We start from the raw sequence: 144,179 nt of genomic DNA, 5'->3' as shown, positions 1-144,179 counted from the left end.
TGACCCAAGCTTGTGTCAAGTTGACATAAAACTAGCCGGCACACAACTGTAACACTCTCCTTTTTGTTTAACATTTTTCCCAATCTGTGTTTGTGGAAAACACTAAATAATTTATTTGTAAAAGAAATATTTTTCTCTCTTCATTAAGGAAGGTAGGAGCCTACACTGTAGTTCCATGTATCACTCCAAAGTTTATGAGCAATTCTGATCCGTTCCACGGTAATAATAAGAACAAAAAAATATCCCACAATAATGATGACTGGATTAACTGCGGTTAATAAATACAATCACAGTCACACAACACACATCTTATTCGTGTTCATACAAATTTCAACTTGGTTCCAAAGCTTTCCTGACATGTTCTCCTTTGATGGTGACTCAGGCATCCACAATCTTGAATCCAGCAGCTAAGCCAGCTGCCGAGATTAAGAAGAGATTTAGGAGTACTCTGGCATTTAACTATTTTGGCCCAGAAATACATCTTTCTACTTATGTGTTGTTGGCCAGAGCTAGTTCCGTAACTCTAACCTAACTGCAGACAGGCTGGCAGTGGGGAAGGGCACGGGAAAGTGTGACTGCGTCTCATGTGTCTTCCCCAGAAGCAGCTGACTTTCACGTCTCAAGCACAGCCCAACTTCATGCTTGTGTTATCTCAAAGCTGCCATCAACCATTTAAGATGCGTTATGAATTTCACTTTCTAATGACGCCAAGGCTCATAAAAAATTGGCTAATTACGTGTAAATCTGATCCCCACAGAAGTCTCCCAAGGCATGTTGTATAAACCCTAGTTGTAACTAAGCCTCCCAACAGTAAAGACTTCTCTAAAAATTGGTGGCAGAATGGGATCTGCTTTGTGGGAATGGTGTCCCCATGCCCTCACCAGGGACCGTGGACCACGTCCAGTGCCCAGCACTGAGAGACCGGAAATAAAAAGAAATACAGAGAGGAGAAAGAGTGAGGTCTGCTTGTATATTGCACACCAGACGCCAGGCCCTGCCATCAGCACCTTGCCGTGGGGCCACAGTGGGTGTTCACATCAACGCTGAGACCCCCAACATCAAAAAGGTATGATTTCCAAAGACTAAAGACTAACAAAAAATAAATAAATAAAACACAAAGCAGATACTATGTCAGAATTAGGCTCTCTGTAAACCTAATAAAATCAATTTAAGGTTGGAAATCCACAAGTAGCTTTCAAGACCCTGAGGTATCGAAGAGTTCAGAATATTATATTTCTGAAAAGTGTGCAGAAAATTATAAGAGAACTTTAACAGCCACTAGTTAAGACCATGATCTCTTTCCTCTCCCGACCACCTAATTGGGATATTTTAAGCTCCAATTAAGGAGAAAGTGAGTAGAGTATATATTCAATTTGGCCTAAATGGTATATTTTTGTTTGGTTTGCTTTTTCTTTATATATAAGTTATTGCCAGCCAGCCTGGTCTTCCGGAGAGTGTGTAAAGTTCACTGCACTGACACACCTGGCACCACACCTGAGCACAGTCACAGGTATGCTGTGACACAAGACATCTCAGTGTACCAAAACTAGAAACATGTATGAAAGCTGGAAACAGTCAGATGGGAGTCTAGGAAATCCTCACAACATCAGATGTGTGAGACCGTGAGGAGATAGTACAGATTCCACAAGCAAGTGGTCCCATCAATGTGACATGTACAATTACAAACCACCATAGCCTTTTCTTTTCATGGCAATCACATACAATGAGATTTACTACAATTTCTATGTTTGCAAGAATAATTCCAAATGCATATATGTGAATAAAACTGTAGATTTCCCCTAAATTTAACAGCAATGTTTTATTTTGCATTACCAATATTGAGCTATGGAAATTAAAGAGGTTTTGCTGAACTATTATCACAAAGAAAACCAAATTTCAATCAACCATGTCAGTCAAAACACTTTTTGTAATCTCTTTATAGAAATTTACATTAAAATGAAAAGTTTATTGGTAGCTGTTCTCAAGTAGTCCATATCCAAAAACATCAGGGAATGTGAAGTTTACTGTACGGACTTTATATGAATGTGTGATATTTATCAGCGCTTTTAAAGGTGCCTGTGTGTGTAGTTTCTTTCTCCAGTATGCATTACTACCACACTAGTTTCTCTTTGTTTCTTAGAATAGACCCTCCTCCCTATTAGGAGGCTTAGGGACCCCAGACTTGGAACTCACCCTGACATCAGCCTCGTTGGCAGGGAAAATATCCTTCCTGGCCTTACAGAACTTAAATTAGTTTAACATCTGAAGGCCACCTTTAGAAACAATATGTAGGTGACTGTAATACAGTTAGTTCCCAGGCCGGCTATTTCAAAGCGTCGTTAGCTTTTGAAGATTTCAATTACTCATTGTGGATTAGACTTTAATCTGCAGACACCGATTTGAAATTCCACCGCCAAAGGCGACTCTAGATTGCTGCCTGCTATATCTCCCTGCAGATTGTGTTTATCAGTCATGGGTACTGTTCAACTTGAAAGGGCAACTGTGACTCAGTAGAGCCAGAGAAGAAAAGGTCCTTGGGTAAAAGTGGCCTTTATAAAGCCAAGGAAGGTGTTCTTCTATTTCACTCTACGTAAACCCAAACCATCCAAACTCTCTGGGGAGAAGAAAACTCGAGTTTCCCTCTGTGACAACTGAAGTTTACCCTTTTGCTGGTGGATATGGAATATCTTCAGTCACTGATAGATGGAAATTGGAGCGTGCCCAGGAAGCTTGCAGTGTTGATCATCGAAATTTTATTTGAAATGCTATCAAATATGCACAATAGATGGCTGGAGGTTTTTTTTTTTTTTTTTTTTTTTTTTTTTTTTTTTTTTACTTTTGAAGAATGTTGATTATGGTCCATGCTTTGAGGAAGTTATACCTGAAGACAGAAATATCTTGTCTAACATGGAGTGTGTTTAATGGCCTTGGAGAGGAAAATGACATCAAAAAAAGATACTCTTACCATTTAATCAAATTACCTCAAAATTTGACACAGAACTTAAGTTGGTAACCCTCAAATTCTAGATTATTCAAAAACAATCCCCTTGTCCTTTAGTTGTGGCCCCAAAATGAACACATTTGTTGAAGGAAAGGAGAAAAATCAAGTAGAGAATAGAGGTTAGGAGTGAGTAGGGAGTAGAATCCAGAGCATACATTCTCAGACAAAGTCTCTCCAGAAAGTGGCTTCCTAATTGTGCATTGCTTTGTTCCTCACCACAAAGGCCCCAAGATCCTGTTCCCAACAAACCCATATGATTCCAGAGACAGTCCAGTGGCCAGTTCGGGGGTCACTGAAGCAACTCTAATTATTTTCTGGTGTTTCTAAATGTATTCTGAATCATAGATAATTTTGAAGAATTCAGTTCACAAACGGCAGAACCACAAAGCAAGAGAGAATTCATTCATGGTAGAAAGTCCCCAATAAAAATAGCTTTGTTTACACTTTGTGTCTCCTCCAAATTCTACTCCAATGCTGGGGACCCAGAAAAAGGATATGTGGCGCTAGATGGGTAAAACCTCAGAATCGTGTTTTAATATTTTGAAGGGATTTTAGAGACTAGCTAGCTGGTCTTTAACTCTCTTCTGGTCCTGCATGGTTGAGAGATGTCTCTAAAACAATCGTATAGTTGCCGCAGGGCGGGAACCTAAAACCAAATCGCTCCATCTAACCACCGCAGAGTCCTCACCGGTCACATTGCTCCCCCAACTCCACTTGCACCCAAAGAAAGATAAAACAAATTTCACAGTGGGTAATTCCATTGTAAAACAATCCATGGTTATTTCAGGAGAATTCCCAAGAACTTATAATAGAGTTTTAAAAACATAACAGTAAGCAAGATAAAATTAATAGTCCCAGAAGACAAGCACTGGGAATGCTATCTGGCTTTTATGATTAGGGAGAGTGATAGCAAACCCCTAATAAAAAGGTAAGATATAAGAGAAAGTATACAGCCCCACATACTCACCAAACCTGTTGTGAGCTATATACAGGGGAAACGGAAATAAACGCCTTGGAGCCCAGCTGTCCCCCTCCCTGCTGTTTCCACCTAAACAAAGCTATTTTCCACCAGATCCAGCACGTGCCTGGTGACAGATGGAAATAGGGTGAGCTCATGAACCCAGGGGAGTGGAGCCCAGCATTCCAGGCAGAGCACCCTGAATGCATTCGGCCACTCCCGACCCCCAGCCCTGTGCATGGTGAGCATACGCAAGCCAGGAACTCATGAAAGACACCGGACTGCCCCTTGTCAACAGACAAAAAGCATCAGCTCTAAAACCAGTCTAACCGGAAAGAGTCTTTCTTCACCCAGATCACAGCGAGGAATCCCGTTTAACTCTGCAGCCTATAACCCTTCAGCAGGTTTTTCATCCGAAGGGGGCACAGCAGCGCTCTCTTCACATTCTTCTCCTGGTCATGGTTGTGCTTCTGACACCACAAGCTAACATTTTGCATTGCATCTTTAAGGATGACAACATGAGCAACATTTCAGGGAAGGCTCGGTTTGGTGGATGACCTCACATGGGGCAGTCACTGGGTTTCTCTGAGTGGTTTGGTTTGGTGCTACATCCTTCTCATGGATACTGAGAGTTTGAACAACCTCGGTGCATGCTCAGAGCTGTAACAGAAGTAATCTGTTTGTAACTAAAGGCTGGAAGGCTTTTCTTTTCTTAATAATGTATAGCCTACAAGTTATAAATTTAAGTACTTATTTGATGAGCATTGATTCACCTCCCCACATACCTTATATCATGCTAGGTTTAGATATGAAACATGACCTAGTTTCAAAGCCTATTTCTGTCCTGTCTTTATACTACAGTGGAACTGATACTTAACTCCTCTGAGTGTGTTTACTCTTAGAGCTAAATATGATAAAATATAGGGGAAAACGCAAATATTGGTTCTAGATGACAGCCTCTGCCCTTCAGAAAACCAGTTTGAAAATATAAACATGTGCATAAATACCTAAGTGATATTTCTGCAACAGAGAGTGTACTGTGTAACATGAGAAGACAGAGAGAGAGTGGCCAATTCTGTCTGGATGGGGACGGGAGCAGAGCACGGTGAAACACTAGAAAGGTGACGACGGGTGGGCATGAAAGGGCAGAGAAGCAAAGACTTCATCCACCCAGTTTCTAGAGACAGAGGCACTGTCCCTGCAGCAGCAAAGGAACTCATCCCCTCAAACTGAGGATACTTTTGCTCTGGGAAACCAGAATTGATTCAGGTGCTGGGATAGTCCAGTTCAAGACCCACACCTCACACACAACACACACACATACACACATACCTATATATACACACGTATATGTACATGCATACACATATAAACACATCACAGATACATACAGACATAAATACACATACATGTACATATACGTACACATGACTATACATACACACGCCATTATAGGCACATATATGCACACATATGTATGCACGCACCTACGTGCATATGCATAAGCATATATACATACATATACAAACACATCACACATATACTATGTATATATATGTAAATGCTATAAATAGACACATGTGTACATACACATATATACACATACAGACAGACACATATATACCTACAAGTACACTCACACACACATACACACACACACTGCCTGATGATCATGGCATTTCTTCCCATTCAAAACTATTCACTGAGTGTGCAATTCCCCCCAAGGCTGCAGTCAGGAAAAGGAGAGAGTAAAATTGGCAGATGAGTCATAGAGGAAGTAGGGGGCCGTCGACTAAATAAATATAGCTAAAAAATAAAATTATTAGAGTAACACAATATGCTTGGGGGAGTTAGGACATAGTATGTAACCCCCTGGTTTTCTGTTAGCAAAAATCTTAGAAATGCAGTCAGCAGGACAGGTGGGGTGTCACAGCCCTGGCATCCCAGCTGGACGATCTATTTCTTCTAACAGATAAGAAAAGCATTCCATAGCCGCAGAACAGTAAGAACTAGCGAGGGGCAGAAAGCACGATCGCTTCTCCACACCCTAACCTAGGCAGGCACTGCAAATCAATTATGCCGTGACTTCCCTGGCTCTTTCCTGTCCCTCTTCAACAGCAGCCCTACCGAGACAACCAGAAAAATACCAGAGAAAGTCAGAACTGCAGTCTCAGGGGCGTGAAGAGACAAGCGCCAACAGAAAGCCCTACTTACTTCTAGGTACTCACGGTGAGGGACTGAACTGCTGTATTGGGCACTGTGGGTTTCTCACTCAGTTCCCGTGCCCACTCCTTCGGGGAGGCAGCTTTAAGGAAGGAAAAAAAAAAAAAAGAAAGAAACAGAAATCTTTTGATCCACTTGAAATCGGGGTTTGGGATTTTGATTCAGAATGACTCATGAGGAGGGAAAGAGGGTTCCCGGCAAGGTCTGCATCAGAGGCCGAACTCTCAGTGCTACAGGGGGAAAAGGTGGAGCAGATCCTTGGAGGCTAGGGAGTGGGGCCAGCTCAAACAGCTCATCTTCCTGCAGTGAAGTGGGGGGGGGGGCAGCCCTAGAAGCTCAATCTGAGCTTGTTTCTTCAGCTGCCTCCCAACAATGACTCCACAAATATCTTAATAGCTAAGAAGCTTTCTGTTAAAACAGGCCAGACTATTGTTAATGATCAAACCCTGAATAAAAGCCCTACCTTAAGCCCCATTTACCGAAGGAGTGAGCATCTGTTAAGCTAGTTCTATGGACATGGGTATTTCGATAGAAGCTCACGCCCCTCTAGTTTCTGCCCTCTATGCAGAGATGAATTCTGAATTGATGCATCTACACCCAAGTCTGACTTTCCTACCCTCACGTTGCTCCCTGAACTCCCACACTCAAGATTTTCTAGATTCATTAAGAGCCCGTGTGTCAATAATTCAATTTTTCATCTTTGCTTCCACTAGCCTGATCATCTAGGATCACAACTGCAGCATGATCTGGTTTCTCCTCCTCCTCCTTTCCCGATCCAACAATTCTTTCTTTGCATAACCTCTTTTCCACGCCTTCCACGGTCCATCTGTTCTGCCCAGGTTTCTCGTCCCTCTACTGCTGTCCTGGAACACTCCCCTGCAGGATTCCCTGCTCTCAGGATCGTCTAACTCCTCACTTCGTTAGCCTTCCACTTTACTCGGCTGTCATGGTCATTTAACACTTCACACTCTTAACGTTTTGAAAGTTCCAACACCTGAAGGTAAGATTTAAACAACTTAGCTCCATGTCACGGCTTCCACAGTTTGCCGGCCAATCATATGCTCAGGATTGCCTTGTATTGTAATCTGACTGCATGGCACAGCACTTGCCCAAGGCCTGGGTTTTGTTCCTAGTACCACAGGGGGGATAAAACCAACACTGCAATAAGACCCATTTTATACCACATTTCCTTATGTGCTGGGTAATTTTTTGTCTACTTAACACAAGCTAAAGTCATCAGAAAGGAGAGAGACTTGAGTGAAGAAAAAAAAAGACTTCATGAGATGGGACTATAGGCAAGCCTGGAGGGCATTTCTTAACTAGGGATTGGTGGAAGGGGGCAGCCCCAGTGTGGGTGGTGCATTCTCTAGGCTGGTAGTCTTGGGTTCTATAAGAAAGCAGGCAGAGCAAACCATGATGAGCAAGTCAGTAAGCAGCCCCCTCTATGGCCTCTGCATCAGCTTCTGCCTCCAGGTTTCTACATTGTGTGATCTTCTACCATGACTTCCTTCAAGAATGGACTAAAATGAAGAAGTGTAAGCCAAATTAACACTTCCCTCCCCAGCTTGTTTTTTGCTATGCTGTTCTCTTTACAGCAATAGTAGCTCCCATGAAGACAAGTATTATAGCTGGTTTTTCTGTAATTTATATAATATTGAGTGGGGGGAAATGCTAAATTAGGAAAATAATATTTTGGGGTTTTTTATTATTTATTTTTGTTGTTGTTGTTTTTGGTTTTAACCAATATACTATCAGAAGTTGGCTTCTAGAGGAGTTACAATGCTGTGTTGGTCATGTGGCAAGCTAGTAAAAAAATGTTCAAGTTGACTAAAACCATCAAATTATCCTCATTATGATCAATGGTATCACGGATTGCAGAACTGACCACTTTGAATAAATATAATTGTAAATCCAAGCAAGCATTTGGTTAGTGTCATCTAAGTAAAACGGTGGGCCATCGGAAATACTCCGCATTAACATGTTAGTGGCATGTGTTAGACTCTGCATCAGAAACGTGTTATTCATTTTGACTGTTTCACCTGATGACCATGACTCCACAAGCAAAATGACGAATGCTCTTCTCCTGCACTCCCTTGCCCTCTGTTACATGCTCGCACCTGCAGAAAGGAAGATTCCCTTCCTGATATAAAGCATCTTGCCCTGCGTCATGGTTTGAATGAGAATAACCTCCCCACCCTGTAGGCTTGTATGTGTGAATTCCTCATTCCCTTTTGTAGAACTGTTTGGGAAGGATTAGGAGGTGTGGCCTTTTAGAGAAGGTGTGTCCCTGGGTGTGGGCTTCAAGGTTTCAAATGTTAACTTCCTCTCTTTCTCTCTCTCTCTCTCCCTACCTCCTCTTCTCTCCTCTCCTCTCCTTTTATTTCCTCTTGTCTCCTCTCCTATCTTTCCCTTTCCTCTCCTCTCCTCTCTTCTCCTCCCTCCCTCTCTCTCCATCTCTCTTTCTCTCTGCCTCCAGGTTCTTGTCTCAACATGTAAGCTCTCAGCCACTGCTCCAACATCACGTCTACCTGTCTGCTGCCATGTTCCCTGACATGATAGTGATAGAGTCTACTGCCCTCTGGAAAGGTGAGTCTTAAATTAAATGCTTTATTTTATGTCTCCTTGGTCATGGTGTTTTGTTAGAGCAATAGAAGAGTAACTAGGACAGCCCTCCCTCCTCTCTTCCCTCGCTGCCCTGCCACATGCTTCTCTCTGAGGGGCTGTAGCACCTTTGGGTGATAACTCTGAACTTGTGCTTGCTGACAAAGGTCTTAACACTCATACTGTTTACCCTGTTTGTGCTCTAGTCCCTAGCAAACAGTGGAGGTATATTTTAAGGATTTAGATGTTATCTTTTAGTTCCCTTACCAACTTGCACTTGTGAAATCCTGAGGAACTCCCACAATCTTACTGTGATCCAGCTCTTCCACAGACGATGGATTTGGGCGTTTCTCTCCACACCCAAAACATTCAGATCACAAAAGATTATAGCAGGTAAATACACCCCTCCTAATTTTAATAAAATATGCCTCTCACACAGCCTAAAAAAAAACCATATCTTTTTATATCCACTGCAACAATAATTTGGAGACTTTCTGTCCTCCTCAGATCCTTGTATAAAAGCTTAGCACTCATCCAAAATCAGAGAGTTAATTGGTATTATGCTTTTTTAAATTTAATTTCTTTTTTCCTTGCTGGGAATCAAACACAGACTCTTGGCATAGCTAAGCCGGCTCTCACTAAGCTGCCTGCTCTCCACAGATGTTAACTTGGAAAAGTAAATGACAACTTTCCTATGCTTCAAATCTGTCAGATTTTTCTTCCCTAGAAAATAATTGCCCTAACCATCTTCCAAGCCCATTCTTTCCCTAACGAATAAGCCATCCAACTGTAGAGTTGGGAAAAGACAATCCTTTCCATTGTTAAAATTCACTGACCAAAATAACTTAAAGGAGGAAAGGGTTTGTTTTATCTTAACACTTGCAGGTCACAGTCCATCACTCAGGGAAATCAGGGTGGGAAATCAGTTAGGAACCTGAAGGTAGGAAGGATTGCTTGTTACTCCTCACAACTTTAGCTCAGACTGCTGAAATGAGCTCAAAACCAGGGAAACACAGCAGAAACCATGAAGGAATGCTGGTTGCTGTCTCTTTCTCTCTCCCACAGGCTCACGCTCAGCTAAGCTTTCCTATATACCCAGGACCACCTAACTAGGAATGGCGCCACCCACAGTGGGCTGGGTCCTGCTGCATTATTAATAATCAACCCAATTCCTTACAGGCATGCCCACAGGCCAATGTGATCTAGGCAATTCTCAACCCAGTATTTCCACTCAGAAGTCTCTAGGCCAGTGGTTCTCAACCTTCCTAATGCTGTGACCCTTTAATATAGTTCCTCAGGTTGTGGAGATCCCCACCATAAAATTATTTTCATTTCTACTTCATAACTGTAGTTTTGCTACTGTTATGGAATGCAGGTTATCTGTTATGCGACCCCTATGAAAGGGTCGTTCCCACAGGTTGAGAAGTACTAATCTAGGCTAAGTTTGATGGTTAAGCTAACTGGGCCAAAGGGCTACATTAAATCCATATTAAAGGAATCACAGCTCCATTTCTTTGTTTGTTTATTTGTTTGCTTTTTTTTTTTTTTTAACTCAGGAGGTTTTCTCCCCATGTTTAAAGCCCTATGTGATGCACCAGGCCTGTACCCAGGTCGCGCTTTCTCTTGGCCCTACGTTTGTTTCCTGTTCTCTTCTACACACTACATTCTTCCACTCTCCTTTCTCACAAGCCAGAGACTGATGTCTCTTGAGGACATCCTCACTCTAGGGAGCGGGCGTGCTGCATCTTCTTCAAGAAAGCTTCGTCACCCTTCTCCATGTGGATTTATGGTGTTTACCCCTCTCCGAAAGAGATTTTTGTCTGGTCTTAGCACATTCCTCTCATGTATTCTCCTGGCTCCTGTTTCAATTTTCTTCCACCTTGCTGCAGCCTATATTTTCCACTTTTCAAATTTCCTTGGTTTCCCACAAGAGCTTTTAAGCACTTGCTTCTCCCTGCCCCCTGCTCCCCAAGTCCCTTCACACCAGCTCGAGGCAGACTGCATTTAGTGCCCACGTGTCTGATTCTTCCCTCCGACGAGAAGATAAACAGAACACATTTTCCAAGTTGCCCTCAGCTCCCTTTCTGTTCCTCCTAGGACTGGAATCTGAAATGCGATCCTCGCCCATCGTGCCTCCTCGCCACTGCCTTCCATGGCAAAGTGGCGAGCCGAGCGTTTTCTTGCCAAAGAAACAGGTGCCTGCGCTGGAAATCCCCCACGCTCTTCAATTGCGTACTTTTGAGAGGGCTCAGAGACGGCTAACGCTTAGGAGCAAGGGTATCTAGGGGACACTTCTTAGGTGGAAAACACGTTTGCTTCATCTTAAAAGTTTGGGTCTCATCCCCACCAGGCTTTCCCAGGTCCCGAGGCTGTGTGATTTTAGCACGGGGGTAGGGTGCAGCTGAACCCTTCCTTCAAAACCGTCTATAAATTTGAATTACTTGGGAGATTATCTGCTTGCTGCCCAAATTCTCCGAAACTCCGGGTGGCAAGTGAGAGGGTTCACAACGATGGCATTAAATGCTCAGCAGTATACGGAGAGCCGATTCTTCAATTGGCAGAAAAGGCAAGGAAGAATGCTGGTCTGCCGCTAGGCGTGTGCTCTGCATATGGCAATCTGAAGGCACTGGGAACGCAAGTGAAGGGGATCCCACTTGGGACACAGTCCCTACAAAGATTATAAACACATCTTTGCCCATGCCAGACTCTCCTTCGCAACCAGGCCACAGGAGACATCTCAGTGGAAAAGGTTTTGCCTTCGGCTCTAATAACCTGAATATGTGCAAAGCAATTAGCCTCAGGCTGTGGACTCTAGGGCATACTATTGGTCACCTTGCAACAGGTGTGCCCTTCTGTGCTCTAAAGCAAACTGGCACCACAGGGCCCTGAATTCCCTGCCCCACCCCTGTTCCCCAGAACAATCAACTTCATCTCCTGCCTGAAACCATAACATATTAAACAGCTTTTCTCCTGCTTACTTACCAAAATTTGGTGACTACTTATCAACACATTTTGTGCTCTTTTTTCAGCTATAGAAATAAGAATTTAACTCAATGATGACTACTCCTAGAATAAAGCAGAACTCGTATCTAATCCTACCTCTGCTGCTACCAGGCATTTGGTTAAGAATAGCCAGATTCCTAGACATCTTTCTGGCACCCACTTCAGGCTTCAAGCTGGTTTCCTTTGGGTTTTACCTAGGGCGGACCTCTAAGGATAGACTTTTTCAATCTGAGGTTACAATTCTCCAGATGGTTATAAAATTAAGTTTTATGCTGGAATGGTAAGAGGGCATTCCAAAAAACAAGACTAATGTTCTACAAACTCTCATTATGGCTCGTTTGTATACCTAAGAATTGGTTATTAACATGTTCTTTTATTGTGGATAAAAGTGCAATTTTTTTAATGAAGCCCTACAGATGAAGAGGGGCAAAGAATAGAATAGTTGTTCATGGGCAGAGGGATATTAATAGAGACTGACTGTTGATAGACATGATTTCTTTTTAGGTCGATGGGAATGTTCTAAAATTAGGTGGTGGGGGTGGTGGTGATAGTGGTATAAATCAGTAAAATATACTAAAATCCATTAATCATGAATGTAAAATGTGAGAATGTTATGGTATATAAATGAATATAACACACATTTTCAAGCATTCAAATCTGTTTGAAAATATGACAAAAGGCTACTCAAGAGAGCCATTGATTTGCTTCAGGGCATCTGAATATTCTCCAAAATTATATCATAAAATTTTAAGGAAAGTATGGATAGTTTTCAATCAGAATCTCAAAATGATCCAAGGCTTATCATGGCATGATTTCATTCCTCTCTCTGGTTGAATAATACCCCTCCTCCTTTGTTTGCTCTTCTGAACCTCTAGGTATATTCTATGCCATACCTATAGTGAATCATACAAGAACGAATATAGGAATACAGGGGTCTTTAATGATGCTGACTGAAGTTTATTCATTAGCATAGTCAGACCACACTGTAGCAAAGTAAGTCAGACCACACAGTAGCATAGTCAGACCACACAGTAACATAGTCAGACCATGCGATAGCATAGTTAGACAACACAGTAGCATAGTCAGAACACAGTCGGTCCACACAGTAAGATAGTTAGACCACTCAGTAACACAGTCAGACCACACAGTAACATAGTTAGACCATGTGGTAGCATAGTTAGACCACACTAGTGGTATCGTCAGATCACACAGTAACACAGTCAGTCCACACAATAACATAGTCAGACCATACCATGATCCTGTCTCTAGCTTTTTTTTTTTAATTAAATCACTGCTTGGCCCACTAGCTCTAGCTTCTTCTTGGCTAACTCTTACGTATTTATTTAACCAATTTCTATTAATCTGTGTATCACCATGTGGCTGTGGCTTACTAGCAAGATTCCAACCAGAGTCTGTCTCTGATGGGGCTACATGACTCTGCCCTTCCTCCTCCCAGCATTCAGTTTAGTTTTCCCTGTCTACCTCTATTCTTTTGCCCTATCAGGCCAAGCCAGTTTTCTTTATTAATTAACCAATCGTATTCACAGCATACAAAGGGGAATCCCACATCACCTCCCCTTTTCTGTTTAAATAAAAAGGAAGGTTTTAACTTTAACGTAGTAAAATTGCATATAACAGTTATCAAGCAAGAATTACAGTTATATCTATTTTATCTTTTATCATAACTAAAAAAGAACTCTTTGTGTTTCCCTCAGTGGTTGAACTACTTTACATTTAACTAACAGCAAATCAAAGGACCCATATAAATTTAAGAACCTTTTTATCAAATGGTTTCTCCCTATCACTAAAATTCTGTGATTCTAAAACCTGAAAGTTTAATTTATTTTCCAAAAATTAGAATAATAAATAAAATTTTCCTTCCAGAGCATTGCAAAACTCTATTTATTCAGTAGTGTGCATGGATTGGACCAAATATATCAAATTTTAAGAAGAAAATCAGTGTGAAATTTGAAGTCTCATCAATGGCATCTTCATTGCTGAGTGTATCTCATATTGCATATTGTATTTACCCACCTTTGTCAATATTCATGGGGTTTTAAGTCCTATTTACATAATGGAACTCTTAGTGCCTCTGATGTTTTTCTGATATTGGTGATCCTCAATTCCAAAAGAGGGCCTAGAGAGGTGGGTTCAGTGGGCACAGTGCTTGCTAGGCAAGCATGAGGACCCAACTTCAGATGCCTAGTAGCCATGAATCTGTAACCTGGGAACTGGAGGCAGAGATAGGCACATCCAAGAGGCTCACTGGTCATCCAGGATAGCCAATAACAAGCTCCAGGTCCAACAAGAGACCTTGTCTCAAAAACTAAAGTAGAGAGTTAGAGGGGGAGATACTCAGCATTGACCTCTGACTTCCACATCACATACTTAGACAAGTGTACTCCAAAACAAATACGTACACATACAAACATGCATGCATACATACAATACACAGAAACACACAGACGTGTACAAACAAAAAAACACAATTCCAAGGTGGGCTCAGCATAATGGCATATTCCCATAATGCTGGCACTCCAGAGGCAACTCCAGGAGGATTGTTGTGAATTCATGGCCTGCTAGGATTACATAATGAGTCTCAACAACAACAGCAATAATAATGAATGATAATAAAAATCTAAGGATAGTAGAGCTTACATACCCTTCATGATCATTTCATTGGTATGGAAACCCATTAGAAATAAAGATAACAGAGAATGAAGAATAGAAGTGTTTACAAGAGCTGGCAAAAGAGAGAAGGGGAGAGAACTGTAAATGGGCACAGGAGTGGGTAGGAGGCATGACTCAGATGTTTCAAAGTGCAACAAGGAAAGTGCAGCTGATAATAATTAATTGGACACTTCAAATCAGAGAGAATTTTGAGTTTTCCCACCACAGTGTTTGAGGTGATGGATCTTATACAGTATCAAAATACTATGTTTTATCTCAAAATCATGTACAATTAAAAGGGGATGGCAAGATGGTTCAGCAGGTTCAGGTGTCTGCCCCCAAGCCTGGTGATGTGAGTTCAGTCTTGAGGACTCTCAGGGTGAAGTGAGAAAATCGAGCACAGTGAATTTTCTCCTAATCTCCACATGTACACAACGGCATATACACACACATAAATGAATAAATAAATTGATAAATAAATAAATGAATACTTGTTGGAAAGTATGTATGATAGCAAAAAGAGATACAAAGGGACTCACACAATGATTCTGTCTGTCTTATAGAAGCATGGAGAATGGGTATTTTTAAACAGGGTGGCAATTCGGAGATAGGCAAAAAAATTTTTGAGTAAGAAGAATGTTTATACAAGAGACTGTATTGGGTTCTTCCGTGAGGGCAACAAACTATCAGTCAGCTACATTCAGGCATTCCTTCATGGCAAGGGACGTGTCTAGTTTATCTAGCAATGCTAAAAAAGAAGGCTGGAAGCATCCAGTAAGTATTTCATGATCGTTAAATTGCAGTGTAATTTTCCATTGCAAAATTGTTGGCAAAAAGCAAATGACTACCACCTAATCAGCCATTCACAGCAAATTCTTTCAAGCCATTCTATTAGTGAGAACCTTTTACATGAGATTTTTATGAATTTCCAGGTTATATTATTGATTAAAAAAGAAAAGTGTCGAACACTCTCATTTGAGTAATAAGGAAATGATATAGTGACATCTTGACTATGATCACCGGTGACAAGTTTCTCTTCTCAAGTCTCTTTGGGTGCTTTAAACACCTCTGTGTTTGAATGCCCATTGCTTTTTCCAAGGTTTGGGAGGTTTTCTGGTATAATTTTACTGAATAGATTCTCTGTGCATTCAGTCAGTTTTGTCTTAGCTCCTCTTTCTGTTTCATGAATTCTTGACTCTGATCTCCTCTACATAGCCCAGGGCTCTTGGAAGATTTGGTCATATTCTCTCTCTCTCTCTCTCTCTCTCTCTCTCTCTCATTGAAATGTTTGTTCTCTACCTCTGACATTCTTTCATTCTTTCTTCTGATTCATGTTGTGTGGAATTTTGAATTTTTTCCAGCTATTCTCATTTAATAATCAGGTTTAAGGCATTGAGCAGCTGTAAGAATGCGGGATGTCTTAACAGCTTGTTTTCTCATTGCTTTGGTGCTTAGTGAGTTCTGTGCATTGCATCTATGAGAATGGGTGTTTCCTCCAGTTTTTCTTTTTTCCTCACTTTTTTCATGTTGATTTTGAGTCTTCCAGGCAAGTTATCTTCACAGTGATTTTTCCCTCTGCCACTATTTAGAAGAAAACCCCAACTGTAGTAACAGAAACAATGATTTCACAGAAATCCTGGTGCTCACAGTGTAGTAAAATATACTTGTATACATCACTTATGTCTCTAATAATTTTCATAGACCCAGTTTCTAGGGTTACTTTGCTAATGATTGTCCTCCCACATATATCCATGGTGTTTGTGTGTTTGTCTGTCTGTCTGTCTGTGCCAGTGCCCCACAGTTTTTGCCAGAGAAAATTGCATCCATCGGTAGACTGTGCCAAGTTCAGCACACGTGTTATGACCCTGTACTGCTGCTCACCTAGACAATAGCAAGGGTGGTGCCCTTCCTATATTCTTCAGGCTAGTCACTCCAGGATGAATGTAAAGATGCCCAATCTTTGGGCCCCATGTGGACTTCTACCACATCCTCTGTGGCCAGCCTTGCCTAACCATCCCTCTCTGCCCGTGATGCTCCTGGGCTCAAGTTGGCATTCCATAGCCTTTTCAGTTACTCACGTTTCAACCTCTCAGGCTCACACTCCTACAGTGTCCATCCTAGGGATGGTACAGCACATCCCTGACAAGTGCCACTGATCCGGGCTTGGAGGGGTCTCCATCAGATAGCTAAGGACCAGTTAGCAACTGCTCTTAGCTGTGTCTTACGTTGGAGGATGTGGAACTCTAACCTCTTCCTGTTAGTTTTCTGTGCATACTTTTCCCTCCATACTTTCCTGCTCTCTTGCGACCCCCTTTATATGCTTCTGCATTTCTTCCCCTCTTCCTTAGTAATAGAACCTAATCTTCTGTATCATAACTCTTTCTCTTCACCAAGTCACAGAGAGGTAGATTCTAACTCACCTTCTTACCTGAGGACATTCTACCACACTTCTTAACACAGCTTGGTCCACAGAATTCTGTCTTCCAGCACATTGCTTTTGCAACAGATGAGGTCAAGCTTAAAAGCATCATGTTTTCCCATAAGCCTCCTGTTCCTGCATTGCTGATCTCTGTCCTTGCATTATTGATCTCCATCCCTGCATTTCTGATCTCCGTCCTTGCATTGCTAATCTCTGTCTCTGCATTGCTGGTCTCCATCCCTGCATTGCTGATCTCTGTCCTTGCATTGCTGATCTTCACCTCGAAGCTGCCACATTCCAGTTATGCAATCATCACACCTCTCATGGTCCTTCATTCTCTTTTTCCACTGAATTGTTTATTTCACAGATACTACATTATTTTCTCTTTATTCTATGAGCTTCCCGCCCTCATCCCCATTTCACACATTCAAAACATGAGTTTTACTACAAGATCCATTTCCTCCTTTGATTTCCTTCCTTTGATATCTTTTGCCATAAACAAAACCATTTCTGGATCTTTATATATCATTTTATGATTTACCATTTCCTTAACAGCAATACAACCATACTTCTCTGAAAGTGATATAATAGAGTATACACTCAAGAGTATTTTTTTTTTCTGAGACAGGGTTTCTCTGTGTATTCTTGACTGTGCTGGAATTCACTCTATAGACCAGGCTGGCCTTGAACTCAGAGATCAACCTTCTTCTGCCTCCTGAGTACTGGGGTTAAAGGTCTGTGCCCCCACCTCCCAGCTTCAAGAGTATTCTTAAAAACACAGGAGGGGAAGAAAACAAAACAAAAACAAAACAGTGGTGTAAAGCAAGCCTCTAAGCGAAGTTCGGCTATAAAAGCGGTCTTGTATCAGGAAGCCTATAGAAACTTTTTTTTTAACTTTTTCACTTATAAAATTAGGTGGGAGTGATTTGTTGGTTTTCTGTGATGATTGTTTAAGAGAATGAAAACCTGAGACTCAACAATGCCAAATAACTTCCCCCTTTCGGCTTTGTACTGCCATCGGCTCCCCACAAATCTTGTAATTCTCATCCTGTCTTTCACCAATTCATTTATAATTGCTTTTTAAGTCTTAACATCCATCACCTGCATTTATGGTAAATAAATTAATTCCATCATGTTAATTATATTGAGTTGATAGAAAAAAAACCAGTAAATGTACACCCTTTGGTTTACAACATTTTTGTTTGTTTTTCAAGACAGGGTTTTTGGCATACAATATTTTTGTATTAGCTTTTCGTTTTTGTTTTGGTTTTTTTTTTTTTTTGGTAGACTGAGAGAGTTCCCCTTGTAAACTGGACATGGTAGTGCGTACTATAATGGCAACAACCAGACATGAGAAATGTAAGTTCTAGCTAGCCATAGTTGGACCTTGTCTGGGGAGGGGTGGGGGAAGAGGCAGGGGAGAAAGAGAGAGAAGATATCTTTTCAATTTAGGAACTCGAGGCTCAAATCTCAGAGGCAATCCAGTTTTTTTGAACAAAGAAAGCTTTGTGCTTCCTTACACATTAGAGAGCAGCCTCGTATCCATTCACACCGGTTGTTATGGTGATTGCATATGGGTACCACAGACGCATTCTTGCCTAAGTTCTATTTTTGTACAACTGTTCTGAGACTCTGCAGACATTTGTCTCATTTAGCAGCTACAATATTTAAGCATCAAGATGCTTTTAAAATAGCAGATAAGCCAGCCATGATGACATATTTTAAGCCAGGAATCGTATTACAAAAGACTAAGATTTCACATATTTCAATAATGTCTTCATAGTAATGTATCCAAATCCAAAAATAAAAAAAATCCAACCTGACTCTAAACAAAATCAGATGGAGGAAAATGTGGATTCGTCTAATGATAAATGAAAAGAAAAAAATGTTTGCACTTTTATTGCTGCTCCATAAATTATGACAGAGAGGGTATGAGAAATTGGGCGTGTGTTGCATTCCTGCAAGCCGAGTATTCAAAAGGCTGGGGCAGAAGGACAGTGATTTCAAGGTGAACCCGGGCTGCATGACCAGATTCTGTCTCAAGAAAAGTCACAGATCTAAGGAGTGGGAGGAAAGATAAGAGAAGATAAGGGAGATATATATGATTAGAGTACTTTACATGCATGCATGAAATTGTCAAAATTCATGTACAGCATATGCTAATAAAAGTTTTTTGTGTGTTTCCTGAAACAGGTTCTCACTCTGTAGCCCAGGTTGGCCTGGAACTCTTCCGCAACTTGAATCAATTTTTCTGTTTCCTCCTCCCAAGTGCTGGGATTACAGGCATAAACAACCTAATCCAGGAAAAAAAAGAAGGAAGAAAAAAAGAAACATTCCTCATATTTAAAAAAAGAAAAAACACTGGATTTTGCTTCTTTTTATTTTCAAGTTTATGCAGCTTACAAACCAATTTAAATGACCCAATTGAGGCAGTTAATGTTTTATACCTTTATCCTGATTAAAATAAAGCCTTTTTTTTTTGCTTTGCTTTGATTACATTGGTTTCTTTACTGCCTAACAGAACACTCTGCACCTTTCATATTCTTGATTTTTCATATTCTTCAATTCATATTCCTAATTGAAACTAGTTTGTCTTTCATAATTTGGTCTGGATCTAGACATAATCCGTCTTTTATAATGTTGTGTGTGTGAGAGATGAGGGTGTATACATCTGTGCATGTGTGTGTGGGTAAGCGTATACATGTAAGCACGAACGTGTGGAGGTCGGAAATTGATGTTGAATATCCTCCTCTTTTCCACCTTAGTTCTTTTGAGACAATGCCTCTCTCACTGTACCTGGAACTTGATGGTTAGGCTAGACTGTGTGGCTAGGAACCCTCAGCTATCCTCCTGTGTCTTCACCCGCACATTGGGATTACAGGTATGCACCACTGCTCCCAGAGTGTTATGTAGATGCTGAATCTCCAGACTTAAGTCCTCACGTTTGCATGGCAACACTTTATTGGTGGAGCCATCTTCCTGGTCCCCATCACCCTTTTAGGAACACATTTGACTTTGAGAGGATTTGGTATACAGAGTTCTCTGCCCTTGAACAGATTTCTCTTGTCAAGGAACGCATGACAGATAAAGAGATCTGTAAACTCGTGAGATAGATGCCCAGGCCAGAGAAAGTTCAAGGTAGGAAGTGTTCGATAGTGCTGGAATGGCAACGAGGTGGGGGCTGAGTATAACGAGCTTTAGAAAGGCTAGAAAGTGACCCCAGTCTCCTGAAAGAGGCTGCACACGGCAAAAACTGTCACAGCTTTGTTTAAAGCTCCAGTATGTGGGCAATCCAACAAAGGGATTTAGGTTGGGGCTTGTTTTTTTAAGACAGGGCCTTTCTGTGTAGCCAAGGCTGGCTTCGAACTGAACGACCTCCTGCCTCCGCTTCCCAAGTGCTAGGGTTGCAGGTATACACCACCAGCATAACTTACTAAAGTAGTTGAAAACATTGATGTTTTGCCATTGGATCTATGTGTTATAGAGGTTCCTAAAGACAAAATAATACAATATCTCAGATTTATCACATGAATGTCTTATTATGAATCCTTCATGTGACATTAAAAAGGAATTATTCTCCTAAAGTGAAGACAAAATTGTTAGTTGGGTGACAGAGCTATGAATAATTCAAGTGAAGCAAGGCATTTCAGTGCTTAGCTTACCAATGACACATTCCCAAAGGTGGGAGAAATTTGTCTGTTGTCTGTAAGATTTCTTGGGTTCCATTGGAGAAAACCCACACGCCAGACAGAATGAGCATTTAGCACTTTACTCCTAAATAATGACAAGAATTCAGCGACAACTTATTAAATAATTTGCATTCAGTAGCTGAATATAGATGTACTATGATCTAAGAAAAACAATTTTCTTTGCAATTAAATGCAATATAGGTGCTGACAGCAAGATCATATAACACAATCAAACCCAGAAATTGAGTTAGTTAATACTAATCTTTCAATATTTTGAATTATCTCCTACACAAACAGGATCAGTATTGTGTAAAAACAATCTAAAAACTTGAGTTTTTTTCTCCCCAAACCGATGACTCTATCCTGACAATGTTTCTAACTCTGAGTGTCTCCTGTAAAGTATAACTGCCCGTTGGAAACCTATAGGTTATACCTAGGAACTCTAGAAAGAAAACCTGATCATCAGTGTGAGGTCAAGCATGCGTGTTAACACTGGCCTGTCAGCACGCTGGGGTTCCTGCTAATCTAGCTCTAGCTTCTTGTTACAGTTCTCAATATTGTGAAGATTTTGTTTTAGGGTATTCATCATTTTCCAGCTTATAACATTAAGCTAAATGTGGCTCCCAGTGCCCGCAGTTATTAGCCACATGCAACCTTTGCTCAGCTACGGTTTACCTGTCCCCAATGTCCAAATGAGTCAGCCAACCTCGAGCAACTCTGATCCTATTTTCTGATGACTCTCATTGGAATAATGAAGGCAGCTGTTGGCATTCAGTTGGAAGCACTTGCCTTATGCATATAAATCAGGTTTCCTTAACTTACATCTCTTCCTTTCATTATTTGTATTCATTTAGCAGCTGATGAAACTGCCTAGCATCTAAATAATTGGGCATTTTTTTCTCTGTAGAATTGTAAAATCAGCATAAATCAGCTGAGAATTAAGGACAGCGGTAATGAACGTCCTGAGGCAAACTCATTGAATCACCAACATTTCTTACACATTTGAAGGTCAAGTAGAAACCGGCGTGAATGGATGATATAATTTGGATGAAATGTGTAAGAATTTGAAACTGGTGTAAATGAGGCTAATGCTAACTACATGGTATAAATATGAGCCTTAGCCACAGACAAAGGATGAATGCTCAACCCGAAAACCAACCAAGAGAAATGAGAGGCTGACTGCTCCCTTGAGATGTTTCAGTGTCTGTGTGGCAGCTGGTAGAAAAAGGGCACAGTGAGATGCGTCATGACTATGGGACACAGAGGTAGGGGGAGCGTCTTGGTGGAGTCAGGGGTGGTGGGAGTATCGTGCGAATTGCAAAGACTCCGTAGTCAGAATGAGAAAAGCAGTAAAGCTAGGCATGAGGTGAAAGCCTGTAATTCCAGCGTTTGGGAGTCTGAGACAGGAGGATTGTGGGATTGAGGCCAGTTTGGGCTGCAGAGCAAAATTCTAACTCAGAAAAAAAAATATTGAAGAAGAGGAATGGGTTCTCTGAGAAGGCACATAATGAGCTATAGGAAATGCTGATGTCTGTATTTTGCGCTATAATAAAATAGAGGACTTTTTGTATTAGGCTAATTTCTACTATATCTTATGGACTGAGCAAAGTTGACATCTTGCAATGTCAAAGTTTTCGCCAAACGCTTAGGCACTGGTAAATTGAAAGAGTTTGCAAAACAAACACACAGAAAAAATATTAATTTAGCAATGATTTGCAGACTTATTCATCACTTAACATATTCCGTGTATAACTAAGGGCTATAATTACTGATTCTATATTTAAATTCTCATCAAGTATGAAATAATTATACTCAACCCAAATACCCACTTCAAAGAGATGATTCACAGTTGTAACTTTTTTCCCTTCTTTTTATTAATTCTTTGTGTCTTTCACAGCAGGCATTTCCATCCCATTCATCTCCCCATCCCTTCATATCCACCCTCTGCCCTTGCAACCTCCCCCTCCCAATAAAAGAAAAATAAAATAAAATCTAAAAGAAAAAAAAGAAATAAAAAAAGGAAAAGGGGAAAAAAAGTCAGTCTCATCATGGAAGCTGTGCTGTAACCCAGTGAGTCACACAGTAAATCCTCTTATCCACACATCTTTACTTACAAGTGTTCATTGCCAAGAGTCTGGTTCGAGGCCTCTGGTTTCTGCTACACTATTGATGCCAGGCCTTCACTAGGACTCCTCTTGACTCTCCTGCTGTTACCCTATGTTGTGAAAATCCTGCAGTTTTGGGTCTGCAGGATCAATGGTCCCTTCACGCACTACAGCAGATTATAGATGGGGTGGATGTCGGAGTGGGCCAACCCATAACCCTGGTTCTGGGCCTGGGGATTTGCAGGGTTGGTCAGCTTGCCAGTAATAGGGACGGCTCTCTCATGTTCACAACTTCTGGACTGGCTCCCCCATACCATCCTCCATGGAGTTGGCTCTATTTTGCTGCCCACACGAGGGACAGGACCTGCTTTCCCAAGAGAGTTACCACTTCTAACATTAATAAAATTTAACTTCAAATTTCCACTAAAATTGCCCCATATGTTCAACTTCCCAAACACTAATAACTACCACAGAACCCATGGTACTCCACTCCTGTGCTACATTCAGGTCTTGTTAAGCTGTCCAGGCCTTGAACTTGCTCTGAAAACCCAACGTTCTTGACTAAGCCCTAACTAATTAAACATCTTCAATATTTGTTTACAATATAACTTTAGGATATTGTAATTTGCAGGGAAACAGATCACAGAGATCTTTTAGTTTAAACCTCTTAATGGTATGAATGAGACAGAGATGCACACTGATTCTCTATATACCAGTCCAAACTAAAGTTAGAGGTAGGAACAGAATCCAGACATCGTAATGCTTGATTTCTTCCTTCCTGATGTGTCACATTGAACTGATAATAATCATAATTTTAAAAATAATTGAACATGGGCTGAAGAAATGGGTCAGTGGTTAAGAGCACTGGCCGTTCTTCCAGAAGGCCTGGGTTCGATCCTCAGCACCCATATAGCAGCTCACAACCATCTATAACTGCAGTTCAAGAGGATCCAATGCCCTCTTCTTACCTCAACAGGAAACAGAGTCTCCGGTGATGCCCAGACACACAGGCAGGTAAAACACCCACACATATAACATAAAATAAATAAATCTAAGAAAATAATTAAGCACTAAAATGTTGAAAGAAATGCTTGGGTGGTGAGATAGTATTCCATTCTTCTGTTCAGTTTTATTCTGTTCAATGTTAGCAGAACATAATCAGAGAACAGAGAAGAGAATCAGGAAACATACTAGTCTGATTGTAGTATGCTGGCCAATGCTGGGACTTTGTTGAATATACGTTACATTTGAAAAAAATGCTTGTTCTAGGAGCTGAGGAAATGGCTCAAACTATAAAGTATTTGCTGACCAAGCATGAGGACCTTAGTTTAGATTCCTAGCACCCATGTGAAAGGTACCATAACAATATACATCTGAATTCCTAGAATGGGGGAGTCAGGGACAGGAGGGTCCTGGGGGCTTGCAGGCCAGCTAGTTTAGCCAGATCAAGGAGCTCCAGGTTCAGTGAGAGACTGTGTCTCAAAATTAATGTGGACTATGATTGAGGACGACACCTAACATAACCTCTGGCATTCACATGCATGTGAACACATATGAACATACACACACATCTTATAGCACACACAAACAAAATGGAAAATGCTTCCTCAAGAATGAGCAGAAAATTTAGGATCAGTTTTGTGTTATTGTAGAGGTTCAAGGCAGGGCCACACTTTATTCTCCTAGAGAAAGGAAGTGACCATGTCAAAGATTGCACTATCGGGGGCCGTTCTGCTTCTCTTTTCACGGGGGTTCCTTTTTCCTGGCCTGAGAATCAGATCAGCGTCTTGCTCAGTCATCACCAGAGAAGCTTCCTTTTGCAGCAGATGGGACATGTACAGAAAGTCACAATGAAGCAGTGTGCAAAAAGCGAGAGACCTTGGAACACTCAGTTCAAAATGGGATGTCTCCATCAAATCCCTCTCTTCAGGGGTAAGAGAATGCTTCAGAAGAAGAAGTAGAAAGGTTTTAAAAGCCAGAGGGGATGGAGAACCACAAGGACACAAGGTCTTCTAGGCATGTCAGAGCTAATGGAGCATGCGCAAGGCCCGCCTGGGCCTAAACCAGATGGGCCCCAGTGTTGACATGGAAGTAGACACAACCACACATCCCTAACCCAGAACCTAGCTCCAGTTGATAACCACTTGCAAATGAAAACTTTCTTTTCTCTAACCGAGCCTCCCTGGGTATCCAAACTACTCCTAAGGACAGACCCCATGCCCAGCAGTGGATGGCCAACACACAATGAACTCGATGGTGTTATTGGGGGTTCATTATCTCATAATGCTTTGTCTGAACATTTTCCCCCAATAGATCATTCGCACATATATTATGGTTTCTGCTGTTGTGTTTTTACGGGTTTCTGTGGATATGAATGTGTCTCTACTCTGTGTGTTTTCTTGTGTTTTTTCCTTTTCTCTTTTTTCCTGTTTGTTTGTTTTGTCCTATTCCAGTCTGTTTTTATTTTATTGCATTTTTCATGCCTATTTGTTTTCTAATGAGAATTTGGGTGGGTAGGAAGTAAGGAGGGTCTGAGAGAATTTGGAAGAGGGGAGACAATAAGGCAAATATATTGATTGAGAAAATGTATTTTTGAAAAAAAATTAAATTAAATTAAAAGAAAGAATCATTTGCTCTCCGGGCCTAATTATTTGCATAATGAATGCTATGGTTTCCAGACCTTATTATGGTGGCTAATGGAATGAACCTGTTTTGTTGTTGATAGCCCTTTAAATTTTATTTTAAAAACCAAAATTATAAACAATCTTGTGTGATACTCCAAAAAAGTTTAGACTTTGAAATGAAGAACTTTTGTCTTACATATACCTATAAAATGGTTTAGAAATTATAGCATGAACTGTCTGCTTTGATATGATTAAATATATATTTACTTCACTACTTAAGTTTTGACAAAGATAAAAATATAAGCAATATTTAGTTTACCTAAGAATTACTTACATATGGATATAAATGCAATTTTTTCAAAGACTGTTCTGTAGAGAAATATAAAAATAATAAAGGTGCTATTTTTCATAGCACATGTATCATTCCAAATAGATGCAATATTTAGGGGCTCATAACTCTATATACCAGAAACACTTGGAGAAGCTAGACTACAAAAGTCAGATATTTATTCTCTTTATAGAACAATCCAAATTATTTTTTCATTTGTTTTTGGTTTTACAAGACAGGGTCTCACTGTATAGCCATGGCTGTCCTGGAACTCACTATGTAGATCAGGCTGTACTTGAACTCACAGAGATCCACCCACCTCTGCCTCCCAAGTGCTGGGACTAAAGGCATGCACTTCTACACTCAGTATTTAAATTATTTTTAATTATATTTTTTTCTCTCTATCAATGTTAGTGTCTTTTCATTCCTCTTTTAAAAAATTCTTTAGAGCACCAATTTCTTTTGCCATGGTTTGGATCTGGTTTCCATTTTCCCTCATAGATTGAGAAAGAGAAAATAGGTGACACATGTGTCTGTGTGTGTGTGTGTGTGTGTATGCGCGCGCACGCGTGTGTGTACATGTGTCTCTGTGTGTGCATGTGTGTGCGTGTGTCTCTGTGTGTGTGTGCGTGTGTGTGCGTGTGTCTCTGTGTGCGCGCGTGTGTGTGCGTGTGTCTCTGTGTGTGCATGTGTGTGTGAGTGTGTGGGCGCATGTGTCTCTGTGGGCGCGCGCGCGTGTGTGTGTGGGTCCCTGTGTGTGCGTGTGTGTGTGCGTGTGTCTCTGTGTGCGTGTGTGTGTGCGCGTGTGTATGGGTGTGATATGTGCATGTGTGTGTATGTCCAGCCGAAGCTACACAATGAGACTCCAACTCAAATAAAAATAATAATAGAGAAGTAAAAAATATATTTCTACTGAAATTAGCCATGCTATCAAAGGTTCAGGACAGCCACTTAAATTACACACTGAAGTGTTGACAAATGCCTCTCCTGGTTCTTTATTTTTGAGTGCACCAAATGAGAGTGAATTAACCTTATTACCCATCCCGTTTTCCCTTTTTGGATGAGACATGGTTGGTGGTGGGACATGGAGATAACAGGCCTTTATTCCTCTCACACAAAAATTCAGAGGTAATATCACCTATTGCCTCTCAGATCCGATTATCCAGAACTGAGCTATTGAGCCATCCTCAGCTGCTGGGGATGCTAAGGAACACACCCTTGATTTGAGGCAGCTGTGTGTATTAGTAATCAAATCAGTTGTGTCTTGGTTAATCTCGGCTAGATCCTCACCCCAGCTAAAATCATACATTGTTTTCAGCTACTCAATTATACAACATGCAAAGAAAACCTGAAGTTGGGGGTGGGGCACTAAAGGAGAAAATCATCAAGTCTTTCAGCACAAGATGACCTAGACTTTACAAGAAAGAATGTGAGAAGTGAAGAAACACGTAACACAAACAGGTTTTGCTCTAGGAAAGTTTCTTACCTATCAAATACACAGATCTGATCTTTATTCTTTGTTTCTTTTTGAGTGACTCTGTGGATTCTCACAATACTATGAAGTGTCACATTGAAGAGGGCCTTGTCACAAACTCAGCTTTGTTCAGGGATTCTAAAATGCAGCCAGCTCATTATTATGCCAAAACATTTCAAGGTGCTTCACAAAAAAAATGTACAATTACTTACCAACTGTAACGCAATCTGTAGCCCAAGATAAGGGTTACGAGCAGAAGGAAATGAGTGAGTCACTACAGCTATTGGCTTCTATTTTTGATAAGGTCGTAAGGGGATTGCCTGCCTCCAGTCTAACCGCTTCCTATGTGGACATACACAAAGAATGTAGGTGTGGCCCAGAATACACAAGACGCTATTTTCACATGTTTGCCTAACATCTTGCGTGCACTCTTAAACCGTTCCTCCACCGCATCTGTTCTTTTAAAATCATAGAACAATTTAAATAATAAAACATAGTTCTATTTTTGCTAAAATTCATTCCCAAGTTGGCATCATCTAAATATCTATCTATGTGCATCTTATGAAGCATCAGTTATATATCTTTAAATGAATATCCACCCCAACCCCCTCCCACACTTGTGCCTCTTTTTTGCAGTGCTAGAAATCGAAGTCAGGATTTCCTGGTGCATGATAGGCAAATACTCTACCTCTGAGCCATATCCTCAGACCCTCTTTCAATATTTACATGGCTTTTCCCCTGCCCAGGGGCCCAGAATATTCAGTCATATAACTTCTAGTCTCATTAGTTTTCTAGGCTTTGTGTAGTAGTTAAAGTGAAAAAAAATTCAGAAATGAAGTCTGGTGAGACCTAAAGCAGCTATTATGATCTTTATCTTGATAGACCCCAGTATTTCTTTAGACCTTCCAGTTTGGTCTTCTCAGCATTTGTACACTTTGACTTGATGCTTTATGCCTTCCGGGAACATACATAAAACCATAAATAGATACATAAAACCAAGGAATGTTTTGAAAAGATGGCAGAACGATAATCCATTTGGAATTTCCAATGGAAATATAATGTACTAAGTTTAATTTCAAACTATGGGTCTCTAGAAGCACCAAGCAAAACCTGATAATGAAGGTTAATAGGAAAATTAAGAGGATGTGTACTATTGAATGGAGTGTGTCTTCGCAAGTGTGTGTGTGTGTGTGTGTGTGTGTATGTTGTCTCAGTCTTTAGAGAAAGGATCTCTCTATGTAGCTGGGGCTGGCCTGAAACTTTCCATGTAGACCAGGCTAGACTTAAAATCATAGCAACCTCCTGCCTCTGCCTCCTGAGAGCTTAGATTACAGTATGTGCCACAGTGCCACCGTGTCAGCTCATACTGGTGACACCATCAGTTGTTCACTCTGCATTAACACTATTACATGGACGGCTAATTGAATCTTCACTGCCACCTACAAGACAGAATTTTTCGTCCCCTCAGTTTTAAAAGTAAGGTGACTGGATCCCAAGGAGATGAAGAATTGTTCCATGTCACACAGGAAGGTTGAAGCTGATATGATATACCAATGTATGCAGTTGTATTCAAGAACCTAAGCTCTCGCCGGGCGGTGGTGGCGCACGCCTTTAATCCCAGCACTCGGGAGGCAGAGGCAGGCGGATCTCTGTGAGTTCGAGACCAGCCTGGTCTACAGAGCTAGTTCCAGGACAGGCTCCAAAGCCACAGAGAAACCCTGTCTCGAAAAACCAAAAAAAAAAAAAAAAAGAACCTATGCACCATACCAACCCATCTTCATCTTAGTTCATGACCTAAGCCACGGTTACAGAAAGGTACTTCTACCCCCAGAACTGAAGATACAAGAGAACCATGTGTAAATTCTGCACCTCTAGCTGAGTGGCATTTGTATTGTTTCTTTTTTCTTTTTCTCATGCCTATCTTCTTCTCACATCTGTACGCAGACCCTCTCTTCTAAATGAAATCTTTTTGTTTACAAATGGACACCAGACTTGAACTACTAGACCCTGTCTGGGATAAATTAAAGAGGTCAAGGTTCTGGCTTTAGCCTGGCTAACTCTTTGAACACAGAATGTATAAATAAATGTAGAAGCTGATGGCAGCAGCCCTTTTCCATCACATGGTCCAAGTGCTAGAGAGTGTCGGTTTGCAGAGAAAAGAAAAGCAGACAGCAAACATTCCCAGAAAAGCGAGGGCTATCTTGGGCTACTGGAGTAAATAAATGCTGAGGTGGTTTAATGTGCGATCCTTCTCTGTGTGCTATGATTACCATTAATTAATAAAGAAACTTCTCTGGGCCTATAGAAGGGAAGAATAGAGCTAGGTGGGGAAAGCTAAACAAAATGCTGGGAGAACGAAGGTGGAGTCAGTGAAACCCCGTGTAGTCATCAGAAGGGAAAGATGCAAACTGCTGTCTGGAACCTTGGTAGGTCACAAGTTGCATGGTAAAATATAAAATAATGAAAATGGATCAATTCTAGATGTAAGAGCTAGTTGGCAATATACTTAAGCTATTGGGCAAGTGGTGAGTCAAATAATATGGTTTCTGAGTGATTATTCTGTGGTCTGGGCAGCTGGGAATGAACAAGTGGTCTCCTCACAACAATGGTTTTAATAGGTGAAGCCCCCACAGACTCATGTATTTGAACGCTTGAGCATATTGAGCAGAATGATTAGGAGCTGTGACCTTATTAGAGGAAGTGTGTCACTCTGAAGGTCTCACAAATTATGTGCAAGTCATACCCAGTGACACAATTCTCTTCCTTTTGCCTGCAGATCAAGATGTGGAACTTTCAGCTCATTCTCCAGCATCATGTCTGCCTTATCCACCATGATAAGGGACTAAACCTCTGAAAATGCAAGCCAGCCCCAATTAAATGTTTTCCTTTGGTCATGGCATCTCTCCACAGCAATGAGAACTCTAAGACAGATGCATAGCTGGCCATAGTGTTTTCACCTCCTCCTTCCATTTTGCTGTCTTTAAGATGTGACTCCGTAGCTCTTCCCTCAATGGTCCAGTCTAAGTAGCATGGTGGATCATAGCTGTCACCTTGGTACTTGGGAGGCCGAGGTAGAATCACAACAAGTTTTAGGTTACTTTGGGCTAGAGTGACACTTGTCTCAAGAAATTAAAGAGGAAATAAAAATGGAAAAAGAAAACAATGACAAAGCCTATTATTTTTTAATATGATCTTTATTTGGTTTTTGATTTGGCAGAAGGAAGGGAGTTGTACCATAGCTTAGATCACAAGGAGCATCATACATTGTGTTAGTCAGTTTTCCAATACTGCTAAGACCCCTTAGATGATCCACCAACAGAGAGAAAGGGGCCACTTTGGTGTTGTCGGTCCATTTGTAGTTGGCTGTTGTTCTTTTTTTTTTTTTTTTTTTGATTTTTGAGACAGGGTTTCTCCATAGCTTTTTGGTTCCTGTCCTGGAACTAGCTCTTGTAGATCAGGCTGGCCTCGAACTCACAGAGATCCGCCTGTCTCTGTCTCCCGAGTGCTGGGATTAAAGGCGTGTGCCACCACTGCCCGGCAGCTGTTGTTCTTTTTACACTTGACTTTTGGAGGGACCACCACCCAGCTCCCAGATAAATCACACACGGAGGATTATTCATCGTTATGAATGCCCAGCCTCAGCTTGACTTGTGTCTAGCCAGCTTTTCTTAAATGATTCTGTCTACCCTTAGCCTCAGGGCTTTCATCTTTCTCTATTCCTGTATACCTTTTCTCTGCTTCTTACTCTGTCTAGCTGTGTAGCTGGGTGGCTGATCCCTGAAGTCTTTCTCCTTCCTCTCTAGTTCCCAGATCCTTTTCTACCAGATTTCCCCTCATATTTATCCTCTCTGACTGCCAGCCTTGCGTATTCCTCTCTCCTGCCTCGCTCAGTAACGCAGCTTCGCAGAGTTAAACAAAAGTAACACACCTCAAAATAACATTCCCCAACAGTTGGCCTATTGTTTGGGGACCCTGTGGTGAATCCTGAGATGGTAAAAGAACTAAGCAGAAAAAAACCTGTTTATCTTATGGTAGCGAGAGAGAGGGAGAGAGAGAGAGAGAGAGAGAGAGAGAGAGAGAGAGAGAGAGAGAGAGAGAGAGAGACCAAACCTTCAATACAGGCCTTGAGCACACATGTATACCCGTTTTCTCTTTGACTCATTCACTCACCAATGCCAGGCTTGCTTAGCTTAAGAAACACATAGCTGTGGCCCCAGGAAAGACTATCCTAACAAGCTAATCCTAAAAAGACTGGAAGCCCAGCTGATGTCAACTTCATCCAAGCCCAACCTAGATTTTAAAAAAACAACAACAAAAAACTGTCGGGCCAAGCCATAGACGTCTGTAAAACAGTAAACTACTGTTACATGTGTGCTCTGTTAAGCAGCATTCAGCTAACTGATACAGTTGCCTGAAACGTTCCCAGGACTATTTCTGAAAGCCTGAATCAGCTGAAAACACCATGCATGGGGTCTAATTTTACATCTATTTTCCTTGTGTTTCCTTAGTTTGGTTCCCGGTATTTGCAACCAGGAGGCTTCTAAGTGGACCAGAGTTTACAGGACCTAAGAATAACAGGAAGAGCACGTTATCCTTATGCAAGGTCCCCTAAGAAGGAGCCAGATCTGTGATGCTGTGGCTCAAGGATAGCTAGCAAGGGGACAGGGGCGGTTGTTGAGAATATAGTTAAGAAAACTAATACAGCATTTCATTTGGGGGAAACTAATTCAAGGATTTGGTTACAAAATGTTAGAATGGAGAGAGCAGGGAAGGAAGACTGGGAGACAATGAAGAGGGAGGGAGGGATACGGGCTGGGCTTCACAAGCCTGTGCCTGCCACAGTGCTGGGAGAGACTCTACTGTGTTCTGCTTTAGGTCCCCACAGATGAGGCACCGCCCAGCCAGGGATGGAACTGTGACAAGGTAGTCAGAGCAGCAAATGCTACCACCGTTCTCTGAGACAGCGAGAAACGGGAAGCTATGGGTGAATCCCTTCTCAGCCATCTCTGCCTTCCAATATCTTGCTGGTATCTTCTAGTGTCCCGAGGCAGAAGTCCATGGGCAATGGAGTTTGAAGAAGGCAACTTGCAGGCCTCCTGCCATCTACAAACTAGATGAAATGGGAGCAAGTGACTCACACAGGGGAGGTAACGGTGAAGGGTTAAGGATCTCACTGCCAAGCGTAAGGACACTGAGCTACCTCTGTTTGTGAAGCCTTGAAGGATTACAGAATGAGTAAGTTAATAGTGTTCCTAGAGGTATGGACACAGCATCCTATAGCAGGAAAGGGGAATCTAAAAATGACAAACTGACTCTTTTCTCATCCCAGTTAAAGCGAACTCAGAGATTAAACTTCATTCAGAAGCTGAAAGGATATAACGTTCCTTTGAACCAGAGTATTTGGATGGATGTTATATTGTCCACAGGATGGTGGAGTTTCAAGCTGTCTCAAAGCAAACGTAGGCCTTTAGAGGTTCGCACAACGGCCACACAGCCATTACAGAGCCAGGTGCCATCAAAGCTTTGGTACCTAAGCCTTCAACATGATGGCGGCGGGGTCTCTACTGTTGTCACCCTTTTGTGACTTTGACAGATTGTTTTAAATGTATACCCGGTATCTGAGTGCATTCCTGTGATAGCAACCTAAAAATGTAGCTATATAGGGAGCATGAACCCCACCCCCTTTGCCATCTGCTCTGTAGCCAAGACCCTCCTTAAAGGCAGCAAAACCCAGAACAAGACTGTAGATCAGAGACAACTGAACTCATGCCAGCACTGAAGCTTGGCCCACTGGAGCCTGGATGAGAAGGTCCCAGCTTACTGCACTGACGATGAGTGAACCGGCTTATAATTTTGTGTTGCAACTAACGAGCGTATTTTTACTGAAGATTATTCTCATGATATAAAAATTCTGACTAGCCCATCTAAAACAGTGGTTCTCCACCTTCCTAGTGCTGCCTCCCCTTGGAACAGTTCCTCATCTTGTGGTCATCCCCAACCATAAGATTATTTTGTCATTACTTTCTAACTAATTTCGCTGTTATGAATCATAATGTGAATTTCTGACTTGCAGGTTATCTGAAATGCAACCCCAGTGGAAGAGTCATTTAATTCCCAAAGAAGTCTTGACCCACAGGTTGAGAACTGCTGATTTAAAGTCCTGAGTTGATTCTTTCTGAATACAATTATGGAGACAGTGAGCCTCACAGCTAGAGTGTTCTAGAACAAAGAAGTCCACCACAGAGAAGACGACAATGTGGGGGAGTTCAGGGTTCTTGCTGAATGGCATGTCATTACCTTTGAGTTTGTTTTGTATGTTTGACTTAACCTCTCCTTGTCCCAAAGAAGTCACCTGTTCTCAAGAATACTGGATGTGTTTGCTGGCAGGAGACTGGGAATGTAGACCTGAGTCACTGGAGGGGCTATTGTTTCAGAGTTATGCCACGTGACCACACTTCCTGGAGACCCATGAGCTCCTTGGCAGCCCCTTGGCACAGTTATAATTTGTAAAAATTCATACAAGTATAAAAAGACAAACCCCAAAGCATAGTTGACAATTTCCAAATGCTAGGAGTCAGTGTTTGCTTACAGGTACTCTCACTCTGGCTCTTTGCGTCCATGTATTTTCTGGTTGTTCTGTGATCACACACGCACACACACACACACACACACACACACATATCATATACCCTTCTTCATAACTAAAAATTATCCCAGGGCCAGAGATGTGGTACAGCACTGGCCACACACACACACACAAGATGCAAGGTTTGATCTCAAAGAAATACATTAATTAATAGATGATTAATTACCTCCAAAGGAGAAAGATTTATGTATTTCATTTCTCTCAAGATCCACATCTGCTTGCTTTGGAAACTGTGATCATTCTCTAAGATTGTGTGTGAACATCCCTCGCCTCCTGCAATCTCCTGAGCTGGAGTATAATTTCCACTCATTAATGACCTGGTTATCTGGAACAGCAGCATCTGGCTGTGTGTTGATCATCTGATTGATAGTGTCTGGCTGCCACTACTGGGGCTTGGCTTCACTCTGCTTAGGGATAATAGGAAAGAGCTGTGACCCCAGCTTCCAGGTAAAGACGCCTGATGTGGCCTGTTGGGTCCTGTTTGCTGCAGTCACCAGTCCTTCAGGTTTCTGCAGATCTCAGAGCATACCAAAAGGAACAAAGAAGACACCTATGTCTGTCATTGGCTTTGGAAGAAAATATCTACAGGCTAGCAATTTGGAATCTCTCACTTAAGTGCAAGTATGTTCAGGGTCTCCAAATATCTAGATTTACAAAATCAGTTTCAATTTTAGATAGATATGTTTAGGCCATTTGTGTCAAAGTAATAAAGTCACAATCCCATTGAAATACATTTCTAGTAGGGTAATGAAAGTCTGAGAGAACATAGATTTATTTCAAGTTGGCCATGATCTTTTCTACAAATATTAATATCCTATTCTTGAATGTTGGAAGTATTCTTCCTATAATTGCAGAATTATGTGAGAAACGGGATTTTATATTTAGGTAAGTCTAGATGGGATTACCCGTCAAATTTTAAATCTTTATTCCATCACAGATTTTTTCTTAATTTATTAAGATTTTGATAATGGTTGGGTTGTCCAATGTAAAATGGTCAGCCCTGAAAACATACACACAAGTAGCATAATATGAACTCAGTAGGCTATATTTATGAATATATATACACATATATAAAGACACACATGTGTGTGTGGTATGTGTATACGTGCATGCAGTAGCAAATGATGAAAAAAAGAAGCCATGAATCTGGTGGAGAGAGGAGAGGACTGTGTAGGAGGATTTAAAACCTAAACTTTAGAGGAAATAAGAAATGTAATTAGAATACAGTCTCTCTGAGTAAGATGGTAAACACCTTTAATTCCAGCACTCAGGAGGCAGAAGCAGACAGATGTCTGGGAAGCCAGCTTGGTCTACATAGTGAGTTCAATGACAGCCAAGGCTGTGTAGAAAGCTTTTGTCTCAAACAAACAGATACAATCTCAGAAATAAAAATGTTGTATGTACATATAACAGCACACCATGCAAGCCCTTTAAGAAGGGATTTTAACTTTAGGAGCCTTCCCAGCTTATTTCCCTTAGTGGACTTTTGGAGTGTGGCATCTCTATGAAGATGCACACCTCAAACACATGGAAAGAAGTTACAGTCCAAGGCAGTGGGTGGAAGAGAGCCATGGGGCCACTACAGTGAGCAAGGAGGTGGTGGAGAGATGGAAGAGAAAGAGAAGCTGCTGAGAGATGATCTTTCTGTACGCTGTGAATGTGTGTTCCTCTCATTGGTTGATAAATAAAGCTGTTTTGGCCAATAACTGGGCCAAATAAGGTTAGGCAGGTACAATCAAACAGAAGAAGGTGGAGTGGAGAGATGCCAGCCAGCCACCAGAGAACCTAGATGCCAGCAGACTGGTAATGCCATGGCCTCACATGGCAATACATAAATTAATAGAAATAGGTTAATTTAACTGTAAGAATTAGCCAGTAATAAGTGAGGTATTATTGGTCAGGCATTAGTAATATTGATATATGCTTCTGAGTGATTATTTGATTATTTGGGCGGGACAGAGAAACCACCATTTACAAGAAGCAGGGTGATTTGTATGCTGTGAGGAAAGGCAGAACCAAAGGCAGTGAGGACAAGCCTAATGTGAGTGACTACATTGCCATGGTCAAGGTGATGTCTGGGCCCTGGCTGCCACCAAGGGCCATGTGTAGGTCCATGGTCCTACTGCATCTGGGGTCTATGTGGCTGTCCATGGTCTGTTACCACTGAAGATTGTGTGGCTGTCTGTGGTCTGTGCTGCAGCCTCAAGCCAAGTGGATACCCAAGAGCTGCACTGAACTGGCTATGTCCCTCACTGACCACCGCACAGTGGCACCAGTGGAAATGTGGGTACGGGAAAGCTAGCCTCACCCCATGCCTGGGAGGAACGGGCAAGCAGCAGGCAAACCAACTCACCTACCACCCAGGCCCACCTTCAGGGCTTTGAGTTGGCCCACCCCAGAATGTACCCCATTTATGAGCTGGAGCATGTGAAGGGGCTGGTGTGGGTCCGTAGCCACAGGATCTCCATGACTCAGCGCAACAGTCAGATGCCCAAGAGTCTCAGTGAGGGTTCAGCATTGATGGTGTACCAGAAGCAAGAGGCTTTGAACCAGACTGATAATTCATTGCAATGAACATTTGCAAGTAAAGCCGTTTGGGCAAAAAGGTATACTACATGGCACACTAGAACTTCCAATGGCACTATGATGTGTTGGTGGAGTTTCTCTGTATTCCAGTAGCTGCTCCCAAATAACCACACTGAGATTTATTTTTAATTATAAATGCTTAGCCAATAGCTCAGGCTTATTACTAACTAGCTCCTACATTTTAAATTAACCCTTATTTCTCATGGGTTATATTTCTTATGCCACATGACTTGGTACCTTTCTCAGTATGGCAAGTTCATCTCCTTCTCTCTGCATCTCCTCCCATTCTGTAGATTCCTCCCTTTTACTTCCCAGTGTCCTCTTAGCCCGGCTCTCCCATCCAATATCTTCCAGTCCAGCTATAGGCCAGCTAGCTTTTCATTAAGCAATGAGACTAATACATATTTACAGTGTACAAAGATTGTTCCACAGTGACAACGAAGGAATGTGTGATGGAGAGTCAGGAATGGTACATGCACAGAAGGGTGCAGTTGATAGAGGAGCAGGTCCTTACCCAGAGGGGTCAGAAAGATGGATTTTTTCTTTTCTAATTTTTATCTTTTAATTTTCTTTTGGGAGGGCGATTACAAGGGTGGAGGGCAGATATGAAAGGACTTGGAAATGAATAAGATTGGGGTGCATAATATGAAATTCCTAAGGATCAAATAAAAACAAATTATTTTTTAAAAAGATTTGTTTCTTTTTATTTTATGTGTATGTGTTTTGTCTGCATGTATGTAAGTGTACCACATACATGCCTGGTACTCAACACAAGGGTATTAGGTCCATGGAACTGCAATTAAGGGTGGTTGTAGGCCTCCATGTAGGTGCTGGGAACAAAACCAGTGTCCTCTGCAAAAGTAGCCAATGCTCTTAAATGCTCAGCCATATCTCTAGCCTCAAGAATTTTTGGTTTGTTGATTGTTTTGCTTATTTGCTTTTTTGAGACAGGGTTTCTCTGTGAATCCCTGACTCTACCGGAATCACTCTAGACCAGGCTGGCCTCGAAATCAGAGATTGGCCTGCCTCTGAACCCTGACATGCCAGGATTAAAGGCATGTGCCACCACTACCCACCTCAAAGATTTTCTTTTACTGGCTTAATAATGTGAATTTATTGCAATTTATATATCTCTACTTGAAAACGGATGTAATCAAAATTAACTCAGTGGTATTTTTGTAAACTTGTTGTCTCATTTTGCTTGTTTTAGGCCTTTATTTTTTGTCTTTTTTGGTCTTTTGCTTGTCTATTTTGGTTTCTGGTTTTGGTGAGAGGTCTGTTAGCATACTTCATGTTTTGTTTGTTTAAGAGGGAGAAAGGTGCAGAGCTGGGTAGGTGAGGACGTGGGGAATATTTAGGAGGAGTTGGAAGAGAAGAAAATCATGATTGGAATATAATGAATGAAAATTTTTTCAATTAAAATATTAAAAGGCAAGAAAGAAATATGTTTTTAAAAATGAAAATGGGTGTGATGAATATGAAGAATATGAAGGGTTTTACGTGTATCTTTCCACATTTCCATCTCCTCCTGAACTTCCTCACCCTACCATGCACATGGCTAATAGAGTATCAGTCTGTATGTCAAAGTGCATACCAACGGTTCTGAAAATCTGGAATACTGAGTGGGTAGGGAGATGAGAAAGGACTGGGATGGAATTGCTGTTCTCAGTTTTGGCTCAAAATGACACGTAAACTAGCATGCTGAATGTGGCTGTATTTTCATTCCTTTAGGAGAGAACAGGGGAAGAAGAACGTTGGGTGAGGAGAGAAATATGGGTAGAAGTGCACAGATGTAGGTACACAGGAATTAAGAGTATTTTCAACTCTGTCATCATTTGCGGGCTCCTGAAGATGTTGCTGAATTTCATCACCCCCACTCCTCCCTTTTCCTCTCCTCTTCCTCTTTCTCCTTCTCTTCCTCCTCTTTTTTTTTTCTTCTTAAATTTCTTTTTGTTAAGCTCAGTAAGGTTTCTGTTGCTGGAAAATAAGAGTTCAATCCAGTAGAAAAATAATATAGCTGAAAAGATAAAGAGACTGGGAAAGATTTAAGCATGCAGTTATTTACACACACCAGAAAGCTAGAAATGGTTTAAACCTTCAACATTATATGACCAATATAAATCATGTTCTGGGGAAATATCCAATAAAGTTATGTGTACATAATACATGTAAATGAGAAAATTATGGAAGTTTATGTCCAATTATGATCCCTTTGTAAGTTTTGTACTGTACATTGGCATACAGAAATGATAATAATGTCTGCACAAAAATGTCAACAATAGCTTTCTCTGAATGGCAAAATTTGAAAAGTTTTATTTCCTTTCCTCATTTTAAAAAATGGTTCTGTCATCAGTAAGGAACTTGCATTTCTTTTACATTCAAAAATAAGGAAATTCCACACAAAATTAAAATTAGTATGATGGGTATAATTTGTTGGTTCAGAAGTTGAGTGAGCAGATAAACAAAAGTAAAATATGTAAAAGTTAAATGGGAAAGACTTCAGCGATAGCTTAATATCAATTAAAACTCACCTATGATATCATGAGACTGTGAAATCAGCAAAAAAGAATCCCCTGAAAATGAGTTAGAGTTTGATTGTCACAACTACATTGTGTGGCTAAACAAGAGGCTTACGTGTAACTAGATAAACAACATGTGGTTTTGTAAGCCTCACTCATTCTCCATGGGCAAATAGACACTATCCTACATCTCACTCATATCAGTAACATTTTAATCCAAAATGTAAATCCTACAGATAATAAATCTTCCCTGAAGGGAAGGTGTGTGCTAAAATATGAGCACACTGTGATGGACTGCCACTTATGTTTAAAACAGAAACTGAAAAAGACTGAAAAGATACAACAGAAAGGTAGAAAATCATCAGACTCTGCATGGAAAAGATTTTTTTTCAAATACAAACTATTTAAACTATGACTCATTCAAATATTTAAAAAATACAAATGAAACTCCCTCTCTCTCTCTCTCTTCCCCCCCTCCCGCTACCTGCTTGGCATATTGCCCCTTCTAACCTACTTTATACCAAGCAATTTCAATCACAAGATGGGATTGGCAGTATTTCAGAAATGCTTTTCAACAGTACAAAACCTTTTTTTGGAAACTGGGATTAGCTTGCCACAAATATGGGTATGTAAAAGTAGGCACTCGGTTATGCAATATTTATTCAAGTGGAATTCTTCCAATACTTTTTGGAAGAGAGGTACTTTTCAATGATGCCATTCTGTGGGCCAACATCTTAGAGAAAGTGCACAAGAGCATTTGTCATTTTTTTAATTTGTGTTCTCAGCATTAAAAATACATAAATGTGAGAAATTTAAATAAATGGCAGATTTTCTATGTAGTGAGTGACTAATTTTAATTAAGTTTATTTGCAAATAAGATGAATCCTAATTTCTCTCCTTCAGTACACACCTAGGAAACATATTACTTAGCGGGAATTACTGTCTCCCTCCACATTAATCTGTACCATGAGTTATATATACTTGTGGATCCTGGTCTTACCTGTCTATTGTCTCAACCTACAGCTTCTTTAGTCTAGCCTCTGGCTCAGTGTGGCACAGATGGCATGCTCTCCACTCTCCTTCCATTTCACAGTGCCTTCAATCTTTCTGATCACCCCATAGCTTACCTTTTTTTCCACTTTACCCCTGGAGTACAGCCACCTGTTCCCAAATAATGACACAGAGAATTCTTATTAATTATGAATGCTTGGCCTTAGCTTAGGCTTATTCCCAACTAGCTCTTACAACTTAAATTAACCCATTTATATTAATCTATGTTCTGCCACATTGGTTTATTACCTCTCCTTCAGACTGTATGTCTAACTCCCTCCTCAGCTCCCTGGGAAAAAAACCACACACACCTCAGATTCTTCCCCAGTTCCTTTCTTTCCCTGGAAGTACCACCTATTCTCTTCTGACTAGTTATTGGCCATTCAGCTCTTTATTAAACCAATCAGAAGGCACCTTAGGCAAAATACATCTTCAGAGTCTACAAAAAGATTATCCCACAACACTGGAGTCTGACCATTCTCTGGCATTTGGTCTACAGGACACTGCCCATCTCTAAATTATTTTAGAGAACGTATGTACTAATAAGATTTCATCTTTTATTTGAGTAATTTATCTTAGCTACAAATGTCAGACATACCGTTAAGCTGTGCCCTATCTAGGATAAAACCCATCATCATGCATCCCCAAGCTGTTGTCTTTCTTCATTGTTCAGTTACTAAATTTTATCACTTCTTTGAGAGTTGGCTTTTTAAATTTCTCTCTTAGTCTTAGTCACTGTTCTAGTCTTGTGAAGAGACACCAAGATGAAGGCATCTCTTATAAAAGAAAGCAGCATTTATTTAGGGGCTTGCTTACAGTTTTAGAGACTTAATTCACTATCATCATAGCAGGAAATATGGCGGCACACAGGCAGACATGGGCTGAAGCAATAACAGAGAGCTCAACACCCAGATCCACAGGCAACAGGAAGAGAGAGCCTCACAGGGGCTTTTGAAACCCCATAGGCCACACCCCAGTGGCACACTTCCTTTTACAAGGCTACATCTCCTAATCCTTTTAATTAACAGTGCAACTCCCTGGTGACTCAGCAGTCAGATATATAGCCTTATTCTTATTCAAGCTACCACACTCTTCAATTTTCTTTCCAATTAATACCCTTCCACTTTTATATAAGGTCATTTATGTACCAGTTTCTCCCTACATTTGTTTAACATTGAATCTCTCAAAAGAATTAAAACATAGGATTGTATATAGGTGGTTTCTTGAGCAATAATCCCAAAAAGTATATTAAAAAGAGAGATTCTTAAGGACGGGAAAGAAGACGAATTCAAAGGTTCCTTCTGCAGTTGACTATAGTAACCGGTACTTGCAAGGTCTTACCAGGATCCTAGCATGAAGCTTATGAAACACCACTTACAAAACTCACCCAGGAGATGAACAAGGTCAATATCAACTTATAAGTACCTGTCCCCCTGTTACATAACTTTATCTGGGGGGGGGGGCATATCTATTCCTGCCAGACAGGACACCGTGAACTTGTTATTCCCCTATCTTGGTCTCTCCTTAAGTAGCTGGGACCACAGGCACTTACTTGAATGACTTCCAGTCTAAAGGAGCATTATGCATTTTGTTCTTAAATGTCTACTCTTTGTCTCCTCTCCACAGTGGGATTCTACCTCCATGGCTTGTGATTATTCAGTGTTATTAAAATATTATAATCAGGGCTGGACAATTAGCCCAGCAGTTAAAAGTACTTGCTGCTCTTGCAGAGGACCCAGATTCAATTCCCAACACTCACATAACGACTAACAACCAGTGCTAGGGAATTTGATGTCCTCTTCTGACCTTTAAGAGCATAGGCACTCATGTAGTACTTATACATGCATGCATACAAAACACTCATACACATAAAATAATAATGTACATCAATCTAAAAGGCTTTGCCAGGCATGGTGGCACATGTGTTTAATCTCATCACTTGGGAGGCAGAGGCAGGTGGATCTCAGTGAGTTCTAGTCCAGCCTGGTCTACAAAGCAAATTCTCTCTCTCTTTTTTTTTTTTTTTTTTTTTTTTTTTTTTTTTTTTTGGTTTTTCGAGACAGGGTTTCTCTGTGGTTTTGGAGCCTGTCCTGGAACTAGCTCTTGTAGACCAGGCTGGACTTGAACTCACAGAGATTCGCCTGCCTCTGCCTCCCAAGTGCTGGGATTAAAGGCGTGCACCACCAGCGCCCGGCCATAGCAAATTCTTGTACAATCAGGGAAACCCTACACAGAGAAACCCTATCTTAAAGAAACAACAGCAAAAATATTAGAAGAGGTTAATCCAACAGTTACAACCAATTTCCTATGTCATATGTGTGTGTGTGTGTGTGTCATGGGCCTAGGTCAGTCCAGTGCAGGCTCCCTGATTTTCTTTAACATTATAGAACATCTGCGCAAGTTAACAATGCTATTAATTATGCCTTAATCCTCTTACTCAGCTACCCAAAGATTACACAGATGACTTAAACTTATCTTGTTCTAGACTGATTTCTTAGCTAGCCCTTCCTGTCGTGGAACTTGCTTCGTAGACTAGACTGACCTTGAACTCACAGAGATCCACCTGCCTCTGCCCCAGAGTGCTGGGATTAAAGGCGTGTACCACCAACACCTGGCATTTTTTAACCTTTTACCCTTAGATCAAGGTTAAATTTCTTCAGTAGCTTAGGTTGACCATCATTATATTTACTTGTATTTACAACTTACATGAATACTGTTTAGCATCCTATTCTCTGTTCCATCTACATGAATTGGAAGACTTCAAAAGTTTCTATTATGTACAAATCAGAGGAAAACATCCTAACTATGCTCATATCCTACATAAAAATAGTGCTTATTTTTAGAATAGTCTAAAAATGAGATGGAGAAAACACGTTCACTTTCGCTATCCTTTGGTTAAAATATATCATTCAAGGAATTTGCCAGGCCCTTTACTCTTTCATCAGAGCATTTCTTGTGTTAAATAAAGTTCTCAAAAAAATATCTCCAAAAGAAAAAGAGTTGAGAAGTAATTTTAACCAAGAGTAAATGTCTGTAATGTTTTTAAAGCATTAGGACAAAAATTCGAGAATGTATTTTTATTCAGCAAATACCCATTAAGCATTCTGTGTGAAGAGGCATTGTAAAACATTATAAGGCATATAAGATATTTCCATCGCTTCTTAGAAAATGACTTGTTTTCCTATTTGTACAAAATTTGTTTTGTAAAAGTTTTGTTTTTGAGACATGGACTTTCTGTGCAGCCCTGGCTGTTCCAAAATTCACTCTTTAGACCAGGGTGGTCTCAAACTCACAGAACTCTTGACTTGTCTGTCTCCCAAGTGCTGGGATTAAAGACATGTGCCACCATACTTGGCTAGTTACACAAAATGTAGAAATTCTTCAGAGCAAGCAGAAAGCTTTAGAACACAAAAGGCAACCGTTGGTGGCTCTTTTGCCAAGTGCCAGGCTTTGGGAACCTGGTTGCATTTTGAGGGCTCTGGCCTTTCAGTTGATTAATCCCTTGAAAGCGGTGTGATATGACGGTATTTTTGACAGTAAAGAACAGATATTAGGGCCATGGTGAAGGGAATAGGTCACTAGGGTGTGTGTCCTGGCGTCTGTCATCTCTCTGCGTCATTGAGAGAAGATGTGCGCCTGCCACATGTCCCTATAGCCACAATATTCTGCCCAAACCCATGGCTCAGAGCAACCACAGATCAATCCCTCCACAACCACAAGGAAAGAAAATCTTCCCTCTCTTTAAGTTGATAATTTTCCGGGAGTTGACACAGCAGCACAGAGTCTCATCAATAAAGAGAAATACTGAAATAAGGAAGACAGAGAAGCAGGTTGATGCTAAAGAAGTAGGGTTCACTATGGCTTCCTTGTACCTCTTATAGCATAATTCAACATTAGTCTGCCTTGGCCCCAGCTTTCACTCTTTCCAGTAGAGAAAGAGAGTTTGCCTGGCCTAGGAGCCTGGCTGCTTCATTCTCTCAAGTCTATGACATCCTTCTAGATCAAGCCTCCATGTGCTCAGATTAGAGATCACCAGTCACCTATTTTTGACTTCTCATCTTGTAAACATTTGGCTTTGTCCCAGAGAGCCTGAAAGGACCAGTTATTCAAGTTGAGGGGACAGTGTTTTCACACTAGTCATTTAAGGAGAAGAAATAAAGAGCTAGGGATTAAATAATAGAGAAACTAAAAGTAATCAAGCAGATTCTTTAAGAGCACACACACCAAGCAAAGAATGTTATGCTAATTAGTTTCAGTGGTTTTTCAAATTCTGACAATAAAGTGTCTTAAATTTTAAGTAACATAATCCCAAACTTGACACAGGCTACCTTTTTAATGCATGCCTTGAAACTATGAAGTATGGAATTAGTTTATTTGAATCACATAGATAACTGCTGCCGGTGGATTTTTCTGTCCCACCTACCAGCTCCCAAATAACAAACTGGAGATGTTTTACTATTTATGAAACTTGGCCAATGGGTTAGACTTGCTTCTGACAGCTCTCACACCTTAAATTAACCCATATCTTTTAACCTACATTCTCTTGCACGACTTGGTTACCTTTACTTTGTAAAGACTATGATGTTTGCTCTGCATCCCCTCGTGTCTCTGCCATTCTGCTTCCCAGCCTCTTCTCTGCCTGGAAATCCTGCCTAGCTATTGGCCATTCATCTTTTTGTTAAACCAATCAGAATAACACATCTTCACAGAGTACAAAAAGATTATTCCACAACAACTACTGTGATCATTCAATCTAATTGATTCCCTAACGCTTCAATTATCTTGGCAATGAAAGCAAAAAACAAACAAACAAAAAAAAAAAACCCTGAATGCTTCCTGTCCTCAATTCCCCAGGTAATTATGATTGTATTCCTAGGCTCTTGTCTTCTCATCATAAATGATGTTTTAATTTGGAGTGTCACTGTCTATAGTGACATCCTAAGTTTCGACTTCTTTCCTGGGAAACAGAGAAAAGTTAAGGAAGATTTCTGGGACTTGGAGGTGTGGCATAGTTGGTAGAGCATTTTCTACACAAGCATGAGGATCTAAGTGTGGAGCCCCAGAACCCAAGCCAAAGCTAAGCATGGTAATGCATTGGTGGTCCCAATGCTGGGGTAATACAGACAGGAGGAGCCTAGAAATGTACTCCTAAGTCAGCCTAGCCAAATTAGATACAGTGAGAGAGCTTGCTTCATAAAATCAGTGGAGAGTGATAAAGGAAGACATTTGACATTAATCTCCTGCCTTTGCAGGCTCACACAGCCAAGTAGACCTGAACACATACCTACATACCTCCCCCCATACACACCTTGTACTATAATAGTTGAAAATAAATCAGAAACCAATTCCACATCCACAAACACAGAATTTTAAAATGATCTCTATTCTCCTGTGTGTAGACAGAGTTTAAATTCTCTAATGTGAAATCACATAATCAAATGAAGATGTGACTGGTTTTAAAATAATCTAATCATCTATTCAGTTGGAAACTGAGATCACTTATGACAAATATTTCCCAGGGTTGTCAAACTAGTTCTTTCTCTTGCATTTTGCCAGTCTGTTTGGCAAGCTAGCTGAATGCTGGCTGGATTTTCATTCGAGTCTACTGGAGGATCAGTGAGAGGGTCTCAGCTCTGGAATTTACTTCTTTGGTGGCCCCACTAATCATGAATTTACTGTTCTTCAGGGAATGACATTAAATGTTTTCTTCAGAATTCAAAATGGAATGAGATTTCCATATCAAATAACCAACTAAGGCATTTTTAAATATTTTTTTCAGTTTAAGGGTATAGCATGATAAAGTACTTGCCTAGCATGTATGAGGCCATAGATAGGTTCAATAACCAGCTGTAGTTCAGCAAAATGCAATAGAAAAAAAAACCTCGGCATTTTTGTGAGAAACAAATAGCATGTCACATTAGCAATTAGTAAATAATTTTAATGAAATCACACAAACACACCTCTTGCATATTTGTTTAGCAATTACTACTTCAAAATGGAGAATTACATTGTTTATATTCCAGAACGTTCATATATCAGAGACAGTCTTTTGTCTCAAGTGATTTTTTTGCCCAAACATAGTAAATCAATCTGGGTATGATGGCTCATACATCCAATCTCAGCATTTGAGAGGATAAAGCAGGAGGATTGCCACAAGTTCAAGGCCTAATATTGGGTACATTCTGAGTTCATGGTTAGGTCTGGGCTACAGAATGAAACCCTGCCTATCTGAAAAAAAAATCAACCATACAAACAACAGAAAAATCTCATAATGTCAAATTAATCGAAAGATAGTTTAGGCAGTCTGTATATGTCAAGGAAGTAGATACCTGCTGTAAGGAATACAACCTCATATTCAAATTATATAAGTCAGTTTGAGCCTCTATCACAAAGTACCACAAACTAGATAGCCTATAAAGAACACAGAATTATTTCTCAAAGCTCTGGGTGTTGGAATTTCAGGACTAGGGTATCAACATGAGAAGGGGTCTTTTCTGAGTTGCAGAAAGACAGATACTTCTTGTGAGTTCACTAATCCCGTCATGAATACCTGACTTCCCAAAGCTTTTTTAGCAGTGCTAAAAATTAAAGCTTCAACATATGAATTATGCAAGAATTAAAGCATGCAGTTAACCATACAAATCTTCTGACCCATCTTCACCATATTAAGATTTTTCACTGGGCAGTGGTAGCACACACCTTTAATCCCAGCACTTGGGAGACAGAGGCAGTTGGATCTCTGTGAGTTTGAGGCCAGCCTGGTCTACAGAGTGAATTCCAGGGCAGGCTCCAGAGAAACCTTGTCTCATAAGCCCCCCCTCCCATCCCCAGAGAACAAAGATTTTGCTCATTCTGCTCCTTTACAGAGGCATGAAGAAAACCCAACACAACCAAATAGCAAAACTGTGATGTGCGTTGACAAGATGCATTTTTCCCACTGACCCTTAGTGCCCCATTGAATGCCAAGCATTTAAAAATGACTGGGTGCCCAAAGGATAGAACTCTCTGTTTCTCCTCTGATGGTCAAGAAGTCAAATGAAGCAAAGAGGACGTAGATGAAAAACAGCCAAGCCTTGAATGACTTACCCCAGAATGTCATTCAGGGGAAGCCAGAAAGAAAGTAGAAAAGGGAAGAATAAATCTTAGCAGACGTTAATTTTTGTGAGCTGCTCAAATTATTTTGGACCACTACAATGCATTCTAAGTAATAAATTGGTTTGGAAGAGTTAAACTGAGAATATAACTGACCTTGAGCAAGCAGGCAACTCAGCAGCTGAGGAGATGTTGCTCCAGTAAGAGGCAGGCTGGCTGAGATCTAGTATGCTGGTCAATGTGAGAACAAAACCTTCACTACAGTTTCTCATCTGCTACTCGTGTCAATGAAGAAAGACCAATGTGCAAATATTAAAAATAAGAGCAAATATTTGTGGGCTGTTGTGCTCAATGAGCAGCTAGATGACCTTGGTTATCTCAGGGCACACCTTTGCTCCTGGTCCTCCAGATTGACACACAGATTAAAATTCAGACACTTGAGAGTCGGCAGACCCAGAACAACTTCTTTTGAGACCCTCCCTTATCTGACTAGAAGCACAAACGCCTGGAAGTAAGGCCACTGTAAATTTTGTTGGAGAGAATTTTACTGGCCAGAAGGCAGAAACAACCACTAACAGCTGTAAACACAAACACTGTCTCCTTTGTTGCCTTGGCTACCTGTTCTTTCTCCTTCCCTCTTCTATCAAGCTGTGGCTATAAATCCCCACCTTTTGCTCTCTGGGGACTTGTATTTTTCTCTGTGTTCCCTGTTTAAGTTGTAACCTTGGGGGTAGAGAGCTGTCTGGCTGTAACCTGTGAATGAAGCCGCACAAGCAGGAGGAGTTGAATTCAGAGCCCCAGCTTCCCAGGAAAGTGTCACCTGCCTCTAATTCCAGTACCGAAGAAGAAGTGGCAGCTTGACTCCTTGGAGCTCATCGACCCTCCGAGCTAGCCAAATTGATAAACCACATGCTTCATGAGAGACCCTGTCTCAAACAGTAAGGTGTAGAGCAACAGGAAAAAAAAAATCTGATGTTGACCTCTGACTGCTATATCACGTGCCCACATTTACACACACGTATATAAGTGTAAATCCCCACCTGAACAATGTTACACAATAAATATATTTATTAATTAATTAAATCACAACTCCTAAGTAGTGGACCTGGGGGTGGAGAAAAAAAAATTTTTTTCCTTGCAAACCCTATGAAGTAAGTAATCTCCAATACAGACATAAGACAAGTTAGAGTCAAGTTCAAGAGAGTCGCCCAGTACACTGGAGCAGTGTGAGAATTCAAATATAAGACTATATTGAGTCTATGCTACACGACTTCAGGAAATTGTTCATACTGGGTCTGGAAGCCACAGTAGCTCATGTAAACTGTCAGATAAATCAGGCATGTCAATATTTTGTTTCTCGTGACGCCAGGGATGAACCAGGGACCAGCACCATGGGCAGTCACTCTTCCATTGAGCCCCACACCACCTCAAGCCTCAAACTTCAGATCACTTTGCTCTTTTGGGTTTTTTGTTTGTTTATTTTTGTTTTGTTTTGAGACAGGGTAGTACATAGTCCTGGCTGTCCTGGAATTCACAGAGATCTGCCTGCCTCTGCCTCCTGAGGGCTGGAATTAAAGTTGTACACCACCACACCCAATCCAAACTTCAGGGTTTAAAGGTAATTCTTATAGAGCTGGGGTTGTGACTCAGCAAGAGAGTATGCTTAGCATGCAAGAGATTCTGGGTTTAATCTCAGTGCAATGCCCCCACCCACTCCTAGAGAAACACACACACGCACGCACACACACACACACACACACACACTCATAATGCAAACAAAAACAAGCAATGCTTGCATCTAACTCAGGCATCTTAGTTCAGAATGCATTGGTACATGCTAGGGAAGGACACTATTTGGGTGACTGCGAAGTTCATCCAAATTAGTTTAAAAAGCAAAGATAAATGAAGCATTTAACTTTAGTTCACTTCCTTCAGAAACCAGTTTCTGAGACTGGCATGTGTTCTCATTGGAAAAAAGACCATTACCTCCTACAGAAATGCACGTTTAAAGCCCTATGACACTTGTAACAATAAAATCCCACGGCACCAACAAATGCTGGTGTGGATAATAATGGTGACTTAAACACTATATTGTTAACCTAGAATTGTATTCAAGAGATAGAACACCCAAGTTCAAGCCAAAAATAAACAAATATATGTATGAATGGTTAAAAAAAGAATTCTTTACATACAATTGAAAAACTGACTCAAGATGAAAGAATCCACAGTGAATAAGATTCACAGTTTACCACAAGCCAGTGAAGAGACAGTGTGTAAGATAAGACTTAGACAAAACTGAAGCCATTGTCCCTTTGGTACCTCCAGGCAACTCTGCAGAGACGAAGCAGGCTGAGTGTGCCTATTCTTAGCAGTTTGGAGAGAGGGAACCAGCCAGGGTCATGCAGAATCAACTGCCCCCAAAAGGATTAATGGAGGAAGGTCCTGGGCATGGAAAGTGTACTAGAGGTGCTAAATTTAATCCTGGTACATGAAGCAACTAGAGGCGCTTCAGAGAGTCGGCTGTGGAGGAAGCCAGGCTAGTGTGAGAACATGGATGTATGTAAGTGTGCGTGTGTGTGAAGACAGCAACTGCTTTGTCTGTAAAAGTCCACAAAATAGGATTGGGGAGTACAGAAGAGCGGTAGAGCCTTGTATTATATAAGTGAGAGTCTGGGTTCCATCCCCAATGCTGAAAAAGAAAGTGAAAAAAAAATCCACAAAATGACATGCATACTTCTTAATGGTAAGTATAAATGTCTATTTGAATATGTTTAGAAAAAAGATGGAGGAATGCAATTTTTTTGTCAGCTTGACACAAGCTGGAGGGCATCTGGGAAAAGAGAACTTCACTTGAGAAAATGCTTTCATTGGATTGGCCTGGAGAGAAGGCTGTGGAGCATTTTCTTGATTGGTGATTGATGTTGGCGGGCCCAGCCCATTGTGGGCAATGCCACTTCCAAGCAGGTGGACCTCAGTTGTGTAAGAAAGTAAGATGAGCAAGCCATGGGGAGCAAGCCAATAAGCAGCCTTCCTCCGTGGCCTCTTCTGCTTGAGTTCCTGCCTTGACTTCTCTCCATGATGGACTATAAACTGTGAAGCCTTTCCTTTCCAAGTTGCTTTTGGTTGTGGGTGCTTCTCACAGCAATAGAAAGCAAACCAGGACAGATATCATGGGACAAAAGACATTCAAATGAGAATAACCAGAGGCTATTTCTCCCAGGCTTGTCATACAAGGAAATCAGACATTCTTACTTATGCTTGGCAGAGACTCAAAAGCAGGCAGGGGATGATTCTATGTTGGGAGGTTTTATAATAAAAGAAGAAAAGTTTTGGTGTGCTCCAGTTGGAAATCATTTGCTTGAAAAGCTAGGGGTGTGCTACCTAGAAGTGGAACTTCTCTAGGGATTGGATGGGGGTTCCTATTTGACTTTCTCATTTTGGTCCTGAGTTTGAAGCTAAGTCATTGATTGAGCCCTGACACGTCTGCATTGATTGCTTCAGGGTCTCTCCTTTGGCTCATCAGGTTGTCTCGACAGAGGCTGTGTCAGCATTCTTTTTGATTGTGAGGTTTGTGTCTTGTCCATTTGTGTTGTGGGATATTAGTTGAAGATGTGTTACATTTGGTTTTTTTTATGTTTTGTTTAATGATGCAAAGATGGGTTGCATTCTTTTATGTTGCATTTGTTTAACTCTGTAAAGCTGTGTTGCTTTGCCTGCCTAAAATACCTGGTTGGTCCTATAAGGAGATGGACGGCCAATAGCTAGGTAGGAGAAAGAATAGGCAGGGCTGGAAGGCAGAGAGAATAGATAGAGGAAATCTAGAGAAGAGGGTGAGGATCGAGAAAAGCAGAAGGGGAGAAGGATGTCAGGGGTCAATCACCCAGCCACAGAATAAGAAGGAAAGAAAGACATATAGAATAAAGAAAGGTAAAAAGTCCAAAGGCAAAATGTAGTTAAAGAGAAACATGATAATTGAAGTTAGAAAAGCTGGCTAAAAACAAGTCAAGCTAAGGCTGGGCATTCATAAGTAAGAATAAGTCTCCATCTATTTATTTGGGTGCAGTTATAAAACACAAATAACAAACAAACAAGCAAAAAACTACACATTTCTGTATATCTCAGTATGCACCAAAGTGATCTTAGTGGTTACCAGCGACTAGGGAAGAAGGTGTAAGGTCTACAAAGACTAAATTCATTATTTTTCATTCCTAATGTTTTACTTACATAACGTTGTGAGATTCTAAACAGTGTGGCGGAAAAAAAAATGGTAGTTGCCTTTTCTATGGTCAACATGATCATATTCTTATTTTACAGTTAGAGACACTAAGGCACCTGAGAAGGTGATCTGTCCAGACACAGATGATAAACAGCGGGCAGAGCTGAGCTCCAAGAACTCTCCATGCTATTCACTGCTACTCAGTCTGCCATGCCATGCCCTACAAAAATACAGTCATGGCAGCAATGAAAGAGAATGGCATTTGGACAACACAGAACATTTAGCAGAAGCCATGTTGGGTTATGCTGTCAACACCTACCTGCTGATAAGTTAGAGCGCAGAAATGACTGATGCCCTGGGCAAACTCATTTACCCTAAGTGACAAGGTAATCCTGGACGAATGAGTGTGAGTCAGAGCTTTTGAATTCCCCACAGGGGTAGCTTCGGCATTTGAAAGGGAGTCTTTCTTCTTTAACTCTGTTTGTCTCTGTGTGCATAGGAACATATGGACACGTGTATGTACAATGCTGGAACCTCTGCATGCTAAGGATGCACTCTGTCTCTGGGCTCTAGCTAGTCTGACCACAAGGCATAGCATCACAGATACAGTTACAACTAATGACAACGTAAGAGAACAGGGAACTCCTCTGCAACTTTTAGAGAATTCCTCTCAGGGCATCATCCATCACCCATATTGCTGATAACATGCTGTTTTCAGTTTTAAATCTGGGAGATACAGAAAAAAAACCATCGTCTGGGTGTTTGAAGAAGTTAGGAACAGGGTGACTCTCTTCGTGCGTTCACGCGACTAGCCTAAATCATGTCCTTTGCAGATTAAGAGCCTCTTAAAGTATCATGTTTGTCCCTGGGTTATGAAGTAGAAAACAGTAGAGTGATGATGTTTGTTCTTGAGACAGGGTCTTCTCTGCTTAGACCAAGCTGATGTGGAACTCAAAATTATCTTGAACAGGAGGAGTTGGGGGTAACAGATATGTGCGCCCATACAATGTTAAAATTTGCAAGTTTTATTTGAAACTTCTACATTGTTGGTAATTACACACACACATATTTACACAAACATGTGTGCACACATACATTTTAAGATGTGCTTATTCTTTAACAGAAATGGTGTCATTGCACAAATTTAATTTTTGCTTCTTTTGATGCTATATAGATACAGTCAGGGTTCAGAATAACCTCTTAAATTTGGTTGTTTGGAGGCACAATGAGTAATTTGTTGCAGAAATAAGATTGCCCTGTAGTTCCCTTATCTGCATTAAGATCAAACTGAGAAAGGAAATGAAACTGCTTCCTTTCCCTACTTAAATCCCGTTTCCCATCTCCTTTGGAAATCTCATTGTCTAACAAATCTTATTGTCCTGCTGCAGATAATCGCTATCTCAAACTAATGCTGTATCCCAGGTTCAGGTTCCAATGTTTTTACAAACTTCTAATTCCTCCCAGTCTTTATTTACAATCCCCCAACCTCTTTACATTCTCCAGTTATCTTATCTTCCATTAAAAAAAAAAGATATTTTTTGTTGTTGTTTGTTTGGTTTGGTTCTTTGGTTGATTGGTTGGTTGATTGGTTGGTTTTTTTGAGAAAGGGTTTCTCTGTGTAGCTTTGGAGACTGTCTTGATACTTTCTCTGTAAACCAGGCTGACCTAGAACTCACAGAAATCCACCTGCCTCTTCCCAGGTGCTGGGATCAAAGGCATGTGCCAGCCACTACTGCCTGGCAGCAATACCAAAGTTTGTGAATGACGTTGTCTACTTGATAACCACATTCCTGTGATTTTCCTCTTCTTGTAAACCAATAAATATATTAGCCCCCTATGTGTAGTGTTGAGGGACTAGGAGTTGAATTTCCTGACAGTCAGACAGAGAGGGACAATGACTGGGTAATAAAGATGATGAACTTCCAAGATGGCTTCTTCCTCACCCTCTTGACCTGACAAAAGCCTAGAGGATTAAAACAAAGGCCCTATGGGTTTTTCCTTCTGCCTGTAGAGCCTCTACTGGTGGAATGGCTCAACAAGGTCAAAGACAAATCATGACGTGTATGCACAAGAATCGTGAGTCAACCATCTATCCTGTCTTTCTTCAAACTGTCAAACCAAAGCCTTGGGGAAACGGCTTCAGAGAGTCTGGTATTAGCCTTCCTGAGTTTCCACTCTTGGGTAGGGTCTTCTTTTCTGTGTGCTTGCAGACAATAAGATGGTATAAAACTGATAACAGTAGCTGAGCATGCTGGTCCTTACGTGCGTCTCCTTTCCCTCTAAGCTGTAAGCCTTGGGTCACAGTGTTCAATATTAGACAAGTAATTCATCACACTTCTTGACTGACAAGTCCTAAGCTCTATCTGTACTTTTAACCATTTGGGCAGGCAGGAAACCCTGGGTCAGGCCCTTCTGTTGTGTTCCAAGGAGAAAAGCAGCCCAGCTTCTCAGATTTTCTGAGTTGATTCTGAGATACTCTCACTCTTTTCTTTTCTTTTCTTTTCTTTTCTTCCTCCCTCCTTCCCTTTTTTCTTTCTTTCTTTCTTTCTTTCTTTCTTTCTTTCTTTCTTTCTTTCTTTCTCTTTCTTTCTTTCTTTCTTTCTTTTTTCAATAGGGACTCACTATATAGCTTCAATCTCATTATAGCCTTGCCTAAAATGAACAGATATCCATCTGCCTCTGCCTCCTAAGTGCCAAGGTTAGAAGTGTGAGCTACCGCACCCGGTCAACCCTCACACTTTAAAAAGACATCTTAAGTGTTTTTCAGAAGGAAAAAAGATTTTTAGATAGTTTAACACATTGACACTATTGACCCAACATTTATTGTCTGAGAAATTCTGTTCACACAAACTGCAAGCATCTCACAGATGAAAATAGGACCTATCTGAGAAAAATATTATAATGAGACAAATTCTCCAATAAGACTCAGTGTCAGTTACTACTGAAAGTGTTCTAGTACAGAGAGGAGATGACAAGAGCTGCTGTGGCTGAATCAGGGCTAGTTGCTCTCTACAGCTTAACTGATTTCCAGGACTCATAGTTAGAAGAAAATTTGGGAAGAAGCAGTGGTTTCTGTTCATGGTCTAGTTCTTAGTCACATTCTACTTCCAAGTAGATGTATATCTGTACCAGATTTGCTATATTATTTTGAGTCATAGGAAATCTATATTAAGTCATAGGAAAATTAGTTTTGAAAATGAAAGCGTAAAGGAAAAGATATGGAGGTAGAAAGGAAGGAGACGTACTGGGAGGGCATCTGAGAGGAGTGGGTATGGGGAGTTGGGGTGGATACGGCCAACATAAACATATATGAAATTGTCAAAGAATAAATAAAAAATTTTTTTTTTTTTTTTTTTTTTTTTTTGGTTTTTCGAGACAGGGTTTCTCTGTGGTTTTTGGAGCCTATCCTGGAACTAGCTCTTGTAGACCAGGCTGGTCTCGAACTCACAGAGATTCGCCTGCCTCTGCCTCCCGAGTGCTGGAATTAAAGGCGTGCGCCACCACCGCCCGGCCATAAAAGATTTTTTTTAAGAAAAAAAAGAAGCTGTCATGACTCAGAGCTTTGGGAAATGCCCAGGGCAGTGGCGAATACCCTACAGCGCATGGGCCAAATCTTGCCCCCAAATTGCTTTTGCACAGCCTGCAAGCTAAGAATGGACTTTACATTTTAAGGTGATACAACAACAAAAACCAAATACGCTCATACAAGAGCCCATGTATTATGTCTGTGTCTGTGCAAAAAAGCGTCAAACCTGCTACGTGTCTTCTAGTCACAACCCATGAAGGTTCTGAGATCTTATCTTACCTGCAAGCTCACAGGAGAGGCCACTGCAGTGTCATGGGTCCAGCAGGAAACAGAAGGCTCCAGGGTCAGAAAATATGGACCAGTTCACTACCACGCCACCATCTGCTGCAGTTACTTAAACGCAGATTTCCGAAGAGTGAGATGGAGAGATCCACGGGACAGACACCTGCTTGCAGAGTGGGAGAGGGATCCTGAGCTCAGAGACTCTGGAGCTCTCATAAGGGGCAGTAAACGCATCTGCTCTTCACCAGCAGGGAGATGTTAGCTCAGTCTTCAAGGGGCTTTGGCTGTACATTTAAGAAAAGATAGTTGGACTGCCCGTCAGTGCCTCTGTTTGTGAGACGTACGGAAGCACACGAGGAGATGGAGAAATTCAGCTGTCTTCGTTTCTCTCCCCATTGCTGTGATTAAAATAGCATGATACATAAGCACCTGAGGGAGAAAGAGTTTATTTCCGTTCACAATTTAAGAGTAACGCCAGAGAAGTCAAAGGAGCAGCAGCTGGAAGCAGCTGGGAGCAGCTGGGAGCAGCTGAGCCCATGGCATCCACCATCAGGGATGAGGGGATGATGAATGCTGTCGTCAGCTCACATTTTTCATTTTCAGAAGAAAGTTATGAAAAATACCCGTGTTGGAGGAAGAGTTAAACGCTGTAGGCAGAATTCTCAATATACTGTCTTAAGAAATGCTATAATTACTGTCGAATTTCTAGCAGACCAGGCTAAGATGTTTTCTCAAAGCATAAATGAAAGAGTATAAAACTTGAGATAGTTTTAAAATTCTATAGTTTTTCAACTTTATATGCAGCATTTACTTAAATGTTTATTCAGTTTTTTATTGAAAACAATAAGTATTGTAAATGTAGATAATCTTTAGACAGAAGATGGGGGGCTGTCAGCAGAATCATCTTATTCTCATATGAAAGGACCCCGTCTGAACGCCCCTATCCTGCCACCAGTACAATGCTGAAAAGACCACGTCACTCGATGGTGACAGGCCACCAAGTCAGACCTATAATTTTCAGTCCCCAGCCCGCTGAAGCAAAACCACAGAAATGGTTTGATGTTTGGTTAGTTAATCTTCCTTGGTCATTTGTAAGCAGCTTTACAACATCAAGGAAACAAGAGCATATTAGTAAACTAAGAAAGATGCCCATTGGCTTCTCTCTTTGATCCCTTAGTGTTCTTATTTAGACTTGTGCAGTGTGTTTTGGTGGGTTAAACCTGAAGTCATTTTTGCTGAGAATTAGGTAGGGGCTAGGTGCACATGGACCATTTCACACAGACTCTTTTTATATATTAAAATACCAACTCATTTAGACACCTTAGATTTGCTTTGCTTAGATTATATTTTAAGGATTCTGTGAAAATAATGATATAGGCTTTTTGTTTGCTTTAAGGCAAGGTCTTTTTTTTTTTTTTTTGGTTTTTCGAGACAGGGTTTCTCTGTGGTTTTGGAGCCTGTCCTGGAACTAGCTCTTGTAGACCAGGCTAGTCTCGAACTCACAGAGATCCGCCTGCCTCTGCCTCCCAAGTGCTGGGATTAAAGGCGTGCGCCACCACCGCCCGGCTAAGGCAAGGTCTTAATAGGCTGACCCCAAACTTGTTACAATCTACTGGTCTCTGCCTTTCAAGAGCTAGGTTTATAGGCTTGTGCCACCAAACCCAACTCTTATTGTAGGTCCGGATAAATCTGCTTAATTTTGTCATTGCAAGCCAATAGTTAGTACTCCGGGCCTGTAAGATGGTGTCTTCTGAAAGATGGGAGCTGTGGATTAGAAAGGAAGCTGGAGAGACAGGGCTTTTCTTATGTTTGACCAGATGAATGTTTGACAATGCTTTTTGTAATAAAACTTTTCTAGCTATTGGCTTTTTGGGTGCTTAAAGAAAGGAGGCAGGAGTAGCTTTAATGTTGAATATATCTTTGTTTTGAAAGAAACTCACAATGTGTTTGCAGGGTTTCTTTCTAGGAATGTTTTCACAGACTTTGAAAAAGATGGAGCACTCATTTATCATTCAATTCATGTCCTTATTGTATGACAACTTATCAGATTGGCTTCTAAGCAATTTGAATGTTTTGCATAACATGAATAATAAAAAAGAATATTACCATGTACAAAAAGTTACAAAATGAAATGAAAAAAATTAACTTCAAAATTATTTGTCCCCTAAAACTAACTTTAAAAGTTAGTTTCTTAAATCTACCAGTTTTACAAATGACTAAGAGGGAAAAATAGAACAGTCTTACATTCTGAGGAGAAACAAAAAGCATACAGTATAGATGCATTCATGGTGTTGGAGGGTCACAATAGGCAAACCGAGAAAATGATTATTGTCTGGGAGTAAAGGAAAGGCATGATCTTAAAGGGACACACTTGGGAGTTTTGGGCACCTGGAAATATGTTTCAAAACTATATGGTGATTTACATATATGTCTGTTTTATAATTTGAATCAAAATGCACATACATGTTTTAAACACTTCTCTGTCTGTATGGTATGCATGCCATAAAAAATAGCTCAATGTAGTGCAGCATACCATAACCTATGCACCAGGGAGGAGAGGCAAGACAGTCTAGAGTTAAAGGTTATCCCAGGCTACATAGTGAAGCCCTCTTGCAAAATGTAAACAGAACCAAAGTAAAATAGAGTAGAGAATCTGATTCAATGGCGTCTAACACATCCAAGGCCTTGATTCAAACTCCAACAGCACTGAACAATTTCCCCAATAATGTCAAATCAAAAACCCAACAAAATACAAAAGTAAGGGCTGGAGAGATGGCTCAGCAGTTAAGAGTGCTGACTGTTCTTCCAGAGGTCCTGACTTCATTTCCCAGCAACCACACGGCACTCACAACCATCTATAATGGGATCTAATGCCCTTCCCTGTTGAGCAGAGGACTATGCAGACAGAACACTCATATACATAAATAAAAATAAATCTTTAAAAAATAGAAAAGTAAAATAAAAAACAAGCAAACAAACAGAAATAAAAAACAACCACCCAATGAACATCTTATAATCAAAGACTTGTATACTAGAAGTCTACAATTCTAAGAAAAACCTTATGCTGGTGTAGAGTTAGCCATAAGCTTGCAGGAAGAAGCCCAAGGTTTACACATTAATAATCCAAAAATAAAGCATAGAGAGGCTAAATATGGAACTGTGTCTAAATCATCACAGCAGAGGCACACTCCAGTCCCAAGAAGAAGAGTTATATTTAGATTAGAAGATAGAATTTCTAATTCCTTTTTTAGGACTGGATTTCTAATATTCATTTCTAAATTAGATACAGGACAGTCTTTTTCAAAGATATTGCATTTCATGATAAATTTATTTCATAAGTTGCCAGGTTCTCTAACTACTCATACTGATATATTCTATTGTGATCATTATGTTGACCTTGGATCTGAAAATGTATTTATAACCGTAAACTAGAAATATGCAGCACTATTTTATAACATTTTGCCTATATAAGAATATACATGTGTGTGTGTGTGACTTGTAAACTTTTCTTCCATCTCCTTTTCTGTCACCTATATCCTGTATCTAGCCTGTACCTAAAGGACCTGAGAGTTGAAATGTCTAAGCAGATGGAACTGGTAGTATAAGCCTGTGAGCCCAGCTACTTGCAAGGCCAAAATAGGAAAATCGTGAGTTCAAGGCCATTTGGGCTGCATGAGAAATTCCAGGGCAGCCTCGACAATATGGAAACCATATCTTAAGCTAAAAGCAGTCAGACAAATGAAGGACTGGGGACTTAGCTAAGTGGCAGTAACCTTCATAGCTCATAGCATACCTAAGGCCATGGGCTCAGCCCCCAGAACACAAGTGTCAAATGTAAAGGCACACACACATATGTGGAGCAGCAATGTTAGCCATCAGCATATGAAAAAGTACCTCTAAAACCATGGTCCTCGTGCTAAGGTATAGAGAACTGTGTATAGTACTCCTTATAGAAGCAGAATGTTTAGAATTCTTACCCCCACACACATGCACACACACACACACACACACGTGCACACAACACGCACACACACACACGTATGCACACTTTTTCAAGGCTTGGGGAGAAGCCTTATAAAATGTGAGCTTTAACCTTCTCATTTTACAGTGTAAGCACATTTTTGGTTCCATATTCGTCATAATTATCATTTTGATATTAAATATTTAATTATTAAGCAAATGTCTCCTAACCCCTTAAAACAGGTTTATACTTTCTGGCAGGACTCCTCCTTATGGGGGAATTCCAGAAATCTGTGCACTTTGCTGGCCATGTGATTGCCAGGTAAGGTTGATTCCCACCCAAGACCATGTGTTCAACCTCCAATGCATGTGTGCTCACACAAACACCTCTACAAGACAAAGCGAAAATCCTGCCTTCTCAATCTGTTATGTAAAGTGGGGCTGGGGTGGAGGGGGTGATTGTTCTCTGCTCTCCAGTTCCCCTTTCTCCCAGACAGGAAAATAGCAACAAGGGAAGACTTTCCCCCCCTATCACTGAGATGGGATTGTCCTGGTGAAAAGGAAGCCTGGTTACCTTCAGAAGGCCGCCTGCAGATTGATGGCTGTCTGAGGAGAATATAAAGGGACATATTTTCTAAGCACCAACATCTGAGCTGAAACTACACTTACAGCAAAACATAAAAGTCTAAAGACTCAAAATATGACCCATGGTTTGTTACACCATTGCTGTGCATTAAAATTAAAATTACCCTAATAATAGGAGGTTAAAAACAACAATAACACACATATATATTTATAACTATATATATTTATGTATATATATATAGTTATATGATCTTGTGGCTCATTTTATTCATATGATTCTGACAGTAAAGGATTCTCCAAGCAATCTATCAAAGAATCACAGATAACCAGCAAAACCCTACTGAGCTCACTAGTAACTGGAGGTTAACAGTATGATGAACAAAAACTACCATGCAAGTAACAAACTAGAGGAAACCAATTCAGTTTAAGGGTCTGTAGCCATAATCCATAAAAATCACAATTACTGCATAGCTACTGATTCTTGGCTGCAAGCCAACTCTGCTTAATTAAAACACAGTAAGCTGCTGGATGGATATTGCTGCAGGAAAGCTAAAAAGGAAGGGCCAGGTGCAAAGAAGACAAGAGAAGTTGTTCCAGAAAGTCTCTCAGGGACAACTGTGTAGTCCTCTGAATGCTATCACCAGAACCAGATGGGCAGTCCCTGGATGCAGCTGAGACAGAGATGGGAGGAGAGAGGGAGGGAGAGAGCTTTCTGGATCTCAGGAGGTGTATCTCAGAAGAAAATAGCAAGGCAGGATTTGCAGCAGGTCAGTCTAAAAGCAGGCGGTGCTAAGCCTCAGTCACCCTCATCTGGTGTTCTTTGCTGGATCCTTTTAGAGTTGTCCCAGGCGGGCAAGGCCTTTGTGTTCGATCTCAGCCAGCCAGTCAGTCACCCACATTGGACTACCCCATCGCAGTTCCCTAGTGAGGAGGCAGTGAGTTAGAGCGAGGTAACAGTTACAACAAATTGACTTATTTTCTCACTTCGCATCATACCACCCCAGGCTTCAAAGCACGAAAGAGCCAGGTTGTCACATTTTGGCGATGGGCTCACAAATGAGCTGGAGCAGGCAAGGTCCTTATTTTGTTCTTTCAAAACTGTACACAGAGGTAATCATCCACCCTACTAAGTAAGTATGTGAGAGGGTAAGTGGGAGGAAGGCAAAGAAACAAGAATAAGAATAAAAAATCACTTGTATGTTCACATCGAGACATGGTGGAAGCCAGACTTTCAGGACCCAGCGAGCATCTATTCCAGGCATCTCAGGCAATTCAAAAGTAAAGATACCTAAATGATGACTAAGGGTTCTTCCTTGGGGGAGGGGTGGTTCTTGAGACTCCCACTCTGTTGTCCTGAAGGGACTTGAACTCTGGAAACCCCCTTTACCCGAGAAGCAGGAACTACAGGTACGCACTACCTGGGAATGGGAGTGAGGCAAATAAACTTTAAAAATGCATCCTCAGACTACTAAGTCTAAGATCTGAAAATTAAATTGTCTTTTGCTTATCAGGTTGCCATAGGCTGAGGGGGGGGGGTCATCTTCAGAAGTTGTAAGGGTAGCAAAAAACAACAATCAGATACAAAATCAACAGAATAACTTTTCTGACGATCAGTTTTTGCAATGTATGTCAAGTTTTAAAATACATACATCCCGTAATTTTATTTTTAGGAATCTATCCTTAGGAAAAATCAATCAGAGAGAAGGCTATAAAAGCCCAGAGTGGTGTCTGCCTATAACAGGAGTCTGAGGCAGAATAAAATGATAAGTAATAAATGCCTAATTACTTCGGATCTTAAATGAGATGTATATATATGTATCTATAATTACATATTTTAGAAACTGGTAATAATGGTGGATTTTTAAAACATATTTATTTTTAGTGCGTTGGTGTTTTGCCTGAACGTATGTCTGTATGAGGGTATCGAGGGTATCCTATCCCCTAGAATTGGAGTTACAGACACCTGTGAGCTGCCATGTGAGTGCTGGGAATTGAACCTGGATCCTTTGGAAGAGCAGCCAGCACTCTTAATTACTCTTCAGACCCTGGATTTTTTTTTTTTTTAAATGAGGGTTTGAGTTTCTCTGTATAGTTTAGTGTTTTAGTCACTGCTTCATTGCTGAGAAGAGACACCATGACCAAGGCAACTCTTATGAAAGAAATCATTTAATCAGGGGCTTGCTTGTAGTTTCAGAGGCTTAGTTCATTATCATCATGGCAGGGAGCATGGCAGCAGGGAGCATTATCATCATGGCAGGGAGCATGGCAGCATGGTGTTAGAACAGTAGCTGAAAATTATACCCTGGTCTTCAGGCTGAGAGAGAATTGGCACAGGGCCTGGATTGGGCTATGGAAACCTCAAAGCCCACCTCCAACGACAATGCATTTCCTTCAACAAGGCCACAACCCCAATCCTTCTAATCCTATCAAAGAGTTTCACTCCCTCATGACTAAGCATTCAGATCTATGAGCCTATGAGGGTCATTCTTATTCAAACTGCTACACTTAGACTTAACTAAAACTCATGTCCTTCAATGTCAGCCTCCTGAAGAAAAAGGATTATACCCATGTGCCAACACTCCCCACACAACCTGAGGGAGACATTTTTTTTGTTGTTCTGTTTGAGACAGGCTCTCATGCCACAGCCAGTTGAGTCTGACCTGGAACTGCATGGTACAGGCTGGCCTGGTGCTTGGGGCAAGTCTCTTCTCTTCAGCTTCCCAAATGGTAGAGTTATATGTGACTCTGCATGGTCAGCTTGCAACGTTTTTGACGAACTGAAAGAGTTGCTCCTCAGGGACATATTGGAGGTCAACAGATAGCTCAGTATGATTTAAAGTTTTGGTTGTTTTGTCTTTTGCTTCCCGTTTTCCCATGTAGAAGATTGAACCTGGGGTCTTATGCACCAAGCTACAACATCAACCTAAAAGCCCAATAAAAGAATTTTGCATGAGTGTGGGGGAGGGGCAGGTGTGTCCACATAGATGCCAAAGTGCACATATGGAGGTCAGAGAAAAAAATTGCAAGAGTCACTTTTCTCTTTCTACTTTATGGGTCTTAGGGCTTGATCAAGTCATGAGGATTGGTGGCAAAGTGTCTCTATGTACTGTGCCAATGTCCTGTCCACATAGTTCAAGTTTAAGTGAAAAAAATTACTTGAACTATAAGAGCTTATTTTTACTCTCATAATCATTAGTGCCCCCCTTTGGCTCATATTTTAAAAACTGGAATATTAAACCTAGTAGTTTTGTCTTATGTTTAATGAAACAGTAAATTACTTGGAAAATACAGAAGCAAGTGGTTAAAAAAAAAATCATATGTTTAGAAACTGGGTTCCGTAAGAACATACAAGGAGAAACCATTCAGAAAATAAAACTGGAAATGACATTTTTTTTTTACCATAGTCTTTGAACATGATAAGAAACAAACAAAAAAAAAAAACATGAATTGTTTGTTCTAATAGCATGGGTTAGCCATGAGGAAAAAGACCCTCTTAAACATGTACTAAAGTGGCTTACATGTTCAATGTTAGGGCTAATAAACAATCAGTTTTAGTGTGTTACTATAGAAAAAAGTCACCCTTTCAAAGTGTTAAATGTAGAATTTTTGTTTTGTTTCAAGACAGGCTCTTACTATGTCGCTGTCCTGAAGCTCACTCTGTAGACAAGTCTGGCTTGAACTTCATAGAGATCCACCCGTCTCTGCCTCAGAGTGCTGGGATTAAGCCATGCACCACTATGCCAAGCTAAACTCTTTTTTAAAAAATTATTTTTGAACATTTTATTTGTGTACTCCATGCAAGAAATGCACAGCAGAGGCCAGAAGAGTGACTCTGATCTCCTGGAACTGGAAAAACAGACAGTTGTGAGCTGCCCTGTGGGTGCTGGGAATTGAACCTTGGTTCCCTGGACAATCATCCAGGTGTTCCTAATGGCTGCACCATCTCTCCAGCTCAAATTCTTTGCCTCTTGTTTATTTATTTATTTTTACTTCTTCATTCATTTATTTACTTAGACAGAGTCTCTATATAGCCCTGACTCTCTTGGAACTCACTGTGTAGAGAGTGCTAGCTTCTAACTCAACAGAGTTCTGCCTGCCTCTGCCTCCCAGTGCTGGGATTAAAGGTATGTGCCTTCATGCCTAGCTTTTTTTTTTTTTTTTTAAGTGAGAGCTTACTTATACCCATTTGAGATCCTTTTCAAAGCCCAGACTTGTAACTTGGTGGTAGAATGCTTGCCTAGCGTGTGTCAGGACCTGTGCTTAAGCTCCTGCATTTAAAGGAAAAATACTTTCCACATCTTAAAACATTTATAAAAATATGTCTGGATTGTATTTGTAGCTTTTTGAAAGTGACAAATGGAGTAATCATGACGAAATGCGCCAGAAGATTAAGCTATTAAAGAATTTTCCCATTAGTAGTGAAAGATGTGTTGGGATACAGCTTAGTGAGGACTGTATCACATTATTCCGTCCAGAAAGCTTGGGGACGGGTGAAGCAGTCATCAAGAGGTGTGCGCTTTGAAGTCTGGCCTAACTAGAGGCTTTACTCTGACTGGCTGGCTTTCATCGCACTCTAAGGTATTCTGCATACTAACAGGGAAGGGCAATCACAGTCCAGCTACAAAGGCTGTGACCTAGAACCAGGACTTGCCTGCGGCACATGCTGGTGAAATAATAGCACAGACCCTGGGGAAGTAACCAACCACTCTGTGGTTGGATTTAAGTGGATTTAAGGCCCAGTCTGTGATATAGACTCCATGCCAGGGTAGACAAGAATCTGAGACTGGCCTATCCAGTGTGATTGGCTTAATAAAAAGCTAAGCAGCCAATAGCTACCCGAGGAGAACAGGTGGGACTTCCAGACAGAGAAGAAGTAGGAAGAGGGATCTAGGCTCACATGTTAGGGAATATTATCTTTAGATGTGTGACTTTTGTTTATGCTGCATTTGTTTAACTCTGTGAAGCTGTGTTACCATGCCTGTCTAAAACACCTAATGGGTCCTAAGAAAGAGACGAATGGTCAACAGTGAGGCAGGAGCAAGCATAGGTGGGGCTGGCAGACTGAGTATAAATAGAAGGAGAAATGAGGAAGAGCTAGGAGTAAGAGATCAAGAAAAGGAGGATGTCAGGGGCCAGCTACTCAGTCACCCAGCTGTCCAGCCAGCTAGAAATAAGTAAAGAAAGGTATAGAGGGATAGAGAAAGATAAAAGTCCAGAGGCAAAAAGTAGTGAGGGGAATTTAAGTTAAGAAAAGCTGGCAAGAAACAAGCCAAGCTATGGCCAGGCATTTATAACTAAGAATAAGCCTCTGTGCGTGATTTTTTTTTTGAGCTGGGTGGCGAGCCATTAAATACAAAAAACAAAAACCAAAAGAGTGAAACAGCCACAACGCTCAAGTGGGGAGGGGGACAGGACACACAGAAAGCAGGATGGGTGGTATGTGACAAAATTTAGATTAATATAAATGGGTTAATTTAAGTTATAAGAGCTAGTGGGACAAACCTGAGCTAAGTCCAAGTTTTCATAATTAATATTAAGTCTCATATTGTTATTTGGGAGCTGGCTGGAGAAACAGAGAAAGCTTCGTTACACCGGCACACAGAGAGAGACAAAGGACATCACTTAAAAAACTTGCCTGGTGGGCGTTTCTCTGAATAAAATATCACCTAATTTTTGTTGTTGCTTTGTTTTGATACTATGTTTCACTGTGTAATAGCCCTGGCAGTCTTGGAACTCTCTTTGTAGACCAGGATGGCCTTGAGCTCACAAAGATCTGGCTGCCTCTGCTTCCTAGGTGCTGGGATTAAAAGTGTGGGCCACCAGACCTAACTATAATTTACAATTTGGATAAGAGAAATATAAAATTTTTAAATTAAAAAAAAAAGCATGGGGCTGGGAAGACAGGTCAGTAGAGTACGTACCCCATAAGCATGAGGGGCTGAGTTTGATCCCCAGTGCCCTTGTGAAAGGCTAGGCATGATGGAGAGATTTGTTATCCCAGTTAGGTGGGATGGTGTGGAGACAGGCAAATCCCTGGGGCTAGCTGGCCAGTCAGCTTGTCTAATCAATGAACCCAAGGGCCCAGTTAAGAGACTATCTCAAAAAACAAGTGAGACAGCTCCTGAGAAAGGACTGAGGTTGTACCATCACACACACACACACACACACACACACACAGAGAGAGAGAGAGAGAGAGAGAGAGAGAGAGAGAGAGAGAGAGAGAGAAGGTAGCTGCATAGCTGAAGTTGTATCATCATACACAGAGAGAGAAAGGCAGAGAGACAGACACACACACAGAGGCACATAGATAGATAGACAGACAGCTTTAGGTTATCTACTTTAAAGGGAATAACTTACAAACATCAATTGCAATATTGTTCTGTGAAAAAGGATAATAAGTTTTGAAATAATGTTAAATACTTACTTGAAAATATTTACAATATTTTTAATGAAAAAGAATGCGAAGGGAACTTAGGGAAGAAAACAAAATAACAGGTACAGCATTAAGTTTCTCTAGGGCAACTGTTTTTTTCCATGATAGGATAATCACTTTATTTCTCAAGAGAAATACTGTTGACTTCATCGGTGTGCTTAATGCCAGCTAGTGAAAGCATAAAACCACAACCAGGTCAGCTTGTCTAACTGAACTCACTGACTTGGTGCGCGCGCACGAGTGCTCGTGTGTGTGTGTGTGTGTGTGTGTGTAAATTTTAAAGGTTCCCAATGAAGTCAGGCAGCAGCTCATGTTTGTAACCCTACCTCTTAGGAGGCAGAGGCAGAAGACCTGCTGTAACTCTGGGGACAGTGCGGCCTACAGAGTTCCTGGTCAGCCTGGGCTACAGTGAGAGCTGTGAGAGCTGGTCTTAGAACCAAACTATTGACAGGTTCTACGCGGTCCTGTACTTATTCTCACACTGTAGATAGAGAGTTAAAGAGACCTTTATAGGGAACTTACACCTCCATTTAGAGTACCTTAGTGTTCTAGCTTCCTTTCTTCAGCTGTGATAAAACATTCTCACTGAAAGCAACTTAGAGAGCGAGGGGTTCCTTTGATTTAGACTTCCTGGTCACAATCCATTGTGAGAATTCAGGGCAAGGAACCCAGGGCAGGAGCACGAAAGCATGACTGCTTGCTATTTCATGCAGCATTACTTCCCACCGGGGAAGGGACCTACAGCAAAGAAAAGTACTGCTGGAACCACAGCAGATGCTGCCTCCTAACTGACTCACTTGGGCTCATGCTCAGCTAAGTTTTCCTATAGAGCCAAGGACTATACTGCTCACAGTGGGCTGGACCCTCCTCTTATTAATCAGGAATCAAGACAATGCCCTACAGACATGCCCATGGGCTCATCTGATTTAGGTAACTCTTGACGTGTGGTTCCTTCTTTCCAGATTGTAGCAAGTTGACAACGAAGCTAACCAGGACGGTTAGCATTTGTAAAGAGGCAAGTTTGACATGATATAATGACTCAAGATCTATCTAGTCTCCAAATCTATGTGCATTTGGTACAAATTGCTAAATTTGCTGATACTAAATTGAGCTGGGGCTGGGCTGTTAGCAAAAGGTGGAAAAATACACAAAACAGTGTAAGGGTCCTCCTCTACGTCACTGAAGATGAATCTGTTTAAATGGCTAGTCCCTTCATTGGTACCTGGCAAATCAGACAGCCTCATGACAGACAGTTAACTAAAGGAGACCCCCTGGCGCTGTTTCTACAAGTTTCATGTGCATATTTTGATTATTTCTTCTGGAACTACACCGACTCCCATTTCCTTGGCCAATACTGTTACGTAATTCAGTATATTCAACTCTTCTTGGTCCTGCATCCAAAAGACTTCAGCTGGTTTTCTTCTCATCTTTTAGGTCCCTTCTTCCTCCTGCCTTCTGTCTTTAGTTATTGAGTTTTGGAATTACTCATTTCCCTACTGAACTCAGCTTTAAGCATGGCACATGAGGGTGCTGCCATTTTATTCCTCATAGCATTGTGCCATTAATCCTGTGATGTAAAGAGTTTAGCCCAGTATCCCAGGCATACATTCTTCTAAGGTCTCTTAGCTGCTGTTTTACATCTCACTCAAACCTGTTCCTTTCCTTTTCCACTCATCTCCGAAAGTCCACTATTCTTTCAATTGCTCAGGCCCAATTGGGTTCTCCCTCCACACACACTGTTTCTATCTGCAAATGCTGCTGCCACTTCCCTTGCTAACCACTTACTGCCCCACCCAACCACTTACCCCACTTTCTACTACTAACCACCGTGGCCAAAGCAACACTGTCCATTTGGGGATTATTCTAGCATACTTTAACACATCTTGATCTTTCTGTCACTTACTTCATTGCCTGCAGAGCAGTTACAATGGTCCTGTGTTGGTTATCTAGAGCGACAAGTGTGTTGTTTGGTAATTTTGACGGATCACTGTAGAATGTACATACTCAAATCTACATGGTATGCAGTTTACATCATACATGTGTTATGTGGCATAGCCCATTTCTCTTAGGCAGCCTCAGGGATCTGTACAGCATTAGGGATCTGAACACTGCAGACTTAATATAATGTTGCGTGTGTATCTAAACCGAAAAAAAGAAACAAAAACAGGGCTATGGATTTTTCAGCTCCATCATGACATTATGTGACAGGTTTCCTGAAACGTCACTAAGTTGGACATAATTCTGTATTTAAAATGTTCTTCCTTCCTGGAACTCTTCAATGATTTGACAGCTGCTATGGACTGTGCTGTGCAGCCCAAACATTTGTAGCTGAAGTTACCCCACCACACACACACTCACCCACTCACGTGACTGAATTGGAAAGAAGGTTCTTCAAGTTACTTTAAGGTTAAAAGAGCTCTTAGGGTTGAAGCTGGGGTCAATAAAACTGTGCCTTTATGAAAAAAGGAAGTAGCTGCAGGGTGGTTGCTCCACTGTGTAAGGTCACCGTGAGAAGGATGCTGTCTGTAACCAGAGAGTCCTCACCTGACCCTAGCCACATGGGACCTCGATCTCAAACTCAGATAGCTCCAGAACTATGGTAAAAAGTTTTTTTTTTACTTAAGTCATCCAGTCCATGGTATTTTACTATGGAAGCCTGAACTACCATTCCACTCAGAGAGAAAGCCAAAGTATCTCCAACAGCCAGAGGCTTGACACATTTCCCATGCCTTCCAACTCTGACCCTGTTGCCTTTGATTCTTTCCCCTCACACTGCCCGACATGCAATTCCATACGAGGCCTACTCCCACTTCGGGGGCCTTTGCTTTCTCTACTTAGAACAGATTGCTCCAAAATATTTGCATAACACACTTTCTCACTCAAAGGTCATTTCAATGCTGTCATCCTAAGTAAGATTTATCATCTCCCTACCCCTTTCCTTTAGCATTTTTTTTTTCTGATGGAAAGGCTAAATATCTTATCTCTTTATATTATCTACGACATCCACGAGATGGATTACCTATATCCTAAGGATACAGGGAAGGTCATAGCAGGTGTTTCAACATTTGTTCAGTAAATTAATGTTGAATTCTTACAGCCATAAATTAGCTTTAGGCTGGGAGGCACAACATAGAGCGTTTACTAGGACAGCAGTGTTCCCTAGTAGAAAATTAGACTGCTTGAAAGAACACATGATTTTTTTTTTTTGGCCTCTTCTGGTTTTCCATTAATTTTAGAAAAGTTCACGGTAGTTTTAGAAGTCCCGAGTGTATGACCCAAGATCTGTTCTTTTTGATTTCCATCTTTAAAAAACAGATAATGATAATACGCTGACCAATTGTCAAGGACAAGTAAGATCGCAGTTAAAGGCTTTTATTTTTTTGACTGGCTGTTTATTTTTGTAAATAAATTTTGTAAAGGCTCTGAGGTCTTGGATACTTTGATCTTGCTTAAAGTATTCAGCAAGAGATGGTGTTTATTCCTACAATTCTTTAAATATAGAGTAAACACAAGCATAGCAGACAATGACCCGAGGAAACTATTTGGGATGGCTCGCTTTCTCTTAGGGTTTCGGAGAGGTAGCAAGTTAATGGAGACTACTAAGTTGGAAAGCAGGTGTTCTTCCTCTAAATTTTCAGAGAAAACAAGCCTGCAGAGCATTTTTGTGTTAAAACCAAGGAATTCTTCTCTACCGCAGCCAAACGGAAAACTCGTAATTGTAGCGTAGGCTGCTGCTGTCACTGTATCCCGAGAGAGGCGTTTCCTAACAGTGAAGTTAAAAATTGTCTTCCATCGTCGGAACGAGGTTCCCTTGCCACCTTCAAGCACCAGCTTTTAAAAATAAAGGTGTCACCCAAGTGGGGACACACCCACCGCATCCCGGCTGGAATTACTCTTTGGTTATGCAAATCTAAAACGCTGGCGCGGGGCTCTCCAGCTGGGCGCCCGCCCGCTTGCCTGCCCGGGTCGGGGTGCGCGCAGCCTCCGGGCGGGAGCGCGCGTGGCCAGCGCCTCCGGAAGCGCGCGCGGGTCCAACAGGAAAGACCCCAGCATCACCCGCAGCCGGAGCGCCGCGGGCCTGGGTACCACGCGCCCTAAGGGAAACCGCCCACAGGCCCTGCAGCGTCTCGCGAGATCTCGCCGGCTCGCCGCAAGTATTGCGAGTTTAGAACTTAAAAAAAAAAGGGAAGAAAAAGAAAAAGAGAGCGAGAGGAGTCTGCAGAGCCGGTGCTGCAGGGCGAGCATCCGCGGCGGCTGGCACCAGGGCCGGGGCAGCGGACGGGCAGGCGGGCGGCCCGGGGAGAACGTGGAGCGGGCGGGCGGCGGCGGCAGCGGAAGGGGCGGCGGTGCGCAGGTCGGCGCGGAGACGCGTGCGGCCGCCCGGGCCGCGCCTGCTCGCTGCGCCGCGGAGGCCGGCGCTCGCTCTCCGGGTTCGGCGCGCCGGGCTGGCCGGCGCAGAGCTCGGGGCGGGCCGAGGGGCGGGCTGAGCGGCCCCGCCTCCCGCGTGCTGCACCGAGCGCCGCGGCCCCGCCGCGCCTTTAAACCGCGGGCCGGCCGCGCTCGCGGGCACTCGGCGGCTGGCGGCGAGCGTGTGGCGCGCGGGCTCCTGAGGCGCTGCGACTCTCTGTGGCTCTTTCTCTCTCTCTCTCCTCCGGCTCTCTAGCGGGACCGCCGGCTCACGAGCTAGAGCCGAGCCCTAGGCAAGCGTTCACCCGCCCCTCTCCGCTCCGCAGCTTCCCCGAGCGTCGGGCGGAGATGGAGCCCCGGCCCGCGGCGCCCTCGTCTGGCGCACCGCGGCCCGCCCGGGATGGGGACGCGCCGCTGGCTGTCGCCGGGGTGGACCTGCCCGGGACTGCCGTGCCTTCCTCCGGTCGAGAGGATGCTACGGCCGGGAGCCAGGCCGGCGGGGTGCGCGGAGAGGGAGCGGCGGCGGCGGGCGATGGGCTGGGCAGACCTCTGGGGCCCACCCCCAGCCAGAGCCGCTTCCAGGTGGACCCGGTTTCCGAGAACGCCGGGCGGGCCGCGGCGGCTGCGGCGGCGGCCGGGGCGATGGGCAAGGAGACCCCGGCGGCCGGGAAAGGCAGCAGTGAGAGCGGCGCTGCTAAGGGCAGCGAGGAAGCCAAGGGCCGCTTCCGCGTGAACTTCGTGGACCCGGCTGCCTCATCGTCCGCGGACGACAGCCTGTCGGATGCGGCGGGGGTCGGAGGCGACGGGCCCAACGTGAGCTTCCAGAACGGCGGGGACACGGTTCTGAGCGAGGGCAGCAGCCTGCACTCGGGCGGCGGCAGTGGACACCATCAGCAGTACTACTATGACACCCACACCAACACCTACTACCTGCGCACCTTCGGCCACAACACGATGGACGCGGTGCCCAGGATCGACCACTACCGGCACACAGCCGCGCAGTTGGGCGAGAAGCTCCTCCGGCCCAGCCTGGCAGAGCTCCACGATGAGCTGGAAAAGGTGAGCTCGCCCAGAACCTCCTCCCTTATGCCCTGGTGCGTGCTGGCCGCGGGATGCAGCCGCCGACTCTCCCTGGTGAGGTGGCAGCACAGGACCCGAGGAACGACTTGCTGGCATCTCTGGATTCAGCTGTCAAGTGTGGAATTGCAGCGGAATGTAACTTAATCCTTCAAAAGTTTGCAGCGGGTTAGGCTGGTCATGCGATACAGAGGAGGCAGCACTTAGCAGCCTTTCCCATCCAGTTATGTATCTTGTGTGCCCCTGCCTTTTTTCACCCCGTCTTGACAGTGTGTCACCTCTTTGAGTTATGCATGTGTTTAGAGCCCAGAGAAGGGAGTGTGGAGGAGGTGTGGAAGAGGCTCTCTCTTGGGACAGGGTGGAGAGAACCTACTACCATCTGGGTCCTTTTTAGATTGTAGTGTATGGCTTATGTATATCCATTAGGGATCCTGAGTGGAAAGAAAGGTTGACGTTTGAAGGAAAATTTTAATAGCATGTGTTTGTAGTCTATTAATTATTAAAGCCCATTATTTGCAATCTTGAATATGTAGAGGACCATTGAAATCTTTTTTCTTTTCTTTTTATTTTTTGTTTGATATTTTTAGGTAGGATCTCTCTGTTTATCTCTAGCTGACCTAGAGTTTGCAAAGTAGACCAGGCTGGCCTTGAACTCACAGATCTACCTGCTTCTGCTTCCCTGCTTCGCAGCTTCTCTTCGTTAGGGTTTAAAGGCATTTGCAACCATGCCCGCAGACACATCTCAAATCTTGGGAAAAGTTGTATTTGATAAGAGCACGGTCTTGTTTGTTTGGAAAGAGAGCTGCATCCAGTGCAGGGCAGTGGTAGAGAGATGGCTCAGAAGTTAAGAGCACTTGTTGCTCTTGCAGGGAACCAAGAGGGTTCAGTTTTCTGCACCCACAAGGAAGCGCACAACCCACAACCATCTGTAACTCCACTTCCAGGGAGATTCCATGCCTTCTGACCTTAATAGGCACCAACCATGCATGTGGTATATATCCATGCATGCAGGCAAAACATACATACGCATAAAATATTTAAAAGAGGGATGTTTTTAAAAAGTGACATGGGTGAGTTTTTAGAGAAAAAAGGAAACAAGGATTTTATTTTATTTTTTCCCCCTCGAGGATGTCTAGAGAAAAAGTCTGGAGTCTTTATTTTTGTGCAAGCCCTTTTACTTTGTAAACAAAAAGCCATTCCCATACACTCTTATTGACTTTTCCTTCTGTTGTTTTTTTTTGTTGTTGTTGTTTTATGGCCTTGTAAGTCTTTTATTTCCTCGGGGTTCAGATAATTATTTGAAGATAACATTGATGCTTTTGAGACCTGATTAATATTTAACTTTTTTATGAGTTGAATTACTTGACATCTGCCTCAGCAAGTCTATAGTGGAAGTTTTGTGACTTCAGAGTTGGTACCACACAGGGAGAGATGATCAGCGTGAAGAAGTTTATGTGATTTGTTTTGACTGTGATGGTTTGATCTCATACATTCATGTCTTACAAGACTGCACTTGTCCCAGTGTTTGATAAAGTAACAATCATGGTTTGAAGTAAGTGATAGGTCCCAGCCCTTACAAGCTTGTGGATTGTTTAAAAGATTGACATCATTTAGCCTTAGATAATACTACCTCTGTTCTATTGTTGTATTTTGTCCTATCAGAAGCTAAGCACTTTCTGAGATACTCACACTTAGATTTTTTCACATCCATTCTTCTCTGTTTATAGGCTCAATCAGAAATGGAGTTGGTAAATGATATTTTACTGCATCATTTTTAGTATTTATAATTTTTTTACAAATACATTTCAGGTTGATTTCAGTAAAGTCAAATTCAGCAGTATAGCACTGTATCTGTAAGTTGTAGAATGTAAGCTGAAAGTGCATCTTGCACTTTAAGCCCCCTACGGTTGAGTTTATTTTGTGTGTGGCTTATAGTGTGGGTTTTATTGTTTTTGTTCAGTTTAGAGCATCTGAAAGATAGACACATTATCAGCTATGTGGTAGTTGAAAAAGTCACCTAATCCCTTAACCTCAGCTTCCTCAGTTTTCGAGATTATTGTAAAAATTAAAGAAAAAATGCAACAGAAATAATGGACCATGGCCATGCTAAATTCATGGAATATCACTGCTCAGTGATTCTTATTTTGCTCTTACGTTGACTCCTCAGAGTTAAGGCTAAGCTTTTAAGATTTCAGTTTTAGAGTCTCTTAATTCTATTACTAGATAAATATAGTTTATAACGTGCTCAATTCAGAGTCTCAATTGTGCAGAATAGCATAATGAATTCTTCAGTTGTTTTTCTTTGCTTCCATAGCACATGCTAGACAGATGTTTTTCTATTCAGGTGGACCCTCAGCCTCTACTCAAATTCTGTATAGCAACCAGAAGTTCTTGATGGTGTTAACTAATAAGCAATTATTGAAGATAATTGCGTCAAATGGGTTAGATACCTGCCATGTTAAATAGTACAGGAGCACTGCTCAGAGTTGTAGGAGGCGTGGGCGAAGGTATGACACATGACGATGATCTCTGATTGACTCCCCAGAGTCCATATAAAGTCCATATATGGTCCTCATTCATATAGATTGGCAGCAACTTGAGCGCTTTTAGCCCTATTAGTAATGCTATCTATAGTTTCTTTGATGTTCTAGTATTGGATTGTCATGTACTATACTCTGGTAACTGAGTGCTATACCATCCATGAAGTGTCTAAGGCAGATTAAGTTACAGATGCCAAGAGCAATGGGAGATCAGAGGACGTGAAAGATAAATACTCTACAAACTTACTAGGAAAAAAGACTATAGTTGTCTTTGTCATTGATCTTTTAAAGTATTTCCCTGTTGACATAGGTTTTTGTCCTGCCCAGTCCTGCAGTCCCAAAGAAACACACAGGGGTTTATATTAATTATAAACTGGTTGGCCTGTTAGCTCAGGCTTCTTATTAACTCTTTCTTACATCTTAAGTTAGCCCATTATTCTTGTCAATGTTAGCTACGTGGCTTGGTACCTTTTTCAGCAAGGCATTCTCATCTTGCTTCCTCTGTGTCTGGGTGATGGCTGCAGACTGACCTTTCCTCTTCCCAGAATTCTCCTGTTCTCGTCACCCTGCCTCTACTTCTTGCCTGGCTACTGGCCATTCAGCGTTCTATTAAACAAGTACAAGAAACAAGTCTTTACAGGGTAAAACCATTGTTCCACAGCACTCCCTCCCTTTTCAAAACAAGAACTATGAATTGAATCTCACTTGTTTAGCTTTCTTCCTGACCCTTATCCATACAACTTGTAACCAACACTCTAAACAAAGAAAAACATCCATAATCCATTTTTTTGGGGAATGTGGGCATAGTTTTCCAGGCTACTTCCTGCTAACTGGGGGTTAATAATCTTATATGGAACTAAAGAAAGTTTAGAATTAAGGTCAAGTCCTGGCTGGAATATTCCTTGAGGCTTGATCATCTCAGCTAGCAGTCTTGAGGCTGTTCTGGATGTAGAACTCAGACATCTGGGCCATTTGCTCCTATCAGATTCCTGGGGGGGGGGGCTTTCTTGAGCAAACCTTATTTTTCTTAATCCAGAATGAATCCACAGCCTCTTATTTCCAGTGGAAACAAAAGTAAAACCTCTTCTCCAAAGTAATAGACCTTTTGACTTAAAGTTTTGAGTCAGGGCATTTTCAAAATACATATGTTGGATTAATCCAACAGCATTTAAAATCAAATGTCTTTTAGCTGTTGCTCCTTCCTTAGCATTCAAACAATTCAAAGACAACACAGTAACAGACTCTGTGTATTTTCCATCTTTATGTGGCTTTATTTTAATCTCTTATTTCTTTTATTTTTGTTTTTAATTTTTTTTTTTTTTTTTTGAGACTAGGTTTCTCTGTGTATCTTTGGCTGTCCTGACACTCACTCTGTAGACCAGGCTGTCCTTGAACTCACAGAGATCTGCCTGCCTCTGCCTCCCAAGTATTGGGATTAAAGGTGTGTGCCACCACACCCAAATACTCTCTTTTTTTTTATATTAAGGACTTTATCCTTTTTCTTTTCTCTCCCAAGCCTACATATATTTTTAAACACACTGTAAACCATTTAGAGGTTTTCTTCATCTGAATCTATCTTTACTGTATATCTCTTTTTTTCTGACCCACATGAGTCTTTAATTTGATAAACAGTATGGCTAGGATTAAAGCCTTGGCATTGATGGCTGGATCTACCCTATTTCTTACCTTTCTTAGAGTTAGCCTCTTGGTGGAGGTACTGGCCAGAGCCATGTTTATTGCCACAACTCCATGGAGTTTCAAGGTCCTTGCCGTCACCAAGAAGCAAGTCGGCTATTCATAAACACCATTTAAGTGTATGATGGCAGGGGCTCTTAAAAGAGCTGCAAGGTTTTGTAGCTAAAGCTGAGTCAGGAAGCCTCTCTTAAATGAGATGCTCTTGTCTCTAGCAAAGAGAGCCCACCCGAGAAAGTGCTGCTATCAATAAGCCATGCTTAACTCTATTCATTTCTGTCTAGAATTACTTCCCAAGCTTTCTCATGCTTTATGTGGATACAGTTGTCCATGTGAGCGCCATTTCTGGGACTGGGTGGGACAGAAACCTCAGTCAACATTTTCCCTACTAGCCAGCTGCAGAGAATAAACAAATATCCTTGCTGTTATGAGCCACTCTAGGAAGAAGGCTAATGGCTTTCCAGTTAGGAACTGTTGGCCAGGTAAGGGGTGACTGTGTTGTCCACAGTGCTCTGGAAATGTGGGATGGTGGATAAGTGAGTAGCGAGTCAGATACTGTGTCTGCCTGCACAGACAAAACCAATAATAGTTGTTATTAACACAGCAGTGAGGTGAAAGGAAACATCACCAGTCAGGGTATCATGGGATCCAGTTTTGACTGGGCCTTGGAAAGAAGTGTGGCATTGGAGCCCAGGCCTGAAGGATAAGTTGATGGGTGGAATGTCGTTCCGGAACAAAGACTGTATTTGTAAAGGTAGTGAGAAGAAGTGTGCTCTGTCCATGCGACAGACACAAAAGGCCGGTGTATCTTACTGTAGGTGTAGTTGGAAGCTGTTGAGGGATGCTCTGGGACAGAGTACATGATCTATTTTATTTGAAAATCTTTGCTGGCCAGAGAATGTGTTCTAAGGTGTGACTGGAAAGAAAACCTTAAACTGATTATAAGGATTTATGCAAAACAGATTAGATGTGAGAGAGGCTGACTCTCAGGTTTTGGACTTGAGTAATTGAATAGTGGGGTTGTGCTCCCTGACTTGGAAAAAATTGAAGTTGGAATAGATTTGAGTGATGAGAATTCTAGTTGTATTCTTTGTAAGACACATTTTTCAGGCAGAAGGTGTGTGTGTGTGTGTGTGTGTATGTGTAAATGGTTGAAGTACCTTAGTTATGAGTGAAATATTGGGTTGATAAAGAAACAAAGTATGGTCAAGGGTTAGGCCTGGAGATCATCTAAAGTTATGTTGGGGACTTTTAATAACTAGACTTCATAGTCTGGAAAGCAGTATCCTAGAAGGGCAGACATCTAGAAGAAGGCAGACACTAAGGGCATAGTGGTACATGCCTACAGTCCTGGGAGGCTGAGGCAGGAGCACCTTTTGGGTAAAGGCCAGCCATGGCTGTTTAGATGGTTCCAGGCCAGACTGAGCTCAATAGGGAAACTCTCTCTCAAAAGGGTAGGAACTCTGAAAATTGATGCTAGGAATTGATTTAAAAATAATTGTGTCTCCCCCTCCACCCCATCAGAGTATTGATTTCTCCTATAGGAAGAAATGAAAAGTGGAGTACCAAAACTGATCTGGACAACTTTAACATGTGCGATTGGGAGCATAATTATCAGTTGTGGGGTGGTAGGTACACAGTCTGCCGCTCTTGGACTCAGCATCATCTTCAGTATATCCTCATCCATCACTATCTTTTGTAACTGCAGTTAGAACCCTAGGAAAGAATTTCAGTGGAGCAGAGCTACCACTGTGGTGAAACATTTGGTATTGTTCATCAGAAGCCATTCACCTTGAGTGTCCTAGGCTCACAGATTAGGCTATAGACTAGCTGGCCACAGAGCCCCTGCTCTGGGATTACAAACCTGGGCTCCCAACCTGGCTGTTTACTAAGCCCAACTTCACCCCACCTGACCTTTTCCTCTTTTAAAAATAACACCTTTGCAGTTGTTCTTAGACCCGGGGTTAGAATCATGTGGTTAGCATTATCAAGTCATTGGATGTGGCCTGTTTTGCCTTTCTCATTAATAAAGGAAGCACCAGTGTTTTATCACTGAGCTTTTTTCCTTTTAATTCCTAAGAAATCTTTTACGCATTTACTAGTAATAAATGATCTCATAGAAACTGAAAACGGTTTACTAGCCATTTTGATTAAACTATAGAGCAAGACTTCATACTTGCTTTTCTGTCTGATGCTAGAATATTTACCAGGGTCTTTCTCTGTATCACATCTGTCTGGCTATCTCTCTGACCTGCTGTAAGATGCTTGAGCTGCTGGAAGGGTTGCCATCATCACTTCAGCGTGTTGACATCCTGACAATAAGGAAGAGGATACTTGATGGTGCAGTTGTTAATTAGTCCTTCACTAGAATCAGAGCATTTGTCTCATTAATTTTCATACAGAGATTAGGTACCAGTGCAGATCTGTTCACTGGATGTATCGGGGCTGGCAGTTCCTGCCACTTAACAAGGCTTTAAGGAAAACGCTCTATTGCCTCTTAACACTGGGCTGGTTCTATGCCCTGTAAATAATTATTTCTGGATATAGCTTGGTGCCTTGAAAGTCACCCTGGAAGAACAATAGGTCATAGCTTGGGTGGTATCTGAATAGTTTCCAGATATGAGTAAAGTTGCCCCTGATAAACATTTGCATGTGGAAAGTCAGATTTCAGTTTTGCTGGGGCCCTGACCATGTTACTGGCTACTATAGTCTGGCTTCCAGTTTCTGTATTTATTCTTCAAGTAGAAGTAGCAACTGACTACTTGGGTAAAAAGAAGGATAAATTTGGGAATCTAAAATGAGGCAAAGGAAAAAGATCTGTGTATTACTCGTCACACTTGATGCATTATCTGTGTGTATTTATGTTCATGCCTATGCTGTGGGACTAGAATCTGAGAGATGCAAGTTGAGTTTCTTGGGTCTTATGTTTCATATCTTTGCTTGCAGTGACTTTTCGTCATTTTTTGCATGTGTTTGGAAAGTCCACAATACCAGTTGATTTAGGTCCTTGCTGAGTGACATGGGTTATCTACCAAATCCTAACTGAACATCAACAGCAGCACTGCTCTAAGTGTGGGGGATACACCAGTAAGCAAAACAAAGTCCCAGGACTTTGTAGTTGTAGGAGACAGTTGGCAAATAAGGCAGATGTACTACAGTGAAGAAACTAAAACAGGGAGAGAAATTGGTGGCCTAGTTGCCATTTTAGAGTAGTTGAGGCAAGGTCTTAATAAAAGACACGAGCCAAGAGGAAGGGGATTCCGCCATGCAAATACCAGGAAGGCTGCTCTAGACTCAGCAAGGACAGGTGCCTGAGGCTGAGGAGGGACTGTGACTAGTGCAGTTTAGAGACCAGGGAGGCCAAGGCTGAGAAGAGAAGACTGAGACAAAAGTTAGAGGCTGGTGCTGAGCCTCACAGTTCATAATAAAGACTTGTTTTGTTCTCAGTAACATGGAGGAGACATTGAGAGGGCTTTGAGCTCAGATTTGGTGGGATTTGACTTAAAACTTAAAAATGTGAATGATTGCCATGTGGAGAATATACTATAGGGTTTAAGGATGGGAGCCAGGACAACAGAAGCTTGAACAGGGTTTTTACAGAGGTGAGCTGGTTGGTAGAGCAGAGGTTCAGATACAGGGGTTCTTAAAGGGAGGATTGTAGGGAGTTTGCTGAAGTCTGAATGAAATGTGTACGGAAAGAGAAATGTTAGGTTTTATTCTTATTTTTTTTTTTAGAATGGAATTACTATTTAAGGAGGTAGGCGAGAACTGGGAGGAGTAGGGTTAGGTAGATCCAATGGGATATAATTCTCTAAACCTGTTCTACAATGGGGGCAAGTCCTAGAAAATCGCAGGTACTAATGAATTAGAACTTGAACAGCTTCACACTGTAGCTGTTTGTAAGACTGGCCCCCTCTATAGAAGAGATAGGTTTGAAATAGGATCTTACAAATACTGAGGTTCTGCCATGATGGGGCTAGTGGTGTTTGCTCGACTAGGTGTATTGAGTTTATTTAGCTAAAATACAGGCATCTTAAGAGAGAATACTTCTAGTGCCTTGTCATTGTCTTATAAATGATAGACCCAACAATACATTGTTGTACTCCTTATTTTTAACATAACAGCTTTATAAAAATTGAGGCCAGAATAACTCCATTTAGAAATACATTCTTCCATCTAATGTTTCTTTCCTTCCTTGAGAACTTCTTGTAATAGAGGGAGGCTGCCAACATACTGTTTTTACTTAGATGTCTTTCTTTCGCACTTGATAGTTTGCAGCTATAGCCTTGGTGGACAGGTTCTCCCTGAGCCCTTTGACTGTACTGTCCCAATGTGTCTGGCCTCCACTGCTGCTGGACTGAAGGTTTGGCCTGAAGGTACTTTCCTTTGTGTGTGTCTTTTCTAGGTTTTTGAGTTTCTTGCATCCATCATTTAGTTATTTTATCTATTTTTTTCCTCTGTTATTTCCTCCTGAAGTCCATTCAGTGAATTTATCATTTCACATGTTGTGCTTTTCTTTAAAATGTACCAAAGTCTAGAATTTCTGAAGTTTCCAATGAAGCTTTCACATCTCTGTTAGATGCTTTGCTAATGTGATTTATCCTTGACTTCTATAGTGATTTTGAAGTATTTGTGTCCTGAAAAGGACATTTGGTTCCTACCACAAACATTTGAATGGGAAACATTTTATTTGTTTGTACATCTATTAATTTGAGGAGGGGAAAATTAATGTGTAGATAATACATTGTGGTGACTGTGAAATTTTATTTTTAATATCCTGAAGTTGATTTCCCTCTTCTTTGTTGAGACAGTGTCTCACTGTGTATTTCACACTGACCTGGGTGCACTGTGCAGCTCAGACATCATGGGGTAGCTACTGTCTCTGTTCTGTACCTGCCTCTGGCACCAGCTGTTATTTGGCTCCTGGAAGTCTCCCCTACATTTGGGGGCCAGCTTAGTTATGGGGATTTACCCTTACTGTTATTCTTGTTTTTCCAGAAATTCAAATGAATTTCCTAGTTCCTTTGTTGATTTGTGACTCTGTTCTGTTATTTCAAACTGGTGTGGCTTCTCTCTTACCACAGTCAGTTTGAGAAGACTCAGTGAAAAGGCAGCAAATTCATACTTTCCCTAGTGCAGGTACATAGATGTTTCCTCTCCAGTTTATGCTTCCACACCTACTTTCTTTGGTTTCATTTCCATGAGCAGACAGGTGGGCTATCAGTTTGCAGTTCTTGACCATTGTTTAAATCTGGATCATTCCACTTAATACATTTTCAGAAAAAGGATATACCATCTCTGATTCTGAGTTCCTGAACTGAAAATGGGAAGATGACAGAAGAGAAACACCCAGTGCTATCTGTCCACTCGTGGGTTCCATGCAGATTGCGTTTCCAGTGCTGACTTGGTTCGGATGCTGCTTGTCATGTTTTTTCAGGTTCTTCCTAATTTTGGGGTCTTCTTCCCATAAACAATTAGAAATACAAGTTGGCAGGGCTATTTCTTGTTAACAGAAGGTAAATGTTTCCTGAGAATTTTATCTAAAATGTTTCAAGCTCTTAGTCTGTTGACATTAGCACATTGTGTGGGATTTGAAGTAATTCCTGTGTTGTTATTTGTGAAGCATTCTTTTGTAGCTCAGTCTTGAAGTTTTGGTAAAGAACATGCAGAGCTAGTTCTAGTGCTGAATTCTTTGACTTGGATCAGCAGTTCTGACTTGGTTCATTGTGAAGTCACATGGTCACACTGACCACTTTTATCTGTGGCACTTGAGTTTTGAGCTTGCATTAATGCCTCTGGATATTAATAGAGCATTGTTAACCAAAGCAACTTGGGTTTGTGTAAAACAATACTTTGTTTTGAAAGCATAGTCTGTATGGGGAGCATTACACTGAATACACCAATCACCGACAGCACGGATAGGAAGTATTGGCAGCTTTGGGATGATATAATTAGCTAGTACTTGCTAAAAAATTTGAACAGTTATTACAATAAGCTTCTTGGACATCTAGATTTGCACATATACACAGTATTTTTTATGCGACATATATGCATATATACAATATTTTGTATTTTAAATTCTAAGTAAACTATTTTAATGTAAGATTTTGGCTTAGACTTGAAAGCTGTGGTTAATGATATGAGAAATTTTGGTGTTTTAAGGATTTTTATCAGTATTATAATCCAAAAATTATTTTTAGGATGTAAATAACTTTTTGATGAGCCTTTACATTTTTGATGTATTAGTTTGAGTTTATTTAAAGCAGTAATAGCCAGTACTCAGAGGATGTGAGTTCAAGGCCAGGCTAAGCTTTCATGATGAAATCATGGGGCATAACTTGAAAATACTAACAGCTTTTCCCTCTGAAACTATCTGTGGCTGGTGTGAGCGTTTGAATTTTGTGTGACCATCACAGTTTCCATTTGTCTTTAACAGTATGTGATGGGTACCCTTTTCACAGGTGTCGGAACCAAACTTTTAGGAATTAATTCTATAGGTAATGAGTAGCAGGGCTAGGATTATTTGGGAGCTAACACTTTGACCCAGTATATTATTTTAAGGTATTATTTAGAGAAAAGACTTACCATAAAAACTTATTGTTAGTTTACTGTATTTCAGTTAAAATGCTGTTCCATTTTCACACATTCTGGAGGAGTGGAGGTGAGTGTATGCGTTATAAAATCTGAATGCTGTATTTAAAGAGGACTGCAGCATATGGTGCGTGCAGTGATGGAGCTGCAGAAGCACTGAGCGGTGGGCCCCACCCAGTCAGGGAGGCTAGACTCAGTCTATTTAGGATTTGGGTGGAGAAAGTGCTAGGTCCCCTTAAGATATATTACAGGCAGAGGGAGTTCGAGCTGAAAGTCCTTTAGGAGAAAATAGTTTACAACTGATTTCCCAGGTTGACAGTGATGGCCTGTGCCTTCAGTCCCCATACTCCAGACACAAACACATGCAAATCTCGGAGTTCAAGGCCAGCCTACTTTTCATGGTGAGACCACTAATCAATAAACAGAAAAACCTGTCAGCTGAAGGAAAATTGCATCAGTTAAATATTTTGATGTGAACTTGCAATAATTTTCTAATTGGAAGCATAAGAATTGGCAGGGGGGCGTTTCAAAGAAAATTAGTAAAATTAGAGCTAGCTGCCTTTGTTTAGAAAAATATGAGAACTTTACTTGCTTATAAATGTTGTGTGTGTATGTGTTATTTCATGTTCATTTCTGCATGTCTCATTGGGCAGTAAACTCTGAAGACATTGAAAAAAATTCAAAGTCATAGTTTTATAGACTTGACTAGAGAAAGTCTCAAAGTTAGAATTTCTCTTTGTTCCTCAAAACAAAGTGTGCTCAACAGAAAAAAAGAGTGAGAATTTCTCTCTTGTTAGCAGTCTAATGTTTATTTTTAATTATATCAGATATTATTTATTAAAAAACCGAATTCAAAGAATTCAGTGTGAATACTTTTATTTTCCTAGCCTTCTTGGACACTTTGGGCTCAGGCACCAGGCTTGTGAAGGTAAAGTCTGCAAGGGAATAAGAAAGCTGAGTATCACCAGGAATACTGATTAAAAGGAGGTGGCAAATTTGAGTGGCTCATTACAACCCAGGGACTGAATGATTGGCCAGTTGGACTGACCTTCTCCACCTATCAAAACAGCCTGAGTAAATTTGAAAGTTAATTTGATGTGCACACTTGTTCATGTCACACATTTTCTATCCCTTCCTGGATGGAACACGTCTGGGCAGGTTCCTTAAAGGTGGTGTGATGCAGCTGGCTGAGGTCACTGTGTCTCTTCGTACTCATAAGAAACTTGAGTCTTGCCGTGCTAGGCACAGGAGGATCTGGGGTTTGCCGCAGGAAACCTGAGTTACTTTGGGTGGGAGTCTCTGCCAGGGTCTGCTCCCCAGACTTTGAAGAACCAGATTATTCCTCGGCCTTGTGGCGCACTAGTGGAGAAAGCACCATCATGTGACAGTCATGTCACTGTAGACTTTGGTGGGTGGCGGCGGCAGTGGAAGTCCTCAGAGGCGGATGGGACTGTACATAGCTGGGAGGGCAGCACAGTTCATTACTGCTTTTCCATTTAAAGCTTCACTCAAGGAAGGATCATTTTGTTTTACTTACGTGTATTTCTCCTTACTGTTCATTTTTTTTGTCTGTTTTTGGTGATTGGCTGAAGTGTTTAGACATTTAGATGGTGTGACCCCAGAGTAATTTGAAAAGGGCTAGCTTGAATAAGGGGATGATTTTGACTTCTAAAATGCCCTTTCCCTCAGATATAGCTACTACTCTGTATCCATCCCATCCTCTGAATATTCTGTTCTCCATCTTTGTCTCTGTTCAGTTTTTTGCTGTCTCTTTAGGTCACTATAAGGTTTGATTTACAATATAAAAGGTGTACTAATTAAATTGTGATAGAATCAAGACTTATTTCATAGGTAGAGTTTGAGAAAGGCTTTCAGTGTAGCAAACCCTTGTCTTTTATCGGGGTAGGTGGTATTGAATAGATACTGTCAGGAGAATGTCTGTATGCTTTCCAGTTCATATGATTTTGACTTACTGAAAAACTAAAAACCTTCTATATCCAATATTCTTTCTTCCAATATTTCTTTCCAATATTTCATCTTTAATGAATAGCCATCCTAGTATATTTGCTAAATGAGTGCCTTCTATTTCCTTCCTGCTCACTATGTAAAGTAATACAGTAGTAATTGATGGTTCATTTTTCATAGGTGATGCTAAAAGGAAAACTTGTTCCTCTTAACTATGTATCTCTTTGCCTACATTGTCCACAAAACCAACCAAAACTTAATCTGTGTATTCACCTGCGATCATTGCGAGAGGAGTGAAGAGCACTGGGGACCCTGCCTTTGATCTTCCCTTATCACAATGTATCACAGCTTCTAAGCAGGAGTAGCCAGAGTGGATGACCACACCAGTGCGTGTAGTCCAGGGAAGCTTAGCCTCACTCACATAGGTCAGCTGGCTAAACTTTCTCCTTCTGAAGAGTAGCCAGAAATTGAAAACGGCAGGTCACCTAAGGACAACTTTCCCACTATTTGCTGACTAAAAAAAAAAAAAAATTACTTGAAATGTCTTTCTATAGATTTGACTTAACAACTGTCACACTTGAACTGACATTGATGCTTAAATTATGGTGTATCAGTTCAAGAGCCAAAAAACAGACATCTCACTTGCTTTATATATGTCTGTCATATTATCTAGAGACCCTAAAACCTTCCAGGATATGATATTGATGGGGAGAAATTATTATCTCCATCTATCCGAGGAAACCAGTTCTCAGAGAGGGAATATCACATAAAAAGTAAAGTGTGGGCATTGAAAAAAGGTATGTAGCCTTTGACAGGGCTAAACATTTCCTGGAGGCTGCATTAAATATGAAAAGGTCCTCAGTGATGGTAGGAGACATAACTTTTTCATTAGTCTCTATTGAAAAAATAAATTACACTTTTAAAGATGGTTCTCAAGTCCCTAGCATGGTGACTGATAGTGTGTTAATATCTGTGTGCTAATGAGTCAAAGGATATGCTTGTTATTTATGCCCAGAAAACTGCTTTTGCGAGTGCAAAACTACACAAGGAGAACATCAGTTACCTAGGGCTCTTGTCGCACATTGGCACCACTAAGGTACTGGTTCATTTCCTTACTTAAAAGGTATTGATGTTCAGCTGGCTTTAAATTACTCTAGAGACAGCCTTGTGGTAGCTTCCTGAGCCCTAAAGAGACTGTGACACAGCTTTGCCCCACTGTTCTTGCTAAACACCCCTTCCCAAGTTACAAAAGTATACAGTTTATTATGTTTGCCTAAAATCAGCGAGTAAAGATACTTTTTATAAAAAAAAATAAAGTAAGTTTGTACTAAAAGTGAACATGTGTTAATAAACATTGCCTAAAATCTGTTTTTATAGTAGTATTTCCACTGTACTAAGGGACTGCACTCCTCAGCATTAATGCCTTCCCTGGTGCAAGGAGGAGACCTGTGACAAAAATGGTTTTTGTAGGTAAATGTGGTTACACGTGTCTGTAATCCTGCATACGGGAGGCTTCAGGAGAGGGATGGTCGAGTTGGCGACCAGCCTGGACATTTGAACTTGAGGACCAGAGTCCCCATACCCCCAGTCATGGTGATATGTCTGTAATACCGTGCTCCTTCCTTAGGGAAGATGGGAGGCAGAGACAGTCCCTGGAGGCTTGTGAAGTAGCAAACAAAGAGACCCTGTCTCCAGCAGGTCAGGGACCTGCGTCCTGATACCAGCGTGTCCTCTGACTCTGTCCGTGGTTGAGGGGGAGCTTTGAATCTACAAGAGGAACAGACATCACCCAGTACACAGAAAATTCTTCCTTTTCCTACTGCCTGCAAAGAGACAATAACCATGGGAGCTAGAATTCTTCCATTCTTGTCTTTTCTGAATCTTTAGAAACACACCCTGCCCATGTTTTCTCTCTGTATGTTTCTCTTTGTTCCCATGCACTCACCCACTGGCTGTTTATCCCTGGCCCCTCTTCTAAGTTCCATTCATGAAATTTTAAGCTGCCTGATAGATTCTCTTGTCTCTTGGCCCCCTTATTCTACACTTCGTTTGTGTGTTGTTGTTTTGTTGCTGTTTCCATCAGTTTCCCTTTAAACAGAATCTTGCTTTGGTAGCCCAGGCTGAACTTAGATGAATAATCTTGTAGTCCCAGTACTAGGATTGTAGGCATGCTGACGTACTCTCTTTAGTTGCACTAGTGGATCTGTTTGTTTTATAAGAAATCCTCCCAGTTACAATAGGTGTAACATCCGTCTGCCTTCCATTATTTCCCATCTCCCTCTCTTCTAAGTTTATTTCTGTTGCGACTCCAAACTCAGAATCACAGTGCTACTTTTTCAGAGCTGTATTTCCTAGAATAATGCTAAATTAATTTATCTACCTACTAATATGCCACTAAATAGTTTTTACTTTCCACCTACTATTGTGGAAAAGATAGTAAATACTGAAAATTGTTATTTTTGTACCTTTGTCTTGGCCTATCTTACTTAACTTCATATTTGAACTTTTATTTACTTGTGATGTTTTCATGTAAATTTTTGTGAAGGTGGATAGTCATTCCTGAGATTTTCTTGTTCCTTGAAAGCTCATATATTGAACAACTCAAAACTGAGTCTGGAGCTCAGTAGTAGAGCCTTGAGTTGGATACCCAACATCACCAAAATAAACAAACTCTGGTTTCTTTTTATTTTGGGAAATTAATTTAGTTCCAATCCCAGTTTCATCACACTTCAGTCCATTTATTCAGCCACAAATAGCACAGTTATTTGATTAGCTTTGGATGTTTGTTTGGATGGTTGGTTGGGGTCTGTCTTGTAGCCTTGCTCGGCCTGGAGCTCAGGCTCACAGCAGCTCCTTATTGGACCAGCCCCATAACTGTGAGGGTGCAGGTGTGCACCACTACACCGAGCTTTAGTTGTATATTGTAGTTTGGAGATTAATGCTAAAACTTTTAAAAGGAGATTTGCTAGAGGGTGATAAGGAAGGTAACTTTTTGTTTTCTGTGAAACATCGCTAGTTTTCTAAAGTAATATTTGATAAAAGCTAGAAAATACTTGTCTTTTGAACAGTATTTCACAGTGTTCACACTGTGGTAGAAATCAGAATAATTGCTAGACCTTCAACTTGCATGTGAGATTCTGATAAGCACCCACAACAAAAATTTTAGGATGCCTGCATACTTTTGCATTGCTCAAAAGACACCCACATTGCACTTTAGCCTTGGGAAAAGTAGCTGATTAGGGACATACATATTCAGTTTCTAAACAGAGGTGGAAAGAGATTCCTTTTCTTTTTTTTTTTTTTTTTTTTTGGGTTTTTCGAGACAGGGTTTCTCTGTGGTTTTGGAGCCTGTCCTGGAACTCGCTCTTGTAGACCAGGCTGGTCTCGAACTCACAGAGATCCGCCTGCCTCTGCCTCCCAAGTGCTGGGATTAAAGGTGTGCGCCACCACCGCCCGGCTAAGAGATTCCTTTTCTGTGCATATTATGGGCTTTCTATTGTAGCATGAAAACTAAGGACTTTTTTGCTTCAAGATTAATAAATTGATAGGCTTGTTTCTCCTTGAATAATTGAGCAGCTGGGGGGAATGGTGAAATCTGGATTAAGAGTTTCTATTTACTGTTTGGAATCAGCTTTACTCCTTGGAATCAGCTTTGCCCCTCTGCTTTATGGGAAACATTTAACAATGGGAGTAAAACCCAACTGGGATTGTGATGCACTGACGTCTAGTCACGTTGAAGAAAAACAAATTTCTCCATGTTTCTGTTAAGGTTAATGACTGCTAGTTGCCGTGTTTACACAGGATACATAAAGAGAAGAACAGTAATAGGCTAGAGGCCAGGGAAGACTGGATAAGTGTATAGATGCCGTTCTGTGGTCACATAACTTTCCATCACTTATTTCTTTTCATTATTATAGTCATAATTCACTTTAGTGTTGAAGCACTAAAATTAGTTTTAAAAGTTGGACTGTGTTCATAAAAAAAAAAATCAGTGCCCAAAATATAGCTGTGTTTTGTTCCTGGTGTTGAGAGTATGGATTAAAAACCATGGTGATGCCGTTGAAGGTCATATGTTAGACTTAGACCATCTGTCTTCTAAGCCGTTTCCTTCTACCCTGAGTTGTACAGTTTGCCTTAAGTCTTGGTAATACTAGTTTGGAGATGTCTGGCCCTGTGTGTCCCAGTAAAGACTGAACAGATAGTGAGAACCACTGAGACATAAAGTAGAGAATAAAAAACTAAGAGCTACAGAATTAGACATGGAACTTTACCTAAGAAAGAAAGACCAACAGCAAGAATGTACTGTGTGATTTCTGGAGAAGTCAATAGACCTGAGTGACTAAGACCATGTAGAGTCAGTGTAGAGATGGGGCTCTGAATGGATCTTAAGAGTCTTGGGAATAGTCTGTATTGGTTGATGGGAAAGACTTGTAAGCCGGGCAGTGGTGGTGAATATGTTTAATCCCAGTGCTCAGATAGAAGTAGATGGATCTCTGACTTCAAGGCCAGCCTGGTCTACAGAGCAAATCCCAAGACAGCCAGGGCTACATGGAAAAACCCTGTTGTGAAAAATAAGCAAACAAACAAAAAAGGAATTTTAAATGGTTAATGTTGATATTTCAGATATGGGAGAGAATATGGCAGCTAGATGATATAAATTTGTGCTAAGGAGCCAAGACCTTACTATCTGCCTTTTTGTCTGTCTGTCATCTTTGATGTAATCTTACTAAGATTACCTGGAACTGGGACAGGCTGGCCTTGAACTCACAGTCCTTTTGCCTTAGTCTCCTGAGTGTTGGGATTACAGGCCCATCCCACCATGTGCCTAATAGTAGCTCTGAATTTTTTGTCCCATCTGGATTAATCTGGCAGGCAGCAGTCACTGTAGACTTCAGATACCATCAAAGTATAAAAACATTCGTTATTTGTGAGTTTGAGACCAGCCTGGTCTACAAGAGCTAGTTCCAGGACAGGCTCCAAAGCCACAGAGAAACCCTGTCTCGAAAAACCAAAAAAAAAAAAAATTCGTTATTGTTATTTTCATTATTAGTACAGACTGGGTCATGCTTTGTTGCCTATATTGGTGTCCAGATTTTGAACTCAGTCTCTGCTTTTTCAGTGCTTGGAGTATAAGTTTGTACCACTAGGCCCATTTTAAAAATTGGAATCATTAAAATGGATTTACGTCATAGTGACACTTATTTTAGGTTTTCCTTTTACTTTATTGCTTTGATTAAGCAACCTATCTATCTTTATTTATTTATTTATTTATTTTTTTTGATTTTCTAGACAGGGTTTCTCCGTAGCTTTTTGGTTCCTGTCCTGGAACTAGCTCTTGTAGACCAGGCTGGCCTCGAACTCCCAGAGATCCACCTGCCTCTGCCTCCCGAGTGCTGGGATTAAAGGCGTGCGCCACCACCGCCCGGCTATCTTTATTATATTGAAATACTTGAGTCAAGCTATTTAGGAAGAAAGGCTTACTTGGCTCCCAGTCGTGAATGATGAACGCCCAGACAGTATGTTATAGGCTTTGGTAAGGACTTTCCCATTACCGTGTCACTTTATAGTGCAGTAGAAGGAGCACGCGCAGGTGAGAGTATCACATCACCCACATCCAGGAGACATGTTGGCAGGGTAGCTTCCCTGGTGATGTAGGGACCTTGAACTAGGCCTCTCTTTTTATGGTTCCACATCTCCAGTACCACTGTACTGGGGACCAGACTCCCCATTCTTGAACCTGTCTGTGTAAGAAATAAACTATGTAATTTATCACATTTCATTCTCATAAGTTTTTGTCATCCTATGTGTAATTAACCATGTTTAGTTATGTTTGTTTTTTATCAAGTGATTCAAGATTATTTAATTCTTAATTTGCATTCATGTTTCTTTCTGTAACCAGGAACCTTTTGAGGATGGCTTTGCAAATGGAGAAGAAAGTACTCCAACCAGGGATGCTGTGGTTACGTACACTGCCGAAAGTAAAGGGGTTGTGAAGTTCGGCTGGATCAAGGGCGTATTAGTATGTATGCATAGACCCTACTTATGGTTCCAGTCCTGTTGATGAGCAAACCTAGCTCATGTTCTCGAGAGAATTACTGGTTTTCTGCCTCACTGTTTGTTTATGTGTGCTAGGGAAGACCCAGTAATGCCTTGTGTTCTTTCCTTTGTGATACTATGTTCATTAGGGGAGAAATGTTTATTATTATATACATCATCTTGATAAAATTAGAAACTCACAAGTTTTTCCTTTTGGTAGAGAGGGTATTTGTGTGTAGCCCTAGTTGGGCTACACTGGGCTGACCTTGAACTCATTTTGCCTCTGCCTCCCAGGTGCTGAATCAGTTGTAACAATACACAAAGAGGAACATAGAATAAATAATTAATATACGTTCAAGTTGTGGGAGTATCATACTTAGTTTAAATTTTTGGGAATGGTGTGATCCATTGACATTTGTGTTGGTGTACACGCAATCCTTAACTCTGCCTTAACCATTCATGGCAGATGTTATCAATGCATAGGCAAAACTTATATGATAAAGACAAATTGTAACTTTAAGATTTGAAGTCTTACCAGGTGTGGTGGCACAGGCCTTTAGTGCCTCCCAGCACTCAGGATGCAGAGGCAGGTGGATCTCTGAGTTCAAGGCCAATCCACTCTTCTATAGTAAGTTTCAGAACAATCAGGGCTACACAGAAAAAAAAAACCCTGCCTTTAAAAACAAACAAAGAGTCAGTAGTCTTAAAAATAGTCTTCTGTTGTGTTTCTGACACTCTTGGTGAGCACATTTACTTATACACATACTTACATGGCTCTTACTTACATCAGCTAACATAAACCCTCAGTAAGCCCTTTTGACAAACTTAAGGTAAAGGAGTTAGATTTCAAAATACTTTCGTAGTTTCAATCACATTTATCTTTTGACTTGTTTAATTTTTATTGCTGTGTCTTGTGCCCTTTTTTCTCTCCCAGGTACGCTGTATGTTGAACATTTGGGGTGTGATGCTCTTTATTAGATTGTCGTGGATTGTGGGTCAAGCTGGAATAGGTAAGGGAAGCTTCACACCTCTTGATCTACGTTATAATAGCTGTGTGCCTTTCTGCAGTTGCTGACTGGGCTGTGTTGCTTTATTATGTAGATTGCTACCATAATTGACTTTCACGGTTTTGACTTTATTTCTCAAAATTGAGATTAGAATTAGGTAATTTATGGCCTGTGTCTTAGTTACTTATCTATTTCTGTTGAGAAATGTCATGACCAAAGAAACTTACAGAAGAAAGCATTTAATTGAGGGATTGCTTACGGTTTGAGAGAGTGAGCGCATAACCATCATAGTTTGGAGCATGATGGCAGGCAGGCAGCATGCATGACACTGGAGCAGTTACTGAGAGCTTACTTGTGACCCACAATCAGGAGGCAGAGAGAGTGAGTCTGGGCCTGCTGCAGCCCTCTCCCAGTACCGCACTTCCTCTGAAAGCCAAATACTTCACACACAGTCCACCAACTAGAAACCAAACATTCAAAAATGTGAACATACGGGGACTATTCTCTTTCAAAGCACCACAGTCCAAATCAGTGCTTAACTCTGCTAGTTCTAGGAAGTGGCAAGTTTAGGAATATAAGGTTCATGGTTTCTTTTTCCTCCTTAAAGGTCTCTCCGTCCTTGTAATAGTAATGGCCACTGTTGTGACGACTATCACAGGATTGTCTACTTCAGCAATAGCTACCAATGGGTTTGTAAGAGGAGGTGAGTTGCCCTTGCACGGACCCAACCTGAAAGATACATTCGTGCTTTTTAAGTCGCCTGTTCTGTATATCGAATCTGTGTTCTTGAGAGCTTGTACTTGGCCGGCCTTGCATGAGTTGTGTTGATTCTGCCCTTAGATAATACTGCTTCTCAGTCTCATCATTCAAACTTGACTTCTTCCATTGCACAGATTAGTCTCTTCCCATCTACAGCTGAATATAGTCACCACACCAAGATGAACAACATGTAAAGTTATTTAAGTTTACTGCTGAAATTAATATGAATTAGCCTATTCTATGGATTAGTTGAAGTGTATTTTATTTGTGCTTGAATCAGTCAGGTAATTTTGAGCACCTTGTGGCACATGCTGGGTTTGTAACAATGTCAGGCAAAGTCCAGTTTTCTAAGGACTTAAGATCATATAGTAAATAGTAGTAGTCATTGTTTGTCACCTAGGGACTGGGAGTGATATCATGGTTCTGACATACATTATCTTGATGAATGCAGTATTGTTGTTTATTACTGTCATCATTTGTATGACTAATGAGACCAGATAGGAAACAATTTATGTGGATGCTTTATTAAAATTTAAACTTGATGGAGGTTATTCAGCCTGGTCTCAAATGTCCAAAAATCTTTTTTTGAAATAATTGAAAGCCTCATTTTGTAACAGTAAAATCAAAACACTGAAATTGAAGAAAACTTAACATATGTGACAGAAAGCACTGTCTTAATAAAATCAGGCTATATCGATGGTCAGGTTTTTGTCTTTAAATCCATTGTGTAACTGTGGATGACTAGTACTTACTACCAAGCAGGAAGCTCCATATTCTTTCCTGTGATAGGTCTATTCCTTCAAATTGTAACTTTCAGATCAATGAAATATCTGTAGAAGCTACAAAAGGCAGTTCTGAAGTTCCTGTTTTATTAATGGAACTTACTGCACTACAGTACTTCCTGTAAGCATGACTAGCCCAGATACCTTTCTTCTGGAGTATTTCTTCTGAAAATACACTCATATACATGGCTAAATCTGTTTTGTGAGTATAATTAAAGGAATTGTTGGCATTTAAAACTCTAACTTTTTCATTCTTTTTCTTAGGAGGAGCATATTATTTAATCTCTAGAAGTCTAGGGCCAGAATTTGGTGGTGCAATTGGCTTGATCTTTGCCTTTGCCAATGCGGTGGCAGTTGCTATGTATGTTGTTGGATTTGCTGAAACTGTGGTGGAGCTGCTTAAGGTAATTAATTGGGCCTAGTCATTCACTTGCCAGATCTTCACTAATAGGATACATACACACACATAGCTTAACCTATTGGTGAACTTTAAAAAAAAATGCTACCAACATTATTAATGCTTATAAGTAAATTTGCTTATGTAATAGGAACTGTGTGGTTTTGACAATAGCATGAAGGTTTATTCTTTTTCCCTTTTATATCATAAAGGAATATTAAAACATAGGTTCACTAATCATACCAAACACAGAACACATTTCTGTTGTGTCACTTTATAAAACCTAACTGTGCCAGTCAGATTATAATTTCCTTGATTGGTAATTGCTCTTCTTGATTTATTGGGTCAATATCAGATGTACTAGCATTTGTAATTCAATTAGAAATATAAGGTACCTGAATGACAACTAATGGTAATTAGTGCTTAGTTTTGAGACAAGGTCTTGCAGTGTGACAGACTGGGAATGTGTAGTATAATCCAGGCTAACCTTGAAATTTTGATAGTCCTTCTGCCTCTGACTCACACGTGCTGGGAACACAGGCATACTCTGTCTATTCCCTTAATAAGCATTGATTGAATGTTTACAGCTATTTCTGTTTTGTAGGAACATTCCATACTTATGATAGATGAAATCAATGACATCCGAATTATTGGAGCCATCACAGTGGTGATTCTTCTGGGCATCTCAGTAGCCGGGATGGAGTGGGAAGCCAAGGTCAGTCGTGGCAGAGCATCTCTAAGCGTTTCCTCCAAACACCCAAGTTTTGGGAAACTAAAACTGATTTTCAGAATCTAGTGGAAAGGTAGCCATTTTTATAGAAGTTTATGGTATATAGCTTATTGGAATTTAAAATGATATACTTGAAGATAACCCATTTTAAATTCAGTTAAACACTACTTTGCTCATCATTGAGTAATTAAGAATTGCACCTAAGGCCCATTGCATGATAGACTTTTTGTCTACAACTGAGTATATTCCAGTCCTCATTTATTTACTCATGTAGCACATTGACTTTATTGACAAAACCCACTTGGGTCACAGTTAATGTATAAGAATTCTTGCTGGGCCAGCAAGACAGCTGAGTGGGTGAAGGTGCTTGTTACAGGTGTCCTGGGGCCTGAGTTGGATTCCTGGAAGCCACAGGCAGGTGGAAGGAGAGACCCAGCTCCCTAAAGTTGTCCCCGGAGATCCACACATGCACTGCAGCGCATGTGGCTCCCTTTCCCATAGTAATCATATTTGAAAATATTTTCTAAAAAGTTTGGGTTGCAAATAGTATCTGCCTACCTTTTTTGAGTAGCTAAAGTTAGAGAAAAGTTTGTGTTCTTAGGGCTTTCTGCCCCCGCCCCAGTGTCACTGTTCCTGAGCTCCCCCACTTGGCATGTCTTTCTGTCTTTCCTCCTTTCCTGCAGCATTGCAGGCAGACACACCACTGTGTGTGGACCTGCTCTGAAACTCGTGTGATCACAAGCATATTCTCCCTGTCGAGACTTTAGTCTTGGTGGGGAGGGCTTTATAGAATGAAAAGCCTGTGACTTGGCTGGTGATATAACCATCTTTGGGACGTATTGTAGAAATGAGTGGCATGATTCTACCCATAATCAAACATTCTCAGATAGTTTTGTTTGGGGCAGGGTCTTACTAACTCAGAGTTGCGCTAGTCTCAGACTTGTGGTCCTTCTGCCTTAGCTTCCTGACAGATGGGAACTTCAGGCTCATGGCCCTGCCCTGACTTGAAGAAAGTTCTTTAAGAGCTGTTATTCATTTAACAGCATTTATTGAATATCTGCTGATACTTATACTGATACTGATGTGTTGCATCCTTTAAGACATTTGGCAGAAAGGCAAAACGAGACTGGTTGTCTGTACTGGAGGAGAGAGCAGGAGACAGGCAGTGTGTAGCGGAGGAGAGTGTGGAGATAGACTGTGACTCTCAGGCTTTGAACCGCAGGCTCAGATCGTCCTCCTGGTGATTCTTCTGCTGGCCATCGCCGACTTTGTCATAGGAACGTTTATCTCACTGGAGAGCAAGAAGCCCAAGGGGTTCTTTGGCTATAAATGTAAGTATAAAGGATGGATACTTTGTTAAGAATGCAAATTACAGCGCTCTGCTGTTAACTAAGTATATTTTAGGTATTTTATATAGTGATTAAGTTTGGTCTGGTGATTCACACTAATTCATAATTCAGTTTTGTCCTCTTTAAATAGACTGTACAGTTAGAGTAAAATTGCTTCATTTTCATCTTGTTTTTCAATGATAGCAAAAACAGGTGGTTCAGTATAGAGAAGCCAGTGTTACTAAGAAGGAGGTGCCTGCATGGCTCTCATTATACATCTAGTTATGTGTTTCTTGGTAATGGGGATGTGGGAAATGTATCTTTAGATGATTTTATTGCTGCATAAGCATCTGAGGGTATACCTACCCAAACTAAGATGTCGATGACATCATAGAGTTATAGACCCCTTTATGTATATTGCCCATCATTGACCAAAATGCTACTTGGCGTGTGACTTTTTTAAAAACGTAGCAGTTTAAAAGTGCTATGAATTGTGAAAGCAGATGAAAGTGGCCAAAATCCTGACTTCTTATCTCTAAATACTATTGCATATATCCACTAAGGAAAAGGGCAATTCAGGAATTTTTTATTTGACATGATGCATAGATCTTTTTCAGGTTTTGTGAGGATCCTAATAGCAACTGCAGGTTCCTTGTCCAGAATCAGTTGCATTAAGTTGTTCACTTTCCTTTTTAAAACAAAACAAAACTGACTCAAGACATAATCCTCAGTCTCATTAGGCTTTTTTATCTTGACAGTTTTCAGGATGATAGGTAGGTGTGTGTGTATGTGTGTGTGTGTGTGTGTGTGTGTGTGTGTTGGGGTGGGGTCATCTCTCCAGCTGGGTTATTTACATTATCCAGATAAGCAGTGTGTCCTCAGCACCCAGAATAGGGGGTCAGGGTGATCTCCGCTTTCCCTACTTTTGATGTTAATTTTTATGTCTTTATTAAGGTGAGGACTAAGAGGCTTCTTGGTTGGGAAGTTGCCATTTGTTGTCAGCTAATAAACGATACTTTGAGACACTGCTTAGTCTTGCCCCCAGTTGACTTTAGCCAGATGGTTTTATTAGTAATCCTTCAGTCTGTCAAGTCACAATGACGTGGAGCAGCATAGATTGCTCTGTCTTCTTTAGTCACAGTCTTCTTTTTGAAAGTCTTTCCTTGTTGGCTGTCCAGTTGATGTTCTGCTTGACTCATTGACTGCTCTATACTCCTCACCCTCTGTTTCAGTTGGGGTTTCTATTGCTGTGATGAAACATCATGACCAAAGCAACTTGGGGAGGACAGGGTTTATTTGGCTTGCACTTCCCTATCATTGTTCGTCAGGGAAGGAAGTTGGGGCAGGAACTCAAACAGGGCAGGTACCTGAAGGCAGCTGATGCAGAGGCCATGGAGAGTGCCAAGTACTGGCTTGGTCCTCATGGCTTTCTCAACCTGTTTTTTTAAAGAACCCACAGCCACCTGCCCAGGGATGGCACCACCTACTGTAAACTGTAAAGACTTGTCACTCATGTTAGTTTAATAAAATGCTAATTTGCCAGTAGCCAGGCAGGAAGTATAGGTGGGGCAACCGGACTAAGAGAATTCTGGGAAGAGGAAAGCAGAGATGGAGTTATCATCCAGATGCAGAGGAAGCAAGATGAGAACACTTTACTTAGAAACGATGCCAAGTCACATGGCTGAACATAGATCAGAATTATGGGTTCATTTAAGTTGTAAGAAGTAGTTAGTAAGAAGCCTGAACAATAGGCCAAACAGTTTATAATTAATATAAGCCTCTGTGTGTTTATTTGGGACTGGCTCTGGGACTGGGCGGGAGAGAAACTTCTGTCTGTAACTTACAATGGGCTAGGTCCTTCCCCATCAGTGACTAGTTAAAGTCCTGCAGGCTCACCTACAGCCCAATCTTCTGGAGGCATTTTCTTAATTAAGGTTCCCTCCTCTCAGATGACTTCGGCTTGTGTCAAGTGACAAAACTGTGCTGCACATCCTCTTTCTCCTTCCCGTGCACACAGTTGTGTTCATCATATAGGTCCACCAACTGTATTCTTTATTTTGGTGTTATCTAGTCTCATAGTTTGAAGTAACTTCAGGAGATTATCTTTTTATTTTTTAATTGCTCCTTTAAGCCATTTCTTTTAGTCTACATAGGTGATAATGGAAGTGGGTATTGGAGAATAGGGGAGAGGCTGGCTCCAGACCAGATCAGAGTGTTTCCTTTTATTTCCCTACCTCCTTTCTTGTGTTTCCTTAGTTTGAAGTCAGGGAAAGTGAGTCAGTAATCTATATTTGTAATTTTCATTTGAGTTAGTGATGACAGTCAAGTTTGGAGGTTCTTAAACAATTACTCATAAAAGGTATGGCATATCCTAGATTACATCACCATTTTGATAGCAAACAATTCTATCAGATAATAGGAGTGCAGATACTGAATTAGCATTAAGTAAAAATGACCCATTGTGGGGAGACCATATATACTAATTATTCTTGACTTAAGTTCTTTTGTTCTCATTTGCTGTCTAGCAACTGATGCAATGTTTTGTCCTCTGTAGCTGAAATATTTAATGAGAACTTTGGACCGGATTTCCGAGAGGAAGAGACTTTCTTTTCTGTGTTCGCCATCTTTTTCCCTGCTGCAACTGGTATTCTAGCTGGGGCAAACATCTCAGGTGATCTTGCAGTAAGTATTATAAAGTGTTGTATTGATTACTGATATGTTAAAAATGCTCTCCATGCGTTTATTTTTATAGACTAAAAAATTTTCTTGTCTTCTAGGACCCTCAGTCAGCCATACCCAAAGGAACACTTTTAGCCATTTTAATTACTACAGTGGTTTACATAGGAATTGCAGTGTCTGTAGGTAAATAACCTTCATTTTTGTATATGTCTTAGAAATTTTGTGATGCTCATAGCATATTTTCTGACTTGAACATTCCAAAATAGTTTAGGTAAAAAGGCACAGAATCAGTTGCCTGTTTTAATGCAAAGGCCGCTTAAGGACTAGTGGTAACTTACAGAGACATAAAACCACCAAATGCTTTGTGGGGTCCTTTCTGTCATTTATTTATTATACTAAATATATGTAAAATATATGTAAGAATATATGTAAAATGGCACCTGTAAACTCCTATTTTATTTGGACATATGTGCTATATTCACACATGGAAGTAAGTTTTCCTCTTTAAAGTTGTAAAGATTTGGGAGGCCCAGCACACTGTTGTGCATGCACCTCTTTATGCTCATACAAATATAAGTTTCGAGTTTGTTAATCTCATGGTAAGAGGGGTCCATGTATATTTTACTAAGAATAATTTAAATTTTACCACATTTTTTCGTTGTTTGTTCAGAAATAGTGACAATTCTGTTTCAGAATTTTATTGCTATTTCTCAAGGTAATTTTGAAATTTGGCTGAACAAAAAAGTTAGAAATGCTGATAATAATATCATGATGGACCAAATTGTGTTTTAAAAATGATTTTGGATTTAATTTATTTTTAATACATATTTCTAAAATTCATTTGCAAAAACCAAGTGTTTACCTAAACTTTTAAATATGTTTATGTAATATATAGCCTAGCTAAATAAGGTTTTTAATTTAACTAATAGCGTAACTGATTATGTTCCAACTTTTAAAATCTTTTGTTGCCACTGATACATTTCTGCTTTAGTCTGACCCTTTGGTCTTCCTAGACTTCACATTGACTTCATTCTATCTGTCCTCAGTGAGCAGGGAACTGACCCTTCTTCCTGGTGTTCTGGAGTGGGCTGGGAAAGAGCTCAGTACCAGTGCCTGTGTAGCTAGTTCAAAGAAACAGAACCTTTATCCCCAAGCTGTCAAGTACAGCACACACATGTGGTTCTTGTGCTCAGGATTTTCCTTGTAAATATGCCCAGCCTAGACTGTATTGTGATGCACAGGACATGAAAGTATGCCTGCTCTCAAGCTGATTGGAGTCTTAAGTGTTTTTTCTCTCTCTCTAGTCCTGTAATAGTTCAGAGGTGCATTTAGAGGGAGATGCTTTTGGCAACATGATTGAAAGGCAGAGAAAAAAATGATGATTGAAATATTTATACAAGTTTTCCCACCACTTATAAAATGCCTGAAATGTAGCACTTTTTTAATAGAATGTTTAGTTTGATTACTTAAACCACAAAGTTTCTTACTTCATTCAGAATAAAGATGTATATGCATGAAGTGTATGCTATTATGAATATGTTCCTAGACAGTACTGTGATTTCTTTATGAATGGATGTAGGATTTTAAGAGGAATGCGTGTATGAGTTACTCTGACTGTTGCTTGTGCTTCAGGTTCTTGTGTTGTTCGGGATGCCACTGGGAATGTTAATGATACCATTACCACAGAGCTAACGAACTGTACTTCTGCAGCCTGCAAATTAAACTTTGACTTTTCCTATTGTGAAAGCAATCCTTGTTATTATGGACTAATGAACAACTTTCAGGTAAGCATTTACATTCTATCAATGATAAAAATATTCTGTATTTATCTAGGGATTAGACCACTATGAAATCTGGTCATTTAGAATTTAGCTGTACATTAGAAGGGAAGAAAGTTGTTGCTTTCTCTTTATCACTAACTAGGCAAATGGAAAATACATGAAAGAGTAAATAAACTCTTGAGATGATTCATGATTCAGGCTCATTCTCTCTCTGGTTGTGTTGTCTTTTTCACAAATCAATATCAATGCCCTATGCTTAGTATTGGGAAATGAAAAACCAACTAAACTCTGGCTCTGCAGTTTAATATTTGGCATTCTCTAAAACTAATGGTGAGACTGGACAGAGTGACACTCAACAAAACCAGTGGTAATATCAGTGCAGGCCACAACACAGAGCAGCAAAGATGAAAGGCAAAATGGCTCTCCAAATGAAGCACTGAGTGGAGGTAGCGAATGGTAGCAGTATACACACACCTGCATCTTGCATTAACACAGTGAACACGCTCATGATAAACTGAGGGTTGTGAGAGATCGAGTATGAGATATATGAAGCCATACACTAAATATATTTAAAAACTGTATCACCCAAATATAATAATCCTTTTTGAGAGCTGATTTAAAATAAAAATAAAAATAAAAAGCCTGCTTTGAAATGACCAGGACAATGGGGACAATTGAGGCAATTTGATTGGTGACGAGATGTGTGTTACTGTGAAGGGCTGGCCAAATTAAGCCGGGCCAGCGACTTTAGCTACAATTTCCAAATGTCTGCCTGTTATCAGATACACACTGAACCTTATGCATTAAAAATGTAGGGCTGCAAATGATGTGGATTGGAACCTGGTGACAGGTAGTTGGCGGTGGCGGTTCATCATCCTCTTTTGTCTGTCATATGTTCATTTGGAAATTTACAAGAGAGGTTTTAGTGGTAAATCTGTTTTAATAACTTGTAGTTTCCTTCTTCATGCTATTTACCAAACTGCTCTCAGATTTCCCCAGCATTAGTTTCCTTTATTAGACGCTCCAGACTGTGACTGCTCTATCCTCTGCTCTTTGTCAACCGTTTTTAAGACTTCTTTTGCAATTGTGCCACTCCATTTAGGTGATGAGCATGGTGTCAGGGTTCGCACCCTTGATCTCTGCAGGTATCTTTTCAGCCACGCTTTCATCAGCTCTGGCCTCTCTCGTGAGTGCTCCCAAAATATTTCAGGTAAATGTTTCATAGAATAATTTTTATTGGGGGAATGTTAAGACATTTCAATTTTTGGATTGTTGCTATATTCAAGTAGGTTACCTTTATCAACCTCACATGTTTGTTATGTTTGCCTATACGTATATTAAAACTGGTATAAATTTTATGTATATAAATGCTATGTGGATCCATACAAACATTTGTGCATTTACCTAGTGTCATGGTATATGCTTAGAAAGGATGATTTGAGGATCTGGAGAGATGGCTCAATTGTATGGTCTCATGCAAAAGATCCAAATTCCGTTTCCAGATTGTACATTGGGTCACTCATAATCACTTATGATTCCAGACACATACATAATTAAAAATGACAAAAATAAGTATTTTAGGGATAAAAGAGTTTTTGACATACTTAGCATAAAAGTCTAGAGTTCTTAGGAGTGCAATCTAAGACTAATCAGAAGCAGTAAATAATAGTTTCAATTAGCATGTTGCCAACTTAAATATTTTATGTGGCTAACATTACAGTAATTGTAGTAGGTGCAGTGATAACTAGAGTGAACATTGCTCCCTGTAGTGATCATAAGCAGCTAATCCTGATTAGGATATAATTTTTTTTTTTTTTTTTTTTTTTTTTTTTTTTTTTTGGTTTTTTGAGACAGGGTTTCTCTGTGGCTTTGGAGCCTGTCCTGGAACTAGCTCTTGTAGACCAGGCTGGTCTCGAACTCACAGAGATCCACCTGCCTCTGCCTCCCGAGTGCTGGGATTAAAGGCGTGCGCCACCACCACCCGGCCTAGGATATAATTTTTAATTACTAAGTCAGATAAGTGTTAAATTTCTATCTTTATTCTTAATATTATATTTATAGCCAAAAAGTATAGTAATAGTGTAGAATATGATTTTTAAGGTAGCATCTATTAAGATTTGAAGAAAAGTGATTAAACTTTATAATTAGGGTTTTAAATCTACTTTTATGTTTCAAATTTGGACCTAACATTTCTTTTTTAAAAAGAACTTATTTTTATTTTATGTACATTAATGTTTTGCCTACATGTAAGTCTGTGTGAGGGTGTCAAACCTTAAGAGTTACAGACAGTCATGAGTAGCTATACACATGAGCTGCCACATGGGTGCTGGGAATTGAACCCAGGTCCTCTGGAAGACTAGTCAGTGCTCTTAACCTCTGAGCTATCCCTCCAGCATCCCTGAACTTAGTTTCCTAAAGTCATAGGTACACTGTCTTGTACTTACCAGCTTCCAATTTTCTTTTTTATTGTACTATTATTTCAAATGTCTGCTTTGCTGATTCTTCAAAGGAAGAGTTTCCACATGGGGTGGGGTAAGACAACATCTTAAGCAGTGTTATATAAACCAACTACCCTTCTGCTATTTGAACTATTTTACATAGCCCTTATTTATAGTCTGTAGGTGAAACACTGTGAGACAGGAAACAAAAAGCATCAGAAATGAGAGACTCGGGCTCCAATTCATTATTAACCTGTTTTAACTGTTAGCAGACTTGTGTATCTTAATTTTCATGTATTTCATTTTAATGTTTGTATTCTTTTATTAGGCTCTATGTAAGGACAATATCTACCCAGCTTTCCAGATGTTTGCTAAAGGTTATGGAAAAAATAACGAACCTCTTCGTGGTTACATCTTAACATTCTTAATTGCACTTGGATTCATCCTAATTGGTTAGTTCTATGAAGGATATATTATATAGGTTTTGGTATGTTTATATATAGCATTATATAATCATGAATATCAAATTATTAACAAAATGTGCCTTGCTTTAGTGCACTAAATTAATTTCTAATCAAACAAGAGTAAGTAAAATACTGCAAATAATAGTGACAGATATTATTTACTAAAATTGTTGCTATTACATGAAATTAGGGATGGAGGAAATAGAGGAGGTTACACTTGTTTTTTAAGACTCATGTAGCTCAGGGTGGCCTCCTATTATTCACAATTGTAGCCGAATATACTGTTGAATTCCCAGTGGTCTTGCATCTATTTCCCAAGTACTAAAATTGTAAGCGTGTATTCGTAAAATATATGATGATAGTGTAGGAAAAGGGTACTAGTGTGCCAGGAAGATAATGCCTCTATTTGATCGTGTGCAAAGCTGTGGATCCTGTTGATTATTCTAAAGATAACATTAGGCTTTCTAAAGAATTGTCTAGACCCTCAAATTAGTTGATTGAAACTTGATTATGCCATCTGTTGTGATAGCAGGATATTAGTATCAGTCTGTGGTAGATTTAGGGGTATTTATTATGCTATTTAAAAGTTAGGAATATTTCAAAATTTGTAGTTTTAAATACATTAATTTTTTTCTTGTTTCTTTTGCAGCTGAATTGAATGTTATTGCTCCAATTATCTCAAATTTCTTCCTTGCCTCATATGCGTTAATCAATTTTTCAGTGTTCCATGCGTCACTTGCAAAATCTCCAGGTGATTTCACATTTTAGAAAGTTGTATATGCTAATGGCTATGATTTCTGAGAAAACAAAATTTCTAGTTTTCTAAATTTGGTGTTTGTGAGTTTAGCTCATTAGAGTTGTTTTCTTTTATAATTATGTCAAGTTCAGTGCTCAGAGATCTTTTGTTATGAAGTACACTGATAATAAGCTGTTTCTTTTCAAAACATTAAACAGCATTTGTCATATTAAAGAATTAGTCCTATTTTGAGAATTTCTTTACTATTTGCTTACCTGATTCAGTTCTCGTAACTTTGTCATTATTTGATAACTGTTCAGAATTTTTGGTACTGAGAATTGAGCTGGTGCTCCAGGCATGATAATCACAGCACACTCTTTACCACTGAGCCTAAGTGCCAGCCCCACCATGTTTTTGCACAGTGAATTTTGTAGAATTCTAGCATAGGGGCCTCTGTCAACTGAAAAAGTACTGTGCTGCTTGTGTTCGAAATGGGGCAGGGCTAAAATCAGGAAGAGAATGGAAAGTACAGAAGGATTTAAGTACAGAACAGGCCGGTAGCAGGTGGGGTTTTCAAAAGGAAAGGAAGTATGAACACATGTCTTAGCTTCAGTTTTACTTTCAAAATAAAATTTTATTGAAATAATTTTAAATAAAAAGTATTTTTGACTATTAGTGACAAGGTTATGAGTAGTTTTTAATTCATTATATTTTATTAATTTATATATATTATTAGTATATAACTAATACTAATGGAAAGGTATGAATTTCTTGGAGTCACACCAAGATTTAGTTACATGGGTAGGTTGTTTGAAATGTTTAATAAATTTATTAGAACATGGCTGTGTCTCATGCTGATGACCAGAGGGGAAAGCTGCTCCACCCAGGAGCAAGTCTACATGAAGTCTTTCCTTTTTATGGTGCTTCTGTAGTGTTCACTATGGTGGGTTGATTTAAAATTTCAAAGATTGTATTGACTGAAGGTCTGAGAAGATGCAGTAATAGGAAAATATTATCTTCACAGTCATTACGAATTATCAAAACCAGTTATGCTCAATAACAGTCATTGACTTTATTGTTTGATGTTATCCTGGAACTTAATATTGAGTGTGGCAGCCATAATGAAAACTATTTTATACATAATTTAGTGTCACTGTGTAAAGCAGATGAAAACTCTGATTACGTTTTCTGTCTGTCATTGTTAGGATGGCGTCCTGCATTCAAGTACTACAACATGTGGATCTCCCTTCTTGGAGCGATTCTGTGTTGCATCGTCATGTTTGTCATTAACTGGTGGGCGGCCTTGCTCACCTACGTGATAGTTCTCGGACTGTATATTTATGTTACCTACAAAAAACCAGGTCAGTAGTCTTTTCTGCTTAGTAGTTTTACTTAAAAAATGTCGACAAATTTTTGTTACTTTTTATTCAAGCGTCTTTTGTATATTTGAAAAGGTGTTTCATGTAAAACTTACAAAACCTTCTTTCCAAATAATTTTTTTGTTTTTGAAGTACATTTAAAATGTTTTATTCCTATAGAATTTTATTCTCCCCATGAATTAAATGTGACTAATGTTTTTAAGAAAAATAATAAACTAACATTCTGTTGTAGTTATGTTTTAAAATTGTCCTGAAGGTTCCAGATTTGCAGCACTCTAGTAACTACTAGCGAAATATGTATGTGTATGTTTGCATGTGTGACACACACACACATATGTAGCCTCTTGTTATCTTAGAGCTGCTGTATGGCAAGGAATTCAGGCACTGGGAAGATGTGTCTTTCCCAAAGAAAGTAAATATATATAGTTTGTGTTTTTGTGTGTTTGTTTGAGATAGGGTTTCCCTGTCCTGGAGCTCACTCTGTAAACCAACTGGCCTTGAACACACAGATCATTTACCTCTGCTTCCCAAGTGCTGGGATTAAAGCTGTGCACCATCACTGCCCAGCTAATAACGAATGTTCTTAACTGAGAAATAATTAGTGATTATCATCTTCCACATTAATGATGTCTAGGTAGATCTCCATGTAAGGTGATGAGGGTGAGGCTATTAGGATTTTTTTCAGTGTACAGAAAAGGATCTGGCATAAAAAAGACAGGAGAGTTTGCTCCACTGGCATAATCTGAGAAGGAGCAGGTCCAGCAGTTTACAGCAGCGATGAGACTTTTCGGTCTGGATGTGAAGTGATAAGCTTTTGGATTCAGACGGTGGCTCTAGAAGTTGAAAGGGCAAAGGAGCTATATTTTTAACTTCTAAGAGCAATTATTCCTTCAAAATACCTATTAAGCATATATTAATGTGTCTAAAATCAATCAAGGACCAACCTTTTTATTCAATGGTAGAAGACATTTTCATGTTTAAGTAGCTTGAATGTATTTACTGTACTTAAAATATGCCTTCAGCTACAGAATGAATAATTTTAAATGTTTTATTGTTGAGAGATTGTTTTGAGTTATGTGAACATGCCATCATCATGCCCTTATTAGGATATGCCTTTTTATTTTTTGATTTTTTGATTTTCGAGACAGGGTTTCTCCGTAGCTTTTTGGTTCCTGTCCTGGAACTAGCTCCTGTAGACCAGGCTGGTCTCGAACTCACAGAGATCCGCCTGCCTCTGCCTCCCGAGTGCTGGGATTAAAGGCGTGCGCCACCACCGCCCGGCTTAGGTTATACCTTTTTAAATTGCATCGACAGACATGAAATATATGATATCTTCATATATTTCTATATACTGGAACTATGCCAAGTTATAGAATAGTGCTTTATTTTAGCAATTGACTTATAAACATGAAGATTCTGCCCTATTTGCTGTCAATCCCATATGTCTGAATTGGCTGCTGTTGGTATCACACTGTGTGACCCTGTTTTCCCACAGATGTGAACTGGGGATCGTCCACTCAAGCCCTGACTTACCTGAGTGCACTGCAGCATTCAATTCGTCTCTCTGGGGTGGAAGACCACGTGAAAAACTTCAGGTAGGTGATGAGGCACCATGGAGGCGTTCTCTGGTCGCTAGTCGTTCAATTCTTAAACTATTTCTGTATGGATTAGTACAGGATATTCTGTTTTGTTTGGATGGCCCTGGGCAGTTAATTTATTCAAAATCAAATCATGTAAAAAAGTTTGTCTTCCTTCAAACTGTTACGAAAGTTTTGGAACTGTCATTTAAAGAACAATAATTTTTTCCTCTTTGTAATCATTCATGTTGATTACTATTTATAAGTTTCTTTAAAATTTTTTATGTGTATGGACATTTTGCTTGTGTCTGTGCCTGTGCACTTGCATGCCTAGTGCCTGCAGAGGCCAGAGAGCAGTCTTCGATCCCCTGAAACTGGGGTTACAGAAAACTGTGAACTGTTATGTGGGTGTTGGTAATTGACCCCTGTAAGGGTTTTTTGTTTATCTGTTTGAGACAGGGTTTCACTGTATATGTATATGTTTCACTCCAGCTGGCCGGGGACTCCCTTTGTGTAGACCAGACAGCCTTTCAACTCAGAGACCCCACCTGCCTCTGCTGCTTGAGTGCTGCGAGCACAGCCGTGCCTGCTGCTGTAGGCTCATTTTGATACACCTATTTCTGTAATTTATTAAGACTAAATAATACTGAGTTATTCCCATTACTCAGCAACTAAGTGGAAACCACTTGCAGTGATCGACTGCATTTAGCCAGAGTGGTTGCCTTGTACTTCCCTCAGGGAATGGCTGTCAGTAGTCTATTAGTCACCAGTGAAGCTTCTGCAATGTAGTGCCAATCATGGGTTAGATCCAGCTGCTTAAGCACTGTAGAGAGATGCTTTTCTATATTCAGAAATACTATGTAGATAAAGTCTAAGACCTTTTAGCTTATTTATACTTAATATTTTCATAAAATAATATTTTCTAAATTGATCAAATTTTTTAGCTGTGAAGAGGTGACTTTTTCTGGTTATGAGTCATCACCTTTCATTGACTTCTGTCTGTAATTGTCTTTCTGAAACACACAAAGTTGTTCCAGAGAACATCTTTGAAGAGGAGATACATTTCAGGAAACAATTGTTCTCTTGAGAAGGAGAATTTGTGTGTGTTCCTTATGTTGCTCTTTTGGGCACCTGCTCACCCACTGTCCCTTTTCTCTGAAATGAAAAGCTCCCAGAGACCGCAGCTTTGCAAGTAAGAGAGGGGAGGAAAAAAAAGAATGAGAACCCTGATAGAAAAACTTAAATGTTAGTGTATTTTGGGTAGTTGATACGACAGAAAAATAGAAATTGTTGTTTTGTGAGTTGTGTAACATAAATGAATATATGAACAAAAGTCACAATTAGTTTTAAGCCAGTAAAAACTTGATTGGACTTATTTTAATTGCGTGAATTTTTTTAAGTTCTTTTTATCCCAGTTTGGTTTTTTGCTGTTTAATAATTTATATAACTCAGCTGTTCTGTAACTCAGTGTACTCCTGCCTCTGCTCCCATGAATGTTTTAAATTTTTATAAAAATTATAATAGACATAGCATGAAGGGGAGAGTTTGTAAAATTTTGCCTTGAAAACCAATACTTGCCTTATCTATCCTCTATGTCCTTTTCTTACACCATAGGCAGTGGTTTCTGCAATTTGACTGCTTTGTTACCTGTTCATTTTGTATCCATAAAGCCGTATTTATCTTCCTGATTTTTTTGCTGGCCATTATTTTCTCTGTTTCTGACTATAGTGCATAGATGTATTCTTCCCATACTTGCAATACATTGTATGGTGTTACTTTGATTAATTCATATTTAATATTTGTATTTTTATAATGTTAAATGGTAGATACAGTATAATTTTTTTTGCTTTGTTGTTGTATTAAAACTAATAATTCTTTTTATATTTAATTTTTGTGTTTATCTCAGCCTTCATCAAAGTTGCCAAAAGTTTGAGTTACTTGATGTTTGTTTCTAATAGTTTCCTTTTTCTTGAGTCTGGGTTCTTCTAAAGTGCAGTCTCTATACTTTCTGACAAAGAAGTTCTGCACTGGTGCTGAGGCCTTCCTTGCTAGTCAAGTTCTTAATGTAGATTAATGCGGCTTTGCCATTCTTCAGGGAATTTAAGTCATTTTAAAGGCTTTCTTTTGATCTGATTAGATTTCTCAGAAAGGAATATTTCGTTAACAGAATTCTGAGAGCTAGGTAGGGAAGGAGGTGAAGGTTTCAGAGTTTTGCCCATAAACAGCCTCTAATCCTCTAGCTTAGATTGCTGACTTCTGCCCTTAGCTATTTCAGTGTCTTCTGGACTACAGAGGCCCCTTTAGCAAGAAGCCATGGTGATGGAAATGATGGCTCAGTCTACTTGCTTCTTATGTAGACTTCTTATGTTCTTGATTCAGGTTTCTTTAACACATCATTACTGCTGTTTCCAGACCCTTGCACTCTAGGCGGCATTGCTGCACTTGTGGTATAGAATCAGCAGCTTCACGGCCTCCCCTTCATTTAGTGTTTCCTGATGGTTTGCTCCCCCACTCTGCTGCCTGCTTTATACCTTTCAATATTGTAATGCTGATACTCATGGGTTTGTTAATTTCGTGGTTTTATCACTTTAACAGAATTATATTGTTTATGGGGGAGTCTACTCTAACAAGAAGCTTTTTAAAAAGCAATAATTAAATGTTGAAGGAGTTGACAGATGTTCAGACATGAATGGTTCATGGCAGGTAGGCAGATTTGGCCATGTGGCACTACTGTTCCTTACGCATTTCCATTCTATTGCCCCTAGAAGATGTGTTTTGTCTTTGTGATCAAAGTTATCACTGCACCCATGATCTTGCTTACAGGAAAGAAAGTATGGGAAACAACTCACTTTTAAGTAGCATAGTCTGAAAAACAAACACCTTATGGGTTGTAAAATACTCAGAGTTCCTTTGCTGGAGAATCATGCTACCTGTGGATGCTGAAAGGCGAGACAAGACAGTCTGAAGAGGACACTGAGCTGTCTGGGCAATAATGTTTCATTTGATTACTCCAAAGCACCTCTCAGACAGAATTGATTTTTGAGCTACCTCACTAAATTTCTAAATCTTGGTTAATACTTTTATTATTTTATGGATGAGTCAAAAAGTTAGTGTTTAAGTTAGAATTAAAGAAAAATTTAAAGATTCACTTAGTTTTGTTTTATGTATATGTGTGTCCTTGCCTACATGTATGTCTGAGAATCAGAAGAGGGCATCGGATCCTCTGAAACAAGTGTCAGACTGTTGGTAGTTGCCATGTGTGTACTGGAACCCTCATCCTCTGCAAGAACAGGAAGTGCTCATAGCCTCTCTGGGTTCCTTAGGAGTCCTTACTGAGCATCTTTCCAGTCCTAACCTTAGGAATCAGTCAGCACTTTGCTAATCTGTTTTGGTGGATAAATTGATACCTGGATATTATATAAACAAGATTTATTTCCTCTTTTAGTTAGTGAGAATCAGTTTTTATTTTTCAATACAGAGTCTCTCTCTGTACTCCTGGCCGTCTTGGAACTTGCTATTGTAGATCAGGTTGGTCTCAAACTCACAGATTTGCCTGCCTCTGCCTCCCATGTGCTGGGATTAAAGGCCTGCACTGCTGTTGCCAACAAAAAAGCAAGTTTAAAACAATCTAAATATTTTTTCACCTTCTCATGTTTGCAGAGATACTTGAGTGCAATTTTGGCATTCATGGTTATTAATTAGAATGAAAATATTGTAGTCCAATAGAAGATGTAGTTGATTCTACTTACATCACAGCAGTCTTAAGTAAGCTGGATTAGACAGGGTTGATACATGAAGTGATGCCATTATGCTGAGATGGAACTCACCTGTTTATATTATGGTTTTGTTGTGCTCAGTAAGTTTTTTAGGATCTATGAAATGACTGGAACATTTATGACTTTTGAAGATAAAAAATTATTATCTCATTCTTAAACAAAATAGTAATTTCTGTGGCATTCCCAGAAACTCAGAGTTGTTTGAGAGGGGTATCTGGTATGCTATTTCTTACAAGTTTTTTTTAATATTTGGTGTTATTTATGTGTTATATATGTCTATTTGTCTGTACGAATGTGCTCTGTGTCTCCAGGGGCCCTTGACAGCCAACTGGAGTTACACGTAGCCTTGAACTGTCTGACATGGCTGCTGAGAACTGAACTTGGGTCCTTTGGAAAAGCAGCAAACACTGTTAACCACTGAGCCGTCCCTCCAGTCCCACATAGCCAGCATCTTCCTAAAGTTCTTCTGTAGCTTTGCTCCTAGAGAAACCACATACAAACTTCAGATTTCAAACTGTTCTAATTTTATTTTATTTATTTTATCTTAAATTAGGCCACAGTGTCTTGTTATGACAGGGTCTCCAAACTCACGCCCTGCTTTACTTCATCTTGTTCATGACTTCACGAAAAATGTTGGTTTGATGATCTGTGGCCATGTGCATATGGTATGTATTAGTTTTGTTTTCTATAGTAAATCATTCTTTCACTCATCAACCGGGATTGTAAATTACAAACTTTGTAGATTAGAAGTCATTAGACAAATTTGTAGGATTGTTTTTTAGATGTTTTCTTCAAAATACTTTTTCCTTTAAGTCACAGTCACAAAGTAGCATTTTTAAACAGATACTTTGTGATTTGAATCAGGAGTAAGAAAAATACCTATAATAAGTTTTCACCCCCAAAGTAGTGCTTTTTTAAAAAATATCATTTTGAATCTTGAAAATAATTATGAAATGATGCATCATGCCTTGTGCATTGGAGCTGAGGTGAGGTTTTTTTTGTTTGTTTTGGGTTTTTTTTTTTTTTTTTTTTTTTTGGTGGCACCTCCTGGCCAGCTGCGTCAAGAGAAGCTGACTGTTTCCTTCCCAGCCATTGATTGTTGGATACTTGTTGACGTGGATGACAAACTTTTTTTTTTTTCCTGAGGAGCACATGGTCACAGAAGTAGCTGCAGAGGTTCTGGAAGGGTTTTGTGGTCCAAGTCAGTGGGAATGACAGAGTTTTCCATGACTCAAGGTGTCTTGCTCCACAGTAACATGTGCCAGCTATTGAGCGAGCGGCATTCCTGCTACAGATCAAGGAGGATTTTGGAGAGAGGGCACAAGTCTTTTTGAGATGCATCATGGACACAGTCTAAGGGCTGTTAGCTTGGCTACTGTAAAGAAGAGAGAGAAGGATATTTCTGTACAATAAGTACTGTGCCTCAGCAGCTGGAGTCCAAAAGAGCGAGCATAACCTGAAAACTTTTCGGTCTCTCTAAAATGATGTATGCCAGTGTGTTGTCAGAAAACCCTTAAAGAAGGTAGGAAACGAAGGACCAGACCAGCCAAGACTCAGCATCCCATCACTCCACGCATCCTGTAACACTGCTCTGAACAGACAATATGATAAGAAAATGAGGAGGCCGCAGAATGTGCTAAACACTTGCCCAAGAGAATGAAGGGAAGCCACCAAAAGATGCCAGGAACAGATTGCCAAGAGAGTAGGCTGTCCTCACTGAGAATTTCTATTTCTAAATCTGAATCCAGTTAAAAATAAGTCTTTTAAGAGTAACAAATAAATGATAGGCCTTGGAGAGTTAAAAAAAAGAAAAACTAGAATGTCGTATTTGTTTTTTCCTCAAACTCTGCTCCATTATTTAGGTGCCAGAATGTATGTTCGTTGTATTGCAGTTCCTGTAACAGTCGCTCTTGTATGGTCGCAAAGCCAAGGCCACAAATATCCTTTTGCACACTTGGGCTTGTGTGGAGGGTTTGTCATCAGCATTGACCCCACTCAGGGTACATGGAGTGTTCCAGTTTGTCTCTAGCTGAGCCTTGAAGTCAATGCCTTGAGCACAAAAGGTTAGAAGGAAGGCAGTTTCCATTATTAGGAGATATTTTTCTCTACATATTTTTTATTTTTATCGCTTAACTTATTTTTATTTTATGTACTTTGTTTTGCCTGTATGAAACAGTGAGTTGTTTTGTGGGAGCTGGAAATTGAACCTTGGTCCTCTGGAAGAGCAGCCAGTGCTCTTAACCACTGAGCCATGTCTCCAGCCCCTGACATACTTATTTTTAAGATATATACTTTTAAATACTTTCAAAGTTTTGTTTTATATGTCTGTGCCTAACAAATTTTATAGATTGTATAAAAGTATCAAAATGGAATTTTGAAAAAAAAATGGAATTTTGAGTTAGCCAAGCCCATTTCCTTCATCTTATAGAAGTATTGCCTTACTTTGATTTTTCACTGATATTCTCAATTTATGGTGATTCAGTAACCCAGACACTTAGACCAAACAGAAAGCAAAATAGGAGACTTTCTGTAGAGAAATAGAAGGCTTTATTTCGTATTGTGTAATCTCTTTTCCATTTTCAGTAATTGCAAATTTCTCTCATTAATTTAGGATTGAAATACTTTGTTTTAAAATCTTTTTTCCTACCTTCTCCAGGCACCGGCAGTGCTCTGCCTTTTTGCATAACCTTAGGTATTAGAATTCCCTCAGGGAAAATGAAAGACTATTATTTCACTTCTCCCACATCTACACAAGCACATTCTTTCAAGCCAATGCAAGAGGATACCTTTTCTAAGTGTAAAAGGAATTGTGTGTCAAGTAAAAAATTCTGATAATATTTTGTTTTAAAGGGCCCTCGAAGACAAGCTATGAAAGAGATGTCCATTGATCAAGCCAAATATCAGCGATGGCTTATTAAAAACAAAATGAAGGCTTTCTATGCTCCGGTTCATGCAGATGACTTGAGAGAAGGTGCCCAGTATTTGATGCAGGTGATGAGTCTTTCACATGGCTGCACATTAAAGCTTTTATGTTTTCTACTTAATTATTCATGTAGTCTATATCTTTTTAAAAAATATCTTTAAGCAAACCACTAATCGTTTTGTAATTTAGAAATCTGCAAAAATGTTGTGTTGTCGTGTGACACAAAGGGCCTATTTGAAAATTCTCTTAACCTGTTCATCTCTCTCTGTTAGGTATTTCTCACTTCCTTTACCCACCAGGTTTGTTTTGAAAACATTGAGTCATAGCCATCTTTATTTTGGCTTTTTGAAAATTCTTGTCTTTTGTATTTGTTCATTTACTAGCTCTTAGTTTAGACTTTATGTATTTTATAGGCACCACAATAGGAAATTTGGAATCATTCCCAGGTTTAAATGTTAGTGCTGTTGCTGTCTTATTATGGGTCTTGGACCGAACTATTTACTTAACTTCTGAACTCTGTTTTCACTTTCCTAAAGATAATAGGGAGATATAAATTGAAACAGTGTTTACCAACTTAATCTTAAAACCAAACAAGTACACATTAAAAGTAAAAAAGCGCTGTGATTAGAACTGTCTGTTAAAGGTGAGGTGAGATTTTTAGCTCTGCTGCATGCTTCTTAGAACGTAGGAATAATCTTTGGAGCTTGGTTAGGAATAAATAAACTTTAGGAAAGACAAGCAGGGAGTAGGTTGTAAGTAATCATGACACTGCTGCATGGAAGTTGCTGTAATTTAATGACGGCAGAAAATGAGAAAATTTACTGTATACAAGTGGCTTTGAAAAGGTTGTCTGTAATTGCTGTCAATGAAAAGGAATGAAATGTGTCCTTACAAAGACTGCAAAAGTCATTTTGAAGCAAGGTTTGGTGAATGGCTTCCATGTAGCCTTCCGTGGCTACAAAATAGAAAGAGAGCCAGATGCGGTGGTGCACAGCTGCAGGCTCAGCACTTTGGAGGCTGGGAATTATCCCGTGCTTTTGGCTGGCTTGGTCTACACCATGGGTTTCAGGCCAGCCAGGACCTTGTCTTAAGTAAAAATCGAAACAAAACCATTATTTTAAAGATGAATTAAAAGCCTAGAGATAAAATGCGAATTTTAAAAATTAGGAGAATATATAAAATATTCAAAGAATGATTTTCTAAGTGAAACCCAGAAAATAGAACTGTGAAAAATATCAGTAATCTTTTAAAAGTTTAAATCTTTGAGATTTTAAGGGAAACATAAACATTATGGGAGCATAATAATCCTGAAATATAGCCAGTAAAAGAATGGTACGGTGTGTCTGGATATGCTGTAGGCCAGTAAATGAAGGGGGAGAGGGGAAGATGTGGATCAAAGAGGGAAGCTAGATGCCAGGACTAGAGTCAAAGCAGTTCTGCAGCCATAACGACCAGGACCACTTCTGTCAGGTAAAGAGAAGTTGGATGTGTTTGAACTGCCACAATCACTGCTAGACAAGAGCCTGGTGATAGAACTAGACTAGACTTCACGCATACACCTCTTCCCATGCAAAGATGACTCTGCAGTTTTAAGTTCAGGCACAAGAAACCACCTTGTGAATGGTTAGTTAGAGTTGTCTAATCAGCTCCCAAAACAGAATATTGGTGGAGCCCCTGATTGTCTCTCAGGGACTGAGGGTGGGCCCTTATTGCTGATGATACCATTCACTTAGGACGTGGGAATTAGATGATTTGATCTGGGTCTGACCTAAAAGCCTCTTTTCTACAGTCTAGCTTTCATGGTTCCAGAAAGTGCTATTTAAGATGCTAAAGGGCGGCGGGGGGGGGGGGGGGACTCTTAAATAAATAATTCACCAATGTTGCAGTGTTTCTGAAACATGATACTTTACCAGCATGGCAAAATATGCATAAACGGAGCTCACATGTTGGAAGCAACCAGCAGCTTACACGGGCTAGTGAGGTCACTAGAGAAGATTTCATTGTTGCCACTTTGCAGCATCATTTGTAATAGCTTAACACAATTATAATTAATTTCAACAAACATCAGATAATTAAAATGTATTACTCTATAGAATTCTGCATATAGGTGAAAACTGCACATAGCCATGTGGGTAAATCTCAGTGTTAAAAATAGCAGCTCTTAAAAAGTACATGAAAAAATAGAGGTGCAATTTTTAAAAATTGTAAAAACTTTACCTGGATGTGTCCCTAAACAATAGAATTATTAGTAAATGTGATAAGTGCACATGGAGATACATGCGGTTCTTCATGTGTATTTCATGTGTCTGTCTGAACTGTGCTTATTGCTTTGTGATTTATAACTTTTTGTAGTTTGTAATAGTTTAGTACTTCAGGTGTCTACTATGTCTGGTAGCGATGTGTGTGATGAGTTAATCCTGCTGGCTTTTGTAAGCTTTCAGAAATATTTTGATAACCACTTACATATGTAATAAATTTTATGAAGGAATTCTTCCTTAAAGAGAACTCACTAGAGCAGATTTCTTTTCCTCTCATGGTGAAGGAGGTTGCAGTGGAGCTGCATGGCCTCAGAAGCCAGAGAACCACTGCCCTAGAAAGCCCAGTGCTATACAGCCTTGTAATCTAGCAGGATTTCAAACTAATCTAGTGTTCGTCGTCCAACTAACATGCTTTCCATGGATCAGGAGGGTTTCCTCTGTGGGAGGAAGACAGAATAAGCACAGCCTATTCTGTGTGTGTGTCTACAGCTGTAGCACTGCACCTCTGGAAGGGGCGGAGCTAGCTGACAGTTATTCTCGCTTATTTGCAGCCTACTTCTGCCGAGTTAGTAATTCAGTGTAAATGCCACTGGAAGATCTTGTTTCCCTTTTTCCTTGTGGAAACCTGTCACACAAGTACTAGATTATCTTGTTTTTTTAAATCATTGTCAGAAAGTGTTCCGTTCATATTTTTCTTCACTGCTGGTATTCTAGCAATATGGTTTTAAGTAGTTGATTCTTTCAGAAGAAATTATACTCTAAACTTCTGATTTCTCTTCTTCCTTTCTGTCTAGCTCATCTTGACTATCAGAATTTTTCATTAAACCAGCATTCAGATATCAGCCTTCATTACAGAATTTTAATCACTAGTTTGCTAATGAGAACTTTAACAGTGAGATGTTAGTATGGTTAATTTCTTGATTTATGTTTTGGATTTTTTTCTTTTTAAAAAGGCAGTAGACATCTGATTCTCCAACCATTTTTAAACCTTTATTTTATATAGCAAAATGATACTGTTCTTAATGAATATTCCAAAGAGATGACTCTTCAAAATCAGTTGCTTACTTATAATTTCAGCCTAGAATTATCTTGTCTAGCATCTTTTTAGACTTCATTGGTCACGTGTTAAAACAGTTGAGTGATGGCGGTTGTAGTAGGAGCTACAAGCTGTGTTCCGCCGCCCGGCTCCCGGCCACCGGCTAGCTTTATACCCGAAATAACAACACACAAATTGTATTCTTTTAAATACTGCTTGGCCCATTAGTTCTAGCCTCTTAATGGCTAATTCTCACATCTTGCCTAACCCATATTTAGTAATCTGTGTAGCACCAGTCTTACCGGGAAAGATTCAGCATGTCTGACCTGGCGGCTTGCTTCATCGCGTCTGCCCTGGAGAGTAGCGGCATGGCGTCTGCCTCACTTCCTCTCTTCCCAGCATTCTGTTCTGTTTACTCCACCCATCTATGTTCTAACCTATCAGGCCAAGCAGTTTCTTTATTAATTAACCAATGAAATCAACAGATTGATATATGACACTCCCTCATCAGGCAGAGGCTGTTTTTGAAAAAGGTTTTTGTGATCTCACTCTGGTTGTCCTGGACCTCATAGTGTTGACCCGCCTGGCCTTGAATCACAGTATATGATTGATCCTCTTGTGTCTGTTTCCTGTGCTGAGATTACAGTTTTAATCTGGCTAACAGTGTTTTTAAAACTTGTTTTGGTATGCCACACGGTGGTGGTGCATGCCTTTAACCCCAGCACTCAGGTGGCAGAGACAGGTGGAACTCTTAAGTTCAAGGCCAGTCTGGGCTACAAGAGCTAGTTCCAGGACAGTCAGGGCTGTTACTCAGAGAAACCCTGTCTTGAAAAACCAAAACCAACCAACCAAAAACCTTGTTTTTCTTCTAGCTTTCATAAATCCAAAGAATTTGGGAATTGCTAATAAAATTATTTATACTACATGTTTATATCCCAATACTATAACCAGGCTCTAGGAATAGAGTGTGCTGTGATGTACTAAGTGTTGATAAAGTGAGGTCATCATCATTTTGCTTAATAGTAGAAGACAAAAATGAAAAGCTATGTAGCCCGTTCTTCTGTTATGGTTGTGATGACAGAATGACAGAGTGAATGCGGTTATTGTCACTAAGTTCTGACACAAGGTGTATAGAGAACAGTGCTGAAAATCCAAAGCTGGCACTGCAGGAGGAGAGGCTTGAGGGAAGCATTGTGTTGTTCTTCTTTAAGTGATAGAATCTGAAAACTGATTACACTAATGAGGTATTTTCTGAAGAAGATACTTTTTTCAGTGGTAAAGTATTTTCTTAAATACATACTGCTTCATAGGAATGAGAAATAATATCTCTTTTGTAATAGCTACACTGAAATATTTAAAGGTGAAAGAGATACATGTGGAAGTGAAAAAAAAAAATTGAGTGATCCTAGAGAGAGTTAGTGCATTAATGCCACTGAAAGTATAAGTACACAGAGTGTCTTACAGGATGTTTATTCCTTACTTTATAAATTAAAACTTTGAGAAACTATTCAGTGGTAGTATGCATTCCTTGTTTGTGTGAGGCCCTGAGTTTAGTCCTTAGCACTCAAACAAACGTGCCATTTTTATTATTAATAGGATTATGACATAGGTTTTTACCCCAAGAACATGACCTTGATAGTATTTTGTGCCATCAACAAGTCACTGCTGTTTTGTAACTGACTCTGTTAAACAGCTGTTGTGCCTAAAGATACTGAAAACACTGTTTGGTTCTGTTCAATACCTTTGACTCTGCCTCCACCCGGCAAAACAAACAAACAAACAAATATGAGACTTCTATGGTTATACTACCCAGCAGATAGTTTTCATTTTAGAAGAAAGTTGGGATATTCTTTATTGTCCCTTACTTTCTGCACCTTAATTACTGAAATACTTAGGACATTGACTCATGGCCAGGCCTTTGATAAATATTTGAATTCATTTTATGTTTTGCGAAAAAAAAAAAAGATTTAAAGATGTTACTTAGAACCATTAGACAAAAACAAACTAGAATGTATCATCAACATAAATGAGAGCTAAAACCATAAAACTTAAAGAAAACAGAGCTAAATTTTCCATGGCCTTGGATCTGGCAGTAGACTCAGTTATGACACCAAAGGCATGAACCTTAAAACAGCAATAAATTGGACGTTTTCAGAATTCAGATGTTTTCCACAGAGGACTTTATGAAGAAAATGGAAACAACTTAGGGAATGGGAAAATGTTCCAGTCACTGTGATAAAGGGTTTGCCTTAGTTAGTAACTAAGTAACTTAGTAGCTGTTGTTGTAATGCAACACCATGACCAAGGTAACTTATAAAAGAAAGTTTATTGTGGGTTATAGTTTCAGAGGTGAGTCCATGGCCATTAGTGCCGTGAGCATGGGGGCAGGGAGACAGGCAGGCAAGCATGGAGATCTGGCAGTAGCTGGAGCTTATATCCTGACCTACAAATGCAAGGCAGAGAAAGCTAACTGGGCCTGGTGTGGGCTTTTGAAATGTTGAAGCCCATCCCCAGTGACACACCTCAACGAAGCCACCCTTCCCGATCCTTCCCAAACAGTTCACCAACTGGGGACAAGACATTCATATATATGAGCCTATGGGGGCCATTCTCATCCAAACCACCACAGGTTCTGATATCCATAATATGTATTCAAAAACTTCTAAAAATAATAATAAAACACAGAATTAGTAATTACAGTTGGGTAAAAAAAACTAAATAATCTCCAGTAAACATGAAAAATATTTTTGACATTAGTTATAAAGGAATTGTAAATCAGAACCACAGTGAGATACTGTTAGTGGGGTCGTAGAAATATGAGAACCTGTGCTTTGTTGACTGTCAGCATAAACTGATAGGCTGCATTCTTTGGCATTTATCCCTAAAAACTGAAGGAACAGTTAGAGTTTTCTAGTGCAGGTATTTGCCACTGCACCATTGTGCACAGCAGCCAGAAGGTACAAGCTATGCACAGCCAGTGTGTTCATCATCAGACGAATGGATAAGCACATGTGACACGTGGATATTTAAATACAAAGATACTGTTTATCTGTAGAAGAGACTACGGTACTCACTTCTGCATTAGCCTAGAAGACAGCCTGCTAAGTGAAGTAAGCTAACCCCAAAGTTGTGGGATTCTGCTCATGAAGTAACCAGGTAAAAGTGTATTAAATGTCACAAGGGCCACAAGGGAGAACATGACTAGCTATGAATAGCTGTTACACAGCCGTTGCAGAATTTCTGGTTGGGGTGATGAGAAGGTTCTAGAAATAGTGGTGTATTACTTGGCAGTATTGTAGACACAATAAATACTATTTAACATGGTAAACTTGTTAACTTTTTACCATGATTCATTTACGGTGTTTGTCTGTATGTGCAGGTTCGTGTGTGGACTTAATAAACAGTGTCTTTCACTCCTTACTGGAACAAGCCAGTCTGTCTAGTTTGATTGGCCAGTGAGCCCCAGAGATCTGCCTGTCTCTGTCTCTGTCACTGTTATTGCAAGTGTGTACCACAAGGCGTGGGTTTTGAACTCAGGTCTTCATGCAAACTATCTCCTCAGCCCTTACCACAATTTTTAAAAAGTCATACCCTCCCAGGATATAATTTCTCAGTATACTTGAGAAACAAAACAAAATCTTAGAAAAGAGATTCTATTGGACTTTGAGGGATAATTGTTAATCATGCTTAATTGCAGCTCTTTGTTTCTGTGTCCATGTATGTTTTAAGACTGGATCTTCCTATCTATCTCAGATACTATATAACCCATGACACTCACTATATCTGGACTAGGCTGGTTTCAAACTCATGGCAGTCTGGCTCTGCCTCTTGAATGCTGGGATTATGAGCATGCACCCACCATGCTTGGCTTGCATTGTAGCTCTTGGTGAGATTGCAAGATGAATACTTGAACTTTTGTGGGAAGGAACCAAACAGAAAGAACATGTGAATGATTGAAAGAATTCGGTTTCCTATTGGAAGAATTCAGAACTCTGGACGTTAGTGCACCTAGGCATTAATGACTGTTCTCAAAATATATCAAGGAGGCGGGGAATGCAATTGTTGTTTTTCTTTTTATGTTAAATACCTTATTTTGGTTAGTAAAAGTACAAAATTTTTCATGTCATCAAGATATAAAAGTGAGGGGCTGGAGAGATTGCTCAGTGGTTAAGAGCATTGCCTGCTCTTCCAAAGGTCCTGAGTTCAATTCCCAGCAACCACATGGTGGCTCACAACCATCTGTAATGAGATCTGATGCCCTCTTCTGGCCTGCAGGCAGACACACAACAGAACATCGTATAATAAATAAATAAATAAATAAATAAATAAATAAATAAATAAATGATATAAAAGTGAATTTAGTAGCTTTCAAGTGTTCCTTTGTAATATCTATTTTTATTTGTATTTAGTATATGTAATTTGGGGTCAATTTTATATGTATAATTTACAAAAGAAAATTCTGTCAATGTGGAAATACTTCACCTCTTAAAAATTGGTTTGTTAAATAGTGTGTATTTGAAATTGTGTTTTATATTTTAGGCTGCTGGTCTTGGTCGTATGAAACCAAACACGCTTGTCCTTGGATTTAAGAAAGACTGGTTACAAGCAGATATGAGGGATGTGGACATGTATATAAACTTATTTCAGTAAGTATGTTCTGAATTGTTATGTACTTGACAGAAAAATGCTAATTTTGAAGCATTCCCTCAATTTTTACCTTGTTTTTTCTATGTAGTCCTTTCTTAATAGGTGCATAAAAATGAGAAAGAACCTCATGTACTATTTGGGTTTTAAAATGTTGACCTACTAGGAAAATAATGATCTCTCTTTTTATATAAAACCTATGTACAAGTACTTATGTATAGGTACAGATGCAAATACATCTACAGAATAGCTCATGTATGTAAAATGGTTTGTTGACTTTTTTGTTTTTTTTTTAACTTCTTTAATAATTTCAATGTGTCTGAGACATACTAAATCCCCTTAAACTCTTTCATTTCTACCCGCCTTTCCACTCAACTTTGAGATTGCTTCTTTTTTTTCCTTTTCCAATTGAGTCCAATTTTTTTTTTTTTTTTTTTTTTTTGGACCAACTAGTGTGTGGTCAGTCTCCCAGAGGTCCCGTTTAAAATGCTGCCTTGCTATCCCCTCCTCAGCTAGTGGTAGGATCACAGGTCCACTGTCCTCCCTCTGTCTGGGAATTTTGTCTGGCTGGAGCTTGTTGTCACTTTACTGTGAGTTCATATGTGCAGCTTTCCTGTTTATCTAGAAAACTTTCCTTGAAGTTACCCTTTAGCTCTTATAGTCTTTCATGCTCTCTTCAGAGATGATGGCTGAGCCTTGGGGCAAAGGGTGTGATGTGAATGTCTGACTTAGGGCTAAGCATCCAGTGTTTGATCTCTGCACATTCACCAGATTGGAGTCTCTGCTAATTGCCATCTACTGCCAGGAGAGGCTTCTGAGGTGGCACCAATGGACATTATCTTGCCAGGTCAGTCATTGTTGTAGCTTGCAGATTTTCATGAACAATGAGGTTGAGGCACTGGTCATGGACTCTTCCAGCCCCATGAGCTCTCTGGTCAGTAAGGATGAATGCCCGCTCAATGTCCCCATGGTCTGTGATTCAAGTATGTAATGTCTTCAGCAATAGGTTTTTAGCATCAAGTTATGTTATACTTAGTGGTCTATGTGACACCATTGGCTAACAACTCAAAAAAAATGGTAACCTAATTCTTGATACTGGGGTAATTTGTTAGATTGGGGTATCTAGTTAGGATATGGCCTCCCCTCATTGTAGGGTAGCACCATTATACCTCTTTATATATGTCTATATCTTATGAAGCTTCTACAGTAATAGGTCTCCAAGTTTTTTACAAAAGATTTTAATATTAATTACCCCTCTTTCCCCATATTTCATCCTTTACTTTGCCTCCCATCGACCACCCCCGTTTAGCCCATTTTATTCTATTGCTCCCCCTTAATACTTTATACTACTGTGCTGTATCCCCACATTCTTGAAGGCCACTTCTCCCCTTAATAAATTCCCAACTTAATGGAACACATATATGTGAATATTCAAAGGTAACATCAAGAAAGGAGAGGAAATATACAATATTTATCTTTCTGGATTTAGGTTATCTTATTCAATGTGCATGTTTCCAACTCCCATCAATTTACCTGTGAATTTCATTTTCAATTTTCTTAACAGCTGAATAATTTTTTGTAGAAGTGTTACATGTGAACAAGAGTGGGTGTGTATAGGTACTTGCTTCCTGTGTAAGCTGGTAGGCTTCTTCCTGTGCTTTTGCGGTAGCTGAACAGAGTCAGCTTTGTGAGGTCTTCGTTATGTCCTACCTGAGCAGCTGAAGAGATTTGCTTTTGTTCCCACGCTGGTCTCCACTTCATCCTTTGAGTTGCTCTTGTTTGCAGCTACAAGTGCTTGTTTGCCTTTTCCACCTGAAGTCTTGTTCTGAGCTCATGGTTCTTGTTTCCTCTGGGTTGCTTGTTTACCATGCAGCTTAGCTTTGTTTCACATCACTGTAACTTCCTTCTCACAGCTTGTCTAGTGGGTTCTTTTTATTCCTTTGCTACTTTGCCTTTCTGGTTCATAGATTTTTGTGTATATATTTAATCCTACCAGTGTTTTGTAGAATTGAATTATTCAATGAGAGAACTTTTGTTTTTACCAGATTTACTTGTTAAAACTTGAAAAGTACTTCCTTTTCCTAGTATGGAATTTGCTCAACCAATGTAATTTACACTAACAGTTCTCACAGTGCCATTATTATTGTACAGTATTACCTTGCATATAAATAATTGTCTTTAAAAACAAACATCAGTGAGAAACTCTTACCTTTAGCAAAGAGGTTCTAAGATGGAATTCACACGCCAGTTTTCCTGTGAATTTTGGTGGGATTACTTGGAACTTACTGCAGTGGCCCCCTTTCCTGATGTTCCTGGTTTGTTTATAGATTTTTTTTCATAGTTTATTTCAAAAGTCTTTCCGGAAATGGTCAGAGGTCATAGTTGCTCTTTGAGGAGGTCTTCTTTGATTAGTAATGCGTGCAGGTGACAAATGAACCCTTACATTGTTAGGTGATTTTAGTAAGGCTAAAGTCTGGAACTAGGGCATCCTGACCATCTGGTGACCAGTCACTGCAGCTGTCTAGTTCTGTGCTTTGTATGTGTTATGCCTCAGAAAAGACAGATAGTAGAAATAAAGATTAAACGATGAGCTCTCAAAGCTGTGAGCTATGCCAGGCTACGCTGTTTTCTTCACAGGCTCAAGAGCAGTACGATGGAATAATTAGCCTAGGAGATAGAGAAGCAGCATTTGGGAAATGGATTGATACTCCAACATTAGCAGTAGTTGTCGATCATAATGGCCCTGAAAGGGTCCGAATGCTTTGGGAGTTAGCATTGCTCTGTATGTTGTGCATCATTCAGCTACTTACAGACAGATAGGTAAGAATGTTCTCTAGTTCTCAACGCCATTAGAAATCAATGGTCTTGTTAATGTTATTACATTTACTTACATATGTATGTACATGCATGGTCATGCCTTGGTACAAGTGACAGGAATAAATTCTCTTCTTCCTATGGGGTTGGTGGGTTTGGCAGCAAGTGCCCATACCTACTGAGCAAGACGCCTACAGGCTCTCACTATTTCATGTTTTATTGTGTAGTACTGGAAATTGAACTAGGGTTTTGCACATGCTAGGTATGTGTGATTTACCACTGAGCTGATGCGACTTGTCTCCTCGGTCCTAGAAAGCCATCTAGGCTGCTCATTAGTTCTGTGATCTTTCTGCCCTCACCCAAATGCTAGAATTACAAATGGTGTTTACTACCACATTCAGCCCTGTCTGTCTGTCTGTCTATCTATTTTTGAGAAAGGGCCACTTGCTAAGTTGCCCAGGCCACTTTTAAACTCATCCAGTAGCCCAGTCTCCTCTCGAATTTGTGGTCTTCCTGACTCAGTTTCTCCGGTAGCGAGGATTGCAGGCCTGTATTATCATGTGTATCTAATAGCAGCTTTAAAGCAATGTTACTGCTCAGTATTTGTCATAAATAATTAACCCCTAATGATTTCATTGAAGTTTTAAATATTTGTATAATTGAAGTATGTTTTATATATTAGCAATATGTAAGACCTGAGACAACAAATAATTTTCTATAGTTTATAGCAAAACCATGCTGGTGTTTTAGCTATGGTTAAGTTCATAGTTTATTTCCTGACATTCTTTAAAGAAAATTGGCATTTGATTCTGTTGATTTACTATCTCTTTAAAAAAAAATGGTTACATTAGAATTAGGTCCTTCAAGATATAATTGAGAAAGTAATCTCTATTAAATTTCTTTTTAAAATGACTCTTTGACCTTAGGTAACTAATTACAGGAACAAAGCCAGATAATCTCTAGATAGATAGATAGATAGATAGATAGATAGATAGATAGATAGACAGACAGACAGACAGACAGACAGACTGACTGACTTTGTTATACGTTAAACATTCTTCATTTTGTTTGCAAGAGCTGCAGGTGCTCTTAACAGCTGAGCCATCTCTTCAAACCCAGCTTTCAGTTTTCAAAATCTAAGTATGGGCTTAGAGACCTTCAAGGTTTTGGTGGATATAAATAAATTTTTGCAATGCTTTTTTTATTTTTGATTAAAAATTTTTTCTTAAAATATATTTTGATCATATTCGTTCATTCCCCCAACTCCTCCCAGATACTCTTGTCTCCCTTTCCACCCAGCCTCATGTTGGTTCTTCCTGTGCTGAGAGTTTTATGCCAATGACACAAGTTACAGTCATCTGAGAAGAAGGAAACTCCACTAAGAAAATGCCTCCATAAGACCCAACTCTGCACAAGACTATAGGGCAGTGTCTTAATTAGTGTGTGTTGGAAAGCCCAGCCTACTGCGGATGGTGCCATTCCTGGGCTGATGTTCCTGAGTTCTATAAGAAAGCAGGCTGGGCAAGGCGAGGTGGCACATACCTTTAATCCTAGCATTGGCAGGCAGAAGCAGGCAGATCTCTGAGTTTGAGGACAGTCAAGTCTATGACATAGAGAAACCCTCAAAAGAAAAAAAAAATTAAAAATCTCACAAAGGCATGTGGAGCAATCCAGTGAGCAGCACTCCTCCGTGGCCTCTGTATCCGCTCCTGTCTCCAGGTTCCTGTCCTGTTTGAGTTCCTGCCCTGACTTCTTCAGTGATGTACTGTTGCCTAGAAGTGGCAAAGTGTAAGCAAAATAAACCCTTCTTGGTCATGCTGTTTTCATCACAGCAATAGTAACTAAGAGAAAAAGGAAAGGGAGTGGGGGACCAGAACATCCAACAAGACACGAAGTGCACAAAAAAAAAAATAGTACATAACCATAGAATCCCTTTTTGTGTTGGTCATCCAATTCTGGGCATAGTTGAAAGCCATAGACCAGATAGGTCATGGGCCCGAAGGGAAAACCCACTACTATTGTTCTAATAAAGAAATATAACAATAAAATGACTGCTAACGACATTGCTATTCCAGAAATCAGTGCTTTGCTCAACCCTCAGTAGGAAGGTTCTTCTTGCAGTAGATGGTAGTTAACAGACTCACAATTGTACAGCATGATGACAGTGAGACTTTGGAGCATGTAGCCCTAAAGGGGAAGTCTTTATCAAACCCCCTCAAGGCTCAGGGATCTGTGTGGAAGAGGTAGAAAGAGTGTAAGAGCCATGGGGATGAATGGGTCCAAGAAAATAGCATCTGCAGGCAGGACAGGACTGAGACTCACAGAGACTGACAGCACACTCAAAACATGCAGTTTCCAACCAGACAATTGCTTTTCTATACTAACTTCTAAACAGTAAAAAATACTATAAAATGCTAACCTTTAGGGTTTGAAGATGGCTCAGTTGGTGGAGTGCTTGCTAGGAAAGCACAAGAACCTGAGTTTGGTCGCTAACATCCGTGTGAAAGCCTGGGCACAGCGGCGTGTCTGTGACCTCAGATAGGAGAATGCCTGGGTGTGTACACCAGCACTATAGCTGAACTAACAAGCTGCAGGCTCAAGCTCCTGACTCAAAACAACTAATAGTGACTGAGGAAGACACTGATGTGGACTTCTGGATTCTGCCAGTATGCTCAAGTACCTGTACACACATACATTAATACACTCGGATACTGTTCTTTTAGAAATGTCTTCATAAAATGAAGGCTGTTCTCGTTCTCCATAAAAATCCATCTCTTCATCTTCAGATGTTTCTCTTAACTTCAAAGGAATATACCTAAGTTTAGTGTAGTAGAATTGCTCTAATAGTTGTTTTCTGTCATATTGCCTTGCAAATGGAGGGGGCTAGATGGTGCAGTGTTTAAGACCGCTCAGCTCTAGAAGACCCAAGTTCTATTCCCAGAACCCTCTTCAGGTGGCTGTAGCTCCAGCTGTCCTTCTGGCCTCTGTTCTCACAGACACTTAGGTATACATTTCTACACACAGACACATAATGAAAAAATAAAATTTAAATAAATGAACAACTAAACAATTACCAACCAAACAAATCTGTTTCTGCTCTAAAAAGCTGCTGCATGAGTCAGTTGTGGTGCTTGGTGATGGTCTGAATTCCAGGAAGTGTGTTGTCTTGTGAGGTGGCTTTGAGAGAGAGTAGGTGTAGAGAGCTAGGCTGCACTTAGGCTATGGTGTGGGAAGTTGTGTATACAGTGTGCTTCCGACCAGAGCATCAGGTCGCACATTACTGTAATAGAAGCTTGCGTAGTATCGAGGGTATTATAGAAGAAAGGTGTGGGATTCGGAGCTAACGTGATTCGTCTCCCACTGACTGATTTCCAAAGCGTATTAAAGAAAACAGACGTTTGGAGCTGACAGTAGTCTTCGAGGTGTAGAGGTCCTTTCACTTCCCACAGAACATAACGGTTCTGTGACGCTTCCTTTCTCCATCGCAGTGATGCTTTCGACATACAGTATGGAGTTGTGGTTATCCGCCTGAAGGAGGGCCTGGACATATCCCACCTCCAGGGACAAGGTGAGTGCTCCGCAGTAGAGGTTGCCTTCAAAAGTGTGCATCACTTTGTTAGAAAATCGTGCCTAGTTGTTGCACGTCCTTCACTGACTTTCATAATTGCCATCATCTTTATTACTGTCTTAGAATCAGACTTGCTTAGAAGCCAACAATGTCTGCATCATAAAGGATGGCTAATTATTATTGATGGAGAGGATAGAATTTATGATTTATAAATCATACACTTAAAAGGCAGATATTAGTTATTATTGTAAATTGACCAACCAAATTTGTTGTAAAAATCGGATTATAAAAATATTTAAACCTCTACTAAAATACTTAAATCACTACTTTGGCTGTAAGTTAAATAATACAATGCATACATTTAAAGTATTTTTAAAGTGACAATTTTAAGACCCAATTTAAGGTATAACTTTCTTGCAGATTTTATGAAAATGGAAATTTTCATATCCTTCTAATTTTTTGCTAATTCAAAAATACTGAATAGTATTTCTTTTCCCCTTATACAGTTAATTAATGAAATCATTAGATTAGTTGAAAAAGAAGCAGATATTCGAGACCAGCCTGGTCTACAAGAGCTAGTTCCAGGACAGGCTCCAAAACCACAGAGAAACCCTGTCTCGAAAAAAAACCAAAAAAAAAAAAAAAAAAAAAAAAAAGAAAAAGAAGCAGATAAAAACTTGTAGTCAGCTCATCGATTTAAACTCTTTGACTTTACACTGCTCACCTTTAAGAGTAACTTTGCAACTCTGCAACTTTGAAGAAACACTTTGAGTTCTCTATGAACTAAACACGCTTTGCTGGCTGAAAATGTATTTTTCTTTCTCTGGAATGAATCTAGCAGAACCTCATTTGAAGCCTTGTACCAGTGACTATGTTTAGAGAATCTGACTCATACCCATGAACACTGCATAATTAGAAGCTGTGCCCCTGTCACTCACAGGAATAATGTATTATTCAGTTCTGTTATTTAGTGGGGTTTGAATGTGACTGAAACATTTTTAAAAGTTTTGTGTATCTATGATCATTATGAAGTGCTTCTTTGAAGTCCTTGTCCTTTGCTAATATCTGGTCTTGAGCCCAGGTGGATGTCTTCTAAAACTTACCGCCTTTTCCCATAATTTTGTAGCCTGGGCAGGTTTGGTAGCTTCTGGGCCTGTTTGCTTGTCTGTTAATGCCTAGCGATGTACCTCATAGGGCTGTCCTGAACAGTAAAGAGGTGAATCCTTTTAACCCCTTAGCATAGTGCTAGTGCTCCCGTATCTCCTATTGCTTCTGTCCCTCCATACAAATTAGTGATGAGCATTATGGACAGATTATCAATTTTGTATTGTATTGTCTTTACATGTGTTTTCCAGTTGACGTTTATTACTTACTCACTCCCCAGGACCCTACTTAGCCACTAGTACTGAAATATTTACATGGACAATCATTTTAAACGCTTCGGTTGTTTCTTAAGAAACCACTTATCACACCTTACTATTTCACAAGGGATACTGGTTTACCTTTTTACTATGAAGCCATGTCACTTTGAATAGTTAAAATACAATCTTTGATACTGTTTTAAATACTTTCATATCTACAGAAGAATTACTATCTTCACAAGAAAAATCCCCAGGTACAAAGGATGTGGTGGTGAATGTGGACTGCAGTAAAAAGTCAGATCAAGATACTTGCAAGTCATCTGGTGAAAAATCCATTACACATAAAGGTAATTTCCACTCAGAGATTTTTATCAAGAGTTGGTTTTAAAGTGGAGGGGACTGACTTTTGAGAATAACATACATTACAAAGTTCCTTTTCTTAAGCTAGACATTGTTTGCTTTCCTTAAAACAAAAACCATGCCAATTAATTATTACTAATATAGTTTGAACTTGGGAAGAGCACGTCCTTTTTCATGAGGCTTACAGATAGTTCCATCCACAAGCTTATGTGTTCTGCCGTAAGAAGAGGGATGACTTCCAAATCTTACTCTCCCACCCTCACGCTCCGACCTCTGTTGAGACTCGTATCTCCTCTGTCCTATTCCAGCTGATAACGCACTAAGAAAGAAATCTGCACTGTAAATCATCAAGCCATAGTGTACTTTTTATTTCTCTAAGATGACTATCATCTTTTTATGAAATTGATGGCCTTGGACAAACCATGTCTCTGCACAGTTTATCTTTTAGATTATTTGAAAGCATTAATGTTGCTTTTTATTCTTTTCTTTCCTGTGTAATTGCCTAGTGCAGAAGTAGAAAGTGTGACCTGCACACATTTCTCCTCTCGGTCCTTGGTGGCTTTATTATTCTTTTTTTGTGTTCTCTATGCATTCCATAAACTGATTCTGTTCATTTGTTATGCATTTATTTTAATTTATGTGTACATTCTTTTGCCCTTCCCCCATTTTCTTGTCTGAAACAGACCCTTTCTGTGTAGTCTATTAGGAATCAATGCATGCAGTTGTATTGATCATTTCCTAGAAGCTACTCTGCACTCACATCTAAGAAGATAGTAATAAAACATTAACTTATCAATGTGTGCTACAGCTTCATAGTTTTAAGAAGCAGGAAACTAGGTTAGTACATTTCTACTCTGTTGTAAAATTTTAGATGCATTTAGCCTGACTTAAAGAGTTACTTTGGTGGGTAGTAAGGCCCTGTTGGAAAAAGGCATTTGCGCTGTCTTATGACTTTAATTTGATCCTGGGACGTAAAGAGTGGAAGGAGAGAGCCGACTCCTGCAAGTTGTCCTCTGCTTTCAGTCACCTGCGAAGATAGGTGACGCTAGCAGTCATTTTAGATGCCGCTGTGACTTTGGCATATAAACTCCTTTAAATGAATATAAACCGTCCATTACTAAAATTTCAAAAGCAGATATTATTACGTTATAACAGTAATACTTAAAATTTAATTAGTTTTTTCCATAACATGCATAAAAAGTAACAGTTACATAGGTTGATTTTTCTGTTTTCTATTTGACGAATTCTCAAAATCAGCATAGCTATTATAAGAAAAATGGATACTTTGTAAAAAAAAAAAACTTCAGGATTAGGAACATTCCAATATATAGTCAAAGTATTGGTTTTATCTGTCTTGCTTACTGGGCCATATAGTGTACAAAGGGACAAGAAGAGAAGACCCTGTAAGTACTTGGTTTGTGCCAGCCTAAACTTGTTTGAGCAGGGCTTGCAGCTTCACAGCCTTCAGGGTAGGAACATTCCTACCAGTGAAAAAGCAAGGCATCAACAAACCAGGTCTGGTTCCCAGAGGATAGAGTGAGAGATACTGTTGAAAGCTGGGAATCTTCCTTTGGATCCCTTTGCAAAATGTTCTTAAAATTTCTAAGTCTTGAGTTTGCTTACTTTAAACAAGTAAATTTACATTTATGGGGAAAAAAGGAGTTAGAAAAACTACTTACCCCAGAAAGAATTGGTAAATATTTGAATATAAGCGGTGAATATATGCACACATATGTATGTGTACATAAACTTTATTTGAAGAAAATAATTTCTTTATAAACTGGCATTTTACTCTGATGAAATTCCTTAATATTCCAAGTTCTGATTGACGTGTACAACCCAGGTGCGTTGAGCCGTTTGTGTAGTGGTGCGGTGACCTGTTTGAAGCTTGTGTGTGATCTGCCAAGGTGGTCGCTCAGAGTCATGCATCCGCTGTACACGCGTTGACATTCTCAGCTAATTTCAAGTATAAAGTTTAATGTTTACAAAATCTGCTGGCTCTTCTGAATAATTTTACAGATATAAAATTTCAGTGTGGGTGTTCATCATTCACTCTGTATGGTCTTTATAAAAATATGTGTTTTAAAAAATATTTAACACTCAGTATAGAAAATATTAACTTTCAGTAGTAATCATTTCTCATGGGCTGTTTCTTCACACTGTCTTGTTTATAATGTGCTCTATTTACATTTCCATTACTCTATGATTATAAAGGCGATTAACTTCATATTTTGTGTTTTTTAAACATAATCTAGATGAGGAAGAGGATGGCAAGACTCCAACTCAGCCACTGTTGAAAAAAGGCAGGCATTGTTCATCATTTTATTTTAATCCCCTTCTCATACTGTTAACTCTCTAATTCCAGCTCTATTGTTTTCCTTTTATTTTAATTTAGTTTTTATTTCCATGGTGAGGTGATATTACAGTTATCTATTAAATGCAGATTAGTAAAATTAATTTTATTCCAATGAAAGCATTAAGTCTCACTGGGACAAACTGTTATTACAGTCTTTTGAATTGTCATGGTGTTTCTGAAATACACAAACCTGAAAAGTCAGGGTTTTTGTTTTTTGGGTTTTTTCTGATTTAAACTGCATGGTCCAATAAGCAGGGACACCGGAGTAGGCGTGTCCACAGTGTCGCTTACACTCCTTACCATCTGTACCCAGCCAAATTCTTGATTTTGATACTAATATATTTTTTGTTTCAAAAATTGCACTATTTCTCACAGTCGTGCTGCGTTTGGGAGATACAGTCATGTCAGCGTACATGAATGTTAAGAGAAGGAGATAGAGGTGAGAGTTACGGAGCAGTGCGGTTTGGTAGCCATATTACGTCATCATGCAAATCATTTGTCATGTTTGCTTACATCATGGCAGCATGAAAAGTGAATGATGGACCTTTTGGAAAAAGGACCAGAGTTCCTTCTGTAAATTTCTGTTTTTAAAATTGTGGTAGTGGAGTTTCATAATAGTCATCTGCTTGCTCACAGAGTCAATGCTGATTTTTTTTTTAATTCCTAGAAATGTAAATTGGAACTCTTTACAGACATGCAGCCTATCTGTACCATTTCCAGGAGTTCCTACCATCTGTCTGTGACTCAGAAAGATGTGGCTATATGTCTTTGACATTGTGTATCACATATTGAGGGGACAAATGATTAATAAGCACACTTCCCTGGTAATTGTAAGAGTATATATTAGTAGTTATCCAACCATCTTCCAAATACAGCTTTTTATTTAGTGCCTTTGAACTCTAAATCATTGAGATAGCAGCTAATAAAAGAAACCTCACAGGACAAGTATAGTATTAAGGCTTGATCTATTAACCTAAAGTAGCTCTCCAGGAAAACTGAACTCCATCGGTAAATGTATGGTATTTAGCATTCCTGCAGATTTCACCAGAATACTTCAGAATACTAGACACTTGGGTAGTTTGGGTGAGTTTACCTATTATAAGACAAAAAGTACTTTTTAAAATCTGTTATAAGCTACTACTGGCTTATAATGGAAGTCATATATAGCTATCTGCATATAAATATATCTGAATTTAGAAATGCTAGGAAATTCTAGGAATATAGTAAAAGGAGATTTGACATTTACTTCCTATATGTCGTAATTTTTTGCTTACTCCTTTAGAATCCAAAGACCCTGTTGCACCTTTAAATGTAGCTGACCAAAAGCTTCTTGAAGCCAGTACACAGTTCCAGAAAAAACAAGGAAAAAATACTATTGATGTCTGGTGGCTTTTTGATGATGGAGGTAAGGCCATTAATACATCTTTTAAATAATTAGAAATTTACTGAATATGTAAGAACAGTGCTAAGAAACGGCATACAATTTTCATGTGTTTACCACGTTCAGGATTGCAGCCTGCTCCAACAGCACAAGAATCAGTGTGAGAATCATGCATCGTCCCTTCGGGGTCCTTCAGGGTGCTTTAGTCCGTTCTTGAGCGTTGTGACAGTGCTATTTTATTAACTACTGCAGACCAGGTTGTGACTGTCACTTGATTTGGAGTGCAGTTAGATTGGTCAGAATTAGTTTCATATTATGAATCTTTGGCAGAAATAGCACAAAAGTGATACTGCTCTATTGTGTCTGTATCTCGCCAAGAGTGGCGTATTGGTGTAAAGTAAGCTGTTGAGGAAAGTGTGGTTTTTCAGACTTACCCTTGAAAAGTTTTTTCCCCTCTTAATGGTTCCTGGGAGGCTCTGCAAATAGACCGTTCTTCCTCAGCCGTTACACCCGGATTCACATTCAGTCGCTCAGGTTCTGAACGACTCTTGTGCTTCTGGGTGATGCATTTTCACCCCCACCGTTCTGTTCTCATCGATTGGTCGGCATTTCATTGTAAAGAAGAGCTCGTCTCTTCGAGTCATTGATTCTTAGTTTATCTAAAAGGATATAGTTTATTACTGTCATCATTTGTTTAGTTCTCTGAATGTCCACATCCAGCCAGCAGGATCATCTCTCACTTCCCTAAGGTGACTTAATATGTCCATGTGTCGTAGGGCACTCATTTTGGCAGTTGCTTCCTGAAATAAGATGGTATCCTAGACTTATCCCTTCCTCTATATGGAAAGGACCTTTTATCCAAAAACTCCTCATTCCTTTTAGTCAAGAGCAGTACTTAGAAGCAGTATGCCTGTGACTTCTAGGATAATTCTTCGTTACCAGGCTCCCTCAGGGGAGAAAGCTGGGGAATATATATTATATGTCTGTATGCATGTGTGCACTATCTAGAGCTTGAAAGAAGCCAATTCCATATAACTTTCCGTCTTTCTCATTTCAGTGTAAAACTTGCCCCCATTAGGCTATATTCATTTCCTTTCCCTTTCTGTCTGCCCTAGGCCACCATCCAGTTCTACTGCTTACATAAAGAACTGCAGTTCTTGGGCTGAACCTCTCCCTTGGACTCGCTCCTTGACAGAACTGTCAGGGGAGGGCAGATTTTACTTTACATTGAGTTATATAATAAATGTGGTTTTTCAGTCCAAGTTGAAAATAAATATTTTTGTTTGAGATAAAATCATTTTAAAAAGAGTTTATTATATTTTTGTAATTCAGGTTTGACCTTGTTGATACCCTATCTTCTGACTACCAAGAAAAAGTGGAAAGATTGTAAGATCCGAGTATTCATTGGTGGAAAAATAAACAGAATAGACCATGACCGGAGAGCGTAAGTTTAAGTTGGAGAGCATTGATCAAATAGCCTTGACATGATAGAGATTTGATAAAATAAAATCCATATATAGACCATGAAGTATTAACTGATACTGCAAAAGTTTCATTAAATAGAACCTCATCCTCTTTATTTTTTGACATTTATATTTAAATTATAAGTGCATAATTTTACTTAAATGTGATAGACTAACACATTGACATTTTAGAAAGTTTTTATTAATACCTGTATTGTCAGGTGTTAGAAGCATATCTCTAATCATTTGAGAGAAAGTGCATAGAAATTGCCTTTTCATATGTAGAGAAATTGTATGGTTTTGAAGACATTAGCATACTATTGCCATCTGTCCTGCCGTGAGTCTGGATTCTGGTGCTCCTTTCCTGGCCTTGTCCCTGCAGGGTACTTCACACATTGTTCCCACTTTCACGTAGAAAGTCTGCGAGTTATGACTGATCCTCCCACAGTCCTGTAGACTAGACATGTGAGTGCTGCGGTGTGGCATGAAGGTTTCTGAAAGTCTGTCTCTTCCCTTTCTGTCTTTTCCCCATCCCTGCATGCTGTCTACATTTGGGGGATTTCAGGCATTTTTGGTCTACCTGTTCTATCTCTTTCTTATACGCATAGCTCTTCCTTTGCCTCATTCATCTGTGTAAATGTGTAGTACTGCGAGACTTTTCCTGGGGAGACACAGCATACACATCTACCCACCCCAGCTAAGGAGCGCACGACAAGACCACACGGACACTCCCAAAGTCCCACCTGGTGAAACAATGAGTTTTATTGGGACTACTTACAGGAGTATGGTTGAGGGGTTCTTAGGAGCAGGGAAGACTCGAAGACAGTCACATTACCAAGGCCCACCCCAGCGTGGTGACAGCTCTTGAGAGCTGGAAACCTGCAGCCCACTGCACTGCTCGCAGGCAGCTCGACCACTGGGAGAGTGCCCTTGGGCCCTTTGCCGGTGACTCTGGTCTAACCCTCTTCCTGGCAGCTTGGCATCTCTGGGAGGGAGGAGCCCAATGAATGTGGTCAGTTTCCTGAACTTTGTGTGTGTGTGTTGTTTGCCTTCCTGCTTATGGAGCTTCTCTGCAGGATGGAGTGTATCAAACTTGGAGGAAACTTAGACAACAAAATGTTGCGTTCTCTTGAACCTGGTTTAGTTCTCCAGTGCTGGGCCTTACCATATTTCCCTTTCTCTCTCCTGCACATTTCCTTCCTCAGTCAGTTAGCATGTGAGGCCGCTCGCATCACTTTCTTAAATTTTAGTTCTGTGGCCTCTGTAATGCTTAGCAGATTGGGACTGAGAGATACTGAATTCAATTAGATATTCATTTTCAACAGGGAATTATGGAAGACATATTTCTCATATTTTTCTTTCTAAAGCTGTCATTTTATAAAACATAGGATCTTGTTTTATTGATTGCTTTTCTTGGGTGTTCAGCTTTTTGTTGACATGACCCCCCTCATACAAGATCTTGCACGAGGTGTTTATTTGCCAAAGGCCAGGCTTGTCGTACTCCTTTCCCTGACCACTTCAAAGACAAACACTATGAACTACTCTTTCATGAACTGGATCTTCAGTTTGGCCTTAAGTTCTTTTTGGGCCTTGGGATATTTTAACATAAAATCTAATTGGTAGTAACCCAAAAATAACTTAAAAGAGGCTTGTTATCAGATATATCCTTCCAATATGCTTTGATTAAAATTATTTTTTATCAAGCTGGGTGTCACATGGCATTATGGATAGCCCTGGCTCAGCCCGTTAGGCTGTAGTAGTTACTTTCTCGTTGCTGTAACTGAGTGCCTGAGGGACAGCATGGGAAAGGGGAGTGTTTGTGTGGGCTTAGGTTGCAGAGACAGTCAGCATAGAGGAAGGCATGCTGGCTGCAGCATGCAGCAGTCAAAGACTCTTTGTGTCTGCAGTCAGGAAACAGAAGACACTGCTCAGATTTTCTAGAAATTTCCTCAGTGACACACGCAGAAGTATGTCTCCTAAGTGATTTCAAATACAGTCCAGTTGAGAGTGAAGATTAACCACTGTAGATAGTAGGCAGGGATAGAGAGTTAGAGATAGTCATCTCTACTCAGGCAGTTTCAATGCTTTCTTTTAATGGAGAATATGAGTTAATTCAAGACATTTGTGTAGCAACTGATAGATTTTTCTCTTTAAGTCACCTTATCACATATGTAGAGAGTAAAAATACTTAACATCCTTTGCATGTCTGAATGCTGGTTTGTGTTTTTTTTTTTCCCATAGGATGGCTACTTTACTTAGTAAATTCCGAATAGATTTCTCTGATATCATGGTCCTAGGAGATATCAACACCAAACCAAATAAAGAAAAGTAAGTTGCTGGATAAATTATTCTGTATAAATTTCCAACTCTTTGGCATGTGCAGACACAGATAATTTAACTTGGAATGATTATCAGGGCCTTTTCTCTGCCCCGAGTTATGTGAAACCATGTGGTGAATGGTGGCCAGTGATACCGAAGTAAGCTGTAAAGAACTGAGTTTTCAGAGGGGCTCACTCTTTTCACATGCTTTTTGAAAACTGTTAGTGCCCCAGAAATTGCAGAGAGGTTTTACGTTCCAGGTGTTTCTTGCCCACAATGACTAAAAGCATTTGATTCTAACTTTACATATGTATTACTTCCATTGTTTACTTTTATAGTGAAAATCTGAGTTTCCCAGTAATAGTGGCTGTCAAGAGTCTCTTACTCAAACACTTTCTACTCTTGGAATAAATAGTCTTCCTGAAAATGGCACAGAGAGGCAGTTACAGTCTGTGTGCATTTTATTGGGAATAACTAATTTTTGGCATGTGTTAAATGAGTTACAGAGCTGGGCAAAGATGATCTTTTACATTGAGTTGGGAATGATTTGCTATTTGAGCAAAGCTCTGTTTTACGTATCACTCAGGAATCACCTTGGCTGGTGTGCTATTCTTTAGGTTGAGGGTTGATACAGGCGAGGGCAGGCAGCGTGATGAGCGAGCTTCAGCTCCAACCTTATTATCGCCTGTGCAGTTCTAGCCCTGCAGTCTGAGAGACTGGAAATTACTGTTTTCTAACCCAATGATACAAATGATTACAAGTTTGTAACAAGTTATAATTTCTACTGAAGTTATTTGTGATATATAATTCAAAATAAAATTGTTGGTATCCTGTCTGTTTTTTCAAGTATTGCTGCTTTTGATGACATGATTGAGCCATACAGACTTCATGAGGATGACAAAGAACAGGACATTGCAGATAAAATGAAGGAAGACGAGCCTTGGCGAATAACAGACAATGAGCTTGAGCTTTATAAGACCAAGGTAGTCTTCACTCTGTCTCCTTTTCACTAATCTTACATGTGATTTCATAGACTCGCTATACCAAGCACTGTGATTTGAAACAGAGGCAAATGCTTATGTAAGCTAAACCTCCATTAAGGGTGTTTTATATTTGAATGGTGGGAAGCTAGGAAGCAGCATCAAATATTTTTTTAAATAGTGTATTTTTTATACAAAATTTGTTTTTGCTACTCGTTTTACAAACCATAGTGGTTTCTTCTTTCTCCTCCTCCTTCCTGTGCCTCCTTTTTCTCTCGTAGTGCTGAAGATTCAGCACATAGCTACCTGGGCTTACACACTGGTTACTGAGCTAGTTTGCCTTTGTTCACAATTCTAATTGTCAGATGTTTAGGAATGATTCTGTCCTTTTCCATTTTAGACATACCGGCAGATCAGGTTAAATGAATTATTAAAGGAGCACTCAAATACAGCCAATATTATTGTCATGTAAGTATTGTTGGAATAAGGTTTGGACTATTTTTCATGAAGGTGTGTGCATGTGTCTGTGTCTCTGTTATAACAGTACTTAATGGTTTTTGAAAAGTTCATTTTAGAATTTCATGAGTAATGTATTTACATCATTATCAATTCCTCTGTTCATTTTTCTTCCTCTCATATTTGTGACTTTTCTTTAGTTATTATAATAAATTACTAAATTATTGTTATAATAAACTGATATGCACATACATAGTGTTGCACATATGTATGTTTTTAAGGCTGACCACTTATAATTGGGTCAGCTTTTATAACTGGGGACTCATCCCTGGATCTTTTAATTAATCTACTTAATTATTATCTTTAAATTAATTTTCTTAATTGCCTTTAGTTTTTCATCTCGTGTGATGCCTCATGGCATTTCTCCTATGCACGTTGGCATGTCAGCTTGTGTTGTCGCTGTTTAGGTCTTATCTCATGGTCACAACTTCCCTTTGATATAGAATGTAGACATCCAGGTCCCCTGGCTTTTACAGTCTTGCCGCCCCCTCTTTAGTCATGTTCCCCAAGCCTTAGGTATAGGGGTTGTGGTTGCGGATGTATCCAGTGGGGTTGAGTGCTCCAAAGTCAGTTGTTCTATGCATTGTGACCAGTTGTAGTCTGTAATGGTTTCTGTGTGCTACAAAAAAGCTTTCTTCATGAGTGAGCTGCATAAGGATAAGGACTTAGAATGTAATTAGAAGTTGACTAGTTTAGAAAAATCATGGTAGTAGGTTCTGCTCCAGGTTCTATGGGATATGAATGTGACATACATATACCTGGAAAGGCCAGAGTCTCCAGAGTCCCTGGAGCTGGTTTACAGTTGTGAACTGCCTTGTGTAGGCACTGAGTTGAACCTGAGCCCTCCAAAGAGCAGTATGTGCTCTTAATTGCCATGGCATCCCTTCAGTCCCTTGTTTTGTGTTTTTTAAATAAGAAACTGAGTCCAGTTGGTGCTGCCTGTATGTGTGTGAATGTGGGACAACCTCTCAGTGAGCAAACCCCCAAAGACTGTCCCTTCTAAAGCAGCCTTTAACTTCCAGTAGCTTCTCAGATAGGACTGGGGTCTTGTGAGCCCCTCCCCAGTTTATGATGGAATTTTGACCTGTGCAGATAGTCACACCAGTGTGCGTTCATGTGCAGTGGCCTTGTCATTTCCAGAAAGTGACATCTCACAGACTTCCTCCCTGTCATCTGGCTCCTACTGTCTTCTTCCTCCTCTTCCTCAGCACTCTCTGAGTCTTGGCTGGAAGTGGGGAGCACTTGTGTGATAAGAGATGCCCATTCATGACCAAGAACTCAGTCGCTTACTCTGTGTTTTGACAAGTTATGAGTCTCTGCATTAACTACTGCCCTCTATGAGAAGCTTTTTTTTAAACAGAGATGAGGGCAGCACTTCTAAATATGGGTATTTAGAAGGTAGTCTACCTAACTGTTTACTAAAACAATAGAAGTAGGTTACCCTCGGGGCCAATGACAACCTGGGCAGGAGCTTTTGACACTGATCACAAGACCAGCCATGATTTCCGTCCCCTGGAGCAGGCCTCAGATCCAGTCAGAATGCAGTTGGTTCCACAGTAACAGTCACAGCTCGGGTGGTTTGCTTTTTTTGTTTTGTTTTTAATTTATAGCCTAGACTGTTCTTAAACTTGACTCTGCCTCTACCTACCAAGTGCTAGAATTTCAGTCCTGTACTACAAGGCCCAGTAAATAAGTACTCAGAATTTATTGAAAAGATATTATCTATAAAAAGGAAAACTCAAACTTTAAAATGTGGTTGCCTTCAGTATGTGGAGCTAGCATTTATACATGAACAAGAGACACTGTGACCTTGTGCCAGTCTGAGTAGTTTGTCTGGGTTGGTCATTCTGAACGTTGACATTCGTACTCTTTGATTTCTTTTTCACCTTTTCAAAATTCCCTAGCACAGCCACAGGTGTGGGTGACACAGGAGGGGCTCACAGTAGAATTTGGACCCCAGGCAACTTTCTCATATAAAGATAAGTGTGAAAGGTTATTTAGAATATTAACCCGGTACAGCAGTTCATGCCTGAATCCACCCCCATGTTTTCCTTGCAAGTGTTTTCCATGCAGACATGCTGTCTCTGAACTAGATAGAAGTGTTGGAGCCTACCCGAGCCTTTCCTCTGCGGAGCTATGTTAATTAGAGATGATATGATCCTGGATTTTTTTCAGTTCTGAGTCCTTAAACAGATAAGAAAAGCTCAGGCACCCAAAAACCAAGATGAAATAAATGCCTTGGTGCTAAGGAACTGTTAGGGTAACTCCAAACACAATGTTTTCAATTTGTGCTGATGGTTTGTAGAGTTCTATAGTGAAAGACACTAAACCATAGAAGTTTAGAATGAATCCTTGTAGGTCTATGAATATCTCTATAAACCCTTATAGGTCTATAAATAGCTTGATAAATAGAAATTAAAATTCACAAGAGAAGTTAAATTTAACACATATTTAATTATGTTTCATTTTTCATCTATAACTTCCACTGATTTCTAATACAAATGTTTTTCTTCTAAAGAAACCTGTCCTTAGTGAAGAGTAAATTTGATTGAATAGTAATATGTTATTATTCTTAATAATAAATATGAATTACATATGTTGAAGTTCACAGAAATACGAATAAGGACAAATGTTTGAAAATCCATTGAATCTGAGGATAGTGAAATGAGAGTATGTATACTAATTATTGTTGTGTATATGCAGTTTACCTCCACTCAGATTTTATCATGGGAATTGGGATCTAATTGATAATTGTTTCATTTTCTTCTTCAAAGCATTGCTCAATGTCTTCTCATTCTGATCCTAGGAGTCTCCCAGTTGCACGGAAAGGTGCTGTGTCCAGTGCTTTGTATATGGCTTGGTTAGAAGCTCTATCTAAAGACCTGCCGCCAATCCTCCTAGTTCGTGGGAATCATCAGAGCGTCCTTACCTTCTATTCTTAATTATTCTGCACCTTGGACTGCCCTCCAGGAATGGTACTTCAGTGCCTAGCGAAAGCGCTGAAATCGTCAGTAACACCTTACTATCACACTGGTGAACTGGGACTTTGTTTCAGTCTTCTTTATTTGAAAGCACAGGGAAAAGCTGCCCCAATGGTAGATATGCGTAGACTTGAGTTCTACTCTACTCCACATCTCAGTCTCAGCGACTGCTTAGTCTTTCCCGTCGGACTGAAGCTCGTGAGAGTAAAGTTGTCCTTTGCTACTTGAAAGCAATAAGAGTGTGTTATTGTTTGAGTGAGGAAAGGAGTACAAAAGCCTTTAGCCTTGAGGTGCCTTCTGAAACTAACCAAATTTCATCCATATATCTATTGTCTTTTGTAAATTTATAGAATGTTAAACTTTGCCTTCAGATATTTTTATTTCTAATGTCACCTTAAGCAGACACTCCTTTTCATCTTCCATTGACCAGTTAGTTCTGAGTACTGTGTGTTTTGTATTCCTTTTGTAAAAGTATCTGTTAGATACTAAGGACAAACTAAAAAATATATGGGGGAAAGTATCCAAAAAATGAAGCCCAAGTTTAGGTTTCTATGAGTATGTGTACATGTAGAGCTAGGAAATAGAGGCCCAAAACACCATTTTTAACTCCATTGAAATTACGTATTATTTCTTGTAAATCTTAGAGAAGGGTGAGGATCTACCCAGTATTTCCTATATGATGCTGAAAAGTCACATGTCCTTTTTCAAGCAAAATCTGAGATCATTTGTATTATTTTTTAAATGATGTGTTCTAATTGAGAAGAATTCCTCTCAAATGTGAGGGACTCTTAAGACATGCTGACGGGTGTTTTTGGAGGAAATTTAGATAAAGAAATGCCGTTTAGTAGAACATTTTCAATAAACACTACAGGAGCTTCACTATCCTATGCCATCCTTTATTTTTAAAAAAATCATTTAAAATTTTATCAATGGTTAAATGGACCACTGTTTTCTTAGTGGAAATGGTTTTAGGCTTAATTTATTCAAGTGTCAAGTACATTTAGTCTTAATACACTCAGGTTTGAACAGATTATTCTGAGCATTGAATTTTAATCCATTCTTAATACTTTAAACCTTCTGTGTTAAAGAAAACTGCCAGTTTGTGCGTTTGACCTTGTCGCCTACTCGAGCACTTGACAGTGTGGGGTGCTGTCCTGAAGCTTTATCTGCAGTTCTTAATGTGAAGTTTCTCATTTTCCAGGGAAGGATTTCCTGAACACATTTCAAGGGATTCGTGTCTTCATGTCTGTGTGTGTGTGTGCAATGCGTGCACAAGTGCACATGCATGTCTGTATGTGTGTGCAATGCGTGCACAGGTGCACATGTATGTGTGTGTGCAATGCGTGCACAGGTGCACATGCATGTCTGTATGTGTGTGCAATGCGTGCACAGGTGCACATGCATGTCTGTGTGCAATGCGCGCACAGGTGCACATGCATGTCTGTAATGAGATGTCTGTCACTGGGGTCTCCAACTTGAAAGTGACCACAGCTCAGTAGATTACAGGTTTTTGTTTTAATAAACATTGAAGTCAGATCAAGGGGTTACAGGTCTCATGAGGACCAAGACAGTTTGAAGCTCATAGGGTAGCTTCATGTGGTTGTCCAGTTAGATCCAGTGCTGCTGAGTAGGTGGTCAGCTTCAGGGGTGGAGAACATGCAGGTTTCCGTCATCTTGAGCAAAGTGTTAGGAAAGCATTTTCAGTGGTGCAGTACTTCTGCTGCATGAATATGACCTACGTTTATACCAGCTGGATGTCTGGTCATTTCCATTCAGAAAATTAAAAAAAAAAATGAAGTTAGGTGATTTTTTTCCAAGGTTTTTTCCCTACATTATAATACAACATTGTTCCATTTATTTTAAGTTCTGCAGAGTTTGGAGGCAATATTAGAAGTGTCATATTCAATAAACCATATCATGCATGATTTTTCTGAATGGATAATAAGGCCCAGGCTGACTGCTGCTGTCTTGAAATGTACACAGGTACACTTGCCTTTTATTTTTAAAGGTTTTTCCCCATTCAGGAAAACTTGATTGCGATCTGTACTACAGAAACTAAATGTCATACATCATACATTTGTGTCTAAAGTACATAAAATGGATCTCAGTACACGTAATAGGGAGGGTAATATTGTTTGTGAAACAATGTAAGAAGCTTTCCTCTTTTAAAAACGTTACATTCATTTAACACTAGATACCAGGTCAGACATTTTCAAGGTTGCGGTAGTACTCTAAAACGAAAAGTTTCAACAATTCTTGGAGATGCTAGCTAGTATTAAAGCTATTTTTATTTTATGCTGAATTTTGATTATTTTGATGCCAAATTATTTTTTAGTCCTAATCATTGATAATAACTTGAAGATAATTATGCAGTGGCATTTGAACTCATTGTTATGATGGGTAAAGAATTTGTGGGTTCACAGAGAATGTTGGTGTTGATTATTAACAGTTACTGAATCAAATATTTATTTGTTGCAATGTTTCCTTTGTGCTTTAAGTCTTCCTTTATGCTCTTTTCATATTGCTTTCTGACATTTGTGTTTTTTTTTAAGACTATGGAAATAATTTAAAGAGTTGAGCTCTGGTGGATGATTATCTGCTAAGTTTGAAAATATAATATTTTGATAATACTGTACTGTTCCTGTCACAAATGCTTTTGTAATGTTTTAACCCTGAGTATTGCAGTTGCTGCTTTGTACAGAAGTTACTGCAATAAAGGAAGTGGAGTCATTAAAACTTCAATATCTACTCTTAATTTTACCTATTCATAATATTATGTCAGCTTTGTGATCTCATCTCGCTTAAGTGACCTTGGGGAAGCTGAATGAATTGTGCACCACCTCTCCTAAGAATGACTATTGGAATTGATTTTAGTGGAACAGTACGAAGTACAGCACCGTATGATTGTTTTTGAACTGATTTAGATTTTCTAATTTTTAATTTAGGGCCAGACTTCTCAGGGGAAACTACAAGATTAAATAGGATTCATATTCCCTAAACTTGTTAATTCTTTGCTCCTGGGATTTGTTTTGGTTTTGGGAGCTGACTGAAATGTTAGAAAGAAAGCACTGTACCTTTCTCATTCGGG

General features: G+C 40.0%; 1 protein-coding gene across 4 annotated transcripts; it reads left to right on the top strand.

The window, feature by feature from the left end:
* Window positions 1-70,503: 70,503 nt before the first annotated feature.
* Slc12a2 (solute carrier family 12 member 2) lies at window positions 70,504-143,827 on the top strand. 4 transcript variants are annotated; one of them, XR_009058294.1, is made up of 29 exons: window positions 70,505-71,456; window positions 90,162-90,281; window positions 91,233-91,308; window positions 91,913-92,008; window positions 93,111-93,250; window positions 93,848-93,958; window positions 95,196-95,304; window positions 97,856-97,983; window positions 98,079-98,163; window positions 99,613-99,764; window positions 100,864-100,971; window positions 102,528-102,651; window positions 103,313-103,414; window positions 104,605-104,760; window positions 106,274-106,373; window positions 110,685-110,796; window positions 112,982-113,122; window positions 120,888-120,994; window positions 127,295-127,374; window positions 128,957-129,082; window positions 131,351-131,398; window positions 132,734-132,856; window positions 134,165-134,276; window positions 136,537-136,623; window positions 137,462-137,597; window positions 137,995-138,062; window positions 140,917-142,407; window positions 142,443-142,483; window positions 142,519-143,827. XR_009058294.1 is itself a non-coding variant. In XM_057788493.1 (27 exons), the coding sequence occupies exons 1-27, from the start codon at window positions 70,746-70,748 to the stop codon at window positions 141,050-141,052; spliced, it is 3,594 nt and encodes a 1,197-aa protein (XP_057644476.1). In that variant the 5' UTR covers window positions 70,505-70,745; the 3' UTR covers window positions 141,053-143,827. The 4 variants fall into 4 exon arrangements, 2 of the variants coding, with proteins under 2 accessions (XP_057644478.1, XP_057644476.1); XR_009058293.1 differs by having other exon boundaries at window positions 142,443-143,827; XM_057788493.1 differs by having other exon boundaries at window positions 140,917-143,827.
* The last annotated feature ends 352 nt before the right edge of the window (window positions 143,828-144,179 follow it).

The sequence above is a fragment of the Chionomys nivalis genome, chromosome 14 (assembly GCF_950005125.1).
Source record: "Chionomys nivalis chromosome 14, mChiNiv1.1, whole genome shotgun sequence".
NCBI lineage: Eukaryota > Metazoa > Chordata > Mammalia > Rodentia > Cricetidae > Chionomys > Chionomys nivalis.
Note: the sequence above shows the minus strand (reverse complement) of the source record. Positions and strands in the feature narration are given on the sequence as shown.

Coding starts and splice junctions, on each gene's coding strand:
- Slc12a2 (XM_057788493.1), top strand. CDS start 70,746: ATGGAGCCCCGGCCCGCGGCGCCCTCGTCTGGCGCACCGCGGCCCGCC. Junction 93,959..95,195: donor GGATGGAGTGGGAAGCCAAG/GTCAGTCGTGGC, acceptor TTTGAACCGCAG/GCTCAGATCGTCCTCCTGGT. Junction 113,123..120,887: donor GTGCCCAGTATTTGATGCAG/GTGATGAGTCTT, acceptor TTTATATTTTAG/GCTGCTGGTCTTGGTCGTAT.